We start from the raw sequence: 143,576 nt of genomic DNA on the forward strand, positions 1-143,576 counted from the left end.
CACCCCTTCCATTTTTCGCTCTAGTTCTTTCAGGTCGGCTAAAGAACAAACTACTTTTAGGTTTCAACCCTCTCCCCAAACTCTTCACCAATCATTATTCCTTCCTTCCCGATCTCGTTCAGACTTTTTATCTTCTTTTTTTCATTTGATTTTTCTCTCTCACCTTCCCTTTTGTGCATGTGTCCCTTCTCCCCTCTTCCTCCTATCCTATTTTCTCCCCTCCAATATTTTTTCTACCATACCTTTATCTCCTTTCTCTCCCCTTACATTCTCCCTCACATCCCTTCCTCTCCCTTTCATCTGCTCTCCAATCTCCTCTCCCCAACTCTCCCCTCTCACTCGCTCTTCATTCATCTGCTTTCTAGTTTTCTCCCTAACCTCCCTTTTGTTCCTTTTCCCTACCTTCCAATCTTCCACCTACCCTTCAATCTCTTCCAATCCATCCTTTTCTTTTTCTCCACCCTCCAATATTACTCCTCCTCCCTTTCTTCTCCACCCTCCAATATTCTCTCCAGCCCTCCTTTTCTGTTCCTCTTGCCCTCCAATCTCCTCCTACCCTTTATTTTCCTTTCCCGTGCCCTCCAATCTCTCTACCTCTCCCTCCTATCCTCTCTCCTTTCCTCCCTCATCCCTCCAATATTCCCTCCAGCCCTCCTTTTGGTTCCTCCTGCCCTCCAATCTCTTCCTACCCTTTATTTTCCTTTCCCGTGCCCTCCAATCTCTCTACCTCTCCCTCCTTCCCTCCCTCCTTCCCTTCCTCACAACAGCGGCCGCTCCCCTACACGCACGGACGCAGTTTAACGACGTTACCGAACACGACATCTGAATATCTTAGTTTCCCCTTTTAATCAAGAGGCCGAATCAGAGGATATGGCCGCCCGCTAACGAAATCAAGGGAAGGACACACTGGGCGGACTACAGAACCAGAGACAGACGGTGGCGACGGAATGGCAACGGCACCCGGTCACCTATATATGCGCCAGTTCTGCCTCGAGGCCTCCTGAGTGTGTGTGTGTGTGTGTGTCTGTGGGGGGGTGGGGGGGGAAGAGTAAGGGGAAGGATGGCTGTATGTGCATGGGGGGAAGGGTTGTGTATGTATGGGGAGGGGAAGGGTATGCGTGTTAAGGGTGATGGGAAGGGTGTGTTTGTGTGGGGGGGGGATGTATGGGTGTGTGGAGGGGAGGAGAAGGGTGTATTTGTGTGTGTTTTTGTGTGATTTTGTGTGTTTTTGTGTGTGTATGAGAGAGAGAGAGAGAGAGAGAGAGAGAGAGAGAGAGAGAGAGAGAGAGAGAGAGAGAGAGAGAGAGAGAGAGAGACAGATTATTTCCCTTCCCCCCCTCTCCCTCTCCTCAAGTTACAATCGTCCTGCACTTATCTGCTTGATCATTCAGATATAATTTCAATGATCAGGGCCACTTACCGACTGACTCTCTCTCTCTCTCTCTCTCTCTCTCTCTCTCTCTCTCTCTCTCGCAATCTCACACTCTTCTACCCTACACAGAGAGAGAGAGAGAGAGAGAGAGAGAGAGAGAGAGAGAGAGAGAGAGAGAGAGAGAGAGAGAGAGAGAGAGAGAGAGAGAGAGAGAGAGACCACAACCACGCCACAAAACACGCATATTCCTTTCTCAGATCACGGGAAAGAAGAGAGCCAGAGAGAGAGAGAGAGAGAGAGAGAGAGAGAGAGAGAGAGAGAGGCAAAAGAAAAAGGGAAATGGAACCGAGCAATCGCCATGCAGAGCGAGAGAGGGAGAGAGAGAAAGAGAGAGAGAGGTCCGTCCCACGCGCGCACTCTCGCCGCCGAAGAATATAATCAGGAATTCGTAGGCTAATCCTCCTTTTCGCTCGCCGCTCCCGCCCCGGAATGGCCGCCGGAGTGGGTGCCGTGGAGTGGGCGGCGGAGTACGTTGAGTGGGCACGCCGCTGAACCCCCCCCACCCCCTCCCCAACTCATGCAAGACTAAAATGCGTGAGAGGACACAGAAAGTCACTTGGTTGGTGGTGGTGATTGTGGTGGTGGGGGGGTGGGAGGTGGTGCAATGCTTGGGGTCGATCATGTTTCAGCAGTCAGCCAGTCAGCCAGCCAATGTGCGGAGGGGTGGTGATGGTGATGGTGGTGCATGGTTGTTGTAGCAGTAGTAGTAGTAGTGGTGGTTTTAGTAGTAGTAGTAGTAGTAGTAGCAGTAGTAGTAGTAGCATGTTAGTAATAATAAAATATACACGTAAGCCTAAATATAATTGTTGTCAGAAGAGGAACAGCAAATTTAATAAGCACATTTAGCACGGAAAATAATTTAGTGCATATCATAAATTTGAACCTGGAACTAATGAGTGGGAGTGGGAGTGAGAGTGAGAGTGAGAGTGAGAGTGAGAGTGAGAGTGAGAGTGAGAGTGAGAGAGAGAGAGAGAGAGAGAGAGAGAGAGAGAGAGAGAGAGAGAATGGTTGTGATACTGGGTTGTGGTAAAGAAAGTGATTATGGTGGTGATGATGATGGTGGTGGTGGTGGTGGTGATAGTGGTGGTGGTGGTGGTAGTGGTGGTGGTGGTGGTAGTGAGCAAAATTGATGAAACTGAAAGGAAGACGAGTTAATAACCTGTATTGTGATGGAAACAGCGGTGGTGATTGGCTAATGGCTCTTGTGGTGGTGGTGGGGGTGGTGGTGGGGGTGGGGGTGGGGGTGGTGGTGGTGGTGGTGGTGGGGGTGGGGGTGGTGGTGGTGGGGGTGTTGAATGTGGCCTCGAGTGTGGTGATAATTAAATAGAAAAAAAGTTGAATATTTGTTCCACTTCATATATTGTTTCTGCGAATAATAATTAATCAATGTGTTGCTGGTGGTGGTGGTGGTAATATTCTCGCTTGTATTGGAGGTGAGGTGTTGCAAGGGGTGTTGATATATGGTGATGGAGATTGGTGATGGTCTTGTTTGTCCGTTTGCAATCCCATCATAAAATTGCAACTCACCTTTCTCTTTTTTTTCCTTCCCTATTCTCATCAGTTTCCCTTTCCTCCTATTTCCCTTCTCCACGCTCCGACTCCTCTCACTCTCCGTCTACCATCATCATCATCATCATCTACAAAGGCCTTTCCCAACGTTCTCCTCCCCTCTGTCTGGTATGTTAGCCTTCCTCTTTCCTTCTTTCCCATCCAGGTCTCTTCCATTCTAACACATATCTTTCCCCTGCTATTTTCTTCTCTTTTTCCTGCCCCATCAAACTATCACCCTCTCCAACACGCGTCCTCTTAACCCACACCAGCCAGTTCGTCATTCTCCTTCCCCTTTCCCTCCCTCCTCAACACTCCTCGCCACCACCACCACCACCACCAGAGGGATGCAACAGACTTCAGCATTAAGCCACAACGAGCCATGCTAAGAGCCGCCTCGCCTTGCCTTGCCTCGCCTCGGCCTCCTGCAAAAAGAAATAATGATTCGCCCACATTCATTTTAACTTGGGTTTATATATATATATATTTTTTTTTTGTTTTGTTTCCTGTCTCTAGCTGTGGTTGTCTGGTTAAGATGTGTGTTGGTGTATCCTTTTAACTTTGTCTGTCTCTGTCTGTCTATTTTTCTCTATCTATCCATCTATATCTATCTATCTATCTATCTATCTATCTGTCTACCTTTCCTTACTTTGTCTTACCTTTCCATACTTTACCTTACCTTACCTTACATAACTATACCTTACCTTACCTTACCCTACCTTACCTTACCTTACCTTACCTTACCTTACCTTACCTTACCTTACTTTACCTTATCGTAACTAACCAAACTCTGGATGTGGTACACCTGGGATATTTTTCTTAATCGCCAAAGTAAATGTTTATCATCTTCCTTCTTACTCAAAGACACATATATACTCCTAAAGTCATGTATTCTACCTGACCGTAACACGAAACACTACATCTCTGACCCTTCTCCCTCTCTCTCTCTTCTTTCTCTTTCCTCCTCACCACAAGACGCTTCAAATCTCTCGCTTCTTCTTTCTTCTTCTCTTCTGACCCTTCACTTTTCCTCCTCGTCCACTCCTCAACACGAAGCGCTACAGTTCTTACGCTTCTTCTCTCCCTCCTAGTCTTCTTCCTTTCTCCTTCTCCTCCTCCCGTGAAACACAACGCTGGAGGTGATGTGTTCGATAAAGCCCAGACATATCGACTTGCCTGCCCTCCTTGATGTCTGAATGGGTGGAGTTCCGACCGCCGCGACGACCCCCATACACGGGCCTCCGCTAATGAGACGAGGCTTGTTAGTGTCCATGTGAAGGCGGAGGAGGGGGAAGGTTGACTAGGCTGAGGAAGAAGGATGAGGAACGCGAGAACGGAAGGGATGGAACGGAGGAAGGGAGAATGGGGGAAAGGGAGAAAAGAGGGAGGAGGAATAGAACTAAATATACCAGAAAATAAATTTGAAGAAGGTGGAGAAACAGAGAGGAAGAGAAGTAAGGAAGGAAGAGAGGCTGGATATGCTGAAGAAGAAGAAGGTTAGGAGCAGAAAAAAGGAAAGGAAAAAGACGAGGATGAATGGAATGGAAGAAAGTGGGAATCGTTTATCATAATCCTGTTTGCTGGTAAAAAAAAAAAAAACATTAGGCAGGAATACAAAACCAGAAAGAGATCTCGAAGCCCTCCCTACCCGGCCCTTAGACAAGAAAAGGGAGAAAAAAAGGAGAAAAAGGAGAACTAATGTAGAGGGAACTGCGGATTAGCTCTCTTAAGGGTAGTCCAGGAAATACAATTATCATATACATTGTCACTTACATCACTTTGTAGGTATAAATAAATATAAAACCGAACTTTCAACATAACGTAACCTGAGATTCTATGACGTGGCTGATGCAAGAACTTATTGAACTGAGGTGAGGCTTTGTTAAATTATTGTTAAGCTGAAGATCAATGTAGTGGTGATGATGATGATGATGATGATGGTGATGATGGTGTTGGTGTTGTTGAGCGTTGGCATGGAAACGAAGTGAAGGATGAAACATGGAAGATTTGAAGGGCAGGCAACAGATACGGCTTTTTTGGGATTATAATGAGGCTGTCAGCTTTTGTGGTATTTGCTACTCGTAAGATGTAAGTAGGTAAGAGAATGTTCGCTCTTGTCACAACGCAGTAACGGCCGAGTCGAGGAGGGGGAGGAGGAGAAAAAAAAGAAGAGTAGAAAAAATTAAGATAAATAAATATAAATAAATAAAGAAGAAAAGGTTGCCTCACTTTCCTCCCTACTCCCTCTCCTCCTTTCTCTCTCCCTTCCTCTCTATTCCCCTCACTCCCTCTCTGTTCCCCTTCTCCCCTTCTCTTGTTCTCTATCTCTCTCCTACCCCCTATCCCCCTCCCTGCCTCTCTTACGCCCCCTCTCTCCCCCCTCCCCCTTGAAATCAGCAGTGTTGCCAGCTCCCCCCGGGGTGTCCACAAGGTTTCCAGAATGGGTCCATATCTCACCGGTGAATGGGCCGAGCGGGGCATAAATTCGCGATCTGCATCCTTCCTCCTCTCGCTATGAATTGTAAGTGTTGAACTGACTTACAACTTTTCGAAGAGAGCCGCTCGCCGCGTTGTTGAAAAATACTCGAATTTCTGACGCTCTCTCCTTCCTTCTCTCTCCTCTTTCTCGCTCGGTCGCTCGTTCTCGCTTGCTCGCTCTCGGTCTCGCTCTCTTGGTCTCTCGATCTTGGTCTTGGTCTCACTCTCGCTCTCTCATTCGTTCTCTCTCATTTTCTATTTATATTTTCCTTTTTTTCTCTTGTCATTCTTTCTTTTTTCTTTCTCACACAATACTTCTCTCTCTCTCTCTCTCTCTCTCTCTCTCTCTCTCTCTCTCTCTCGTTCGCTCGCTCGCTCTCGCTCTCTGTAAATTATCAAGCATGAAATTGATAAATCTGCAGACTCTCGGCGAGGTTCTTAAAATTTAGAAAAATAATGTAATAATTTAGAAACTCGTCTCATTTTTACAGCGTGGAGAGGAGGAGGAGGAGGAGGAGGAGGAGGAGGAGGAGGGATATGAGGAAAGGGGAGGAAAGAGATTTGAAGCAAGATAAAGATGATAAAAAAGATGAATAGGAGGAAGAAAAGAAGAAGAAAGAGAAGGAGAAGAGGATGATGATTAGGAGGAGGAGGAGGAGGAGGAGGAAGAATAAAAGATAAGAAGAGGAGGAGGAGGAGGAGAACATAAAGAGAGGAAGGTAAAGAAGAAATATAAAATGAAGGACGTTCAGAATCAAAAGAAAATAAAGAGAATAAGAATAAAAATGGAGGAATAGAAGGAAGAAGAAGAGCAGGACAAGGCGAAGAGGATAATGATTGGGTGGAGGAGGAGGAGGAGGAGGAGGAGGAGGAGGAGGAGGAGGAGGAGGAGGTAACTGGTGTAAAGCGGTCTAGTCTTCCAGCAATGTCGAGTTTCAATCTTGTGTAACAGTCATCTCTCTCTCTCTCTCTCTCTCTCTCTCTCATACGTCCATTGATCGGTTCTCAAGTAATATATTTTCTCCTTCCTCTATTCTTTTCTCACACAATCCTTCTCGCCAGGTTCATATAACACTTTTCATTTTCTTTTTATTTCTTTTTTTTATCTTTTTATCTTTTATTTTTACTTCAGCACACACATCGAACTGCACCCATTCGTCTTTTCCTTCTCTTTTTCTATTTTCTTTTTTCTTTACTTTTTTTTTTTTGTTAACGTTACATTTGCTTCGGTCTATGTTTTATATTCTCTCTAGTTCTTGGCGCGATTTTTTTTTTTTTTTTTTACTGGGGGGGGGGGGAGTTTGGTACATGCGAGAATCAATGTTGCTTTTTTTTACAGTGTTCAGTAGTTCTATTTTTTTTTCTTTTCGCTTCATCTTTGGCCAGAACGAAGTCGATGGCATTTTAAAGTCTGTACCCTTTTGAAGTTGACAAGTCCAACTATTTCTTTTTCTTTTTTTATTTCTACCTCTTGACTCATACGTGACCACTCGGTTATTCTTTCTCTATTCTTTGTATTACCACGACGCATTATATTAACATCGCACTTTGCTTCCTCTTTAAAGTATATATATTTTTTCTGGTGGTGACATTGCCTTGTATATGTCTCTCCTTAATTCTTAAACCCATACCTTCATTCTCTCCTTTTTATCCTCATTTTCGGTTACCATCTCGCTTTGTATGTTCCATTTTTACATGATCACGTTCACCTTTTTCTTTTAAGTATATTTCTCTTTCTGAATTTTGCCTCCTTAATCCAGTCCAGTACCTTCTATTCTCTTCTTTTTATCGTCATTTTCAATCTCCATGACGCTCTGTATTAAGTTTTCCCTTGCTCGTGATGGCTTCTACCTTTTTCCTTTAAGTATATTTATTCTCTTTCTGGTTGTAGCTCCTCTGTATTATCCCTCCCTGACGCAATCCAGTATCTTCTTTCTCTTCTTTTATCCCCATTTTCTTTCACCATGTCGCTTTGCACTTTCTCTCGCTTGTGATTTTAGGTATATTTATCTTTCTAGGGGTGACATTGCTTGTATTATCCATCCTTAACCCAGTCCCATGCCTTCTTTCTCTTTTTTATCATAATTTTCGGTCACCATGTCGCTTTGTATACATCCCATTGCATTGTTTTTTTTAGTATGTTTATCTTTCTGGTGGTGACAGTACTAATTTTATCCCTCCTTAGCCTTCTTTCCCTTCTTTTTATCCTCATTTTCGGCCATCATGTCGCTTTGTACACGTCTACTTGCACCATTTTCTTCTAGTGTGTTTCTCTTTCTGGTGACATTACCCATATTATCCTTTCTTAACCTTCTATCTCTTCTTTTTATCCTCATTTTCTTTTCGTATGTTTCTCTTTCTGGTGACATTACCCATATTATCTATTCTTAACCTTCTATCTCTTCTTTTTATCCTCATTTTCTTTTAGTATGTTTCTCTTTCTGGTGACATTAACCTTCTATCTCTTCTTTTTATCCTCATTTTCTTTTAGTATGTTTCTCTTTCTGGTGGTGACATTACCCATATTATCCTTTATTAACCGCCTTTCTCTTCTTTTTATCCTCATTTTTGGTCATCATGTCGCTTTCTGTGTTCCCTTGTTCGTTGATGACTCACCTGGCTTACGGCTCGCCCGCAATATAGCGCTGATAGGAGGCGTAAGGCGATTACCTGCCGGTGGAGCTGCGCGGGTAATGAGATAATCAGTTGCTCTTTCCTGGCTGGACGGCTAAAGCGGCTGTCCCTTTGTCGCCGTGATTAGGGCGGTGAGGGAGAGGTTCCGGCTGGTCTTCCTTCACGGGGGTGGGGGGGTTGGGGGTTGGAGGGTGGATGGGGGTAGTCTCTTGCCCTCTAGGTTGTCCTTGTTCTAGTTTGCTATATAGTCTGACTCTTTTCCTGCATTTTGGGGTCCTTTATGTTGCTACTACTGTTTATTTATTTATTTTTTTATTTAATTTATATATATTTTAGATGCCTGTTAGTGCCGGTAGGCGTTCCTGCTCCTCCTCCTTCTTCTCCTTCTCCTTTTCCTCCTCCTCCTCCTCCTCCTCCTCCTACTACTACTACTACTACTACTACTACTTTAACTACTACTACTACTACTACTACTACTACTACTACTACTACTACTTCACCTATTACCACCACTTCTACTACTACGACTATTACGACTACTATTGATAATGTTGATGATAAAAATGATAATAATAATAATAATAATAATAATAATAATAATAATAATAATAATAATAATAATAATAATGAATCAGTCGTCACGCATTCAGTATATACATAAAATCTCCCACTCATGTTTATTTAAAAGTAAGTAAATCTCAATTATACACACGTCTCTCACACCTTAAAATGATGTACCTTTTAATGATTCACAGGTACCCGCACCCCACTCACGAGGCTGTCACGCACACGATAGGGAATAAGATACTAAAAAATACATAATTATCTGTTACTGGCCACGAAATAGTAGTAATTAGGGTGAGTTTAATGCCGAATAATTAATCAGAATTTACTGAATTTAATCTGGTCTTGCTACTGTGGTGGGTGTCGACGTTATGGGAATTTTTAAGCTTTATTTATTTATTTATTTTGTTTTGTTTTGTTTATGTATTATTTTGTTTTCTTTTCTTCTCGTGTTTTCTTTTTGTTCTCTTTTTTTTATTCGTTTTCTCTTTTTTTGTTGTATTTTATTTTGTTCTTTTCTTTTATATTATTTTTGTTTTCTCTTTTTCTCTTTCTTTTTCCTTTGTTCTCTTTTTGTTCTTAGTCTTTATTTTATTTTATTTTATTTTGCTTGTTTTTTGTTTTGTTACCTTTTTCTCTTCTTTTTCTCTTGTTCTCTTTTTGTTCTCCTATTTTGTTCTCTTAATTTTTTTTTCTTCTTATTTTGGTGTGAATTACTGCCACTTTGAGAAGCTAATTACTCTACTTTCCCATAAATCTAATAATTCCACAAGGCTCAGTGTATTCCTATCATTATTATTTAGCTGTTTACAAGAGTGATGTGTTATGTATGTATTTATCGCGTATGAATTTAGGTTTTGTATGGAACGGTGGAATCTGTGTGTGTGTGTGTGTGTGTGTGCGTGCCAGTATCATGGTGGCGTGAGAGTATGGAGAGAGAGAGAGAGAGAGAGAGAGAGAGAGAGAGAGAGAGAGAGAGAGAGAGAGAGAGAGAGTACCACCTCACAATCATATTTTTTTCTCCTACCTAATCATACCGAAGGACAGGAAGAAAAAATAAAAGACACATTAATAGAAAAAAAGAAAAAATAAAGAATCCGCTGTTCTTCACACTCTACACCAACCATCACATGTTCATAGCCTCTACCTCTTTGCTTTCTTTTTTTCCTTTTTTTCTTTTTTCTCATACCGTATTTTCATCCTCTTCACTTTTCCTTTTCCCTTTTTGTCACGTTTAAATAAAGTCTCTCCCTCTTTCTTCCTTATTTTCCTCCTTTCTTTTCCTCTTTCCTTCTTTTTCTTTTCATTCCCCTATTTTCATCCCTCCATATCGCTACCGCCCGTCTCTACCTCTTTCTTCCTTATTTTCCTCCTTCCTTTTCCTCTTTTCTTCTTCTTTTTTTCTTTTCACTCCCCTATTTTCATCCCTCCACATCACTACCACCTTTTCACTTTTTCCCATTTTCATTTTTCATTTTGCATTCTTCTTTTTCCTTTTCTCTTTTTTCACTCCATATATTTTCATTCTTCCCCATCGCCACCACCACTTTTTCATTTCTTCCCATTTTTCTTTTTTATTTTTTTGCATTCTCTCTCCTTTTCTTTTTTCCTGTCCATATATTTTCATCCCTCCACATCCCTACCACTGCTTTTTCTTTTTTCCCAATATTCATTCTTCCATTCTACTTTTTCTTTTTTCCTTTTTCTGCGGTTCCCTTTCGGTGTTGTTTTGATTGACTTCACGGCAGGAAAACACGAAAGCCACCACGCCCGACACCCGCCCGACGCCCAACGCTTTTTGTTTTTCTCTCCTTTTTTTCGATGTTTTCCTTTTTTCTCTCTCGTCCATGGCCATCGCGGGAATCATTTGGCCGAACCGCCGCTGTTTAGGGTAATTAAGGAGAGGCTGGACCGTGTTGGTGTTGTCAAATTAGCGTGATTGAAGGAGGGAGAGAGGGAGGGGGTGGGTGAGAGAGAGAGAGAGAGAGAGAGAGAGAGAGAGAGAGAGAGAGAGAGAGAGAGAGAGAGAGAGAGAGAGAGAGAGAGAGAGAGAGAGAGAGAGAGAGAGAGAGAGAGAGAGAGAGAGAGAGACAGAGAGAGAGAGAGAGAGAGACAGAGACAAACAAACAAAGGAAGGAAGGAAGGAAGGAAGTGCGTGCATGATCCCGACCTGACCGTGTGTGTGTGTGTGTGTGTGTGTGTGTGTGTGTGTGTGTGTGTGTGTGTAAACCTTTCTTTCGTGCTTGGTTGGACAGGTTAAGTGATCCCTGGATGGCTCTTGGGGGGGGGGGGGGGGAGAGGGGGAAAGGGAAGTGGAAGAGGAAGACGGAATAGAGAATAGGGGAAGAGGAAGAGAGGGAAAAGGAAGAGAGGAAAGGGGAAATGGATTGGGGAAAAGGGAAGGGTAGAGAGGGAAGAGATGGAAGGGGAAGAGGGAAGAAAGGGGAAGGGGAAAGAGTAAGAGGGAAAGGGAAGACTGGGGAAGAGGAGGAAAAGGGAACAAGAAACGGAGTGGAAGGGGAGAGCGAAGAGGATAGGCAAGGGAACAGCAGAGTGAGGGAGAGAAGGAGAGGGAGGGATATTAAAGTGAGGTAGAAAGGAAGAACAAAAAAACGAATTGGGGATGATTGGGGAGGCAAAAAAGAGGATGAAGGATGATGAAAAGGAAAATGGGAATGACATGTAGGTATAGGGGAAGGAAAGGTAAATAGGGGAAGGAAATTAGGAAGAGGAAAAGATGAATAAAGAGTGAGTTAATGTGAAAATAACGAAAAAAACAGGATGAAGGGTTAGGGAAAAGAAAATGGGTAAGAGATTTTCGTATAGAGGGAAGGGAAAGGGATATAAGGAGGAGAGGAAGTTAGGAGGAGAAAAAAAGAATAAAGAAAGAATTAGTTTGGAGAGAAGAGAACGGTTAAAAAAAAGGATGTAAGATGAGGGAAAGAAAAATGGGGAATAGATGTTTTAGTATAGAGTGAAGGGAAGCGGAGTAGAGGAAGAGAAATTAGAGGGGAGAAAAGATAAACAGAGACTGACTTATATGGAGAGAAGGAAAAAAAAAAGCTGGAAAAAGGAGGTGAAAAGGTAGAAAAAATAATGGGGAGAATAGAAGGGAAGGTAAGAGGAAATGGAGGAAGGATATTAGGACGAGAAAAAGATGAAGAAAGATTAGTTAGCTTGTGTGTGTGTGTGTGTGTGTGTGTGTGTGTGTGTGTGTGTGTGTGTGTGTGTGTGTGTGTGTGTGTTCTCCGTCGCCTCTCCTCTCTCGTAAGTTCAACACGGAAAGGTTGGCTTGGGGTTAAAACGTCCCAAGTCACTGGGGTGAGTTGTGTGGTGGTGGTGGTGGTGGTGGTGGTTTTGGTGGTGTGTCTCACGGCCCCCCTCCCCCTTTTTGCCCCAATGCCCCCTTCCCTCTTTCCCCCACCCTCCCCTCACTCCACCCCCTCTCCCTCCTTCCCCTCCCTGTTCCTTTTCTTTGCCCCCTCCACCTAAGAATAAGAAAATGAATAGTAGAAAGAAAAGAGGAAAAAGAACGAGAAATGAGAAAGAAGGAAAGAAAGGAGAGAAGAAGAATGAATGAGTGATAGGAAGGAAATGAAAGAATTAAATAATGAGAGAAGAAAGAAGGATAGAAAGAAAGAAAATGAAAATGAAAGAAGGAAATGAAAGAAAGAACGAAGGAAAGAAAAGGAGAGAGAGAGAGAGAGAGAGAGAGAGAGAGAGAGAGAGAGAGAGAGAGAGAGAGAGAGAGAGAGAGAGAGAGAGAGAGAGAGAGAGAGAGAGAGAGAGAGAGAGAGAGAGAGAGAGAGAGAGAGAGAGAGAGAGAGGTCGTCATCGTGGTCCCTAATGGTCCCCGAAGAGAGATGGGCCGCGACGTGTGATTGAACTTCTCTGAAATCTCTGAAAAAATAGACAAAAGGCAATGTAGTGCATGACGAGTATATTTAAGGTACACGCACGCACACACACACGCATGCACACACGCCCGCCCGCGGGGCAGGCAACAAGCACACGCCGGGCGGTGCATGAACCCGACACGCGGCGCGAGGCACAAATTATGTAGGAAAACAGAGAATGCATTCAGAATATTTAGTTAGAATCCATCCGGCGGCTTTTTTTCACACGTGCAGCACGCGGCGGCGGCGGCGGCGGCGTCATCGGCAACTGTGAGTGTTGTAATTAAGAGAAACACTCGGCGCTGCATCACGAATTCCCGGCCAGCCCTTCGTTAATTAATTTGATAAAATGGCTCTCCTTTGTGGCACTGAAGGCATGTGAATACAAACATATATATATATATATATATATATATATATATATATATATATATATATATATATATATATATGTGTGTGTGTGTGTGTGTGTGTGTGTGTGTGTGTGTGTGTGTATATATATATATATATATATATATATATATATATATATATATATATATATATATATATATATATATATATATATATATATATATATATATATATATATATATATATATATATATATATATATGTATATATATATATTGTTGGCGTTGTTGGCGTTGTTCGCCGTGTCCGTGAATCGAGCATCGCTAACTCGCCTTGATTGGACTTGAGTCCGAAATAATAAAGCAATGGACGGAGCGTGTTCAGTGTCTACCGTCCATTAAACGCCGCATATTACATTAACTCGGCCTGTTCGATGCTGTCGCCCGGCGGTCGCCGCTCCGGTCCGGGAACACTGCTACGCCGCTGTGTTGTGTGGGGCGGGGCGGTGTGGTGCGCCCTGTGGTTGCGGAGCGGCCACGGCAGGCGGCGGTGGCGAGGGTGACGGGCTATCTAGGGGCGCCGAGGGAGGCTGTCACCTAATATCTCAGCGTTAGCGAGGCCGTAGGGGTAGCGGGGAGGCGGGGCGGCCGCAAGCCTAGTCCCTGATCTCATCTAAATAACCAATCAGAGACTATCACCTAGGAGTCAGCTTCTGTGCTCTGAAAGGAGGAGGAGGAGGAAATGGAAGGAGGGAGGATGGCGACAATGATGATGGTAATGATGAAGACGAGTCTTACGCCTGTGTTGCAAACTTCCTATGTTACTTTGAGCATTCTGTGAACCACTTTTACAGACTATATAGTTAATGACTACATCCAACTCATTAATTTTCTCTCAGTAGCAGGATGACACACTTATGCTAAGGAAAAATTGATTAGAAATGATGTTGCCTCCATGAACGCGATTTTATATAATTTTTTTTAGAAGCAGCCGACGTTTTTGAGTTATTAACAAGTGACATGAAGTGAAGTAAATCTCATAATACCGCCGTTAATGGATCACTGTTGGTATTGTGTGTGTTTGCTTGTGTCATGTTGAACTGATTCACTCGGGGCATACGTGTTGTGTTGGCATAGATAGTGACGGGGAAGGCGGTGGCGAGGAGTGATGGTGATGGTGTTAGTGACGGTAAGGGTGATGATGACGATGACGGTGAAGATTTTTAGGGTGATAATGAATGTGGCGGCGTGTAGTGTTTTTAGTGTGTAGTGTAGTGTAGTTTAGTATATGTTGTATGGGGGTGTGACTCCGACCTTTAGTATTATACAATAGAAACCTCGCCGATAACAATAATAATAATAACAATAATAATAATAATAATAATAATAACAATAATAATAATAATAATAATAATAATAATAATAATAGAAAAGATATGAAGAGGCAGAGGTTAAGGATGGGAGTGCATAGAAGGATTAAAAAAATATATAACCTCAGATATAAGCAGGTGACAAGCTGTAAACACACACACACACACACACACACACACACACACACACACAAGGAGGGGGAACGGGATGGGCGAGGAGCTCTGCTTAGTTACCATTAATTTACGTAAGAGAGAGAGAGAGAGAGAGAGAGAGAGAGAGAGAGAGAGAGAGAGAGAGAGAGAGAGAGAGAGAGAGAGAGAGAGAGAGAGAGAGAGAGAGAGAGAGAGAGAGAGAGAGAGAGAGAGAGATAGTAGAAGGGAACAGCTGTAGAAATTGAGGGAAGGGAATGAGGGTTAGAAGACTAAACGATAGGGAAGGAGGAGGAGGAGGAGGAGGAGGAAATGGTATAGATGGAAAAATTACTAAAGAAGGAGGAAGAGATAGAGGCGGAGGAAGAGGAGGAGGAGGAGAAGGAAGATAAAATATAGATGGAGGAGTAGGTATAGGTGTAGGATGACCAGTAATAGAAGTAGGAGGAGAAGAAGATAGAGGAAGAAGAGGAGAAGGAGGAGAATTTATAGAAGTATGAGGAGTAATAGGAGGAAGAGGAGGGGGAGGAGCAGGAGGAGGGGGAGGGTGGTCTTCTTCCTTCCCGTGTCGCCTCTCATTGATTGGTCCCTTTGTGCGCCCACCGTTGGAAAATACAGCCCCGTTCACCCCCAGTCATCGCCCGCCCTGACCGACCAGAATTTGCATGTGAATCGCGGGAGGTTCGACTTTAAGGTGATTAACTGCAATTTCGCTCAACGTTTCTCGGGAATTAATGAGGTGGAAGGGTGGCGTCGGAGGGGGGGGGGAGAGGTGGAGAGGTGGAGGGAGTAGAGGAGATAGATAGATGAATGTGAGAGGGAGAGAGCTGAAGTGGATGATTTGCGCTGGAGAGGGATTAGATGGAGTAGGGAAGATAAATAGAATGTGGAAGAGGTGGAGGAGGTGCGTCGAGGAATGAAGTGGAATGGGGGTGGAGGGAGAGATGTGGAGTGGAGAAGAGTTGAAAGAGGTAAAAGGGAATAGAGGAGATAATCGTACTGCTACTACTACTACTACTACTACTACTACTACTACTACTACTACTACTACCACAACTACCACTACTCGATTCCCCTGACGCCACATCGACAGTCGGGGAGCTTGTGGTGGTGGTGAAGGTGGTGGTGCTGAAGGTGTTGATGCCAGGGCGGTTCTCAAATTGCAGGTGGTGGTGGTGGTGGTGGTAGTGGTCGATGTTTTTTTTTGTTATTATTATTGTTCTTGTTCTTTTTGTTTATCTTGTTCTTGTTCTTCTTGTTCTTGTTCTTGGTGGTGGTTGTGGTGGTGGTGGTGGTGTCATGGCAGTCCCCAAATTCCGGATCTTGTGTTGTTGTTGTCATTGATTGTGTTGTTGTTGGTGGTGGTGGTGGCGGTAGGTGGGTGGGGATAAGGGGAGGGTGAGGGGGGTAAGAGGTTATTTGGGTCAACACCTCAACACCTGGCGTGGGAATCTGGAATTAGACAACAAGAAATACCTGACGCCCCGCCACTCAGCGCCGCGCCGGACACACAAACAACCCCAAGAATCCGAGACATTTTGAGGCGATCGAGCGCTGTCCTTTCTATCCATCCTTTCTGTTGTTCCCTTTTGGTGGCTCTTCTGGGGGCTTGTTATGAGCGCCCCGAAAATGTTTAATCAGTGCTGGAATTTCTGTGTTTGTTCGTCCAGTAGTGTGTGTGTGTGTGTGTGTGTGTGAAAAAGTGAGGTGTGTGTTTTTTCCCTTTGTTTGTTTGTTTTTACCTGGTTTATTTTGTGTTTTGTGTGTGTGAAAGTGAAGTTATTTGGTAGTGTTTTAAGTTTGGGGTGGAAGGGCGGGAGGAGGGAGGTGTGTTTGTGTGGGTGGGGGGAGGGGTAGAGAGTGTGTGTGTGTGTGTGTGTGTGTGTGTGTGTGTGTGTGTGTGTGTGTGTGAGCCTAGAGACCATAATTCTGCCATGATATCATCGCGTCCCTTCAGACACAATTTACTGCTCTGGACCCAACACCACATCGCTTATTTTGTCTGAATCAGTTCCACTCGCTCTCCTCTTCCTGCCCAGCCCTCCTCTTCCTCTCCTCTTCTTCCTGCCCAACTTTTCTCCGGTCTTCCCTTCCCACCCAACTCTCCTTCACTCTCCTCTCTTCTTCCTGTCCAACTCTTCTTCTCTTTTCCCTTCCCACCCAACTCTCCTTCACTCTCCTCTCTTCTTCCTGTCCAACTCTGCTCTTCCCTTCCCATCCAACTCTCCTTTCGCTTTCCTCACTTCTTCCTGCCCAACTCATCTCTTCCTACCCTCCTTTCCTTTTCCTGTCCGACTCTCCTTCGCTTTTCTTTATCTACTTTCTTCTTCCTCTTCCTCTCCGTGTCGCAGTTTGCTTCTCTTCTACCATCACCACCACCAATACCTCGACTATCTCTTTTACCTCCTCTGCTTACTTTTCGCCTTCATCCTCCTACTTCTTCCCTCTTCTTCTACCTCTTCCACCTGTCCACCACTATACTGTCGACACTTATCTCCTCTATCTCAACTTTTATGTCCTTTACCTCTTCTAGCCTTCATCCTACTACTAAAATTACCCCTTCGATTGCTTCTCTTCCTTCTCCTTCTCTTCCTCCGTCGCATCTTCCCTCTTGTTCTCTTCACATCCATATTTTATATCGTCATTGCCATTTCTCTTTCCTTCTTCTTCTCCTTCGTATTTTCTTCTAATCTTCTTCCCTCAGCTTACCATCATTGTCATCATCACCATCACCGTTGTTATCTCCTTTCTCTCCTTCTTTCCTTCCCTCCTCCTGTTCCTCCGCTACCTCCTCGTCTTCCTCCTCCGCCCTCTCGTTTTCGCCCGCCTCTCTTCGCTGTCATATTCTTATTGAAGCTGTAAAGGACTGCAGATTAGTCTTGAGTACTAAAGCAAGGCGCCTCGTTGTAAGCTAACAGGCCCTCCTCTCCTTCTCTCTCCCACTCTTTGTTGCTTTGTTGGTCCTCTTCCTCCTCCTCCTCCTCTTCGGCCTCCTCGTTGTTGTTGTTTCCTTCGTTTTCCTGCTGTTTTTGTTTCTGTCTTACTTGTCTTGTTCTTTGTTTGGTATGTCGTTGTTGTTGTTGTTGGTGTTGGTGGTGGTGGTGGTGTTTGGGTAGTTGTTTGATGTTGTTATTGTTCTGATTTTTCTTGTTCTTCTTCTTGTTCCTTATTTTTTCCTTCTTTTTTTCTTCTTCTTTTCGTTTACTTATATTTTCCCCATTCCCTTCCTCCTTTCCTATCCCATTATCTCCCTTCCCCTGGTCCATCTCCTATCCATGTATCTACGTTCTCTTCTTTACTCTGCTTCTCCCTTCCTCTCCCCTCTTCCACCCGTCTGTATTCCTCGTATCTCCCCCTCCCCTCTTCCCCTTCCCTCCCCTTCCTCCTTTCTTCCCCAACACATCTGCACAGTAATGGCAACAATCACCCTGGATGGAGATGCAAGGAGGAGGAGGAAGAGGAGGTGCAGGAAACATGGAAACATGGAAACAAGGACGAGCAGGCAGTAGAAAACCTAATGGCTCATTGTGGGGCTGCCTCTTTTCAGCTACAGGAGAAATCCGTCAGCTACAGGAGGAAGAGGAGGAGGAGGAAAAAGTAGAAGATGAAGAAGAAGAAGAAAAGGAGAAAGAGAAGAAGGAGAATGAGGAGGAGGAAAAGGAGGAGGAGAAGGAGCATTCATAACCTTCATAGTCCCTCCTCCTCCTCCTTTTCCTCGTCCTCCTCCTCCTCCTCCTCCTCTTCCTACACCTACCTCTCCTCCTCCATCATGCACTGCTCTCCGGACCTTGCACACACGTTTTCCTCTTATTTTTCTTTTGTTTGCTTTCTCCGAGGCGTCGCGGTGATGTTGTGAGTGTCGGTAATAACAGAGAGAGGAAGAGCAAATGAATCTCAACCGCGTTCACTCTGGCCGCAGGGGTGGGTGGGGGTGGGGGGGCAAAAGATCGAAACCCACGTGAATAAGCCTTAAAACCACCTCTTAAAACGGCATTCGCAAGCAGCCACACCAACCCCAAACGTATAGAAGTAATGAAAAACAAAAACAAAAACAAAAAAAAAAAAAGAACCGGAGCAAATAACCAATCAAATAATCATTTTATAAGACGCAACATGGAAAAAAAACCTTCCGGCAAAACTCAAAAACTAGCCCAATAAACCTACAAACTACTTCTAACGGTATTTGCAAGCGGCCACACCTCCACTGGGCGTCGGACACTGAGCCCTGACCCGCCGCCGCCACCTGCCGAGACAAGCCTTCGGTGTCGGCGGCGGTGACGGACGGCGGCGGGAGGGAGGGTCATTAGGGCCTCGGGAGCAGCATTCGGCGGGCCTCAGCTGCTCCCGAGGCCCGCGTTTAATGGCACAATTACGAGGGGCATGTAGTGGCCAGCTGCTGTGAGGGGCGCGCGGCGAGGGGCGGCCCGATCCGTCTTGCGAATGGCGCTTATTTTTAGTAGTCAATTATTGCACTTCAGGTGTCGCTGTAATTGGCTGTCCGTCGGAGAGAGAGAGAGAGAGAGAGAGAGAGAGAGAGAGAGAGAGAGAGAGAGAGAGAGAGAGAGAGAGAGAGAGAGAGAGAGAGAGAGAGAGAGAGAGAGAGAGAGAGAGAGAGAGAGAGAGAGAGAGAGAGAGAGAGAGAGAGAGAGAGAGAGAGAGGTTGAGAGGTAGGGATTGATAGAGAGGTAGGGATTGATAGAGAGAGGGATTAATAGAGAGAGAGAGAGAGAGAGAGAGAGAGAGAGAGAGAGAGAGAGAGAGAGAGAGAGAGAGAGAGAGAGAGAGAGAGAGAGAGAGAGAGAGAGAGAGAGAGAGAGAGAGAGAGAGAGAGAGAGAGAGAGAGAGAGAGAGAGAGAGAGAGAGAGAGAGAGAGAGAGAGAGAGGGATGAGAGAGAAAAAGAGAGAGATAGAGAGATAGATAGAGAGAGAGAGAGAGAGAGAGAGAGAGAGAGAGAGAGAGAGAGAGAGAGAGAGAGAGAGAGAGAGAGAGAGAGAGAGAGAGAGAGAGAGAGAGAGAGAGAGAGAGAGAGAGAGAGAGAGAGAGAGAGAGAGAGAGAGAGAGAGAGATTGAAAGGATTGAGGGAGATATTGAGAGATTTCTTGTACCTCGATTCTTTCCTTTATTGATTTTTTTCATTTATTTGCATTCGTTTGTCTTATCTTTTCGTATCTTGCTTATCCTGATCTTGCCTCTCATCTCCCTCCCTTCTCTCTCTCTCTCATCCATCCCACATTCTCCCTCCTCTCTCTCTCTCTCTCTCCCATTCCTCTCTCGCATCCCTCTCTCTCCCATCCTTCCTTTCCCTTAAAACCTCCGTCTCCCCCACATCCCACACAAACACACACGCACTCACCCAACAACCTCCACACTCACCCACCATTTCCCCCCTCACCCCCACACTCAGGAGCATCACCAGCAGCAGCAGTGGTGTATGTACTCATTACTGGGTCAGCTGCCTCCTCTCCCGCTGATGTATGAGACACGGCCGGGGAATATTACTCGGCGTTCAGGTGTAGTGGCCACGACGAGACGCACACGCTCGCCCGGATCAATTTCACGCCTCTGTTGCCGAGTTATCACAGGCACGAAGGAGTGGGTGGGGGAGGGGGAAGGAGTGGGATGAAGAGAGAAGGAGTGAGTGAGTGAGTGGGAGGGTGGATGAGAAGAAGGAAGGAGTGGGGAAGAGTAGGTTGGTGAGTGAAAGAAGGGGTGGGTGGAGGAGGGAGTGGAAGGATGGAAGAGGGTGTGAGTGATTATGAAGGTGAGTGAAGGAAGGAGTGGCTGGGTAAGTGAGTGGATGGATGAGAAAAGGAAGGAGTGAGTGGATTTTTTGAGTGGGAGGAGGAGAGAAGGAAGAAGTGGATGGGTGAGTGACTGGGAGGATGAGAGGAATAAGTTAGTGGATGGGGGAGGAATAGGGTGGATGAGAGGAGTGGTGTAGGTGGATGAGTGATGTGGATGAGTTAGGGTGTGAGTGTGGATGAGTGTGAATGAGTAAGACAGTAGTAACAAAAAAGCTCACTCAACCGTCATCACCCTCACCATCATCACCATTCTCACCATCATCATCTGCCATTTCAGCGACGGTCATCTTCATCTTCACTATCAATTTGCCTCTGTTATTACCAGTGACTTACCTCTCGTTTTTTGGTTGTATTCTTCACCTTCTTTTATGCTTTGTTTCCACCTACTGCGTTACTAGCACGGAGATAGATAGACAGATAGATAGTAAGAGAGTATTATCATCACCATTTTCATCACCACGATCACCACTTCTTCCATTATCTTTTTATTTCCCAACTACTCAACATTTTTTTTATTGCTATGTCGCAGAAAGATAGAGGTAGATTGATAGATAGACAGATAGATAGATAGATAGATAGATACAGAGAGAGAGAGAGAGAGAGAGAGAGAGAGAGAGAGAGAGAGAGAGAGAGAGAGAGAGAGAGAGAGAGAGAGAGAGAGAGAGAGAGAGAGAGAGAGAGAGAGAGAGAGAGAGAGAGAGAGAGAGAGAGAGAAGACAGTAATCACCCAACACGGTCAACTCACCACCACCACCACCACTTCAACCACCATTATCACCATCTCCACCATCACCACCAACCCACCACTTACCGCCATCATTACCCACGCCACGCCACCACATCCATTGCTTTCACCACCACCACCACCACCACCACCACCACCATCACCATCGTTTCTCTCGGTCCTGTCAACACCGCGTACCACCACTGTCATTATTGCAGTCCACGCCGATCACACACACCTCCCCTTTCAGCTACTGTATGTATCACCACCACCACCACCACCACACTTGTCACTATTACCACCACTACCCACCACCACCACCACCGCCACCCGTACCAATTATCTCTGCTCTCTTGAGGGACGCAGCGGGGGGGCTCGAACTCGAACCAAGGACCACGTGAAAGGCAAAGGACTAAAGGACTGACAGTATTAGGGATAAGGTTTCATTAGGGGCAGGGAAGGGACGGCTTAGGGAGGGAGGGAGGGAGGGAGAGGTAGGGGAAGGCGATGAGGAATTACCGTTGCGATTAATAGGGCGACATGACAGGTTAATGAGAAAATGCCAGACGCCGCAGACGGCTTATCGAGGACAGAAAGTTGGCCGGCGTCGAGGGTGAGGGCGTGAGGTGCGATACGGTGTCAGGGGACGGAGGGAAGAAGTGTGAAGAGAGGGTGAGAAGGGTGAATGGAGAGGGTCGGGTAAGGGAACAGAGGAAGGGTGTGGGAAGGGTGAGGCAGGAGGTGATGTGAGCTAAGTAGGGATGACGGAAGATAGTTGTTGGTGATGGTGATGGTGAGGAAACAAAGGAAGGGATGATGAAGGGTGTGGGAAGGGTGAGCCAGGAGGTGATGTGAGCTAAGTAGGGAAGAAGGAAGATGGTGTTGGTGATGGTGATGGTGATGGTGAGGAAACAAGGGAAGGGATGGTGAAGGGTGTGAGAAGGGTGAGGCAAGAGTCGATACCAGGCGAGCAGGGAAGATGATGGTGATGATGATGATAGCGGAGATGGGATGAAATACAGAGAGGGAATTATTATGGTAGTACGTGCAATACCTATGCGAGGGGGCAAGGAGGAGACTATGCAAGGGAAGGAAGATGAGTGAGTAAGGCTATGAACCGATGTCAGGGCAGTAATGGGACAAGCTGAGGTAATGAATGTAGAAGGAAGAGGGAGAGGAAGGGGAAGGAAGGAGACGGTAGTAGTGGTGGTAGGAGGAGGAGGAGGAGGAGGAAGTGTGATGATGAAAGGCAGGAAGGAGGAGGAGGAGAAGGAGGAGTAAGGATGTCATTGGGGTGAGGAACCGGTGGGAAGGGAAGCAAGGGTGAGGTGATGAAATGTAGATGAGGAGAAATAAAAAAAATGGTGCAATGCGATGGTGTGTGATGTAGTGATGCAGTGATGGAGGCGATGAATAGGCAGTGGGAGAGGGTGATAGGATTTGTATGAAGGGGGTGACTGAGGAGGTGTGTGAGAGGCGAGAGGTGTGAAGATCATTGGAGGTAATTAAGAAGAGGGGGATTAAATGGTGTGAAGGAATGACTCAAGGGAAGGAATAGGAAGCAGGGTAAAGGAGTGAGACTGAGAGGAGTATGAAAAAGGAGAACGGCGAGATTAAATGAGGGAATAGAGAAAGGAAATATGAGAGGAAGAGCAAACAGTGTGAACGAGAGTGAGAAGGAAGGAAGGAAGAAGGGAGATGTTAAGAGGAGATTGAAAGGAAAAGAATAAGTAGTAGACTGGTTAAGGAAGGGAAAGGAAGAAGAAACGCGGAGGAGAGACAAGAGAGGAAGAGCAAGCAATATGAAAAGGAGAAGCTAGCAGTGTGAAAGGGATTAAGGGAGTGACTAGGAAGGAGGGAGAAGTGAAGAGAGGAGTAAGAGAAGAAGAGAGTAAATGCAGAGATGGTTAAGAAAGGAAAGGGAAAGAACATAGTGATAGAATTTGAGGAGAGGCAAAAGCAGTATGAGAGAAAAAGCAAGCGAGTGAAAAGGATAAAAGGAGGAAGGGAGAGGAATAAGAGGAGTGTGAAAATAAGAAATTAAGTAGTGGAATAGTAAAAGAAGGGAAAGGAGAAGAACAAAGTAAATAAATGAAGGAGGAAGAGCAAGCAATTTGGAAGAGTTAAGGAGGAGGAAGAGGTGTTAGTGTGTGAGGGGGGGGTAAGGGGAGGAGAGAGGGACAGGTGTGTGTGAGCTGTGAGAAGGGGGCGAGGTGAGGGGGGTGGGGGGAAAGAGAGCGGTGTCTTTGAGGGTAACACGAAGAGGAGGTGGTGGGAGCGGGAGCCGTTCTGAGGGGCGGCGGAGCGCGGCGCCACGCACACAAATCACCACCAAAACGTCAGCGGTGTCAGTCCTCCTCGGTGCAAGCGGTGTTGACGGCCTCCTCCTCCTCCTCCTCCTCCTCCTCTTACTTCACCGTGCTCTGTTTGCTGTGGAGACTCGTACTGCGGTGGTGATGGTCATGGTGGTAGTGAGGGAGGGTTGGGTTGTGGATAGATCGAGTAGTATATAGTGGTAGTAGTAGATTACAGTAGTAGTAGTAAGTGGTAGTAGTAGGAGGAGGAAGAGTATTAATAGTGGTAGCTGTAGTAAGGTTTAAAGAGGGTACAAGTGATCGGTTAGCCTACACGTGGCGCTTCTTAAGAATGAGCCACTCACCATCTCGCTCCTCCCCGCCCATAAATCCATCCAGCCTCCATCTGAAACCTTCAATCGTATTTGCACCCAGTCCCTAATTATTCGCGTAATCTGTTGCCCTCACTCCCTCCCTCCCCGCCACGCTCGTGCACCAGTTCTTGCCGAGCTTCTTTCTTGAACCTGATTGAACTAGATCGTACTCCTCGCTATTTGTCTTGCTATGGTTTTTTTTTCATTCTTTTTTTCAATTCTAGTAGTTGGTCTAAATCGCTCTTATTAATCACTTCTAATTAATTATCAAAAAAACATCAATAGAGTTATGGAGTACTAGTCCACGCTTTTCGTTCAGTTGGATCACAGGGGGAAGGCAGCATGGGCCAAGCAAGGGTCATACATCACGGCACCCACTATAAATAAAATTCCCCTGCCCCACTAACGGACTGGGGCCATCTAAGAGACTCCTCAAGAGAGCCTACCGGCGCTATATGCAGCACAAAAAAGTAGTACCGTTATTCATACTACAACCCTTAGCAGTAGTATTAGCATCAGTGGTAGTCAGGGGCAGTGGTCGTAGCCGCCTGCCCTACATGTGTGTGTCGTCAGACAGCGCGGGAGTGACACTCGAGATAATGTATGCGGGCGGCCCTGCGTGCGCCGCCTCTGCCCGTAACACAAGCCGGGCACGTCCTTAAAAAATAGATTCAGTAAATCCATATGGCGTTAGTAGATTTTCCTCATGTCTTCACTGCGGTACTAACAACAGCCGCGTAAGTAATAAGCTTTATGTTGTTGTTTCTATGTTCCAGGCTATCATGGGGAGTAGAGGGGAGGTTATAGGGGGAGAGGAGAGGTTGTAGGGGTGGAGGGAGGAAGGGGAGGTTGTAGGGGTGGGTGGGGGGGAGGAGGAGCAGTTTTGGGGGGAAGGGGAAGTTGTAGGGAGGAGGGGGAAGGGGAGGTTGAAAGGGGGAGGGGAGGTGGTAAGGGGAGAGATGGGGAGGGAGGTTGCTGCATTAATCTTTTTTTTCCTCTTTTCTCTCTCTCTCTCTCTCTCTCTCTCTCTCTCTCTCTCTCTCTCTCTCTCTCTCTCTCTCTCTCTCTCTCTCCCTTTTCTTCACTGTTCCCATCTTTCACACCCCTCCCCTTCCTTTTCTTAGTATCTCCATCTCCCTCATTACCCTGTTCTTCCCTTTCTTCCCTTGTCCTTCTCTGCCCTCTATTTGACGCATCCTTCATTCGAGTTATCCTTCGTTCCTTCCATCCTTTCTTTCTTTATTTCTTTCCTTCCTTCCTTCAGTCTCAACAGCTTCTCTTCCATCCTATATAATAATGTACTATAATTCTCTCTCACACACACACACACACACACACACACACACACACTCACACACACACACACACACACACACACACACACACACTTTCTGGCGCCGTTCCACAAGCAATGATGGCACAAGTGACAAGACTAACATAACAACAACAAAAAAACAACAACAACAACAACAACAACAACATCGGGGATCAGGAACCTTCATCGCCGTCCCATTAGTGTCTGTCAGTCGTTGTGAGGAGAGAATGTATTTATTTATTACCGCTACAAGTTTTTCTTTTTCTGGAGGAAGGAGGTAACGTAGATCATGGGTGTACAAGGTAGGGCAAGAACGAGATAAAAAAGAACGAAAAGAACAAGAAAAAGAAGAGTGATAAAGAACAAGAAAACATGAACAAAAGAAGGAACAAATACTGCCAAAACAGCAGAAAATAAATAGGAACATGACGATTTAAAGGAGCTTCTAATTCGTTGTTTGTTGTGGTTTCTTGCTCTTCTCTTCCACTTATAACGAAAACATAAACAATAATGAACAGTCAAGGTAACTCCCCCCCCAAAAAAAAAAAGAGAATAATAAATAGATGAAATAGGAGATGAAAAAACTCGGTAAAATAAAAACACCTGCTCGCTATTCGTTGCTCGTCTCTCCCACTCCCAACTTAAAATAAATAATGAATAGAACATATCCTCTTTAAAAACAAAACAAAGGTATAAAAATAGGTAAAAAAAAAAAAACTCAAAATCGTTGTTCGTTGCTCTTCTTACACTCCCCCAAAAATGGTATAAAAATAGGTAAAAAAAAAAAAAAAAAAAAAAAAACTCAAAAGCGAAATTCGTTGCTCTTCTTACACTCCCAACTAGATAAAATAATGAACAGTAAGGTCCCCATTATCATCACTAAAAATAAATAATGAACAGAAAATATCCTCTTTGAAAAACAAAACAAAAAAAATGGTATAAAAATAGGTAAAAAAAATCGCTGTTCGTTGGTCATCTTACACTCCCAACTAAATAAAATAATGTACAGTAAGGACCCCAGTATCACCACGGCTCCCCGGTGCGTCCTGCTTCCCGTCCCTTGAAGACTGAAGCGTCGAGACGAGTGTAAATAAAAGGTCGAGCAGCGAGCAGCCTAATGGCCCCGGCAGCTGTGCTCTACGCGGCTCCGCCCTTTAACGGTCAGGGCAGCCTGTTAGTTAAGGCCTTTACGGCGCCAACAGCCAGCGAGTCGATGCAGCAAATGTAGCACAAGCAAGCAGTAGCAGGTGCAGCAGGAGCAGTGGTGAACCCCGCCACTGCGAACACGGAGCGCCCGGGGGCAGGCAGCGGCGGCGGGCAGCTGGTAAGATCATCAGTGACTGTCTCAACACCAGGCCACTTTTAGTAAGACCATCCCTTGTCCGTCCCAGCCCAGCGCCCCTCCTGCCTCCTCCTCCTCCTCCTCCCAGCTGCCTCACTCGTTCCCCCCCGACACCCTCACGTGGTTCTCAAGAGCGCTCCTCGATTCACATCTCCGCCAGTGTTTTCTTTTCGCTTATCAATTTCCTCTCGTTACCGCATCATCACTTGAAATTGCCCGTCAGAAAGCAAGCCTTAAGTACGGATTAATTACACTGCGGCGTCATTTTGTAGGCCATTAGCTGGTGTAGTGGGCCGAGGCGAGCACGTCAGGGAGAGGAAGGGGGGATGTGAGACGGAGGGAAGAGGGAAGGAGCTGAGGCAATAGACGTGATTAAGCCGGGATCGCAAGTGTCGGCCTCGGGGAAGTTTGTATCCGGAACCCTGTGGTGACTATGCTTAAGGCTGCGGGGATGGGGGGGGTCAGGGGGGTAAGGAATGAGGGGTCACGGGGCCACACCTCACCGGGGTTACTATGCTTAAGGCGTGGAGGCGGGGGCTGGGGGGGTGGGGGACTGAGGAATGGGAAGCTGGGGGGATATAGCTAGCCTGGGTGGCATCATTTACCTACATCCTCATGGTTTGTCTGCTGCTTCGCCTCCCCAGTATCCAAGTCCACAGTTTCGGAGGTCCCAGTACTCCATGCACTTATATTCCGGGTCTTCACATATACCACTCCTTCATGATCTCAGTTCCTATTGCTCTCTGTGTCCTCTTACATCCATTAGTTCTCCCACCTACTACCTCATGTTTTGTCTGCTGCTTCGCCTCCCCAGTATCCAAGTCCACAGTTTCGAAGGTCCCAGTACTCCATACACTTATATTTCGGGTCTTCATATACACCAACCCTTCATGATCTTAGTCCCTATTGCTCTCTGTGTCCTCTTAAGTTCATTAGTTCTCCCACCTACTACCTCATGTTTTGTCTGCTGCTTCGCCTCCCCAGTATCCAAGTCCACAGTTTCGAAGATCCCAGTACCCTATTCCCTTATTTCCTTGCTCCTTACATCCACCAGTCCGTCGTGATGTCAGTCGCCATTGATGTTTGTGTCCCCCTTATGTCCTCCCTCTTCGTCTGGGCCTTCGCCTCCCTAGTATCCACGTCCCCAATTTCCAAGGTTTCAGGACCCTGTTCACTTGTTTTCCGGGTCCACACATCCACCACTTTGTCATGATCTTAGTCCCCATTGGTCTTTGTGTTCCCTAAGGCCATTAGTTCCTGTAGTACCCCAAAACATTCCTTGTCTTCAAATTATTTAGGTCTGTCGTTGTGCCCCAATTTCAGATGCCTAAGTCACCCAGTTCCCTAAGTTTCCACTGGTCACATTGCTGATTTAGTATCCAGTCCCCATTTCTCCAAGCCCTCCAAGTCCCCAAAGTTCCCACTAATCACACATCTGGTCCAGTTTCAAGTCCCGCTTTCTCCAATTCCTCCAATCCCCAAACTTCCCACTAATCACACATCTGGTCCAGTTTCAAGTCCCGCTTTCTCCAATTCCTCCAATCCCCAAACTTCCCACTAATCACACAGCTGGTCTAGTCTCCAATCCCCTTCTCCCCAATCCCGCTGAGTCACTAAAGTTCCTACTAATCCCATAGCTGGTCTAGTCTCCAAGTCTCTCTTTCCCCACGCCCTCCCAGTTCCCAAAGTTCCCACTGGTCTCACAGCTGGTCTAGTCTCCAGTACCCCTCTCCTCACACCCTCCGCGTTCCCAGGATCCCTAGCGTCCCCACAGGCGGCCGCGCGGCAAGGCGTTTCCGCGGACGTGAGCCTGACTGTAACTCTGCCTAACGACCATGTCTGCCTTCGCCCCCACCGCCGCGGCTGCCTCGGCTGTGCTTGGCTGGGTACTACGTTGTCAGGTCTCGCCTTGCAACTCTTTTTTACTGACAGATCAAAGTTTCATGACACTTCGCACAGTTCGCTTTTGGGGTTCATTGGTTAGAATCTTACCTGAGTGTTCAGTAATGTCAGGGCCCATCCACTCCGTTCCGCGTTTCTTTGTGTGTATAGTAACAGATGTTCGTTATATCCCATCGCACGTAACGAGAAAGCGAGTCGACGCTAAATGATCTTTGTTTGCTCGTCATTAATCACGAAACTGGGACCGTATCAGGACAGGAAATGTGAGTGTTCTCGACTGTGTGTGTGTGTGTGTGTGTGTGTGTGTGTGTGTGTGTGTGTGTGTGTGTGTGTGTGTGTGTGGAGGAGGGGGAGGGGGGTGATGGTAGGATGTGGGTGCATGGGTGAGAGTTTTTTCTTTTATTTCTTTACAGTAGAGGAAATAACTCAAGGGCAAAAAACGAAACAAAACAACGAAAAAAAAAAAATCCCGCTAGCTAGGGTGGGTGTCTATATATTGTCTGCACCTGTCACCTCGTCGCCCCTGTGCATGGCTGTCGTTCCTTCATCGTTTCTTCGTCGTTCTCGCTCGTCATGGCCACAGGGAGGGACTGAAGCGAAGGGCAAACGTCACCACGACCCCGGACTGTTGTGAACGACCGGCAAATGAAGGGGACGACCGCGGCGGGGATGGTGGTGGTGCGGTGGTAATGGTGGTGATGATGGTTGTGGTGGTGGTGGTGGTGATGGTGTGGTGGTGGGTGTGCTGCTGCTTCTCTCCTCCTCCTCCTCCTCCTCCTCCTCCTCCTCCTCCTTCTCCTCCTCCTCCTTGTCGTTGTTTTTGTTGCTGATGTTGTTGTTGTTGCATCTGTGGTTGTTGTTCTTGTTATTGTTGCTGGTGTTCTTTCTCTTCCTGTTGATGTTCTTTTTCTCCCTCCTCCTTCCCATCTCCTCCTCCTCCTCCTCCTCCTTGTCCTCCTGCTCCTTCATCTCCCCAGCAAAGTTTAAGCGCCGTTCGTGGCTCAGTGATCACCATTAGCAACAACTTCTTGAGGGCGGCGGGGTGGAGGCAGCCGAGGAAATGCCACTCTTACGCACAGCACCTTTTTGTCCCGCCTCAACCCCACCTCCCCTTCCCCCTTCCCTCTCTCCCCTTTCCTTATGCCTGCGTTAGCTCAAGTCTCCCCTCTGCCTTGCCTTACTCTCCTCCTTATCTCCCATCTTTAATCATTCTACCTCTTTGTGTTGCTGTATATTTCTTATCTTTCATTGTATTCCCCATTTATTGTGATCTGACGACCTATCTATTCATCCATGTAACTGTCTACCTACTTATATATTATTTCATCTATGTGTGGGTGTAGGTGTGGGTGAGGGTGCGTGCGTGTGCCTGTCTGACTGTCCGTGTGTGTGTGCGTGCGTGCGTGGTGACGGGATGTGAGTCAAGGCTGCGAGGCTCTCACCTGTGTCGCCGCCGGACAGGAAGGAATACCTGTCCGCGCCGCCTCATCCCGCCTCGCATCTGTCCACCTTTGTGTCCACCTGAAGTAACCTATTCTTAATCGTCTCGGGTTCCCACTGCGACTATTTCCCAAGCCCACAGAGATGATTAACCGGGCTTTCATGGGTGTTTTTTCCCTTCAAGGTGCAGAGAACGTGTTAAACTATCACTAGGATCATAAGGCAGTCCATGGAAATCCCAGGACCTTCTACAAGAGGCTTTTCTACCATGCGAACTGAGGTGCCGAGACGCTTAACAGGGCGGGCCATAACCTTGAATGGGGCTTTCATGGGTGTTTTTCCCTTCAAGGTGCAGAGGACGTGTAAAACTATAACTAGGATCATAAGCAGTCCATGGAAATCTCAGGAGCTTCTACGAGAGGCTTTGAGTTGCCGAGATGCTTAGCAGGGCGGGCCATAACCTTGTATGGGGCTTTCATGGGTGTTTTTCCCTTCAAGGTGCAGAGGACGTGTAAAACTATCACTAGGATCATAAGCAGTCCATGGAAATCTCAGGAGCTTCTACGAGAGTCTTTTCTAACAGACAAACTGAGGTGCCAAGACGTTTAACAGGGCTTTCGTGGGTGTTTTTCCCTTCAAGGTGCAGAAGACGTGTAAAACTATCACTAGGATCATAAGCAGTCCATGGAAATCTCAGGAGCTTCTACGAGAGTCTTTTCTAACAGACAAACTGAGGTGCCAAGACGTTTAACAGGGCTTTCGTGGGTGTTTTTCCCTTCAAGGTGCAGAAGACGTGTAAAACTATCGCTAGGATCATAAGCAGTCCATGGAAATCCCAGGAGCTTCTACGAGAGGCTTTGAGTTGCCGAGACTCTTAACAGTGCGGGCCATAACCTTGTATTGGCGTGCTCGGTCCGTCACGCTGTGTTGATTCAGGCTGTCCCGCACCTCTGTAATTTTCTGTCTCGTTGTCTGAAGGAAATACGTGGAGCAATTTTGATTTCGTATTTTATTTTATTTATTTTTTTCATTCAAGAGTTTACGTTTTCCTCACTCAGTTTGTGGTCAGAAGATGTTTTTAAATAAAGTTATATATCATGGTATGTATAGTTTAGTTTTCTTAGTCTTATTGCTATTTTTTTTGGGGGGGGGATGGGGGAAGGGAGTTGTGGGTTGAGGCGTAAGACCGGAAGCCCATCCCGAAGCCACGAGGCAGCACCGGGGCTCGAACTGCCGCGGGCTGGTTGTTCACTTATATGGTTTGACGCCCTGACCCACTAGACCACCGCGCCACGAGGTATTTTGAGTTTAATATAAGAGGTAAAATTAATGAGTCATTGCTTTTTTTTTTTGTTTGTTGATTCATGTGTTCGGACTTTTCTTTCTTTCTTTCTTTCTTTCTTTCTTTCTTTCTTTCTTTCTTTCCCTCTTCATGATCAAAAGACAGTGATGGAGTTTGGCGTTTTGAAAGTATAAATCAGAGTTCGTAGTGACGGTGATGGTGGTGGTGGTGGTGGTGATGGTATTGGTGGTGGTGATGTTGGTGGTGTTGACAATGGTGGTGGTAAAGATTGTATAGAGGTGAAGGTGATGGTGTTATTATCTCTCTCTCTCTCTCTCTCTCTCTCTCTCTCTCTCTCTCTCTCTCTCTCTCTCTCTCTCTCACACACACACACACACACACACACACATGCATATCACCAAGTGTCATTAATCCTTCCCATGTTTCTGTTATTATATTTTATTTATCTACTGCGTGGACTGCGTAGTATCAGGTCTCACTCAACGACAACCAAGATAAATATAACATGCCGGTAGACAATGCAATAGCAAGGTAGGTAGCATTAGATTCCCTGACATCCATCGCTCTCTTGACGCTCTACGGAGAATACGCTTTGCCTGTGGGTATGACTTCCCTCTCTCCTCTCACTCTCTCGCTCTCTCAGTCCCTCTCGGTTGAGTCTCCTATAGACCACTCTCACACCTAACCGTTTTAGAGGAGTCTGCGGTAACGGTGAGGGACATTGATGACCCCCCCCCCTCCCCCCGCCACTCACACACACGCACACGCACGCACCAGTCTTAATTAACAGCGAACTTGTCTTGACTTGACTCGACTTGAAATTCCTACATATTGGGAAAAATAAAAGACGGAACCATTTCGCTTCTCCTCCTCCTCCTCCTCCTTCTCCTTCTCCGCCGCCGCCGCCGCCGCCCGACATTCAGCTTCCCTCGCCCGTCTCCTGGTATTGGGTCGTGGCGGCTGAGAGGTCAATTAGCTGATTATTAATGAGACAGGTAAAGGTGGTAATTATGCACGTAAAATCTTCCTAATTACTTTGAAGGACTCGGCTGCGGGGAAAAGGGTGAAAGGAGGGAAGGAAGGAAGGAAGGAAGGGAGGAAGGAGGAGAAAGGTTGAGAGAAAAGAGTGATTCTGACTAAAATTAAAGGTGAGAGAGAGAGAGAGAGAGAGAGAGAGAGAGAGAGAGAGAGAGAGAGAGAGAGAGAGAGAGAGAGAGAGAGAGAGAGAGAGAGAGAGAGAGAGAGAGAGAGAGAGAGAGAGAGAGAGAGAGAGAGAGAGAGAGAGAGAGAGAGAGAGAGAGAGAGAGAGAGAGAGAGAGAGAGAGAGAGAGAGAGAGAGAGAGAGAGAGAGAGACCATGACCACCACCACCACCACCTTCAACTCCACAATCTTCACCACCACCTCCACAATGCAACACCGCGGCAATGAATAAAGGCACTAATTCACTATTCTCTTAAGGGTTATTTTGCCTCGGCGGTCTTTGTTCTGCCTTCTGACGTTTCCTTTCACTGTGTTCTGCATCGGCTGTTGTTACCGCTTCACTACCATCATCACTACCATCACCACTACCATCATCACCACCACCTGCACCTCCTTCTGTCACCTATCCATCACATCTTCCTCCTCCTCCTCCTCCTCTAACTACCTCTCCCTCTGTCTCTAACCTAACCACCACCATCACCACTACCACCCCCTCCCCTTTCTCTAGTCTTACCACTACCACCACCACCACCTCTTCCACTGTATACCACCACCACCACCACTGCCACTGATCCACCAGGCACTAACCCAACCTTCTCATTCTCCACCACCACTGTTCCATATCTTGACGCACTAATCTACCCACTAACTCGTTTCTTCCGCATTGCAACTATACATCATAACGATCTTAACTATACCACTACCTCCTCCACCACCACCACCACCATCATCATCATCATCATCATCATCATCATCATCACCATGCCGTATTCTACACCTGCCTCACTACTTCACTACCTCACTACTTGAACGCGACATTTTAACACACTAACCTTCTCTTCTCCACCACCACCACCACCACCAACAACAACAACAACAACAATAATTAAAAAAAAACAGCAGCATCGTTTACATCTTTTCTAGTGTTTTAATTTATTCTTGCATGTTTAATATATTTTTCACTTTGCATATTTTGTGTCCATGCTTTTGTTTGTTTATACACGTAATTGTTCTGTCTCGAGTCTCAATGATTAAAAAGAATGTCAAAAAGATTCCTATAATTAGTACGTCATCATCTTTTCTTTCTTGATGTAATAATGAGACAGTTTTTTTTTTTTTACCCTATCGGAACATTTTATTTATCATCATTTTCTTCTCTCTTCTTTTGCCCATTTGTTTGTGCGTGTTCTGGTCGTCTCAAGTGGTCGTCCTTCACGTGGTCGTCTCACATGGTCGTCCCTCTTATGGTTGTCCTGTACATGGTCGTCCTTCTTATGGTTGTCCTTCAAATGGTCGTCTCACATGGTCGTCCCTCTTATGGTTGTCCTGTACATGGTCGTCTCACATGGTCGTCCCTCTTATGGTTGTCCTTCACATGGTCGTCTCACATGGTCGTCCTTATGGTTGTCCTGCACATGGTCGTCTCAAAATGATCGTTCTTCTTATAGTTGTCGTTCATGTGGTCCTCCTCGTGGTCGTCCCCTGCCTCGAGACCCTACCCGCCAGACAGACATTTTCCTCCTTCAACAGACTGGTAACAGCAGACGAGCCAGCCCTTCCCCTCCTCTTTCTCCTCCTCCTTCTCCTCCTCCTTCTTCTCTTCTTCCCTACGGCCCATCCGCCTCCTCCTCCTCCTCCTCCTCCTCCTCCTCCTCCTCCTCCCCTCCATCCCCCGGGAGCGTTGCTAAGGGTTGTCGTGGTTGCAAGGTCACCCTCAAACCCCCGAGGCCCACCCGACACACACACACACACACACACACACACACACACACACACACACACACACACACACACACACACATGCGGTCCTTGTGCATACAGCTTTTCAGTGGCATCGTGGGTTTGTTGAAATATATGAAAGAAAAGATAAAACAAAAGATAAAAATAAAATAAGATACAAAAGCGTTAGTTGAAAGACATAAAGCAGAAGAGGTAGAAAATGTGAATTACCTTGATATTCTTGTCTAAACCTAACCAAGATCAACCTATTTCTCTGTCTTTCGCCTTCTGTGCAAATTCCTTTCTCTCTTATAATTGTTTTCTTCCTTTTAAATCAATATAATGTTCTCCTATTCCTGTCCTTTAGTCCTTCTTCCTTTCAACTGTTCTTTTTAATCAGTGTATTATTCTCCTTCTAATCCTGTTCGCCTTTCAACTGTTTTAGTTCTTTTTAAATCGGTATGATATTCTCCTCCTACTCCTGTCCTCCTTTAGCCCTTTTTTCTTCCTTCTAAATGTAGTTATCATCCTAATATTAGCTTCCAACATCCCTTCTGTCCTGTCTAAGTAATTATCATCCCTTTCATAGCATCTCTGATTCTTCACTTCCTTTCCCAATAGAACCTCCCAACATCCTTCGCCAAGTTGCTCTATCATCCTTTCCAAACAATTTCCCTCCTGTTCCTGCTGTTCGTTATCTTTCCTTTCATTATAGTTATGTATCAACGCTTTAAATGGTTCTGCCTTAGTCCTGTATCATCCCTGTCCTTTCTAAACAATTATCCTCCTGTTCCTGCTGTTCGTTATCTTTCCTTTCATTATAGTTATGTATCAACGCTTTAAATGGTTCTGCCTTAGTTCTGTATCATCCCTGTCCTTTCTAAACAATTATCCTCCTATTCACCTCCTATGCATAGCCTTTCTTACTTTCCACTTCCTTGCCAAATAATTCTGCATCATCACTGTCCACAGAGTTAGGTATCATCACTCTCCAAATAGTTCTGTATCATCATCGTCATTTCTAAACAATTATCAAACTGTTCCTGGTGTTCCTGATCGTTTATTTCCTTACCAAATAGTTTTCATTCAATTCTGTTTAATTTCCTTGCCCAGTAGTTATTTTCTATTCCTTCTTTTCCTACGTTAGATTTCCTTGCCATATGATTTTCTTAACGTTTGATTTCCTTACTGTTTGATTTCCTTACTGTTTGATTTCCTTACTGTTTGATTTCCTTACTGTTTGATTTCCTTACCAGTTGATATCCTTACCGTTTAATCTCCTTACTGTTTGATTTCCTTACCATTTGATTTCCTTACCGTTTGATTTCCTTACCATTTGATTTCCTTACCGTTTGATATCATTACCAAATAGTTCTCATTCTACTCCTTGCCTCGTGTCCCCGTTGCTGCTCTTTCTCAACAATTCTCCAACTCTCTCTATCTCGCTCCCCTCGTGTCCTCAACTTCCAGAGTATAGCCAGCATGGCCTCAGTTCCACGCCAAAGCTCTCGCTCTCTCTTGGACACTCCGCTTTTGGACATCACGCGGCGTCTCACTCTCTCTCTCTCTCTCTCTCTCTCTGGGGGAGGACGCACAGTACCTAATCTACGTAACACAAGACCTGCGTGAAAATACGACTTCCCCGCCGCGTGTGTGTAGGGGCGGAGAGCTGGGCGGGCGAGGGGCGGACGAGGCGGCAGCAGGGAAGGGGCGGCAGGGAAGGGGTTCGCGCGGCCGGCCCTGATGGGTGGGACACTTATGAAGGCCCTAGACCCTTAAATGGCGGAGGGAAAGGGGTGGGCCTCGGCATAGTTCAGAATCCACCATAATTAAAAGGAAAGGAAAGGTTTCAGACGCCGTGGAGGGCAGAGAGAGAGAGAGAGAGAGAGAGAGAGAGAGAGAGAGAGAGAGAGAGAGAGAGAGAGAGAGAGAGAGAGAGAGAGAGAGAGAGAGAGAGAGAGAGAGAGAGAGAGAGAGAGAGAGAGAGAGAGAGAGAGAGAGAGAGCATCGTGGTTAGATGGATATTGGGTTGGATAAAGGTGTGGGAGGACTCTAGGCTATAGGGGAAAGGATTGGAATAGGTGATAGGCTTATGGGCGGGAGAGCTGCTGTGCCTGTGTGTGTGTGTGTGTGTGTGTGTGTGTGTGTGTGTGTGTGTGTGTGTGTGTGTGTGTGTGTGTGTGTATCAAGGCAGGAGAGGAGGAAGCAGGGACGCACGATACAAAAAAAAAAAAAGTAAAAGGAATAAACTGGACGTAGATTGGCAAAGAAGAATAGAAAAGAGGAGTTCATGGAAAAGGGGAGAGGAGAAAGAAAAGAGAAAGGTGTGGAAGGGAACGGAAGGGAAAGGAAGGGAATGAGAAACAGAGAGAGGGAGAGAGAGGGAGACGGGTGTTGGGAAGAAAAAAAGAAAAAGAGAGAGGGAGAGACCGAGGAGGGAGGGTGAGATGGAATGCATAGAAGTGAAAAAGAGAGGCGAGGGTTGACGTGTAGGGGAAGAGGGAGGCGAGGCAGAGGTGGCAGCAGGAATTTCAAGAGTAGGAAGGAAGGTGTCGCCGCTGCGGGAGACTAGAGGAGGACAGGTAACGAGGACAGGTAGGCAGGAAGACAAGGTGAGCAGGAGGACAGGTGAGCTAGGATGGACGGGCCAGGTGTTGTTGCATGGGCGGGAATTAATAAAGAATGATAAAGGATGAGCGGCGTCGAGGAAGAATATTAATGCGCCGGTACCCAGGTGCAGACATATATGGACGCACACACGCACACACACAGATAGATAGATGGATTGATAAATAGATAGACACATAGATAGATAGGTTCATTATGTAAGTGGGTTATGTTATGTCAGGTTTGGTTTAGCTTTGTTTAGGCAAGGTTGGGATAGGTCAAGTTTAATTAGGTTCAGTTTTAGTTAGTTTAGCTTTGGTTTTAATTAGTTTAGCTTAGTTTGCCAGGTTAATTTGGGCAAGGATAAGTTAGGTCAGGTTTGGTTACCTTATTTTAGGTAAGGTTATGGTTGGTCAGGTTTGGGTTAAGTTTGTTTGCCTTGTTTTGTTAGTTTTTTAGGCAAGGTTAGGTTAGGTTAGGCTAGGTTTGGCTTAAGTTAAGTTTGTTAGGTTAGGTTGGGCAAGATTAGTGAAGGTCAGGTTGGTTTTAAGTTGATTTACCTTCGTTACATTCGTTTGGGCAAGGTTAGGGTATAGGACACATTTGATTTATGTTACTCGAACTTAGATTATGTTATATTAGGTAGTGTTACGTTATGTTCATTTAAGCTGTGTTAGATTAGCCCCCCCCCTCCCCCCCTCCCCACCCTGAGAAGGCAGACGAGTTAACACTGCTCCCACGAAACACAAACTTACACAACACAACGCCACTGCAATATCCATTATCGCCGAGCCGGGTAATCCAAGTCGCCACCTCCATTATGGCAACGCTTCTTTTCCTACCTTATTTCTCCTCGTCTTCCCTGGAGGGCGCGGCGCGAGGTAATGTTTTCGTGTTCTTTGCTTTTTCTCTTCTTCGGCTGTCGTTCCTTCTCTCTTTGCCCGCGCGCCATTCCGTTCATTAATTCATGTTCCACTTAGCCCCGGAAGCGACAGGTTGAAGGGTGGTTGAAGGTTGGTTGGTTGGTGGGCGAGGTGGTGGAATAGCAAGAGAGAGAGAGAGAGAGAGAGAGAGAGAGAGAGAGCATTATGATGAGATTCTCCCTAGATCCATAAGCTGCCTTCTCTATAGGATTTTGGGCCGAATTGATGTTGACAGCTTTATGTTTTATTCCCTCAGTACGCTCTCTCTCTCTCTCTCTCTCTCTTTTTCTTTAATTTTCTTCTTATTTCTTCTTTCTTTTTCCTTCTTCTACCTTTTTCCTTCACTCTTTATTCTTTCTTTCTTTCACTCACTCACTCACACACACACACACACACACACACACACACACACACACACACACACACACACACACACACACACACACACACACACACACACACACACACACACACACACACACACACACCTAACACTTCAGCTGTAAATTAAGACTCCGTAAATCAAACTCTGAGGCTCATTATACAGATCATTAGTGTCCCTCCGTCCCTCCCTCCTTCCTTTCCTCCTTCTCTTCTTCCTTTCCTCCTTCTCTCCTTCCTTTCCTCCTTCTCTCCCTCCTTTCTTCTTTGTGACCTTCCTCCCTTCCTCTCTACGCCTTTCCAGTTATTCTTTCTTATGTGTTTTCCTTCTGACCTAACTTATCTTGCCTTTCCCTCTCTTTTTTTCTCTTCTTTTTTATTCTTTCTCCCTCAATTCCCTCTTTCTTTTATTTTCTATTTTTTCCTTTTATTTCACTTCCGTTTCCTTTGTTTCCTAGTTTCTCTTTTACCTCCTTTATTTCGTCTTTCGTTCTCCTTCACTTTCCTCCCTTATTTCCTTTTTCTTTTTCCTCCATCTCCCTTTTCTTTATTTCCCCCTTTCTCTTTTATCTTCCTCTTTCTTTACTTTCTTCTTTCTCCTTTACATTCCTCTCCACCTTCTTTTCCCTTCAGTTCCTTCTTTATCTCCTCCTTCTTTCTCCTTTATTTCCTCCTCCTTTCTCTTTCGCCTCTCTCTCCTTTATTTCTCTCTTCTTCCCTTTGTCTTTTCCTCCCTTAGTGTTTTTTCTTACCTTCGTTTATTGTTCTCCTTTCTTTCTTCCTCCTCTTCCATGGTCCACTAACGATTTTCTCCCATTCTTTTCTCCTCTTCTCTTCCTCCTTCTCTTCCTCCTCACTTTATTCCTTCTCTCCCTTCCTCCACATTCGTCCCCTCCAAGAACTCTCATTCATCTCTCGCATTGTTTCCCTTTCGTTTTTTTTTTCTCTCCCTCTCTCTCTCCCTTCCTTCCCTCCAGCCCTCCGCCTCACACTTCTTCCTCTCCTTCCCTCGCCCTCTTTTTCGCGTTTCCTCTCCTCCTCCTCCTTCTTTTCTCCTCATTGTTTCCATTTTTCCTCCATCCGTCTCTCCCCTCATTCATCCATTTCCATTACCCTCTCCCTTCTTGTCCCTCATGCTGTTTGCCTTCTCTCTCTCTCTCTCTCTCTCTCTCTCTCTCTCTCTCTTATATATACCTTTAATTGGCTTTCCTCTTCCCTCCACTCTTTTATTTCTTGGTCTTCTCCTCCTCTTCCTCCTCTTTCCTTCTCTTTTTCTCTTCTGTTTCATTTTTTTTCTTTCTTCTCTACTTTCACTCTGAACTCCGTAACTTTCATTTCCTTCTCCTCTTCCTCCTCTTTCTCCTCTTTCTTCCTCGCTTTCTCTTCATCTTTCCCTTGATCCTCTGCTTCCATCTTTTTCCCTCTCTTCTTTTACGCTGAACTTTAATTGTCTGTATTCATACATTAACCAATTAGACTTTTGATGTTATTATTATTACTATTATTATCAACCGTTCTTATTACAGGTCATCATCGTCGTCTTTTATCATCTTTATCATCACCATCATCATAATCATCATCATCAAACGCGGTCTCGAAAAATGAAGAGAAATATGATATGAAGCTGAACTCGGTCTCCAGAAAAAGAAAAGAAAATAATGAAAGCAAAACAGAAGGTTCGATATTTTTGTTAGTCTGTCAAAGTAAATCATCTTGAAAGGGTCAAATACTAGAGAAAATACGCTGTAGCTCAAGGGGAAGAGGCGGAGGAGGAGGAGAAGGAGGAGGAGGAGGAGGAGAGGGACAAGAAACTGATATTATTTCGGTGATAAGCAATAAGGAAAAGGAAGACAAGGAAAAGGAGGAGGAGTATGAGGAGGGAAAAAAAGAAGAAAAATAAAGGAGACGGACAGAAAGGTTATATTATTTTGATGATAAGAAATAAGGAAAGAGGAATATAAGGAAGAGGAGGAGGAGGAGGAAGAAAAGAACACGAATTAGAGGTAAGTAGAAAAAAAGAAAAAGAATAAAAGAAGAAGAAAAAGAGGGAAAAGAACAAGAAGAAAAACAAGAAGAATTAGAACAAGACCAAGAAGAGCAAGGACAAAAAAAAAACGAAAGAAAAAGAAGAAGAGGAAGAAGAGAAAAGCTGAAGAAGAACAAGAACAAGAAAAAAGACAGGAAAAAAACAAAAACAACAAGATGAACAAGTAGAAAAAACAAAGAAAACATAGAAGAACAGAATAAAAAAATAGAGGCGGATAGTTATGCAGGGAGGGGGGGAGAGGCGGGTGCAGCGGATGTGTTAAAGAGCTCAGGTGGTGAATGGATATTTAAACTTGACCAGGTGAAGGACACGGACAAAGCCAGGCGAGGAGGCTGGGAGCGGATGTGACGTCGACAGGTATGCGGGAGAGGGGGGCGAAGGAAATGGAGGAGGAGGAGGAGGAGGAGGAGGAGGAGGAGGAGGAGGAGGAGGAGGAGGAGGAGGAGGAGGAGGAGGAGGAGGAGGAGATGGGTGAGTCTCTGAAGGGAAGGGAAGGCGGCAGATCAGGGAGTGTGAGAGGAAATGAAGAGGAGGAGGAGGAGGAGGAGGACGCAGATGAGAGAAGGAGAAGGGAGGAGGAGGAGGAGGAGGAGGAGGAGGAAGACGTAACAAGTATAGATAAAGGAATACGTAGAAGAGAAGAGAGAGATTATTAAGGCAGGTCGTGAGAAAGAATGACTGGAGGAAAGATGAAGGAAATGGAGGAACGGAAAAAAAGCAGAATAAAAAAGATAAAAACATGAAAGAGATAATAAAGTATAAACTCGCAAAAAAGTAAAGAGTAAATACCAGACGAATGAAGAGAAGGAGAAGAACAAGAAGAAGAACAAGAACACGACCAAGGACAAAAACAAGTAAAATAAAAAAGAGAAAATGAAAAAAAATTATACGATGGAGGAAGTTTTATTAGGAAGATCAGAGAGTGAAAATACGAGAAGATAAACAGGAGAGGAAAAATAAGACTAAGAAGAAACAATAAAAAAACGAAGAATTGTGATAAAGAAAGGAAGAAAGTATGAAGCGGAGGAGGAAGAGGAGGAGGAAGAAGAAGAAGAGTAAGAGGAGGAGAAGAAAAAGAAGAACAAGAACCAAAAGAAAAAAAAAAGAAAAGAAAATGAAAACGAAACAAGGAAGAAAAGAAGAAGAAAAAAAAGAAAAAAGGAGGAGGAGGAGAAAGAAGAGGAGGCAGAAGAAGAGGAAGAGGAAGAAGGGGAGGAGGAGGAGGAGGAGAGCTCATTCTGTATATCACTACCAACCTCCTCAGCGCTGTCGGAGAAAAAATGAAAACTATCTGAAATTACCGTCATTTTTAAGGGAGTCTCAGGAGGTAAGAAATTTCAGGAGGGAGGAGGAAGCCATCGGGGCAGGAAGGACGAGGAGGAGGAGGAGGAGGAGGAGGAGGAGGAGGAGGAGGAGGAGGAGGAGGAGGAGGAGGAGGAGGAGGAGGAGGAGGAGGAGGAGATAATAAGGGCCTCTTAGCTTACGAGTCTGCGGGCTTCAGTGTTCCGTCCGGGTTGCTCTGTGAGTCTGTTGTAATAGTATTAGATAAAGACGGGAGAGAGGAAGGGAGGGAAGCATGGAGGTAGAAACAGGAGAAGAGGGGAAGATGGAGGTAGAGAGGGAGAAGGTAAGGTATGCCTCTATCTATCTATCTATCTATATTTATCAATCTCTCGCACTCAGATGGGATAACAGAAAAAAAAGATAATTCGTATACACCATTTAATGTACTATGTGAAAATAATGCTTGGGAATCTATATTAGTAAGAGCGAATAAAATATCTGAGTCGTTTTTATTATTTTCGAGAACTTGATTTTGCGGCGGAAGGGAGGGAGGGGGGGCGGGGGGGGGGGGGGGGGGGCCGTGTTGTGTTATGTTGTGCTGTGTTGTGGCGTTTCTTCACTGGCTAGATTATTTTATTATTTGTTGTCGTGTTTGTTTTAATGTCCAGAAACTCACAGTGGCTCATGTCGCCGAGTTTATTCCGTAACACGAGTGAGTATACACCTATCATGTCTTCCCCTCCTTGTCTTCACCTCCCTCAAACAAAAATGGTGCTCGTCTTTCTTCGTAATGTTTGGTCTTCGTCGCTGGAATTAATAGAGGAGGGCGTTGTCGCGCTGTCGAGTAATTCTATATCTTTGTCGAGGCGAAAACCGGGACATATTCGAGGGGATTCTATGAAAATTGAGTTATGTAGCGATGTAGCTTTTCCGTGAACTTTCTGCTTTTATTTTCTCAGTACTGAATTGAGCATCAGATTTATTCTATAGGTTCTGTTGCACCATTTTCGGCATTTCATATAGCTTGAGGGTGTTGGCGAGGTCTGTCTCTATGTGAAACTCTAGTACCCATAATTTAACACGTAACGTAATGGAAAACAAAGTCAGCCTTAGTAATGGACAGATCGGACATTTGGATTATCTTGCCTTAATATTTCAGGTTGATTTGGCCGTCTTTTTTGGGTGATACATATTCCTCTCATCGAATTTACTCCACAAAGTTGATTTCTGACCAGACATCTAATTAATCAGTATCAGGAGTAGCAATGCGTTTAAGTTGGATAAATTCAGATTATACAAAGGCATAGGGAAGAATAGGTTGACCACGTAGAGAGATGTATAAGTGGAAAAGGCCTTGTCATGTTGTGAGTGGCAATACGATAAAGGAAAAAAAAACATCAGAATAAAAAGAAAAGAAACATGAATGAGATAATAAAGTATAAACTCGAAAAAAAGTTAAGAGTAAATACCAAAAGAATGAAGAGAAGGAGGGGAAGAACAAGAAGAACACGAACAAGGACCAAAACAAGTAAAAAAAAGAGAAGGATAAAGAAAGCAATAAGACCCATACATTAGATACTTTCATGGGCAGTGAGATTAGGTGAAGTTAGGTTTACAGGAGCTGCCTTGCTATAGCCTCTTGCTGACTGCTAATGTTCCTATGTTCTTGTATCACCAAAAAACAATCCCTATCATACTGGACGAGTAGCCACACCGATGGATGACTGGATGACTACTGCTGCTGTTATTCTTAAGGCAGCATCATCCATAGGAACACTACACAGTTACGTATACCTCCTGCTCCAGCTGGGAGGAGGAAGAGGAGAAGGAGGAGGAGTTGATGGTGGGAGGAAGGAGGAGGTTTGAGGTATGAGGGAGGGCCGCGGGAGGCAAGGAGGGTCTCGCTGGAGGGAAGGAGGGATAATTTAGTGGGAGGAGGGAAAGAGAGAAGGAGGGAGGGGCGGAGGCATTAGGGAGGAGGCGGGTTATGACCTATTCCGGGCCTACACACACACACACACACACACACACACACACACACACACACACACACACACACACACACACACACACACACACACACACACACACACACACACACACACACACACTATCCCCCGCTGAGGATAAAATAAGGATAGGAAAAGTCAGACAGAGAAAATAAAGTCCGAGTCTCATATATCCTGCAGCTACAACAACATCAACGACGACAACACTAAAACCAGCAGTACGAAGGCATCATAATGGGCCATAGTGAAGTACCGTATTGTGAGGCTGATTTCTCGACTAGTGTGGTTGGTAGGCGCCACACTGTGAGGGCAGGGAAGGCATATACGTAAAAAAGAAGAAAAAAAAAGATAATGATAAGCCAGCGTATTCCCCGCCACGTTGGTCAGTTTTTATCGGGTTTTATCGGAAAGGGCCTTCCACTCCCCCGTTCCTTGCGTGAGGCAGGAAACCAAACCTTCATGGGCTGGGTGGGACCCCCTCTCAGCCTCCCTCTCATTCAAGGCATTCATGACCTGGCCCAGACCATTTTCTGAGCACTTCGGATTCCCTCTAGAAGCACTCATGGGCCTCCCTCAGAGCATTTTTTTTATGCGGTTGCCCTAAGACTTTATACGCCATCATTGTCAGTTTTCATTTAAGTTCTCCCAAAATTTGATCCGATTGATATAATTCATTCCCATAAAGATGCTGTCGTATGTTTGGGAACACTGCCAGTCCTCGTAGCGTAATAACGAGGCCGTTGGTCTGGGCTGGCCGGGGCGTGAAGGCTCCCAGGAGTGTGACCTTGACCGTGGCGTCGCCTTCCCATGCCACACAAGAGTCGTGGCGAGATGGCCTCCGCGATACCGCGATGACGGTGTTCGGCCGGACCCTTCCTCTCGAGGGCCAGATGGGGCGGCGGCACGGCGGCTCGGGGCCATGAGGCTACGGAGGCGGGGTCGGGGCGGGGTGGGGCCATATGGGCGATTGGTAGGGCGGGATATTGCCATGGGGTGTTAGGGCACGGAGGAGCCATATGAAGGGTGTGAGGGATGAATGGGACCATGGACTGTAAGGCTAAGGCCATGTGGGTTATAGGGGACTATGGGTTGCTCGGTTAAGGAAGGGCCATGGGGGGTGTAGATGGGAGTAAGTAGGGCCATGGTCTGATAGGGTTCGGGGCAGGGCTATACAGACGAGGTGAGGGTTGGGACATGACAATGGACTGTTGGAGTTAAAAAAGAATGAGGGGGGGGGGGGGTGAGGGGGACCATTGAGTGTTGTAAAGTAAGAAAGGGTCATGTGAGGGGGTGAGAAGTGAGCGGGGATATGGCCTGGCTTTCGAGTAGGAATGCATGGAGCGAACAAGTGTGGCTATGCTGTTAGAGGAGGGGACATGTGTGTGTGTGTGTGGGGGGGGGGGGGTAGTCATGGGAGAGCAGGGCCATGACTAAGGAGAGAGAGGGGAGATGAGGAAGCTGATTTGGGACGAGGGGGGCCATGCTTGTAAGAGGAGGGGACATGTGTACTATATTGTGTTGGGTGGGTCGTCAGGGGTGAAAGGGGCCATGGGGGGTTTGGTAGGGGGTGAGGGGGGCCATGATAACATACAAACTAACTAACGTGGGAAGCCCGGGCGACGAGGACGGAGAGTTTAGAGAGAATTTGCATAAAGCTCGACATGGAGGGTGGGGTGTGTGAAGGGTAGTTAGGCACACACACACACACACACACACACACACACGCCCCACCACCACCAACAACAAAAACAACAACAAAAACAACAAAAACAAAACAAAAACCATTACATTCTAACTTGATGTCAGACCCATACGTTTTTTTTTTTCACTTTTGTTATGTTACTTTTATTATATCATTACTTTTATTACCTACTTTTTTCTTTATAGAGGCTCAGTTACTCGTAGTTGTAGTGGTGATGGTGGTGTTGAGAATGTGGAGTTGAGGGTGGTGGTTGTGGTGGTGGTGTCTGTGCTGCTTGTCTGTGTGGTGGCAATGGTGGTGACAGTGTTATTTTTTGCCCCTTGTTTTTGTCTGTCTTCCTGTCTTGGTGTTTGTTTGTCAGTAAGTCAGTCAATCAGTCAGTCGGTCGTCGGTTGGTGGCATAAACTGTCTGTCAATCTGTCAGTCTGCACCGGTCTGTCCTTCTGTCTATCTGTCTCTGTCTGTCTGTACGTTTATCTCTCTCCTGGGCTGATAGTTGGTCTTCAGAACAGCATGTGGCTAATCTTAGACCACTCGACGGTGACTGAAAAATCCCAGTTTGTGGCGGCTGGTGGGACGGGAACCCCCATCCTCCAGGACGCGGGGCCGGCACGCTAACCACTCAGCCACAGCATCCTGGACCTAGTCTCGTTAAAGCTGGGTGCATGTTCTTTCTTTCTTTCTTTCTTCCTTGTCCTTTTCCTTCTGTTGTTGCTTCGAGGACTTCGTTGCCACCGTGGGAAAGCTTACCAAGAAGACCCAAGCGCCGGAGCGAACCAAGGAAAAGCATCATTGACTTTGCTTTACTTCTAATTAGGTTACCAAGGCGCGCTCCTACAACGGCCTGCCCATAAAAGTAAACCAAAGACGATGAGGTTTCTTTTACCGCGGCCCCAGATGAAGAAAAAAAAACTAATAGAAGTCTCAGAGGAGGAGGCAAAAAGTTTCGTAAGTGGATTTGCATTACATAACGTACGTCTCTTCGCTATAGTGGCCAGTAGAGAGAGAGAGAGAGAGAGAGAGAGAGAGAGAGAGAGAGAGAGAGAGAGAGAGAGAGAGAGTTTCCGTTCGTTAGTTAGTTTAGTGTGTGTTCCAACCTTCCCTTAGCGATGGTATTAGCGCGGATTTGCATAATGAGCGGCATGTGTTAGTGTAAAAAAAAGGAAAAAGGTGAGAGGGGAAAAAAATACATGAAATCGTTAAAAGACGGAACAAATAAGGAATGAAAACGAGAGTCGAGCAACCATTGAGAAAAGATAAATGAAGGGTGGAAACTCTTGTCCTAAAGCGCACGAGAGAGAGAGAGAGAGAGAGTAGGAAAGCTGAAAAGTGGAGAAAAAAAGGAAGGGAACGGAAAGGAGGAGAAAAAGGAAACGGAAGAGGAGAGAAAAAATGGAACATGAAAGAAGGGAGGTGGAAAAAATGGCGAGAGAGAGAGAGAGAGAGAGAGAGAGAGAGAGAGAGAGAGAGAGAGAGAGAGAGAGAGAGAGAGAGAGAGAGAGAGCGGTAACAATATTCGCGGGAACTCGCTGATGCCGGGGCGGTGCTGTGGTCTATCTTGGCTAAGGTTATTATCACTCAATTTATGGGCGCCCCGTAATGACCCGCGGCGCCTCGTCCTCCGTCAGCGGCCGGGTATTGATCACCTGTCCCCGTGTGTCCCGCCCGCCCGCCCCTCACCCGCGAGTACGATGCCTCAGCGAAGTTCCGAAGTGGAGGGTTCCTGCTTGTGGGTGATGGTGGGTGATGGTGGAGGGGGTGGTGGTGGTGAGGGTTGTTGTGGTGGGTGGTGGGTGATCTCTCGCTTGGTCTCTGTCTCTGTCTCTCGCTCTCTCTGTCTCTGTGTTTATCTGTCTGTCTATCTGTCTATTACTCTGTGTCTCTATCTGTCTGTCTATCTGTCTATCTATTTCTCTCTTTCTCTCCCTCTCTCATCGTTATTAGTATTATTGCCAAAGGAATAATTGCTTCAACTTATCCTCTTTATAATATTGCTTCCTTAAATAGACCTTCAGTAAGCCAGTGGTGGCCTATCTCATGGGTAAGCAGGTCGTCTTTCTCAGTATCTCACCATCTTCATTATAACGAGAAGTCCTCAATTATTATCTATCTCCCATGTCTTTTCTCTTTCTCCCTTGTTCCTTTGCCTCCTCTCCCTCTCTCCCATGTCTTCTTTTTCCTTCCCTTCTCTTCTCTTTCTTCTTTCTCTGCCTCACATATCTTTCGCCGCCTCCTTCCCTTCCATGTTGTCTCCTTTCACTTTATTCCTTCTCTCTTCTCTCCCTCCCAGGTTTACTCTCCTCCTCTCTTCCCCTTGCTCTTCTCTCCCTCCCTCTCTTTCATGGAACTTGAAGACTTATGAGATACAAGGTTACTGTTTTGAGTCCAGTCGTAGAAACAACAACAACAACAACAACATGAACAACAACAACAGTAACAGAAAATACGTAATATCTTTAAAACACTGAAATGCTTTAAACAAGAATAACACCCACACACTTCATCACTTATTCTCTCCTCCTCCTCCTCCTCCTCCTCCTCTTCCCAAGGTTACCTGTGGCCACCTTGCTTGCCTCCGCCGCATCCTCTCCACCGAACCGTAACGCCGAGGAGAGATTGGGAGGCGGTCTGGCCCTTCCTCCCTCCCTGCCTGCCTGCCTCCTCCTCTGCTTGCCTTCCCTTCATCTGATCCCCTCTCTCCCTCCCTCCTTCTCTTCCTTCTCCTCTTTCCTCTCTCTTCATCCTCTCACACTTCTCCTCCCTCCTTTATCTTCCTCTCTCCCATGTCTCTCCTTCCCTCCTTCTCTTCCTTCTCCTCTTGCCTCTCTTCATCCTCCCACACTTCTCCCTTCCTTATCTTTCTCTCTCCCATGTCCTCCATTTTCTTCTTCCCTCCCATCTCTTCCCTTGCGTGTTTCTCTTCCCTTCCCATATTATCTTTCTTTTCTTTTTCTTCCTTCTTCCCTTGTTTCTCTCCACACCTACCTCCTCTTCCTCCCTTCCATTCCTCCTTCCTTCCGTACATCTCCCCTTTATATGTCTTTTCCCTTCCCCTCTATCCTTTACCTTTCCTCCTTCCCTTGTTTCTCTCCTCTCCTACCTTTTCTCTCTCCCTTCCATCCCTCTTCTGTCCCCTCCCAACTCTCCTCTATCCCCCTCTGTGCATGTTTCTCTCCCTCTCACTCCCTATCTTTACCTTTTCTCCCCTCTTCCTATGCTTCCTCACCTACCTTCTCTCTCCCCCCTTCCTTCCCTCGCCCCCTCCCCTCCTCCCCCTCCGTGCTGGGTAGTGCCTCCTCGCACCACCAGCAGGTTTAAGGCCCGCCCACCTCCTGAGCCCAAGTGCTTATTGGATTCTCCGTCAGCCCGAGACACTAACTATCGCCACCTTCTATATTCCGGCACCAACAGGAGGAGAGGAGCAGGACGCCGCCAGAATTCCTCCCCCACAGATATAAACTCGCTCGGCTGCCTCGGGAGGACGGAGTTGAACTGATACTCGGAGTTGGGTTGATAAGACACAGGCCGGGCTAATGGGTCGCCCCCTTCCCTGCCCGGCGTTTGGGTGAAGGGAAGTTGGCGCAAAGTTTGGAAGATGGGATGATGGGCTGGGTGGGTAGGTGGGTGGCTAGAGAGAGAGAGAGAGAGAGAGAGAGAGAGAGAGAGAGAGAGAGAGAGAGAGAGAGAGAGAGAGAGAGAGAGAGAGAGAGAGAGAGAGAGAGAGAGAGAGAGAGAGAGAGATACTAGCGCCAGGGCTGCCGCGCGCCTCTCAATATATGTACACATTTACAATATGTAAGATGTAAAAATAAAGAAAGAAAAAAAAAAAGATGTTACAAAGGATATAGAAGTGTTACCATGACTGATTCTTGTGTTGATGTTTTGTAGTGATTAACTGTAGAGGTGATGGGGCCAGGAAGAGAGGGAGGAAGGGGGATATGCTGGAAGGGGATGGAAGAGAGGGAGGAGGGGGGGGATGCTGGAAGGGGATGACGGGGAGTCTTGAGGAGATTATTAGACTCCCGGCTGAAGAAGTGGGGAGGGAAGAGGGGTAAAGGGGGGCAAAGGGGGAGGGGGAAGCCGTTGTGTGTGACTGACCTCTTTAGAAGTTCATGCGACTGAAATCCGGCGAGGTGAAGAGCCGGTCTGATTCGAAGGTGCATTGTGACTGAAGTCGTTGAAAGTTGAATCGACTTGGAGCTGGAGTTGGGCCGGACTGAAAGCAAGCCCGAGTTGGAGCCACATTTCAAGGATTTCAGATACACGAGAGGTCGGATATGTTGGTCACTCACTGCGAGGAGGAGGAGAAAGGCAAAAGGGAGCAGCGGCAACACGGATTAGGGACAAGAAATGGATGTGGAAATTCTGATGTGTTGGCCAGGACGTGAGGAAAAAGAACGTCCAAGGTCAAGAAGAAGAAATAGTCGTGGAAATTCTGATATGTTAGTCAGTCAGGCGGTGGAGAAAAAATGTTATGGAGTGTGGCACGTGCAAGCTGGGGCTGAATAAGTCCTGCCAACCGTTAAGGAACGGAGACTAATAGGTACTGATTGTGACATAAGTGGGTGGGAAATATATAGCATCACGGCTGAGGATTCAAGCTTAGTTGGTGTACCTTTGGAAAACTACAACATATACATGATCAGAAAGAAAGGAGACCGGAGGGAATAGAAAGAAAAGAGAGGTGGATCAGAAAACAGAGATAGATCAGAGAGAAAATGGATGGAAGGAGGGACTACAACTTACGCAGGATCAGAAAGGAAAGAAAGAGGAAAAATCATTCGGTAGGTTGCTGGAAACTGAGAAAGGGCAAGGATGGGAACGTGTTAGGTTGAGAGACGTCTGAAAGATATTGAGGAGACACCGGAAAGACGAGGTTCAGAATATTCTAGATAAAACAATGAATCTCCTGACCAGCGGGGACAGGCATGTGTTGATAGCGGCGGGTTCAGACTGTCCTCTGGAGCCCATCTTCGATCCTCTTTAGAGAGGAAATCTAGAGTCCGGGTTGATAGGTGGTCTTCAGGACAGCATATGGGTAGTTTTAGGCCACTCGGCGCTGACTGAAAAATTAAAGCTTGTGGCTGCAGGCGGGACGCGAACTCGCCTCCTGAACGCGGCGCCCTCACGCTAACCACTCAGCCACCGCTTAAATGGTAAATACTAAGTGAAAAAAAGAATCCACCTGAGAATCTGGGATCAAACTAGCAACCATTCTATCACGAGCCGAGCACCGTTCCCACAGAGCCACCCGTCCTAGTGGCCACGAAAAGCTTGCAAGAAAAGGCTATTCCGGTGATGGACGTTGTGGTTTGGCGCCTCGCAAGCAATCCCACACCAAGCATACAGGAAGTGTGGCCCATTCTGCTCATTCACATTCCTCCTTTCTGCACCAGGTCCCATCAATTTCGAGTTTCGGCTGTAATTAACAAGAGAAACTAATGATTGTCACGTCTCTTTGCAGCAAGTGATTAAGTCCCCCCTTGTTATTTCTAGGTATAAAAGGAGGGAGAAAAAACGAGAGTCCACTTACACGTCAGATCTCGCGAGGAATCCTGCAGTCGTAAACATTTGGTAATCACACGTTGGGAGCGGTACGGGGCGTGAGGTTAGCGTTTAGTGCTTCATGCGGAGCCGAGTCGATAGTGCAAATATCACCTGCCCCCCCCGACACCCATCGCCCCCCGACCTTTCCCCCCTTTCCCCCCAGAGACCTGTCACGTTTTGAGTTACACACGATATAATTACCCACAGAGGACCACTACTACCTTACCTCCATCTCCACCACCACAACCACCACCACCACCACCACCTGTCCCTTCCTGCCTGCCTGCCGTGCCTGAATTGGTAAACATGCATGAAACTACCTCACCTCCACCTCCACCACCACCACCATCACCACCTTTCTCGACCTCATGAACTGTTATTACTTTTCCTATCGTCACCACAACCCACCACAACCACCACCACCGTCACCACCATCGGCCCTTCCACCCCTTCAACAACACTGTCACCACCACGACCACGCACTTAACTCCCCCCCCCCCTTCCTCCCCACCGTGACAACGAGGTAACAAAAGACCCTATCGGAGGAGGACGAGCAAAGCACCACAAACGTCGTCACTATGCCATCAGGATCAAGTTCAAGCTTTTTCTTCAACAAGTTCAAGTTCAAGTTTTTCCCCGTTCACTTGCAGCAGCTTCTCGAGGCTCTCCAACCCGACCCCGACCCCGGCAATTACACAGTGACACGCGTTAAGTAATGATCTCCCCCCCCCCACTTCCGCCTTCCCCCGCACGGCCACTCGCAACACCCCTTTTCCTTCCCCCCTCCGCCCTTCCCCGCCCGCCCACACTCGGACTTCCAGGGGTTAAAAGGACGAAGGAGAGTGCGTCCATTCGTGCGTTATCGTTATGCCCTGAGCGATCACGTGTTCTTGACTAGCGGCGGTCACGGGTTACGCATGTTTCTCTCTCTCTCCTCTTCTCTTCTCTTCTCTTCTCTTCTCTTCCCTTCCCTTCCCTTCCCTTCCCTTCCCTTCTCTTCTCTTCTCTTCTCTTCTCTTCTCTCTCTCTCTCTCTCTCTCTCTCTCTCTCTCTCTCTCTCTCTCTCTCTCTCTCTCTCTCTCTCTCTCTCTCTCTCTCTCTCTCTCTCTCTCTCTCCTTCTTTCCCCCTCTCTCCCTTCCCATCCTTCGTACCTCCTTCCGTTCCTTCCTCCCTCTTCCCTCGGGCCACATAAGTATTACTAATTATCTCTGGCGGTCTTTATGGCTCTCATTTGCGAATACGGTTAAGGGTACTACGCGACCCCGGCCTTAAGGAGGAGAAATGCCTTGTGGGACTCCGGTGATAAAGCCTTCGTTTGAATATTTAAAGGGGTTGGTTTTTACTTTAGGTCAAGGGATGCTCTCTTTACTTTAACTTTTGCTCCTCTTAATTTGTGCTTTACTGTATTTTACCTTACTTTACTTTACTTTTGGAAGCACATCATAGAGTAAGGGTAGACGGTATCGCTTTTTTGGGGGGTGTCCTATATCGTTTTTTGGGGGTCCTATATCGCTTTTTTGGGGGGGGTCCTATATCGTTTTTTTGGGGTCCTATATCGCTTTTTTTGGGGTCCTATGTTGCTTTTTTTGGGGGGGTCCTATATCGTTTTTGTGGGGTCCTATATCGCTTTTTTTGGGGGGGTCCTATATCGTTTTTTTGGGGGTCCTATATCGCTTTTTTGGGGGGGGTCCTATATCGCTTTTATGGGGGTCCTATATCGCTTTTTTGGGGGGTCGTATACCGCTTTTATGGGGAGGATCCTATATCGCTATTTTTGGGTCATATGTCGTATTTTTTTTAATCATATATAGAACTTTTTTGGTTTTTATTTTAAGTAGGTGGAGGCACATGGTTCAGTAAAGGTGGAAGGTATCGCTTTTTTATGGGGCTGTCTATCGTATTTTGGGGGTCATATATCGTTTTTTGGGGGCCATGTTTAGGCTTTTCGTAACATATCGTATAGGTTATAATTTTAAGTCAGTAGACAGTAGACGATAGAGTACAGGGAAAGGCTAAAAGAAGCATAAATTAAAAGGCTATAGAAGCAAAAATGGCAATGATGATGATGATGATGATGATGATGATGATGATGATGATGAGTGTACTACGGGGACTTTTTAATGGGTAAATGAAGGTGAAGGGAAGGGAAGGGAAGGGAAAAGAAGAGAATGGAAGGGAAAGGAAGAAGAGGGTAGAGTTTTTTTATATATATATATATTTTTTTAGTATCGTATGTCCGCCAATCCGTACGAACATTTCCAGTCTTTCATCGTATCTGGAAAAAAATGCTCATGAAGAGAAGCGTGGGCGATTGCAGCATAGTTTTTTTTGTATATATATTGTTTTTGTATCGTATGTCCGCCAATCCGTACGAACATGTCCAGTCATTCATCGTATCTGGAAAAAAAAAAAATATGCTCATGAAGAGAAACAGCGGACGATAGCAGCGAGAGAAATAACGTACTTTTTACCGTTCTTCGTCAATGAGTCGCCACTGAGGCATAAAAGATTGTCCTCCATCCGTCCTGCGTTTTATTAAAGAGAAATGAGAGGAAAAAAAAAACTCGCAGCGGTACTTTTCTTTTCAAACGGTCAAAGGATTTTTACCTCAACTCGAAAAAAAATACGTAGCGCTTCATATATTCCAGAGATTCCGGCGTTACAAGCACATCCTCTTCCTCTCCTCCTCCTCCTCCTCCTCCTCCTCCTCCTCCTCCTCTCTTCTTCCTCCTTTCAGCCTCCCTTCCTTCTTCCTCTTCCTCTCCTCCTCCTCTCTTCTTCCTTCTTTCAGCCTCTCTTCCTTCTTCCTCTTCCTCTCCTCCTCCTCTCTTCTTCCTCCTTTCAGCCTCTCTTCCTTCTTCCTCTTTCTCTCCTCCTCCTCTCTTCTTCCTCCTTTCAGCCTCCCTTCCTTCTTTCTCTTCCTCTCCTCCTCCTCTCTTCTTCCTTCTTTCAGCCTCCCTTCCTTCTTCCCCTTTCTCTCCTCCTCCTCTCTTCTTCCTCCTTTCAGCCTCCCTTCCTTCTTCCTCTTTCTCTCCTCCTCCTCTCTTCTTCCTCCTTTCAGCATCCCTTCCTTCTTCCTCTTTCTCTCCTCCTCCTCTCTTCTTCCTTCTTTCAGCCTCTCTTCCTTCTTCCTCTTCCTCTCCTCCTCCTCTCTTCTTCCTCCTTTCAGCCTCTCTTCCTTCTTCCTCTTCCTCTCCTCCTCTCTTCTTCCTCCTTTCAGCCTCCCTTCCTTCTTCCTCTTCCCTTACTCCCTCTCATGAACTCTCCTTTTCTTCCCTTCTTCCCTACCGTATGGACTCCCCTTCTCCTCCATTCCTCCTCACTTCCTGTAGACTTTACCCTTCTCTCCTTATCTCCTTACCTCCGTCTTCCTCTTCCCTCCCTCCTTCTCTCCCTTCTCCCTTTCTTCTGCTTCTCGTGGACTCTCTCTTTCCTTCCTCTACTCTTACCTCCCACGAACTCTCCCGCTCCACCCCTTGTCTCTCCCTCTCTCCCCACTCCCTTCCTCCCTCCTGTGGACTCTCACCCTCTCCTCCCTTCCTCTCCCTCTAACCTCCCATGAACTCACCCTCTCCTACCCATGTCCTTACGTCCTTCTCTTCCTCTCTCCCTCCTTTCCCTGCCTCCCTTTCCACCTCTCCTCCCTTCCTCTCTCTCCCGCTAACCTCCCATGAACTCACTCTCTCCTAACTATATCCCTACGTCCTCTTCTCTCCCTCTCTCCCTCCATCTCTCCTTCCCTCCCTCCCTCTCCCACGAACGTTCGGCGCACAATTACTTAAATAACTATCCAATGTGAATCTTTACCCCGAGGCCGCGCTCCGCCAGCCCCGTCGTATGAATATTTAGCCCCGCCAGCCCCGGCCTTATCCTTGACGCGGGTGGCAATTAAGTCATGGAGTTATAGCTCGGAGTAGCGTCTGGGGACTCGACTCAAGGCTGGGTCACTGTACCTCGAGCGGGCGGAGGGCGAGCCTGCAAATTGTAGCTATTACGACCATCTGTAACCCGGACCCATCCAGAGGTGACCCCGGCGCGCCCCTTGTCCCCCAGTGGTCTCTCCCCTCTCACCTTCCTTCACCATTACCTCCTCCTTCCCCCTCACACTCACTTCCTTTCCCTTTTTTTTCTTCAGCCACATAAAGGTTGCTCCAGAACGCCCCTTCCCTAGCTCCCCCTCCCTCCTCCTCCTTTCCTTCCCTTCCCTTCACTTGCACATATGAAGGGTGCCTCAGTTCGCCTCTTGTTCCCCTTCCTTCTCTTCCCTTCCCATCATTCGCCCACGTAATGGTCGCTCCACTACGCCGCTTCTCTCCTAGTCTCTCCTCCTCCTTCCCTTTCACTTCCCTTCCCTTTCCTTTACTTACATATGAAGGTTCTGTTGCCTGCAGTTCCATGTTTCCTCCTACTTCTTCCCCTCCTCCTCCTTCTCCTCCTCCACTTCGTTCTCTAAGACCGCTTGTACGTTTGTGGTCTGGTCGGTGCTAAGGGCGTTGGGAGAATGTGGTGGTGGTGGTGGTAACATTGTCCCTCGTTGTGTTGTTGTTGTTGTTGTTGTTGTTGTTAGTGGTGGTGGTGCTCGTGGTGGTAGTGGTGATGTTCAAGGTGCTGTTGCGTTGGGTGAGAGTGGGCATTCATTGGACGATGCTGGTGCTGAGAATGGCAGTGGTTGTGGTGGTGGTGGTGATGGCAGTGGTTGTGGTGGTGGTGACATGCTTGCGGTGTTGAGTGTAGCAGTGGTGATGACAGAGGTGTTGAGCAATGAGACTTAAAAGGGTAGTGTAGCTGTGGTGGTGGTGGTGGTGGTGACATGATGCTAGCGGTGTTGAGTGTAGTGGTGATGGCAGGGATGGTGGTGACAGTGGTGTTGAGAAAGGAGATTAAAAATGGGAGTACAGCAGTAGTGGTGATGATGTCAGAGTGGTGGTGGTGGTGGTGGTACGATACTAGCGGGTCGTCTCCTCGGGGTGGTGTGTGTGTGTGTGTGTGTGTGTGTGTGTGTGTGTGTGTGTGTGTCAGTGGGTCTGTGTATGTAATCACGGCCGCCGCTTTGTTTGTCCAGGGCAGAATCACATGCACCAGATTAAGCGTCCATTCATCCTTAGTCTTGCCCGAGCTACTTAATGTACTTGAAGATAAGGAACTCCGCTTTCATTAGCCACTTCTAAAACCACCACCAAGTCGCACGCACGGACGCCAGAGGGAAAGATTATAAGAGGATCAGAGAATGCAAGTTTTTGAAGAAAGAAAAGAGATTGTGAAAAGAACGTGGGTTTTTAAGGAAAGAAAGAAGAAAGAAAGAAGAATGTAGGAAAGATGTGTAAGATAATGCGAGTTTTAAGAAAGAAAAGAAATAATAAATAGAATACGGGTTTAAAGAAAGAGAGAGAAAAAAATAGAAGAATGCTTTGAAAGGGATATCAAGACGCCAGAAGGAATGGGAGAAAATAAGAAAGTATAATAGAATGCGGGTTTTAAAGAAAGAATATAGAGGTTATGAAAAGATTGCGGATTTGAAGAAAAGGAAAAGGATAAAAGAAAAAAAAAGGGATATCTAAAAAAGCTCTGTTCAGGATAATGTTAAGAAATCTAGAGGGACTTGAAGATAAGTAACTCAGCATTCATTACCCACTTCTAAAACCACCACGCAGAGGGAAAGAATGTTTAAAAGAAAAGAATGAGAGGAGGGAAAATTTGGTGAGAGGTATGTATGGCTTAGAATATGACAGAAGAAGAAAAGTTGATCAGAAAGGAATGAGAGAAGAAAGACAGAAGGAAGAAGAAAAAAATGGAGATAAGAAATGAAGGAGGAAAGGCAGGAAGGAAGAAAAAAATGCTGAAGATAAGAATGGAAGGAAGACAGAAAGAAGGGAAGGAAGAAATAAAAGATAAGCTGAAGATAAAAAAATAGGAAGAAATTCAGGAAGAAAAAAGAAAAAAATGAAGAAAAGAAAGTAAGGAAAAAGAAAAACTGGAGGTAAGAAATGAAGGAAAGTAAGGAAGAAAAAGAAAAAAAGCTAAAAATAGGAAAAGAAAAGAATAAAGCCAGGCAGGAAGAAAGGAAACAAGATCTTGCACCGGGAGGGGAGAGGGAAGGGGGGGTCAGGGCTTAGGGGGTGGGGGAGGGAGTAGGTGGGGGGGAGGGGGGCAGGAGGACAGTCTGTAGATCGAAGTATTTGCGCACCAATCCAGTGAATTAGTCAAACTTGTTCTCGCGTGAGCAAACTCGGGGGTCTTCACGGCTAACGAAGTGCAGACTCGCTCCTGCTCTTCTATTCATTAAACGTCCGGAGTCTTGGCTGGGCGGGGCGGCGGGACGGAGGGCGGCGGGCGTTCCTTCGTCGTGGGAGAGAAAGAGGGACTGAAGGAGCAAAGGAGGGAAGATAGATAGATAGACAAGGTAGGAAAGGGAAAGGTAAAGGGAGAAAGGGGAACAGCAGACAGGAAGATAGGACAGGAAAGGGGAAAGTGATGGGAGAAAAGGGACACAGAGGGACAGAGAGAGGAGGATAGGCGGGTAAGATAGATAGATAGATAGACAGGGTAGGAAAGGAAAAGCTAAGGGGAGAAAGGTGAACAGCAGACAGGAAGATAGGACAGGAAAGGGGAAAGTGATGGGAGAAAAGGGACACAGAGGGACAGAGAGAGGAGGATAGACGGGTAGGGAAAGGGGTGAAGGGGAGTCAGATGAGGTCAGAAGGGTAAAGGATGGAGGATAGATAGAGTAGAAAAGGGAAAGCTGAAGGGAAAGGGGAGAGGCAAGGTAGTGGAGAGAAAGGGGGACGGAAGGGGCAAAGGGAGGAAAGGGAAAGTTAAAGGGGAAGGGGAGAGGGGGCATGATGATAAAGGGAAGGAATAGACAGTGATATGAGTGGCTGTAGGAAATGTGAGAAAAAAGGGAGGAGAAAAGGGAGAAGGGAGACAGGTACGAGAAGGGTGAGAGAAGGGAAAGGGAGGAAGAGGGAGCAATGAGGTAAGATGAGGGGAGTCTAAAGGGAAGGAGGAAAAGCAGCATGAGATTACAAATGGAGGGAAGGGAAGAAAGGGAAAGTGATAAATTGAGTCCGGTAAGAAAGGTAAAGGGAAGGGGGAGAGGGAGGGTGCAAGAGAGGTAAGAAAAGGGACGGTAAAGGGGAGTTGTTTGACGGGGCGCAAAGTGGGGTGAAGGAAAGGAAGGGAAAGGGAGGAAATGGGAGTAGCGAGCAGGAAAAAAATGGGGAAAAGAAGGAAAGAGGAGACGGAAGGCAAAGTATAAAAATGGATAAGGAAAGAGAAAAAGGGATAACAAAGGAGAAATAAGATAAAAAGGGGGGAAGAGAAATAAAAGTGAAGGAAAAGGGAACAGGAAGAACAGAGACACAGATAAAAGGAAGAAGGAGGAAAGGAAAGGAAAGGAAACAAGGAAGAAGGAAAAGGGAAAAAGGTCAAAAGGGTGAACAAGTAAAGGGAAGAAAAAAGACAAGATGAAAAAAATGAGAGAAGGGAAATAAAAAAAAAGAGTGTGAAGGAAGGAAGGAAAAAGGAGAATGGGAATGACCAATGGGAGGAAGGAACTAAGGGTTTGAAGGAAGGAGAGAAGGGAGGAGGGAAAGGAGAGAGAGGCAGGATGAAGCACCCCAACATACTCGCTTCTCCAGACTCGGAATATTGTCTTAGTATATTTGGCCCACCTTGGTTTACTCTCCTTCTTTTGTCCTCTCCTCAAGCTCCTCCTCCTCCACCTCCTCCTCCTCATTCTCTGTCCGTCGTCCGCTCCTCCTCCTCGTCCTCGTCCTCCTCCTCATTCTCGGTCCTTCGCTGCTCTTCCTCCTATCCGTTCAGGGTCTGTCGTTGATTAATTTATGTACACACGAAGGGAAAAGTTTCTGGAGGGTTCGCTGTGAGTCTCAAGGCGAACCAAGCTGTCTTGAGGGCGGGAGGGCGGCAGGAAGGAAGGGGCGGGTCGCGGGCGTGAAGGCGAGACGTTTCCTAGTGAGTTTACGAGCGAGTGTCTTAGGAGGGGGGGAGGTGCTTGGGGTGTGTCTGCTTATAGGATTGGATCGCCTCTTGTGGTGTTTGATCATGATAAAGAGAGTTAGGTTATAGAAGATTGTCGCTGTATTTTTGTTTTTGTTTTTTCGTTTTGTTCTGGGATGTGTGGTGGTGGTGGTGGTGGTGTTGTTAATTAGTGGTGTTTATAATGGTGATGATGGCTTGTGGTGGTTGAAGTGAGTGTTTTGGGATTTACTGGTGATGAATAGTGGTGTTAGTGGTGATTATGGTGTTAATTGGTGGTGCTCATTGTGGTGAGATGCCGTCTGACTGTTGTGGTGGTGGTGATGGGTGATGGTGGTAAGTTTTGGTAATGGAGGTGGTTGTGGTGAATTGCGGTAAATGGTGGTGGTGGTGGTGGTGTAAGTCAACGAGGCTCAAAGGGTGTAAGTAGTGGTGGTGAATGCATGGCGGTGGTCGTGGTGAGTGATAGTGGTGGTGGTGGTGATAAGTTTTGTTGGTGTTGTTATGTTGTTGTTGTTGTTATTGGTTGTGGTGATGGTGGTAGTGATGGCGAGTGCTGTTGTTGTTGTTGGTGATGGTTGTGGTTGTGGTAAGTGGTGGGGACTGTTGATGTTTTCTTTTTTTTCTTCCTTTTCCTCTTTATGTTAGTATTGAGGGCGGCGCTGGTGGTGGTGGTGCCAAATGGTGGAGAGTGTTGTTTTTCTTCTTTTTCTTCTTCTTCTTCATGTAACTGTTGAGGACGGCGCTGGTGGTGGTAAGTTGTGGAGAGTGTTGTTTTTCTTCTTTTTCTTCTTCTTCGTGTTAGTATTGAGGGCGGCGCTGGTGGTGGTGGTGGTGGTGGTGGTAAGTGTTGTTTTCTTCTTTTTCTTCTTCTTCGTGTTAGTATTGAGGGCGGCGCTGGTGGTGGTGGTGGTGGTGGTGGTAAGTGTTGTTTTCTTCTTTTTCTTCTTCTTCGTGTTAGTATTGAGGACGGCGCTGGTGGTGATGGTGGTGGTAAGTGATGGCAAGTGTTGTTTTCTTCTTTTTCTTCTTCGTGTTAGTATTGAGGACGGCGCTGGTGGTGGTGGTGGTGGTGGTGGTGGTGGCAAGTGTTGTTTTCTTCTTTTTCTTCTTCGTGTTAGTATTGAGGGCGGCGCTGGTGGTGGTGGTGGTGGTGGTGGTGGCAAGTGTTGTTTTCTTCTTTTTCTTCTTCGTGTTAGTATTGAGGACGGCGCTGGTGGTGGTGGTGGTGGTGGCAAGTGTTGTTTTCTTCTTTTTCTTCTTCGTGTTAGTATTGAGGACGGCGCTGGTGGTGGTGGTGAGGGCGGCGGCGGCACCGTCCTGGCTGGGCCCATAACCTCGAGGAAGTACTGCTCACCTCTGACCTTCAGGAGCCATAACATTAACTGAGCCCCCTCTAGCACCCCCCCTCCCCCCTTGCCTCACGCGCCCCCTTCCCCTCCCTCCTCCCCTCTTCACCTTCCTCCTCCACCCATTCATTCACATCAACCTCTCTCCCCTTCTTCCTTCCTTCACCTCCACTTCTCCACTAACCATCCCTCCATCCCCTGCTCCATACCACGCACCTCCCCTTATATCCATCTCCACCTCCTCCCTTTTACCTCCTTCATTCACCTCCACCAACCTACTCCATCTCTCCCACTTCTTTATCTTTTACCTTGGCCTTCATGTTGTCTACGCATCGACTACCCATCTATTTATCTATCTATATCTGTCTGTTTAGCTATATATTTATCTATCTATTTATCTATCTACTTATCTATATAACTTTACCTTTCTCTGTTACTTTTTTTTCTTATTTTTCTATCGCATCTCAGGTATAGATGATGGTCTTCAGTGGTAATGGATTCTGGCAACACCCTTTTTTTCTTGCCTAAGGACGGAGAGAACTGACTGCCTGGCCATTTGGCGGATCGTGTTACTTCCCTGAGACACACACTTATTACGTCCTTCACTGCTAAGCCCGGACACGTCACTTCCTCGTCGTGTTTGCAAAGGAAAATATATATAAACGATAACAAAGACTGGTATTGTCAGACGCCTCCGCCTCTCATATCACCTATTTCCCAAGGCCAAAAGGGAGAGCTGTCGGGTTCTAATGAGTGGTGTTTTAGGTTCATGGTACAGAAGAAGGGTCACGCTACCACCAGGGTCATAAAACTACCCCTGGAAATGCCCCGAAACTCCTATGAAATTCTTGTTTAATATGTGTGTTTAGGCGCCGCAATGTTTAAGAATATGCCCCTAAGAATTTTGTGATCTAATTAACATCTGTGTAATGGTAAAGTTGGGAACATTCTCTCTCTCTCTCTCTCTCTCTCTCTCTCTCTCTCTCTCTCTCTCTCTCTCTCTCTCTCTCTCTCTCTCTCTCTCTCTCTCTCTCTCTCTCTCTCTCTCTCTCTCTCTCACACACACACACACACACACACACACACACGTCTTTGTATATTAATAAAGATAAACACATAACCAACAACCAGAAACTCCTATACTCCAATTGGACGTAAAATCTCTCCTCTCTTATAAATACCCTGAAGACCAAGACCGAGACCAAGATATATGTATTTTTAACGGGAGTACAAACGCACACATGATCGCTTTCTTTTTTTCTCTCTCTCTCTGTCACATGTTTCCGTTATTCTTTCAGCGCTCACGAAGGCTGCGATCAAAAGGCTTCCGGATGCAAAAAAAATATAGATCATAAGAGTAATACTGTGTTATCTAGCAGCTGCAGGATAGCGTTGTTTTTTATTATTTTTTTTTTAGTAAGGAAACGTATCTTACGGAGTGCTGCTGCTCCCTGGGGGGGGGGGAGAGAGAGAGAGAGAGAGAGAGAGAATAACTGACTCACCCCCCAAAATAAAGCATGATAAAAAAACACAATAAAGAATCAATAAAGTCGGATCGAATCTTTTCTCCCTCGCAACAACGGCAGTGGAAATCAATGGAGGAAAGCGAGTCTGTGTCTGTGAAATAACAACAGCAAAAAAAAAAAAAAAAAAAAAAATCAGGTAATAATAGAGGTCAACACAGGTATGAGCTGCCTTTTAATCCCTTTCATCTTGACTCCTCACGTGCGGCGGAACTCGAATGTCACCTCACCTGTCCGTCCCGAGGGAAGGTGTGTCACGAAAGATAGACTGATATATAGATAGAGTTAGATAGATAGACAGATTGATAGATAGATAGATACAAAGAGGGAGAGGGAGAGAAAGAGAGAGAAGACACCTCATCCACGCCTATTCAATCTTTACTCTCTCTCACTTCATCCCATCCCATCCCATCCCATCCGCGATAGATAGATAGACAGACAGATAGATAGACAGACAAAAAGAGAAAGAGAGAGACATTCAGCCCTTACTCTTTTACTCCATTTCACACAATCTCACACTGTCCCATTGCTCTCTCTCTCTCTCTCTCTCTCTCTCTCTCTCTCTCTCTCTCTCTCTCTCTCTCTCTCTCTCTCTCTCACCCCATCCTGTCCCATCCCATCCCATCCCATCCCAAAAAGAGAAAGAGAGAGTGAGACGCATCCAATCCACACCTATTCAGCCTTTCTCTCTCTCTCTCTCTCTCTCTCTCTCTCTCTCTCTCTCTCTCTCTCTCTCTCTCTCTCTCTCTCTCTCTCTCTCTCTCTCTCTCTCTCTCTCTCTCTCTCTCTCTCTCTCTCTCTCTCTCTCTCTCTCTCTCTCAACCCATCCCATCCTATCCCATCCCATCTCGCGTCGAATCATTAACGGCGGAAAATCGCACTGTAATCTCGACCATCGGGGGAAGAGACAGTCGGGGGGAGTGGGGGGCTGGAGGGGGGCGCAGGGAAGTGTTAGCATTCTCGTACCCCTTTCCCCCCCTCCCTCTCCCCTCCTCCTTGCACCCTCCCATCACCCTCCCCCCTGTCCTCCCCCCCACCTTGCTCTTGCCCCCTTCCCCCCCTCGCTCCTGCCCTTACAACATCCTCCCCCCCCATTCCTTCCCCCTTGTCCCCTGTCTTGCTCCTCCCCCCTCCCTCTCCCCCTCCCCCTCGTCGTAGCCTGGTGACAAACGCCTTCCCTTTAGCTTCGCTCGTCGTCGCTATAGTAATTACGTTTCTGAAGCGACTCTGCGAAAGGAGGAGGAGGAGGAGGAGGAGGAGGAGGGGAACAAGAAGAAGAAGAAGAAGAAGTAGGAGGAGGAGGAGGAGGAGGAGGAGGAAGAGTTGTATGAGTAAGAGGAAGAGGGAAAAAGAGGAGCTGGCTGAGGAGGAGGAGGAGGAAAAAAGAGGAGCTAGATGAGGATATGACGAGGAGGAGGAGGAGGAAGAGGAGAAAAATAAGTGTAGGTGGTGATATTTGGTGAAGGTGGAGGAGGAGGAGGAGGAGGAGGAGGAGGAGGATTAGGCGTTCCTGTGATCTTCGTCTGCAGTCGGAAGGGAATGAGAGAAAATCTGAAAGGTCACATTGAGTTGAGAGAGAGAGAGAGAGAGAGATAGATAGATAAAATAGATAAGGTAAATGGGGTCCCAGTAGCTACCCACACACAATAATAATAATAATAATAATAATAATAATAATAATAATAATAATAATAATAATAATAATAATGTGTCACCTTCCCTTGTCTTCTCACTCCTTCTTCCTCTTCTTCTTCTTCTTCGTCTTGTTTTTTTTCTTCTTCTTCTTCTTCTTCTTCTTCTTCTCTCTTGGCCCATTTCTTCCACCTCCGTTCTGTCATGTTCCTATTTCTCCTCTCCTCCGTCTTCTCTTCCCCTCCATTATCCTTCTCTCTCTCTCTCTCTCTCTCTCTCTCTCTCTCTCTCTCTCTCTCTCTCTCTCTCTCTCTCTCTCTCTCTCTCTCTCTCTCTCTCTCTCTCTCTCTCTCTCTCTCTCTCTCTCTCTCTCTCTCTCTCTCTCTCTCCGCCCTCTCCTCCTCCTCCTCCTCCTCCTCCTCCTCCTCCTCCTCCTCCTCCTCCTCCTCCTCCTCCTCCTCCTCTCTCTCTCTCTCTCTCTCTCTCTCTCTCTCTCTCTCTCTCTCTCTCTCTCTCTCTCTCTCTCTCTCTCTCTCTCTCTCTCTCTCTCTCTCCTCTCTCTCTCTCTCCTCTCCTCATCCTGCCTCCCTCCCATATCCTTCTCTCCGTCCCTTCTTTCTCCTGCTACTTTCTCTCCATTTCTCGCCTTCCTGTTTCCTTCTCTTCGTCTCTTCTCCCTCCTGCAAGCTTTCTGTCTCTCTTCCTCCTTCTGTTTCTCCCTCTCCATCCCTCTTCCTTCTCTTTCCTTATTCCCTCTGTCTCTCCTTTCCTCCCGTTTCTTTCTTTTCATCATTCCTTCCCCCCGCCTCCTTTTCTTGTTCCCTCCCTCTTCCTCCTTCTCTCCTTCCTCCTCCCTCCCTCCTTCCTCCTCGTGACGCGGGTAGATGGATGAACGCTGGCCCCCTACAATTAGGTAATAGTAGGTAAAAAGCCACCGGCCACCTGTTAATTGGTCACAGCCTTACCTTACCGGCCTGCCCTTACCCACCGACCCCCCCCCCCCCCCCCGCGCCCTTTCCTTTCCTTCCTTCCTCTTCCCCTCCACGTCATATATCTTGTTCTTATTTCTCTTTTCTCTTTCACTTTCCTTTTATCTTCCTTTACTCTTCCCCGTCCTCCTTTCCCTTCCTTTCCCTTCCTCTTCCCCTGCCCCCTCCTTCCCTCTTCCTCTCCGCTTGCTAACTCTCCTTCCCCTCCCCCCTCCCTCCTCTTTCCCTATATATCTTGCCCCTTTTCACCTCTTCCTTTTCCTTTTCTTTTCTTCCCTGTTTTTTTAGGTTTTATTTTGTTTGTTTTTTTCTTTATGATGGTATTATTGTTGTTATTATTGTTTTTTTTTCTCTACTTAATACAACTTTCCTTCATTTCATTTTCTTTTATATCCTGACTTTCATTCTTTCTTTTTTTCTATTATTATCTTCCTTTCCCTCTTCGGCTATTATATTTTACTTAGTGTTTGCTTTTGGTTCTGTTTCTCTACGTGTGTGTGTGTGTGTGTGTGTGTGTGTGTGTGTGTGTGTGTGTGTGTGTGTGTTTAGGTAATCATTGTGTTTTCTAATTAATTTATCACAAGGGTTTCAATCTTACTTTTTTCTCAACCCTTTTATTTCTTGTTTTTTTTTACATTTCTTTTTCTTTTTTTCTTTTTTGTCGTTGTTTCTTTCCACTCATTTCCCTCCTGCAGTCTATCTTCTTATCCCTTTCCTTATTTTCCTTTATAATTAACATTCATATTTTCGTCTTATTCACCTCCTCCTCCTCCTGCTCCTCTTCCTCCTCCTCCTCCTCCTCCTCCTCCTACTACTACTACTACTACTACTACTACTACTACTACTACTACTACTACTACTACTACTACTACTACTACTACTACTACTACTACTACTACTACTACTACTCTTCCAAGCCCAGTTCCTCCTCTTCCTAGTTCTTTTTCTTTCTTCTTCCTCTCTTCCTCCTTCACCAATTCGGAGGAGGAAGGAAGCACGCAGGAGGCGGAGGAGGGCATCGCTTCCTGTTTGTCAAGAAGCTGCCAGCCTTGACGCATCAGCTCCTCCTCCTCCTCCTCCTCCTCTTCCTCCTCTTTCTGCTTTCCTGCCTATTTTTGCCTTCCTATTTTCCCTCTCCTTGCCCACGCTCAGTTTTTTCGGTTTTCCTTTTCTCCGTTTTCTACTGTCTCTTCCTTTTTTCCTCTTGGTTTTCTTGTTTTCTCATCCTCTTCCTTGCCTGCCTCTATTTTCCCTTTCTTTGCTTTCTATCTTTCAGCTTTCTTCCCTTCCCTTCTCATTTGTATGGTGTTCTTCTTTCTCTTAATTTCTATACGTTTTCTCCTATTTCTCCTCCTCCTGCTCCTCCTCCTTATTTTAGTTCTCTTTCTCCTCTTCTTTCTCCTTTTTTCCTGCCTTCCCTTTTCCTTTCTTTGCTTCTCTTCCTTCAGTTTCCTTCCCTTCACTTCTCATATGTATGCTCTCCTTCCTTCCTTCCTTCCTTCCTTCCTTCCCTTGTGCTCCTTCCTCTTCACTTCTCTCCACTTCTCCTTCGCTCATTACGTTTCTTGATATCCTTTTCTCACTCACACACGCTCTCTCCCTTCTTTCCTCTCCCTGTTCCCCTCTCTTTCTTTCCCTCTCTCTTTTTCCTTTTTCTTCATTTCGACTTTCGTATGTTATCTTTCTCTTTCCTTCCACTGTCTCGGTTTTATGTCTTTCTCTTATTCTCTTTTTTATCTTTTTTATTTTTTCTTACTCTGCACTTTTTTGTCCTTTTCTTTCAATTCCTTTTTTCCTGTTATTTCCATTTTATTTTTCCTCTTTTCCTTTCTTTTCCAATCGTTTGCTTTTTCTTTCCACACCTTCCCTTTCCCTTTCCTTTCTCTCTCGTTATTTTCTTTACTTTCCTCCCTCACTCCTTTCCCTCTCTCTCTCTCGTTCTATCTATCTATCTATCTCTATCTATCTATCTATCTATCTATCTTTCTCACTCCTTTATCTCTCTATCTATCTATATCACACACACACACACACACACACACACACACACACACACACATACACACTCCTCCTCCCTCTTCCCCCCCCACCTCCCCCATACACACACACACACCACTCCCCCCCACACACACACACCTGGCCGGGGCAATCCATCAAGGTAAGCAGCGCTCTAGTGGACGTGTCACGCGATTGGTAATGATAGAACTCACGGTGAGGCTTACCAGGCAAAGGACCCTCTTACCTGCCTTTCACACCTGGTCAATCCCCCCCTTCTCCCTTTCTCCCTTTGTCTCTCTCTCTCTCTCTCTCTCTCTCTCTCTCTCTCTCTCTCTCTCTCTCTCTCTCTCTCTCTCTCTCTCTCTCTCTCTCTCTCTCTCTCTCTCTATCTATCTATCTATCTATATGTATCTATCTATCTATCTCTTGTGCTTGCGTGAATGAGGATGAGGAAAAAGGGGAGATGGATAAGGAAGAGGAGGAGGAGAAGGAGGAGGAAGAAAAAATAAGAGGAGCTGGATAAGGATGAGGATGAGGAGGGAAAGGAGGTGTGTGTGTGTGTGTGTGTGTGTGTGTGTGTGTGTGTGTGTTGCGTGCACGTGGTTTTCCCCCTAATCTGTGTGTGTGTGTATCAATATTTCATTAGGCACCAACCGGGAGTGTATGTCTGTATTCGTGTGTACATGTGTGTGTGTGTATACGTGAGTGTGTATATGTGTGTGTATAGCGGCTCGACGTAGGCCTACACAAACCATTATCACTACAAATGGTCTCCTCTCGACGCACGTTATAATTACGCCCATATGTAGATTCAGACTGATATATGGAAGGCAGTTCAGCTGGTCGTTGCGTGGGAGAGTGAAGGGAGGGGGAGTGAGGAGTGGAAGGAGAGGGAGAGAGAAGGGGAAGAGGAAGGGAAAGGAAGAGGGCGTGGAGTTATATGGAAGGTAGTTTTGGTAGTCGTAGGTGTGTGATTGGAGAAGAGGAAGAGGAAGGGGCGGTGAAGAGGAAGTGAAGGGAAGAGGGAGCGAACGGGAAGAGGAAGGGAGAGGAAGAGGGCGTGGAGTTATCTGGAAGGTAGTTTTGGTAGTCGTAGGTGTGTGATTGGAGAAGAGGAAGAGGAAGAGGCGGTGAAGAGGAGGTGAAGGGAAGAGGGAGCGAAGGGGAAGAGAAAGAGGGTGGAAGAGGGCAGTTTTAATGGTGGCTTTGCTGTGTGTGCTGTGTGATCTAAGAGGAGGAAAAAGAAGAGGAGGTGAGGGAAAGAGGGAGAGAAGGGGAAGATAAAGAGGAAGAGGAAGGAAGAGGGCGTGGGCGTGTATGGTCGTTTCGCTATGTAGGGGAGTGATTCAATTGGAGGAAGAGGAAGAGGAAGAGGAGGTGAAGAAAAGAAGTAAAAGGAAGAGGGAAGGAGAAGAGAGGGTATCGGCCAGTACGGGAGGGAGTGTGAAGGGCGAGAGGAGAGAGGAGACAAGAGTGGAGAGGAAATGAAGGGGAGGAGAAAGAGGAAGGAAGAGGAAGGGGAGAGAGTGTCGGCGTTACACTTCGAAGAGTCACATCCAAGAGGGAGAGATGGAGAGAGAGAGGAAGGAAAAGGGAAGCGAATGAAGAGAAGGGGAAGGGAAGCGCTTTGGTGGCATAACAAGGAAAGGGGAGGAAGAAGATTGAGAAGGGAAAGAGGAAGAGAGAGGGAGATGGAGGAGATCGAAGAGAAGTGGGCAGCAAAGGGAATATAACGAGGGAAAGTAACAATTGCGACGGAAAATGAGGGAAGAAATATAGACAGAAGAGAAGGATAGTTTAGAATAAGTAATAGACGGAAAGGGAAAGGAAAGTGGTGGGTAAGAAAGAGGAGAGAAGGAAAGGAAAGGAAAGTAGGAGAACGGAAGAACGAAAATCCTCCCTTCCCCTTCCTTTCCCATCACACACACACACACACAAAAAAATATCCATTTCCAACCAAACCGATCACTCGAAGAAACTCGGGGTAAGAAAGAGGAGAGAAGGAAAGGAAAGGAAATTAGAAGAACGGAAGAACGAAAATCCTCCCTTCCCCTTTCTTTCCCATCACACACACACACACACACGCACAAAACAACATCTCCATTTCCAACCAAACCAGTCACTTAAAAAACTCGAGTACTATTCAGGCAGCACACTCACACACACTTCCCAGCCCCTCCCCTTCAGAGCAGAGCGTCTCCCTCCCTCCTCCCTCCTTCGCATTCGTATTAATAAGGAATATCCATGTACCTTTCTCGCCTCGTTGTTACCAAATAATGAAGAGAATAACCAGTAATGGCGGCCACCCATCCATCACCTCGGGTCCTCCCTTCACCAAGAATGTATCACGTCCTCTTGATTAACGCCGCCCTATCTTCGCTCCCCTTCCTCTTGTTCCCTTCCTCTTCACGTCTATATCAACTCTAGTGTGTGTGTGTGTGTGGAGGGGAGGGGGGTTATGGGGGTGGGAGTGGGGGGGGGGGGGTTGAGAGAGGTATGTGTGTGTGTGTGTGTGTGTGTGTGTGTAGGTCAATGTGGATTTGTGGTATTTATGATTTGCAAGTAGTGCGTATTATTCCTATTAATATTTTTACGGTAAATGATAACCAAGAACAGAAACAACACTTAAATACCCCGGAAAATGACCGCTTCTAAAAATGTATAATAGACCAAGAAGTAAAAAAGAAGAAACACTATTATCGACTTAGTTTATTTCTATTAGTTTGGTTTATTCATAACTAGTGGTCGTATGTCCCTATTTCACTGTGATGGAGCTTAATGGACAGTGTTTGTACGTCACGTGTAAATGTTTGTCACTTCGATGAAAAAGAAAATGTCTCCCTTGGAAATGTGTATAATAATGTCACGCTCATAAATGAAAAAAAGAAAAGAAAGAAAAGAAAGAAAGAGAAAACTGCCTCCCTTTGAAATGTGTTTGATTTGTCTTCTTAAAAAGGAAAAAAAAGGTAAAAAGATAAAAGAGAAAAAGAAAAGAAAAATCTGCCTTCCTTTAAAATGTACATCACTTGTCACTTTATGTAATGGCTAAAAAAGAAAAAGAAAAAGATAAAAGAAAAAATGTCCCAAGAAAATGTGCTTAATTTAAATGTCACTAAGAAATAAAAAAAATAAAAAAAGAAAGAAAAGAAAAAAGAAACTTCCTCTGGAATCTGCTTAAATTTGTCATTCCAAAAGAAAAAAGAAAAAAAGAAAGAAAACAGATAACAAGAAAAAAAAATGAAGAGAAAAAATAAACCGTCCCCTGAAACCTGCTTAATTCGTCGCTATACAAGACCCTCGTGAAGTACTCCAAGCGTCGTCTCCGTCGTTCACTCACTCCTGCCACACACTCGACACTCGACAAATTATGCAAATGTAATATTATGATCCTCGCTACTGTGGTAATGCTGCCTAAACGCCGCCTCTTTTATCAGGGGGTGGAGGGGGGGGCTGGGGCAGTTCATCACGCAGCGAGGAGCGGGGTTTTAACGGCCGCCTCAGCAGTTTACTTAAGACAGCCTGAGAGTGTTGTTGTGCCTTGATAATGGGGCACAGCGTCTTTGTTGCCGCCATTCTTTCAAGGGGACGTAATTGCCCCCATTATCCAGCGTGTGGGAATGATTACACCGGACTGAATAGCATTAAAGACCCCAACAAAGACGGCTAAGGGGAAGGGAGGGAGGGAAAGGGGTAGGGAAGGGGAGTGGGCCAACGCTAAGGGAAAGGGAAGAAGGGAGAGAAAGGGGTGAGGAGGGGAGGAAGATATAAGACAATAGATAAAGTGGGGAGGGGGAAAGAGAGGGGAGGAGGGAAGTTAAGGGAAGGGAGGAAGGTGGGGGAAAGGGGTAGGGAAGTGGAGTGGGCCAACGCTAAGGGAAAGGGAAGAAGGGAGAGAAAGGGGTGAGGAGGGGAGGGAGATATAAGACAATAGATAAAGTGGGGAGGGGGAAAGAGAGGGGAGAAGGGAAGGCAAGGGAAGGGAGGGAGGGGAAGGGGTAAGGAGGGGGAGTGGGCCAACGCTCAGGGGAAGGGAAGGAGGAAGAGAGGGAAAGGTGAAGGGGAGGGGGATATGAGACTAAATATATGATGGAATGAGGAAGGAAAAATAAATGAGGGTGGAAGGGGAGAGGGAAGGGAGAGAGCGAAAGGGGATAGAGATACATGACAAGTGGAAAGCAAAGAGGATCTGGAAATAGGAAGGGAAAAGAGGAAAATTTAGGAAGAACAAAAGAGAGGGAAATTAAAAGGTAAATAAAATGAAGGGAGGAAGGAAAGAGGGAGAGTATTGAGAAAGAAGAAGAAGAGAGGGGACGGAGGAAGGGGAAGAAGAGAAAGGAGTGGAGAAGACGGAAGATGGAAAAGGTAAATGATAAGGGAAGGGAGAGGGGAAGAAAAGATGAAGGAATGTGAGATTAGTAGAAAAGAGGGAATATAAATTAGTGAAGGAGTGGAGGTGAAGAAGGAAGAAGGAAAGGGTAAAGAGGAAGGGAAGAGTGAGGGGAGAAGAGAAGGAAGGAGGAAGGGGAAGGAGTGGAGGAAAGAAATACAGCGGAAAGAAAGGGAGAGGGGAGAAGAGGAGATAGATGGAGGAGGAGGAAGGTGAATGGTTAGAGCAGAAGAAAGAAGAGGGAGAAAATAGAGGGGAAGAGGAGGAGGAGGAGGAGGAGGAGGAGGAGGAGGAGGAGGAAGAGTGTCATGAATATCTGATGGAGGAGCGAAGGAGGGAAAGCCGTTACCTATGTAGATGGAGGGGAAAGGGAGGGAGGGAGAGAGAGAGAGGGAGGGAGGGAGAGAGGGAGGGAGAGAGAGAGGGAAGAGTTATTGTTATTGTTACTGCCATTATTATTATTGTTGTTGTTATTATTATTATCATCATTATTATTTTATTATTATTATTTTTATTATTTTTATTATTTTCTTTTTTTTTCTTGTTCTTCTTTTACTACTACTACTACTACTACTACTACTACTACTACTACTACTACTACTACTACTACTACTACTACTACTACTACTACTACTGCTACTACAGGCTCTCCATAATCTACCTTGCGTTCTCACATTCTTCAACACCGTGACATTGCTCTGCCTTCGTTATGGGATTTCCTACTTCTAATAAACTTTTTTTTTCCTCTGCTGAGACTGACAACGCCCTTCTACTCTTGCCTGCTTTATTTACCTCCTCATCCTCCTCTTTGTTGCTTATGCTTTCCTCTTCCTCCTCTTTATCCAGTGGCTTCCTTTATCATGTTTTCTTCTCTAGTTCGTTTTTTTCCTGTTCTTCTTGCTTCACTCTTTTCTTTCCTTTTATTTCATTCCTCATTTTCCTCCTCTTCCTTTCTCCTTCTATTTGTCTATCTTTGCTGTTCCCTTCTATACCTTCCCATTTTCTTCTGTCACCCCTCACTCCTTCTTACTCTACTCGCACCCTTCCCTCACCCCATCACCCTGCCACTCCAAGCACTAACCTCCCCCTCAACACCCATCACCCTAGTCTTCTCCCATGGGCAGCTTTCCCTCACCCCACGGACGACACACTCACTATTTCACCCCCTCCTTTCCCCTCGTCGCCGTCACCCTCTCTTCTCCTACACTTTCCGCCCTTTCCCTCACCTCTCCGTCACCCCACCGACACACACCACCTTGTCCACTTTCCCCACCCCTCCCTTCGCTGGTACCCCTCCTCTTCCCCCGTCACCCCTAACCTGCCACCCTCTTTTTCCTTCCATGCTCCTTCCTCTACCCAGGCAGCTTTTCCTCACCCCTTTGTCACCCCGCCAACGACCCCACCCAACCCCCCACCATCTCTTCTCTCCTAGGCAGCTTTCCCGCGCCCCTTCGTCACTCCTCCGTCACCCCACCACCACACACATACCACCTGCCCCCCATTCCCCATCTCCTCGTCGTCGTCACCCCCCGCCGCCGCCGCCGTCACAGTCCACAAATCGGCGTCGCAGAGGCGGTAACGGTGTGCTATGGACGCGCTGTGCTTCGCGGATTGTTTTTGCTGAACGAAAAGTCGAATTATTGTCTGGTTTATGGCGTCGGCCGACCTTCAGCTCACTCGTAAAGATCAACGCACGACGGAATTACGAGCTGCCCGTCATTTCCCTCACAATTTTTTCCTCTCTCGTCTCTCTTTCTCCCTCCCCTCCCCTCTTCCTTCCTCCCTTCCCTTCCCCTCATTCCTCCAGGCAAATTTCCTTATAGCTGTTTCGTTCTCTCTCTCTCTCTCTCTCTCTCTCTCTCTCTCTCTCTCTCTCTCTCTCTCTCTCTCTCTCTCTCTCTCTCTCTCTCTCTCTCTCTCTCTCTCTCTCTCTCTCTCTCTCTCTCTCTCTCTCTCTCTCTCTCTCTCTCTCTCTCTCTCTCTCTCTCTCTCAATTTCCGGGGCGTTGACTGTGTGCGCGCGCGCGTGTGTGTGTGTGTGTGTGTGTGTGTGTGTGTGTGTGTGTGTGTGTGTGTGTGACTATATCTATCTATCTATATCTATCTTTCTGTCTCTGCCTCTGTCTAGCACTCTATATATCTATCAATCCATCTATTTGTCTATTTCTATCTATCTGTTTATCTCACCCACTTCATCCTCACCATCATCATCATCAGCAGCAGCAGCATCTTCATCATCATCATCATCATCATCCTTAGGAGGCTACTATGACCCAAGACAGATGGTGACCGCAATGTGTAGTGTGTCTTGAAGCTGATATAATTGCCTACATCGCTCTAAAAACCGTAGTGTGTTATATTATGTCTCGTTTTCGCAGCCACACTTACTTATTGCTGGCACTTACTTATCTATCTCTCCGGCATGGGTTCTTTCTTACCTCTCTCTATCTCTATCTCTCTCTCTCTCTCCTTAGTTTACTGTATTACGCCCGATATTCAGACGTCATATTGGTGGGGGTTACTAACTTTAATGTGGCTGATTTGTCTTTTTTCATCGTATTTTTCGAGGAGGGCGGGAAAGAAGGGGAAAGGGAAGGGAAACGAGATATGAGACTGAATATATAAAGAGGGAATGGGTGAAGAGAGGGAAGAGGAGATGATGGGTAAAGGGAGGGAGTGAGGGAAGGGAGAAGAGAAGCGGAGCGAGATATGAGACTGAATAGATAAAGAGGGAAGGGGTGAAGAGAGGGAAGAGGAGATGATGGGTAAAGGGAGGGAACGAGGGAAAGGGGTAGTAGGGAGGGAAAGACTGCTATCAACGCTGAAGGGAATGAGAGGTAAAGGGTAAAGTGTATATGGGTAGCGAGGAAGGTCATGCTATTTTTTATTATATCGCTTTTTATGACTGAGTTTGTGATATCATGTCGATTAACTGTGAAAATCCGAGTTTGTGATATCATGTCGACTTAACTGTGAAAATCCGAGTTTGTGATATCATGTCGACTTAACTGTGAAAATCCGAGTTTGTGATATCATGTCGACTTAACTGTGAAAATCCGAGTTTGTGATATCATGTCGACTTAACTGTGAAAATCCGAGTTTGTGATATCATGTCGACTTAACTGTGAAAATCCAACACTTTTTCTAATTATCTCCGTCCCAAAGTGAAATTAAATAGCAAATCTCGTCACCTAACTATTAATAAACACTAGTACAAGGTTTGAAAAATATTGGGTTAGTCACATTCTCACCGTCTTCCTTCTTTTCTTGCTTCACTCGTCTTTTTGGTCTTCGCTTTTTTCTTCGTTTGTTTTCTTTACCTTCTTTCTTCATGTTGACACGTATTATTTCCATCTTGAGTTTTTACTTCTCGATCTCTCCATTCTTAGCCATCTTTTCTTCTTGTCTTCCTTTACTTGTCTTCTTCGTCTTCCTCTTCTCTTGTCTTCTTCATCATCTTGCTTCATGCTGTCTCACTCTCACCAGCCTTCTCATTGTCCTGCTTCACTTGTCTTCTTTTGTCTTCCTCTTTACTTGTCTTCTTCACTGTTTTGCTTCATACAGGCTAACTCACCGCCCTTTCCATTGTCTTGTTTCACTTGTCTTCTTTGTCTTCTTCACTTGTCTTCATCATCGTCTTCCTTCATGCTGACATTCCGTTTATATCCCTGTACTGCCTCTTCCTCATCCCTTTTGTCCCTCCATCTCCTTCCTTCTTCTTTATTCATTGCCTTCCTTCATTGTTCTCCTTCTTCTTAATCCCTTTCTGCTGTCTCTTTTCCTTCACTCTTTCTTCTCCTCTGTCTTTGTTTGATCTCATTCCTTATCTTCCCTTCTCTTTCTCTTTCTTTTTCTTTATTCAGTGTTCCTCCATTGCCTTCTCTTCTTGTGCCTTACTCCTACCCCTTCTTCTTCAACTTCCACTATGTTATCTCCTCCCTCTCTCTCTCTTCTCCTCTTTGTACAGATTTCCTAACAACAACATCACTCTCCTGGGATCTGCATAGTGTTCTAGTTCTTGCTTTACGTGGTGTTGGTTTGAGTTCCATGTCCTCTTTGTTTCACTCTTCAGCTTCTTGGAATTTGCTGTGAGAGAGATTAATTAAAGTTGACGGGGAAATGTTCGTGCGTATCGCGTACCTGTTGCTTGTATTACGATGAGTTGCGTCGCCTCGTGCTGGCTTTGTCTTGTTCTCCGTTGGTGTTCTCTGTAGCTTCTCTTTGTTCTGTTTGGAGTGAGTGGTATGTGTGTTGCGGATGTTGTAGGATAAAGTTATGAGCATCCAATTTGTTTTATTTTGTTTTCCTTTTTTTTACAGTAAAGGAAACGGCTCGAGGGCAAAAAAGAAAGAGAAAAAGAAAAAGAAAACAATAAGTGACTCGTTCGTATTCCTGTTGTTGTAGGATAAATGTATGGGCATCGAAGGTGTTTTATTTTGTTTTCCTTTTTTTTACAGTAAAGGAAACGGCTCAAGGGCAAAAAAGAAAGAAAAAAAGAAAAAGAAAACAATGTGACTAGTTCGTATTCCTGTTGTTGTGGGATAAATGTATGGGCATCGAAGGTGTTTTATTTTGTTTTCCTTTTTTTTTACAGTAAAGGAAACGGCTCAAGGGCAAAAAAGAAAGAGAAAAAGAAAAAGAAAACAATGTGACTCGTTCGTATTCCTGTTGTTGTGGGATAAAGGTATGAGCATCGAAGGTGTTTTATTTTGTTTTCCTTTTTTTTACAGTAAAGGAAACGGCTCAAGGGCAAAAAAGAAAGAGAAAAAGAAAAAGAAAACAATAAGTGACTAGTTCGTATTCCTGTTGTTGTAGGATAAATGTATGGGCATCGAAGGTGTTTTATTTTGTTTTCCTTTTTTTTTTACAGTAAAGGAAACGGCTCAAGGGCAAAAAAAACAAAAAAAAAACAACAACAGTAAGTGACTAGTTCGTATTCCTGTTGTTGTAGGATAACGTCACTGACATCATGATCATACTGTTTAGTTACCTCTCTAGTGTGAGTTTTATTTGTGATTATATTGGTTTCATACTTACCTTCTTCGTGTTTATCTTTTATATATTAATGTTTGTATTTCTTTATTTTTTTTTTTTGCTGGGGGTTCTCTGGCTAAGGTGAACAGAGCAGGTATGTAGCTGAGGCAAACAGTTGAGAGCTTTGAATGGAGGTTAGCTTTGTGTTTGGATGGGAAGAGAATTTGATGTATAATCCATTTTCATGAACTCTCATAAGGCTTCTCGTAGTCTCCTTGTATTTTTGTGCATCATTGTGTGGGATAATTGTTCATGGCATAAGTAAATCCTTCCTTTCCAAATCCGTCTCTCTCTCACTCGTCTCCTATCTTTTTTATGTATTTATAAATCAGGGTGTAGAAGAACTACTTGATGCCTCCTCAGTAACATCTTCCTTCCTAAACTCCTCTTTCTCACTCTTCTCCTATTTGTTTTGTATCCATGTGTATCAATATGTAGGAGACTTGTCCATGGCCTCCTCATTTAATCCTTCCTTCCTGAACTCTTCTCTTTCTCACTCGTCTCCTATTTTTTTTTGTATCCATGTGTATCAATATTTAGGAGACTTGTCCATGGCCTCCTGAGTTAATCCTTCCTTCCTAAACTTTTCGCTTCTTTCTCACTCGTCTCCTACTCTTTTACTTACTTCTTTATCATTCATTATGTAGTGGAATTGTTCACTGGCTCCTCAGTAAATCCTTCCTTTCTAAACTTTTCGCTTCCTCGCTCATCTCCCATTTCTCTTCTTTCCCTCCGAGGCGCAAATGACACTGGAGCGCCTCAACTCACACAAAGCAGGAGTCAAAAGTCGAGGTGTTAGTCGGAAGGGAGAGCGAGAGAGAAAGAAAAATTATGACCGGGAACTGAATTTCGATGCGTTTTCAAATCTTTCCCTCTTCAACGCGTCAGGGGTCAAAGATGTTTTTTCCGGATATCGTTTGTGTTGTGTCTGCATCCCGGAAGTCGCCTCTGTGCTTAATCGCGTATCTCCTCCCTTGTTCCCTGTGTTACCTTCCGCTCTAGCCTGTTAATCTGAGCCCCGGCCTTCCTGCGATCCGGCTTCCGAGTGGCCACCTCTGGATCATTTCCGAGACCTGGTTTAGTTAATATCGATGCGCCTGGCAGCTATACAAACAAACACTAGTGAATTATCTGTGTCTTAACTTCACCTTTAATTCCCTTGCTTTATACCCTTACTATGCCTTTACCTTCATCTCCCTCGTTTTCTCTTAGGAGTGCTTACCAGGAGTTGATTTCATTGCATTGCCGGAGTTGACATGAAGGCCAATTGCAGCTCTAACATTCACTCTATTGCTTATGTCATTCCTTTACCTGCATTTCCCTTGTGTGTGCCTATCGAGTTGGTTAGCTGGAGTTGATTTCAGCGCATTACCTTAGTTAACATTATGGCGAATTGGAGCTTAACGTTCACTCTATTGCTTGTGTCATAGATTTACCTTCATCCCTCTCGTGTTTGTTTGCGTCACATCTTCACCTGCATCATACCTGGAGTTGATTTCACTGCATTGCTGGAGTTAATATCGAGACCCATTGCAGCTCTTCACTCACCCTTTTGTTTGCGTCAGATTTACCTTCATTTCCCTTGTGTTTGCCTGTGAAGTCATAGCTGGAGTTGATTTCATTGTATTACCAATGTTAAAATTATGGCAGATTTTTTAATTTTTTTATTATTATTTTTTTTTACAGCAAAGGAGACAGTTCAAGGGCACACAAAAAGCAAACATTAATAAAAAAAAAGCCCGCATTTGATTGCAGCTCTATCATGCACTCCATTATCTATGTCACAGTTTCGCCTTCATCTCCCTCGTGAGTGCCTGCGAAGTGCTTACCTGGAGTTGATTTCAGTTAATATCAGGGGAGGAGCAGCGGGGATATCAGCGGGGTGTTTCGTTGTCTCCCGAGTGTTGCGTTCCATTAATTACGCGGCGTCAGGTTAGTAGCGCTCCCAACACCCTGAGGCACAACGCACCGAGGGACGGGAGTGGCGTGGCTTGGCGTGACGTTACTGCTCGCTTAAAACGGAACCAACCAAGGAAGTCTCATGGATGCACTTAGCTACACGGATTATGCTGTTGGTTGTCTCGCTGTGTGTGTGTGTGTGTGTGTGTGTGTGTGTGTGTGTGATGCTCTTGGGTTATTATAGATGGCGGAAGGTGGAATTACACGGAGTTGGAGACAATATTATACGAGGAGGTGCATGGCGAAGTGTGTGTGTGTGTGTGTGTGTGTGTGTGTGTGTGTGTGTGTGTGTGTGTGTGTGTGTGTGTGTGTGTGTGTGTGTGTGTGTGTGTGTGTGTGTGTGTGTAAAAAAAAAACAGTAGTAGCACAGTGAACGCAAAACCTGGAACCATGATAAAATAATGAAGAAATCGTCGTAATAAAAGTGTCAAGATTGATATATTAAAAATCCTCTAAATCGAATCTTAACGTTTTCTCTAATATTTCTTCTGTTTATTTCCCTTGTTTTCTGTTTTGGACCTAAAATTTGAGTTCCTTTTCAAAATAGAAGTTATGCACAGCAATGAACAATATACATTCATACATACATACATACATACATACATACGTTTACACATTACAAGTCCAGCGTGTGATCAGACCATGGTGAATGACACACATATACATACGCATTAAACCTATATTGAAAAGATAGATACAGCAATTTAGAGAGAAAAAATAACCCCTCTTAAGTCATAGCCAATTGTCCTGAATAATACATAAACTTAATACAATGTAAACAATAATAACAAACAAACAGACAGATGGACAGATATTTATGGACAGTTTGATGAGGAGATAAAAAGGAAAGACACGTATCACATATGGTTAAACAGAGAAGGACAGACAGACAGATAAACAGACACCCATTAGAACACGGAAGACATGCAACACACACACTCACGGATAGACAGACAAACAAACAGACAGACAGACAGACAGACATACCGATAAACAGCTACCCATTTTCACCCTATCAACGGTCACGCCAGAAGGGACTGAGGGACACCCATCCGCCAGGCACCGACACCGCCCTGAACTAACATCTGCAAACACTAAAACTCTCCTTCCTGGCGCCCATTACCCGGGACACAGCAGAGAAAGGAGGAAAGACCCATAAAAGAAGTATTGCAAAAGGGGTGAGGGGGAGGAGGCGGCGCAGGAGGAAGAAGAAGAAGAAGAAGAAGAAGAAGAAGAAGAAGAAGAAGAAGAAAAAGAAGAAGAAGAAAAAGAAGAAGAAGAAGAAGAAGAAGAAGGAGGAGGAGGAGGATAATGTTATATATCTGGCAATAACAAAGGTATATTGAAACAGTTAATGACCCAAAAGTGGCGGCGGCGGCAATACACACACACACACACACACACACACACACACACACACACACACACACACACACACACACACACACCGGAAGGCCATGAAATTGAGTATACACTTAGAAATGAAGAAAGTAGTAATAATAAACTAATTAAAGACAGGGGGAAGGCGGGCGGCCAGCTGGGGCGCCGCGCTAATGACCTCGTTTCCACTAGTTTAAAGGCTTGTTGCTCCCCCCCTTGTCCCCATTACCTCTCCCCCTTACCCTTTTCCTATTCTTCCCCACCCCTTCCCTCTCTCCCTCATACCATTTACCTACCCTACCATACCCTTTGTCTTACCTTCATCCCCCTGCCTCACCCCTTCCCCCTTACCTCACTAAGACCCTGGCTCTCCCCCACTTACCCTTTACCTATACCCTCTACAACCCCTTCCTTACCCTCCCTCTTGCCTCCCCCACCGTCACCCCCTTCCCTCACCCCTTCCTCCTTGCCTCCCCTTTCCTCTGGTTCACTCCCCTTACCCTTAAAGACCCCTCACTTCCCTACCCACTGTTATCCTCCCTTCCTTTCACCCCTCTTACCTCCCCCATCGCCTACCTAACCCTATCCACCCTTTACCTATCCTACCATCCCCTCCACCCTTACCTTGACCTAACCACCCCTACCTTACCCTCCACCCTACCTCACCATCCCCTGCCTCACTCCACTTACCACTTACCTATTCAACCACACCCCCCGGCTTACCTATCCCTACCAAGTCTTTCCTATTATCCCTCCCCTTCCTTTGCTCCCTTTCTCTTTCTCCCCTTTCACCTCATTCTCCCTTTATTTCCTGCCCACTGTTTACCTCCCCTTTACCTAACCTACCCCTTTCAGCCTCCCTTAGTCCCTGCCTCATCCCCTCCCTCTCTCCCTTCCTCCCTGCCACATCCTCTCCCTCTCTCTCTCTCCCTCCCCTGCCTCATAATCTACTACAGTAATCTCGTTTTTAAGAGGCCTCGGGGAATGGGCGGAATCGAAAAAGTATTGGAAAGCGGAAAAGAAAAATAGGGAAAAAAAAGGAAATTGAGAGAGAGAGAGAGAGAGAGAGAGAGAGAGAGAGAGAGAGAGAGAGAGAGAGAGTAAGCTAGACCTCCTGTGTGTGTGTGTGTGTGTGTTTTTGACAATTATTTTTATTTTAACACGAATAACTGCTTCCCGTCACGCCCCACACACACACACACACACACACACTCTCACACACGACCCCACACTTCCCCCAGGCCCCCCCCCCCCCCACACACACACACGTACCCACCCCAATACCACTACGTCATTTGGGAAGCGTCTCATTACATACACAATTTTCCTATATCCTTCCTCGTCTGTCCGTGTTTTCGTCTCGCCCTCTGACACACAAGCTTTCCCTCCGCCGCTCCTCCGAATCACTTATCGGAGAAGGAATAAAGAGAATAATAAAAGGAAAATATGACAACAAAAAATAAAAAAGGCTTACTCTGTCCCGGGGAAGTGTTTGGTGTGGGAGGAGGTTGTGGGGGTGGGTGGGGGATGGAGGGGGAAGAAGGTGCATCCGGTGGTGGGAAGAGCTGAGTTGTGTCCTCCTCCTCCTCCTTTTCCTCCTCCTCCTCCTCTTCTTCCTCTTTCTCCTCTTCGTCTTCTTCCCTTCTTCCATCTTCTCCCTTCCTCCCTCCAGCAACTCAGGATTCCTCTCTCTCATTCACCTCCTCCTCCTTCTCCTCTCTCTCTGTCCCTCTCTTGCCGCCTTCTTCTTTTTCCTCCTCCGCCTCCTCCTCTTCTTCCTCCACCGAATCTCTCATGTCTTCCTCCTTCAGTTCTTCTTCTCCCTCCTCTTCCCTCACTTCTCTTCCATCCCTTCGTCCCGCACCTCACATCCCTTTTCTTCTCTTCCTTGCTTCCTCCTCCTCCTCCTCCTCCATCTGGGAAGGGAATCAAGAGGGTCGACTTTCTCTAATGATTCGAGTTTCCTGAAATATATGTAAATTTTTTGGTGTATTACGTGTGTGTGTGTGTGTGTGTGTGTGTGTGTGTGTGTGTGTGTGTGTGTGTGTGTGTGTGTGTGTGTGTTAGCAGATTTACATTTTTTGAGGAAAGTGCAGCAGCTGTTGTCTTTCCTTGGTTTACGGTGAGAGAGAGAGATTTGATGACTAAAGAAGCAAAAGTAAGTAAAGAAGATCGAAAAGAAGATAGAATACAAAACGATCATAGTGAAAATCAGAGAGAGAGAGAGAGAGATTTGATGACTAAAAGAAGCAAAAAGTAAGTAAAGAAGATCGAAAAGAAGATAGAATACAAAACGATCATAGTGAAAATCAGAGAGAGAGAGCGTCACCCTCACCCCTTGACGTGTGTTGATGAATATTCCAATGTGTCAAATAATCAGCCCCTCAATCCACCTGCAATCATCATCATCATCATCATCATCATCATCATCATCAGGGGACGCACGAAGGGAAGGAAACACTCTGATCACCCCTTCACCCCATCACCCCTCAGCTTTGTCCTTACTTCTTCCTCTCTGCACTTTATAAAGGTCACAGTTGTTCCCTTCACCTTCCAATCCCTTGTCATCAGTTCTTTAGCTCTTTAACTCTTAAGTCCATCACCTTTTCAGCTTTTTCATCCCGTCACCCCTTAGTCTAGTCCTTACTCCTTACCTTCTACCCTTGACTTAGCTCTCTCTCCTTTCCTCCTTTACCTCTCAATCCTCTTTCTTCAATCCTTCAATTCTTTAATCTTGATCTTGTTTCCCACTTTCTTCCCTTCATCCCTTTTCTAATCTCTTTTTTTAGTACCCTCAACCTCAACCTCAACCTCTTTCTTCAATCCTTCACTCCTTTAATCTTGGTCTTGTTTCTCACTTTCTTCCCTTCATCCCTTTTCTAATCTTTTTTTTTTTAGTTCCCTCACCCTTTTTCGTAACCCTCGCCCTTTCTTTCCCTTTACCTCCATATCCTCTTTCTTCAGCCCATCGCTCCTCAGCCCAAATCTTGCTGCTCTCTTTTTCCTCCATCGTTTATATTTGCTCTTTCTCTCTCTCTGTTGTCCTGCACCTTACTCTTCCCCATCACCTCCCTGCCCTCTTTCCTCATCCCTTCACCTCTCATCATCCCTTCATTCCATTGTTCTGCTTCCATCCTTTCTCTTACATCTTATCTTCAAATTTATAGTTATCATTTACTCACTCTTTTCTCTCAACCCTTACCTTATCTCTCACGCCTCTCGTTTACCCACTAACACCCTGGCTTCACTCATTCATCTCCACCCGTGACTCCTAACCCCCCTTCAGCTTCCCATGATCTCCACACCACCGATGCCAGGTTATCGTACTCAGAGCCTATTATTTACCGGTTTTGAGGCATAACTATCGCCAAGAGACATCAGGATCTAACTCTTTTAACGATAACTATAAATGAGTTTCGTTAATGGGGCCCAGAAGACAGTTTTGGGGTAGGAAGTCGGGAAATAAATGCGACTGAGTACGACAATCTGGCAACGTTGCTCCTCACATCCATCCCTTACTCCCACACATTCCCCCGGGCTCCTATTTTGTAAGCCTACCCTCGCGCAGTGTTTTGTTTTCCGCGCCCTGGACTGTTATTCTCCCGCCTCTTAACCCTGTAACCCTGCCCCCGTGCTTGTCTCCATTTATTTCGTCTTTTAATTCCAACCTTCGCTTCTCTGTCAGCTCTCAACCTTCCAGCCATTAGTCCTTCAGCTGTTTGGTCCTTACTCCCAGCCCTTATCAGTATTTCGGTTGGTATTCTTAAACAGTTCCGACTCTCACATCAACTATTTCCAAAGGCAAAAAATGAGATCAGTCGGGTTCTAATGAGTGTTTTTGTTGGTTCATGCCACAGAAGACGGGTCAGACTACCACTAGGGTCAATAAATTACCCCTGGAAATGCCCGAAACTCCTACGAAAGCCTTGTCAAATATGTGTGCTGGGGCGCCGGAGTGTTTAAGAATGCGGCCCTTTTAACCCTACACTCTGAGCCATCGAGTCTTTCAGCCCCTTCAGTCCTTTAGTCGTTCAGCTCTCAGCCCCCAGACCTCAGACTTAGCCTCTTAGCCTACAGCCTCAGTATTCAGCCATCCACTTTTAAGCCCAAGAGCCATTCACTCTTCAGCTGTTCAGTCCCCAGCCCTTAGACTTAGCCCCCAGCCATTCAGCATGCATCCCTCCAGCCCCTTAGTTATTCAGTCATTCAACTATTCAGCATTCAGTCCTCCACCCTTCAGCCCTCCAGCCGTTTAGCCCCCATCCCCCAGACTTAGCCCATCAGTCATTCATTCACTCAGCATTTACCCTTCCAGCCCTAAGTCCCACATTCATTCGGCACTCAGCCCTCTACCCTTTAGCCCGTACCTTCAGCCGTTCAGGAGTCAGCAGTCACCACCCTGCGTACCCCCTCACAAATCTCTCCCTCCTTAATGTATCAGCAGCTGCCGCGTCGCAAGGGGCGGAGGCTGCCGAGGGCCCGCGGGTGTTTGTTGTCCCGTGAGCTGAATGTGGTGATGCGAACACACACACACACACGCACACACGCACACATACACACACACACACACACACACACACACACACACACACACAGAGTAACCTTGCGTCCTCTGTGGTTGGCTTTGGGTTTCGGGCGTTGGTTGGTCTGGATCTCCTGTGGCTGGCTCGTCTTTGGGGGGGAGGGGGGAGGGGGAGAGGAGAGAGGGAAGGGGAGGTGGATGGGGAAGGGGAGGGGAAAGGGGTGCATGAGGGAAGAGATTGAGAGAGGAAGGGGGTAAGGTGAGGGTGTTTGAGGCAGGGCGAAACTCTTGCTCCCTTGCTCCCTCAACACCAGCTGGGAATGGGGGGGGGGGGGATTAATTTGAGCTGCGGATGCCGTTTGATTGATGAGATAATGACCTTGTTGTTGCTTGTGGTTCGAGTCAAGGTTGTATTGTTATTGTTGTTATTTTTGATTGTCGTTATTATTGAGGTCCATTAAGGTGCATCAAGGGAAACTAAAAGAAGATTATAGAGACTCGAAATTGACCTCTCTTTCGGCTACTCTTTACTTTTATCTTTTATGGGAGCGGCGAGTAGCGGACTTTTTTTTGTATTCTTTTTATTGCCCTTGAGCCGTGTCCTCTGATGTAAAAAAAAAAAAAAAAAAAATGAGTTCCCCCCTCGAGAGCCGTCTGAGAGCAGGTAGGAAGAGACAGGAAGGCAAACACTCCCGCACAAACTCCTGCGTGGCGGTGCAAGACTCTCACCTTTCTCGTTTGACTTCCCTTTCGCGGACCTTCGTGTGTCTGTCTCTCTTCTGATTTTTCCGCCGCGCGCCGCCAAGGGAAGAGTGATCACGCTGACTACTCTGTTAAACTGTCCTGAAATATATCGAAGTACAGTAGGCTATCCGGTTTTCTTTTTCCTTCCCTCTAAATTTCCTTCCCTTCCTTTGCCTTTCCTTTCCTTTCCTTTCCTTGCAGTCTCCATTCCTTCCGCGGCCATGCTTCACAAGATGATTATTTTTCCCTCCCTCCAACTTTCCTTCCCTTCCTTTGCCTTTCCTTTCCTTTCCTTTCCTTTTCTTTTCTTTCCTTTCCTTTCCTTTTCTTTTCTTCCCTTCCTTTTCCTTTCCTCTCCTTTCCTTTCCTTTCCTTTTCTTTCCTTCCCTTCCTTTTCCTTTCCTCTCCTTTCCTTTCCTTTCCTTTCCTTTCCTTTCCTTTTCTTTCCTTTCCTTTTCTTTCCTTCCCTTCCTTTTCCTTTCTTTTCCTTTCCTTTTCTTTCCTTCCCTTTCCTGTCTTTTCCTTCCTTTACAGCCTTCATTCCTTCCGCGGCCACGCTTCACAAGATGATATTATTTTTTTGCTTAAGCTCACCGTTATGCTGTCCAACTTTCTCATGCAAGAGTTAACCTGTATCTTCACATTCTACCATGCTAACTGCTCTTCGAAGCTTACTACTTGCAGGCCTTCATTCCTTACACGGCCCTTCCCTTCCACAATTTTTTAATTACTTAAGCTCATCGTAATGCCGTTTAACTTTCTAATGCAACAGTTAACCAGTATCTTCACATATTCTTTCTAACTCATCTTTCTCTTTCTAGCTTCTCTTCTCACGGTCTGTCTCTCGTGCCACTGAAAAATAATGAATGGTTCACTTCTGCCTGCACGTGACTTCTTTGTGGCGTATCTTCGTGCTGCTCGTCACACCAACATGCACGTGGGCGCTTACGACGTGCCTTGAGCAGAGCCGCCGTGCCTCAAGGGGCGGGAGGTGGCGGCGGCGGTGCTGGCGGGCGCGACCACTCCTCTCAGCAAGGTCGGCGGGCCAGCGGCGGTAATTATCCTCGCAGGTGATAATGGAGGAGCGCGGAGTGAGTGGAGTCCTGGCCGCCGCCGCCTGAGAAAGTCCCGTGTCCTACCTTTGTCCTGTGCATGTGTGTGTTTAGATGAAGGGAAGGGAAGGAAAGGAAAGGAAAGGGAAGAGAAGAGAAAAAAAAGTAGAAGAGAGAGAGAGAGAGAGAGAGAGAGAGAGAGAGAAGGCATATGTTGCGTGTGCTTGTGTGTGTGTCTGGCTGGGTGTTGTGTGTGTAAAATTGCTTTGTGGTGTCTGTGGGGAGGTGTTGTGTTATGTATTGGCAAGCACTGTGTATTGAGCAAACCAGGTATACTAACTGGCATATACTCCGCTGTGTTGGTTGCATGCGTTCACAGCACCCCCACGTGATAGCACCAGACGGAAATACATTAACCCTTTGTTGCGGCGAATTTTCATGGATTACGTGACGCATTTAGTTTTTATGTAGGTAACTTCCGGTCCATAATGGCTGGAGACTCGGGAGAACAGAGGACGAGGTGGAGGAGGAGGAGATGGAGGAGGAGAGGAGAGAAGGGAGAGGAAGGGAACCAGTCTAGTCTGCTCAAGGCCACACACATCTTCACTTTCCTTCACAAACCTTCGCTCAGTAAACTCGTCTTCCCTTCCTTCCTTCCTTCGTCTGTATTCCTGTCTTCCTTCCTTCCTTCACTTCGATGTGCAAGAGGGAGTAGGACGCGTCAGAGCAGGGAAGGAGTCGAAAGGTGAAGAGGTGTTATAGTTGGAAGGAAAGGAGAGGAAAAGAAAATAAATGAGAGAAAAGGAAAAGAAAACAAAGTAAAGGAAAGGAAAGGAAAGGAAGGGTAAGGAAAGGAGAGAATAAGAAAGGAGAGGAAAGAAAAGGAAGAAAGCGGAAAGAAAAGAAAAGGGCAGGGAAGGAAAGGAAAGGACAGGAAAGGAAGGGAAAGGAAAGGAAAGGAAAGGAAAGTTAGAGGGAAGGAAAAATTAACCCCGGCAATAAATTTTGATGCGATTTAAGACTTTCCAGTTAATAACATAAACCACTGCATGCAAAGGTCAGGTGTTAGTGAGGAAGAGGAAAGAAAAAAATAAATTCTTAAAACCTGACACTCCTGAATTTCGATGCGTTATAAGACTCTTTCCACGTAACATCGAGATAAACCACTGCTAGCATAGGTAAGGGAAAGGAAAATAGGAAAAGGAATGGGGAAGGGAAAATAAAATAAAACATGCCTCTAGTTAATTTTGATGCATTATAAAACAAAACTCTTTCCAGGTAATAAACAGGAATAGGAAAAGGAAAGGGAAATAAAACATGCCTCTAGTGAATTTTGATGCATTATAAAAAAAAAATCCAGGTAATAAATAGGAATAGGAAAAGAAAGGAAAATACAACATGCCGCTAGATAATTTTGATGCATTATAAAAAAAAAACTTTCCAGGTAATAAACAGGAATAGGAAAAGGAAAGGAAAATAAAACATGCCTCTAGTGAATTTTAATGCATTATAAAAAAAGCTTTCCAGGTAATAAATAGGAATAGGAAAAGGAAGGAAAATAAAACATGCCTAGTTAATTTTGATGCATTATAAAAAAAAAACTTTCCACGTAATAAATAGGAATAGGAAAAGGAAAGGGAAATAAAACATGCCTAGTTAATTTTGATGCATTATAAAAAAAAACTTTCCATGAAATAAACAGGAATAGGAAAAGGAAAGGGAAATAAAACATGCCTAGTTAATTTTGATGCATTATAAAAAAAAAGACTTTCCAGGTAATAAATTAAAATAGGAAAATAAAGGAAAATAAAACATGCCACTAGAGAATTTTGATGCATTATAAAAAAAAACTTTCCAGGTAATAAATTAAAATAGGAAAATAAAGGAAAATAAAACATGCCTCTAGAGAATTTTGATGCATTAAAAAAAAAAAAAACTTTCCAGGTAATAAATTAAAATAGGAAAAGAAAGGAAAATACAACACGCCTCAAGTGAATTTTGACTCAACGTAAGACACCAGGTAATAACTACGGATAGGACAGGTAAGGAAATTTAAAACCTAGAACACTACTGAATTTCTATGCATTTTACTACTCTCTCCACGTCACACCAAGATATAAACCTCTTCTTGCATGTGGTTATCGAGATCTCTATACGGCTCGCCTCACAGTAGCGGGCGTAGGTTAACAGCCGGAGACGCACCCGATTACAGCCATCCTTCCATCATTTCTCATTTGGTGGTGGAGTATTCGTTTTGGGGAGCCGTATAATTTAGTTAAAAGCCATCACTCACCTGCTGCTTCTTCCATCCGCTGCTTCCTGTTGTTTGTTTTCTTTCTCCTCCTCGTCCTCCTGTCCACCCCTTCACTCCAGCGTCTCTATCTTTTTTCTTTCTTTCATTCTTTTTCTCATTCTTTCTCTCCCTCTCCCTCTCTCTTTCTCCTCCTTCATCTTATAACTCTTGGCTTACCTCCTCGCCTTCCTTCACGATAGCACTTTCTCCTCCTTCTCTTCTTTTTCTTCCTTCTCCTCTTTGTCATCTATTTCTCCTCTTTATTGCTTTTTTTTATTTTTTATTTTTCTTCATCTTCGTATTATTGTTGTTATTATTACACACACACACACACACACACACACACACACACAGCTACAACTCCTCTACCCCTCCCCCCCCCTCACACACACACACACAACCCCCCCCCTTTAACCCACCCCTCCCCCCACCACCCCACGCCCACACACACAACATGGAGTGAGAAAAATACTAAATATTGCTCTCCGTGCGCCCGAAGCCAGCGGAGTATTTATTCAGAGTCCAGTAATACATTTTAGGGGGACGGCTGTGATATACTCGTGCATCCAAACGCGATATACTGCCGCGCTGAAAAATGCTGCAAGCCAAACCTGGAAAGGAAAATAAATGTGTGTGTGTGTGTGTGTGTGTGTGTGTGTGTGTGTGTGTGTGTGTGTGTGTGTGTGTGTGTGTGTGTGTGTGAGGGGGGGGATGTAGGGCGGGGAGGGGTATGTGTGTGTGGGGGACGGGAGTGGTATGTGTGTGTGAAGGGAGGGGAGGGGTATCTGTGTGTGTGTGTGTGTGTGTGTGTGTGTGTGTGTGTGTGTGTGTGTGTGTGTGTGTGTGTGTGTGTGTGTGTGTGTTTTCAAGCTGACAATTCATCCATATTTTCGTGTTCGGGGATTTTTATTTTTATTTTTTGTGTGTGTGTGTTTTAAGAGTTACTACGAGGTCGGTTGAGGTTAACGTTGTGTGTGTGTGTGTGTGTGTGTGTGTGTGTGTGTGTGTGTGTGTGTGTGTGTGTGTGTGTGTGTGTGTGTTTCAAGGTCACACGCAATTTTAATGTTATACTTAAGTTTGGACGCGTGTGTGTGTGTGTGTGTGTGTGTGTGTGTGTGTGTGTGTGTGTGTGTGTGTTTCAAGGTCACATGCAATTTTAACGTTATACTTAAGTTTGGACGCGTGTGTGTGTGTGTGTGTGTGTGTGTGTGTGTGTTTCAAGGTCACATGCAATTTTAACGTTATACTTAAGTTTGGACGCGTGTGTGTGTGTGTGTGTGTGTGTGTGTGTGTGTGTGTGTGTGTGTGTGTGTGTGTGTGTGTGTGTGTGTGTGTGTGTGTGTGTGTGTGTGTTTGCGTGGACTATCTCGGTTTACGATATGTTTGCTCGTGTGTTATGAATTTGAACTCGGACAAACCTCGACTATTTTTCTTTTCTTGCATGTGTGTGTGTGTGTGTGTGTGTGTGTGTGTGTGTGTGTGTGTGTGTGTGTGTGTGTGTGTGTGTGTGTTTCTGCCACGTTCTCAAGACTGCTACGTGTTTGTGCTGGCTATATATAGGACAAAATCAATCAATGCCTAACCTAAAAAGAAATTAAAGAGGAAAAAAAGAAAAACGTGGCCACTGAAAATGTTACATGCTGGGGCGCGGGGGGGGGGGGGGTAGAGGGGGGGGTAGGGGGGGGTAGAGGGGTTGTATCTGTGTATGTGTGTGTGTGATGGAAGCTGAAAATTAGAAAAAAAGGTAAAAAAAAAAAAAACAGGTGGAGGAGGTAAAATGAAATAGGGAACTTGTAACAGATGCACCACCACCATCACCGTCACCATCAACACCACCACCACCATCACCACTATCACCACCACCATCACCGTCACCATCAACACCACCACCACCATCACCACTATCACCACCGCCATCACCACCACAAACAACAGCAACAACAGAAGCAGGACCAGGAGCAGAGGTTAGTTAAGGTAAAGTACGGGTAGGTTAGGTAAGGTAAGGTTAGGTAAGGTAAGGCAGGGTAAGGTTAGGTTAAGTTAGATGAAGTAAAGTTAGGTATGGTTAAGTTGGGTAAGGTTTAGGTTAGGTATGGTAAAGCTGGTTAAGGTATGATTAGGTAAGGTTAGGCAAGGTAAGGTTAGGGTTAGGTAAAGTAAGGTTAGGTAAGGTTAAGTTAGGTAAGGGTTAGGTTAGGTATGGTAAAGCTAGGTAAGGTATGATTAGGTAAGGTTTGGCAGGGTAAGGCTAGGCAAGGTAAGGTTAGGTTAAGTTAGATAAAGTAAGGTTAGGTAAGGTTAATTAAGTAGGGGTTATGTTAGGTATGGTAAAGTTAGGTGAGGTAAAATTGGGTAAGGTTAGGCAAGTTAAAGTTAGGTAAATTAAAGTTAAAGGTTAAGTTAGGTAAGGCAAGCTATGGTAAGATAAGGTTAGGTTACGTAGGGACCACCAACACCAAAAACAACAGAACCAGGACAGCATCACCACTCACCCTCCCACCCACTTAGGTAAGGCTAGGTAAAAGATAGGTTAAGTTAGGTTAGGTTAGGTAAGGTTAGGTAAGGACCACCACCACCACCACCAGGAGCACCACCCACCCGCAAACGTTCATCAGGCAAACGTTGTAACAAGGCCGCGCGCAAAACTTTAAGTGGCCCGCCAGACCCGCCCTCTCATTTTTACCGCACGTTGACACTGATCGGCGTAATTAGGGGACATTATCGCCCACCATAACGCACCCTTCTTGCATTACTGGGCCGGGAAAGAGACGTTGTAATTCCACCACATTTCATATTTTGTTTTTCGGCCCCGCTCCCCCCTTCCTCTCCCCCCTTCCTCTCCCCCCTCCTCCTCTTTTTATTTCTTTTCCTCGCTCCTTTCTTTCCTTTCCTCTTCCCGCAGTGCCGCTCTTCCTTCCTTCTTTTCCTCCTGCAACCTTTTTCTTGTCTTCCTCTCTTTCCTCCTCCTCCTCCTCCTCCCACATTTGTTCCCACCCAGAGCCATTGACCGAGTTCTTACACGAGGAGGAGGAGGAGGAGGACGGGTGGAGGATAGGTGGAGGAAGATGAGGAAGAAGAAGAAAAAGAATATGAATAAAAATAAAAATAAAAAGAAGAAAGAAGACAAAGAAAGAGAAAAAAGAATAAGAAGAGGAGAAGGAGGTGGAAGAAGTATTTATAATCAGCCCAGCATTCTCCTCCTCCTCCTCCTCACCTGTAACTCTCCCTGACTCTTAAATAGGTTGGTATTTTTGTTTGAATTTATCTCATGTTGTTTTCTCTCCAGTCAGGTTTCCCCTCCCCCCCCCCCTCCCTTCCTTCCTACCTCCCTACCTACCTCCTCCTTCCTCTCCCTTCTCTTCCTCCCCACCTCTTCTATCTCCTCGCCTTCCCACCTTCAGACAGTTTTTCTCTCCCCATCCCCTTCTTACCTTCCCCCCCTCCCTCCCCACCAACCAACCTGTGCTTACCTCTCCCCTTCCTCTTCTCCCCTTCTCCCCCATTCGATGCCTCCTTCCCTTCCCTTCCACCCTGCCTCCTCTTTTTCCCTTCCCCCTGCCTCACCTCCTTCCCTGTCTCCCCGAATCATCCTCCCCCCTCTTCTTTGCACCCCGCCTCCACTCTTTCCCCTTCCCCCCTGCCTCCCCTCCTTCCCTGTCTCCCCGAATCATCCTCCCCCCCTCTTCTTTGCACCCCGCCTCCACTCTTTCCCCTTTCCTCCTGTCTCTCCTCTTTCCCCTCGCCCCTCTCTCCCCTCAGCAGTAAGAGAGCCTGGCTGCCTGGTGGCCTGACTCAGCACATCTCGCTTTGCAGCCTCACGAAGAGAACGCGATGGGGAAATGCAGACCGAATATTTTTTTTCCTTTCCTAATTTTCCATTTTTTAACCTTTTTTTCCTGCGTGACTTATACTCTCTCTCTCTCTTTTTTTTCTCTGTATATTTATCTATCTATCTATACCTATCTGTCTATGTATCTATTTGTCTTATCTGTTTACATCTATACGTATATCTATCCACTTGTCAATTTTTCTCCTGATAAGTAAAATAAAAAATATCGTAATGTATTCGCGAAAGGTCAAATTGATGTACCTTTCCCTTAGTGGTTTCTTTTTATAAGCTCAACGAACGTGTTTTTATATACTTAACAAACTCGCCGTGACTTAAATAATACAAACACCACAAAACTTCAACTCAAGTCTTTCAGCACAGTGTTTATTGCGTACCTACATTTTTTCATTGCATAGTGCGAATATTTTTTTTTACGATTTTTCGAGTGAGAGGAGATTCAGAATGCAAAACTAAGACACTTATGAAACTTTAACCCAGTCTTTTGTTAGTGTTTTTTAGAGTCACTCATTTTTATACTTATCATCATTATTGCATAGTACGACTTTTTTTTTACCATTTTTCGATTGAGAGAAGATTCAGAACGCGGGACGAATTAAGGTCCTCAGAGCGTTAACTTGTAAAGCGAACTCAGTGTCTACAACGAAGTGAAAAAAGAAGAAAGTTACTGCGAAAGTGCTTAGTAGGAAGTTGGAGAGGAAGGAGGAGGAGGAAGAGGAGGAGAAAGGGGAGAGGAGAGGAGAAGGAGGAGGAGGAGGCAGGTTAAAGGGGAAGGGACGGGAAGGGAAGGGGGATGCACGTGGAAGAAGAGAAGGAGGAGGAGGAGGAGGAGGAGGAGGAGGAGGCAAGTTAGAGGGGAAGGGAAGGCAAAGGAAGGGAACGCAGGGAAGAGGAGGAGGAGGAGGAGGCAGGTTGGAGGGGACGGGAAGGGGTCGTTCACAGGAAAGGAGGAGAAGGAAGCAGGTTAGAGGGGAAGAGGAGGGAGAGAAGGATGGGGAGGAGGCAGACTGGAGGGAAAGGGGGGGAGGAGAAAGAGGTAAGGGGTCATTCATAGGAGAGAAGGAGGAAACTTGGAAAGGGAAGGGAAGGGGGTCGTTCATGAGACAGAAGAAGGAGGAAGCAGAAGCCGGTAGGAAGGGAAAGGAGGGCGTCATACATGGGAGAGGAAGAGGAGGAGGAGGAGGAGGAGGAGGAGGCAGGTTGGAGGAGACAGGTAGAGTGATGGAGGGAGGGAGAGACAGGTGGGAGGAGGCAAATAAGATGATGAGGCAGGTGGGAGGAGGAAGGTAAGATGACGTAGGAGTGAGGTGGAGACAGGTGGAAGAAAGTGAGACGAGGGGAAGTAAGAGGAGACGAGCGAGGTGTGAAGGAGGAGGAGGAGGAGGAGGAGGAGGAGGAGGAGGAGGAGGAGGAGATGATGACAAAAGTAAAGTGACAGGAAGTGAGATAAGGACGATTAAGAAAGGAGGAGGAGAAGAAGGAGAAAGATAAAAAAACGGGAAAGAAAATAAAAATAAGAATGTGTAAGAATTGAGATAAGGACGATAAAGAAAAGGGGAGAAGAAGAAAGAAGAAATAGAATAATAATAAGATAAATAAAATGAAGAAGAAAGAAGAGGAAAAGGAGGAAAAGAAGAAAACGAAAAAAGGCGACGAAAAAAATAAAAGAAAAGGAAGAAGAGTCATGTAAGAGAGAGAGAGGAGGAGGAGGAGAGGAGAAAGTGGGCGAGGGGAAGGGAAGGAAGAAGTAAAAGGCAGGTGAGATAGATGAAAGGAACCAAGGAGGAGGAGGAGGAGGAGGAGGAGGAGGAGGAGGAGGGAAGGGTTACAGCAGGAGGAGGAGGAAGAGGACGAGGACGAGTTGAGAGGAAGCGAGTCTGGAGAGATGAAAGGAGGGAAGGATAGGAAGGCAGGATGAAAGGAGGCAAGGTGAGGGAGGCGAGGAAAGGCAGGTGAGGCGGAGAAGGCGTGGGAACTATTAGTCGTGCGTGTGGAGGGCTGGTGACACGATCCATTGGGGAAGGAGGAGGAGGAGGAGGAGGAGTGGGGCTTGTAGGAGTAGGAGGAGGAAGATGGAAACGAGGAAAGTATAAAAAAAGTAGAAGGAAGAAAAGCAGTTGAAGTAGGAGAGGAAGGAAGAGGAAGAAAAGGAGAAGAATGGAGACGAGAAAAAACAGTAAAGAGAAGGAGGAGGAGGAGGAGATTGCGGCAGGAGGAGGAAGATTGAGACGAGGAAAATATAAAAAGTAGCAGGAAAAAGAGGAAGAAAAGCAGTAGAAGGAGAAGGAGAGGAAGTGGAAGAAAAGGAGGAGAAGAATGGAGACGAGAAAAGGAGTAAAGAGAAGGAGGAGGAGAAAAAGCAGGAGGAAAAGGAGAAAAAAAGGTAGTAGGAGCAGAATTAGCAGGCACGGCAAAAAAGAAAAAAAAATAGGGCGAGATCGAAAAAGAGGAAAAAAAAGAGGAAAGGGAAAAGACGAAGATATGAATAGAAAGTTTTTTGATGTCTGACGAAGAAGATAGGGAGAGAAAAAAACATGATAATGGGTTATAAATAAACATATACACGCACTGAAGAGAAGAATAAAAAAAGCTGATGGTGATGATGATGACGGGTGTGGAAACATGATGGTGACGGATATTTTCGGGGGAGTGGAAATGAAAGGGGCGCGGCGAGGAGTGTGTTGGGACGAAGACGAACGACCGATTGAGGAGAAACAGTCACGCAGAAACGGAGATTCGGCTCCAGAAAGAGACTAAAAATACGGTGTGTCGGTTTGGATCTGAGTGATATTTGGGTGTATTCTTTATGTGTTCTTTTGACGATGTTCCTGTTAAAGTTATATTCGTTGAAGGTCGATTGCGTGTACCTCCACCCGACCATCCTTCTCCATCTCTTTTTCTTCCTCCTCTTCCTCCTTCATCTCATTCAGCATTCAGCAGTGTCGATCACTCCAAACTCTTCACGCTACAAACCAACCCGAGAGCGAGAAGCAACGGTAAAACAATTCAAGCGAAGTGATGCAGTGCGGATATCGGCAGGAGTTATTTCTCGAAGTGTCGTTCCTGCAGGAGTGGTTAGTGCGGAAATAATCGACTCCTTAACCCCTTGACTACGGATTTCCTACAGTCAGACCTCACCAAGCTACAGAAATGGAACAAAAAAGTGTCTGCTACAATTCAATGAAGAGAAATGTAAAGTCCTGCAGCTTGGGAGGGGATATCCAGCACACCAATACCACATGGGAAACACTCCACTATCCACCACAGAGGCAAAGAAAGACAAGGAGTATAGTTACCAAGCTACCAGTGAAAGCCAAATACGTGCCAATCGCAGCGGACGGGTTAAGAATCCCATTGACCGTCACTTTGCTGGGTCGGGAGTGAACTGAATGCTTACTCGAGTACGTACAGAAGTGCAATCATTCTTTTAATCCTGTGGTTGACGGATTGATTAAATTACTGATAGCAGGCAGCCTCGTAATGAGTCAATAGGCTTTTTGCTTCCTGCTCGTCCATGTTTAAATGCTTCCTTTTCTTCCTCTTCCTCCTTTTCCTCTTCCTCCTGTTATCTATAATTATTCGTTCTCCATCTACTTCCCCGTCCTTAAAACCTCCTTCTCTTCCATTTCATTCTCCTTTTCCTCCCCCTCCCGGTTTTCCTCCTTCTGAATATTGTCTATCATCATACGTCCGTGTGTGTGTGTGTGTGTGTGTGTGTGTGTGTGTGTGTGTGTGTGTGTATCTATAAGAGCTTAATAGTGTATATATATTGCTAGTAACATAGTATTATTTTGTCGCTGCTAAAATATATACGAACCAGTGTACCATATGTGTGTGAGTGTGTGAGTGTGTGTGTGAGTGTCTAAGTGTCTCTGTGTGTAGTCATGTGGAGAGTGATAGTGTAGAGAGGCGGTAATAACAGTGGTTTCAGGAGTGTGTAGTGGGTGTGTGGGATGGTTACGAACACGCGGATAGCAGAACTGATGGCCCGGACGAGGGGGGTGTATCGTAGCATTAGGGAGCGTAAGTGGAAGGCGTAAGCATGAGTGGGGATCCTAAGTGGGGGTGAATGGAGTCTTAAGTATGGGAGAGTGGACGGATGAGAAGCACCACACACACACACACACACACACACACACACACTCTTGCTACAGGAGACATAGTATTGGGAGGGGGAGGAAGGGTTGGAGGAGAGGGATAGGGAAGGGAAGGGAAGGAAGGAGGGAGGGATTAGGAATGGAGGTAGGAGATGGATGGGAAGGGAAAGGAAGGGAAGGGAAGGAGTGAGGGGCGAGGGGATGGGAAGGGAGGAGGAGGAGGAGGTGTGTGGATAGGAGAGGAGAAAAGAAGGTCATTTGCTTGTATCTTGTTTTCCTTCACCTCCTTCTCCTCCATCTCCTTCCACTCCTTTTCCTCTTGAATATTATCTACCATTAGTCGTCCGTGTGTGTGTGTGTGTGTGTGTGTGTGTGTGTGTGTGTGTGTGTGTGTGTGTGTGTGTGTGTTGTCATGTGCGTCCGTCCCTGGAGTATGCTTGGAGGTGATTGCATATGAAGTAATAACACACACACACACACACACACACACACACACACACACACACACACACACAGACAGAGACAATAATTCGGCCAGTCTATTCTTGGTGGAGGAGGAGGAGGAGGAGGAGGAGGAGGAGGCACAATAACACCATATCGAGACAGCCAACAGACCGAGGTATGCAAATTTTTTTTCTTTTTTTCTCTTCTTTTCTTTCTTTTCCTCACATACATAGGTAGCTCTGGCACCCTCCCTCCCTCCCTCCCTCCCTTCCCCGGCAGTGCGCGAAATTCCTGGAGCTTCGCGGCTCGACGATGAAATATATATACGTTTTCAGGCGTACAATTTTTTCGTTAGTTTTTGGTTTTATATTTAGATGTGTGTACCACCACCACCACCACCACCACCTCTAGTACCCCTTACCGCCTCTCCCTCCCTCCTCTCCCCTTCCCTCTCCTCCACCTTTCCCTCTCCCTCTTCACCTCCCTCTCAATCACCCCAACCTCGCCCCCTCCCAGCCTCTCCCCCACCTCCTCCCTTTCTCCCAATCTCTCCTCCCTGTCACTCCTCCCCCGCCCACGCCCATGTACACACACACACACACACACACACACACACACACACACACACACACACACACACACTCGTCCTAACCTACTCACACACACGTATACACACTAAATATCACAACCTTCCACCTCTCTCTCTCTCTCTCTCTCTCTCTCTCTCTCTCTCTCTCTCTCTCTCTCTCTCTCTCTCTCTCTCTCTCTCTCTCCCTCCGTAAATGGAAATAACACGGCTGCCTCCTAAATACATATGATTACTGGAAACATGCTCGGGAGGACGCAAGCAAATTTTTACGAGCTCGCCCGAATTTCCTGCATCGAAGAGTCTCCCTCGGAAATAACACTCACGCACCGACAACAACAGTAATCAGGAGGAAGGGGGGGGAGGGGGGGGGGGTTGAGGGAGGGAGAGAGTGGGAGAGGGAAGGAAAAGGTGAATAATCTAACGTGAATCTTCTGTCTTTCTTTCTTTCTTTCTTTCTTTCTTTCTTTCTTTCTTTGTCGTTCGTCGGCTTCACACAGACACAGTTTTTTGGCCTGAGATTTATTTATTTATTTTATTTTTAGTTGTATTTATTTTTTTGCTCTTATAGTCGTAAAAGTAGGCCCTTATTGTCTTTTTATTTTTTTTGGCTTGTATAGTTCCAGTTGGTTAAGATATCTCCCTGGCTTCTGTATTCTTAACTCTGTGTGTGTGTGTGTGTGTGTGTGTGTGTGTGTGTGTGTGTGATAACTGACTTTAGGACTATACGTATAATCCTCACCGAAGCTACGCAATAAAAAATAAAAAAAACGAAAACCATATCACAGTAAGGAAAAGCGACGTCCTTATTGAAAAAAAAAAAACCTTCAAACTACTTTTTTATATATGTTTCTGAAAATATATTAAATCGGTTACCGTGACGTTATTTAGTTAGCTCCGAAGTCGCAAACACCCTCTCGTGAAATAAAGGAAGGGGAGGAGGACGAGGAGGAGGAGGAGGAGGAGGAGGAGGAGGAAGGTGATACGAGGTGAAGAGGAGGAGCAAGGGGGAAGGAAGACTAATAACAGACTACGTAGATGATATATGAAGAAGGAAAAAAAGAAAATGGAAAAGGAGTAATAAAAAAAAGAAAAATAGCGAACGAAAGTGATTACGAAACACTTGAAGCAAAAACACGTGCTGCATAAACTAAGGAGGAGGAGGAGGAGGAGGAGGAGGAGGAGGAGGAGGAGCAAAATAAGAACACAGCTATTAAGGCAACAATTGGAAGGAAGCAGGAAAGGGGAGGAAAAAGTAGGAGGATAGAAGTGAGAAGTAGAAGAAGAAGAAGAGGAAGAAGAGGAAGAAGAGGAAGAAGAGGAGGAGGAGGAGGAGGAGGCCAGGATTGTGATGTGGTGTGGAGTCTTATTATTGTCCTTCACAGCACATTACCCACCTCCTCCTCCTCCTCCTCCTCCTCTCTTCCTATGCCTCTCCGTCTTTCCCTCCTCCACCACCTTCATCATGCCTCTCTTCCTCCATCCTTTGCGCTCCTTTCTCTCCTTCCTCCTCCTCCACCGATGTTCTCTCCACACTTTCGTAACTTTCTTTCAGTTTCACAAGTCTCTCTCTCTCTCTCTCTCTCTCTCTCTCTCTCTCTCTCTCTCTCTCTCTCTCTCTCTCTCTCTCTCTCTCTCTCTCTCTCTCTCTCTCGTCCTCGTCCTCCTGCTCTTCTTCCTCTCTCTCTGTTCCTTCACCATCACCACTACCACCACCTCCTCCTCCTCCTCCTCCTCACTCTAAGCCTATTCTTCAAGTAAGTGGAGACAAACGCATCGCTTTCCACTGACAGCGAAAGAAGACCGGATTTACGGCACTACTTAGAGAGAGAGAGAGAGAGAGAGAGAGAGAGAGAGAGAGAGAGAGAGAGAAATGGGAGCACTGTTATCCGCGCCACCCATACACTTCTCCCATTACCCTCCCCTCCCCTTCTCCCCCTCTCCCACCACCCCCCTTCCTTTCTCCCACCCTATCCACGTCTCACTCACCCCCACTCCGCATCTTCCACACTCTCTCTCTCTCTCTCTCTCTCTCTCTCTCTCTCTCTCTCTCTCTCTCTCTCTCTCTCTCTCTCTCTCTCTCTCTCTCTCTCTCTCCCACACCCATGCATGCTTCGCGCTGCTGCTCCTATATATTTTAGTTTCTGACGGCTGTGTTCATTACGGCCGTCCCCTCTCTCCGTCCATCCTCCCCCGCCTCCTTGCCTTGCCTTGCCTTTTACGGACATCCGGACAACGGTGAGGATAATTCGATCGGCCTTCAGTGGAGCGACCCGAGGAGAGGAGAGCACCTCAGCCCCCACTTCCAGGTCCCCAGTCCCACACAACGCGCCATATAAGCACTCCCTCAGCCCCCCTTGCACCTTTGCCCCTCTCCTCTCTCTCCCCCAGCACCCTAGCCACTTCCAACACTTCTAGCACCTGCAGCCCCCTTCGCCTCCACAAGTTTCCCCCTCCTTCCAGAGCCCCTTTCCAGCCCCCTCCCACCAGCCCCCACATCACCTTTAGTCCCCTTTGCCTTTTCCCTTCGTCCCGCTTCTGCCCCCACCCACCAGCCCCCACAACTTTATCCCCCCCCCCCCCTCCCCGTGGTGGCTGGCGGGCGGCACCCGGCGCTGCACACCCTCCTGGAAAGTAATAATGCGTCATCATTAGCGGCGTAATGGTGAGCCTCGCCGCCACGGCCGTGCTTACTGATGTGGAGTTTCAGGCGTAGCGGTGGAAATGATGTATTACGGCATAAATCCATAAGTAGGTGGTCTGAATAACACACAGAGGGGCTGCTTCCTTCCCGCCGAGCGCACGCGGAGGAACTCATGGACGAAGGAGGGGGCGCTCGCCCTGACACACATTCGCAGCCCCACACGCGCCCTCACACACACACACACACACACACACACACACACACACACACACACACATAGTGATCATAAAAAGTCATGATCATAAGAATTTTTGAGGATAGTAGGAATGTTATTAATATTAAGCATTGTAACAACAACAACAACAACAACAACAACAACAACAGCAATAACAACAACAACAACAACAACAACAACAACAACAACAACAAAGATATTAATTTCAGAAGTATGACCAAGAGTGTTGATTTAAAGTACTCTTTTTTAACACACTCGCTGGGGAGGGAAGGAGGGAGGGAGAGAGGGAGGTAATAATGAGGTAAGGAGGGAGGAAGAGAGGGCGGGAACGATTACAGAGATGGAGGAACAGATGAAGGAGTCACGGAGGGGAGGAAAAGAAGGGGGGAGGGGGGAGGGGGGGAGGCAGGACACCCACCGGAGACTTAAATGTACCCTGACGCAGGACGCGGGTCTTCCCCCTTCTTTTCTCCCTTCCTCTCCCTCCTTCCCTCTTTCCTTCCCTCCCGCCCTTCCTTCCCCCTCGACGGCAACACCTGCACACCAAGACCCGTGGAACCTTCCTACTCCTCCCTCTTTATCCCTTCCTTCCTCCCCTTCCTCCCCTTCTTCTTCCTTCTCTTTAATACATTGCTTCCTTGGTGTTTCTGTTTTTCTATTTCCTTCTGCTATTCCATTCCTTCCTCTCCTACTCCTCTTTGCGGCCTTTTCTTCTCCTTCCTACTTCTCCCTCCATCCCTTCCTTCCTCCCCTTCCTCCCCTTCTTCTTCCTTCTCTTTAATACATCTCTTCCTTGGCGTTTTTGTTTTTCTGTTTCCTTCTGCTATGTCATTCCTTCCTTTCCTACTCCTCTTTGCGTACGTAAAATAGAAAGGCATAGGATATATTATTATTAAGACTAAGATCATGGTCACATCATTTTTCTTCAGAGGTTTTTTTTGTTATATTACCCATACATGTCAGTTAAAGGCTATACGAGTTCGTAGATAGACATAACACTTGTCCAAGATTATGAGGCAGATACCTTTCGCCCATGCTCAGTAAAATCCATACATGAAGAGCCTTAGTAGGGGGTTGTAAGAGGTGGTCTGTGTGTGTGTGTGTGTGTGTGTGTGTGTGTGTGTGTGTGTGTGTGTGTGTGTGTGTGTGTGTGTACTCTCGTAATTACTTTCAACCACACTTTTATTGCACTCCTGTATTAATCAATGTTTGGCCTACCTGTAAGTATTGCACCTGCTCTCCTCTGCTGCCCCTCCCTTCCTCTTACTCATCACTCCTTACCTGTTTACTCCGTTCCATCATTACCGCCCCCTCTCCACACATCTGTAACTCTTTCACACCTTCGTAGTAATGATAATGATATGTAGAAAAATAGTACAGGTAAACACGAGAATCACAGCCGCACGACGCACCCATTTCAGAGCTTACGCCACAACCCCTCCGCATATCCTTCCACTGACGAGTCTTTGTTTCCTGAATGACGAAGCGTTGTGATGGTGAGAGTTATGCTGAAAATGGTTGGTGGTGATGTTAGTGATGGTGAGGGTAGTGGATATGGTAGTGTGAAGTGAAATGATGCTTGGTGGTAATGGTGATAACAGTGGACTGCTCTGAACTTTTGGCCACATCCTGACTTCCACACCTCCGCAGCATCCTCTTCCCATCTACTCACTCAAAACCCTCGCTGTGTCACTTCCCCCACCACCACCACCACGCCCATAGTCCACCACCACCATCATCGCGACATCCACCAGCTGTCCTTCTTTCATGCCATTTTCTTCAGTTATCCATCTTCACTTATGCTACTTTGTTTATTATCATCTTTTATTTCTCTCTTCTGATATGGTTCATCCTTCACCGCCACTTCGCTTCTTTACATCCATTTCATATTCATCCTTCTTTTCCATTCTACAGGAAGGGAATGTACGGGAAAAACTACCAATGGTTTATAACAGGTAAGGGAGAGGTAGATAGGTAGACTGATAGATTGATGGATTGATAGCTCCTTCCATTTACTTCTATCTCTTTAACGTGAATGGTAATGAAGATAAAGTTGATAATGACTCAAAATAGAACAAGGTGATTAAAATGTGTTTGAAGATGAAGAAAGTAACGTTGAGAGAATAGAATAAAATAGAGATAGAGATAGAATGAGAGAGGCTTTCCTTTTTTTTTCCATTTTTACTTTAGTGTCATTCTCTTCCATTTCTTCATTATTTTGCCTCTTCCCCATTCATCATTCTTGTACTTTTCCACCTCTTCTACTCTTCCCCTTAACCTCTATCTCTCTCGTCCTTCACCTCTCCCACTTATATAATTAACCTCCATCGCTTTTATCTCCCCTTTTTTCTTCTACTTTCCTCCTCCACCACACTTCCCATCAACCTCTAACCCTCTTGTACACATCTCCATTCTCTCTATTTCCATCATCTTCCTCCATCGTCGCTTTTTGTTCCACCTCCGCCAACTTCACGCCCTGTCATCTATCCACACACTCACACTCGTCATCATCATCCACATTCACGCTCATCCACCTCTGCTAATCTTCCTTTCCGTCACACCTTCTTCTCTTCATAACGACTAACGACTGAATTACAGGCTCTCTTTTGCCGTGTCAGATATTACCGACTCATAAACCAACGGGGGCTTCTACTTCGTGAAATTAAACATACCTCACTTATTATTATTATTTTTTTTTTTACAGCAAGGGAGGCAGCTCAAGGGCAAAAAACAAAAATAAAAAGCAAATAAATGACTAGATAGACGCTAAAAAATATAAAGCTAGAACGAGAGGGCAAAAGAGAGGTCAATTTCGGGTGGAGAGGTGTCTTGATACTCTCCGCCTGAAAGAACTCAAGTCATAGGCAGGAGGAAATATAGACTTGCTTTCCTGACCTATTCGCGTCATACAATTAGCAAGACAAAACTAATAACAGATACGTTAGGTGTAGTATTAACCCGTAAGAAAGTTGTATTAGAGAGTTTTTATTCTGTTTAATTTTGGAACCTGATGTCTCGTATGTGCGCTCTCTCCCTCTCTCCCTCTCTCTCTCTCCCTTAGCTATCCATCATATCCCCTTCCGCGTAATATATCCTACGAAGCTGTTTGTCGAGCTCTTTGCCTCCTAATGGTTTAAGTAAAGGTTTTAAGCGTCGCCGCCTCGAGTGTTTCCTGTGATTAAGTCATTTCCTGGTTCCTCCCTGCAGCTCATTCGCCTGGATAATTTTTTTTCAGTTATTTTTCTTTTTCTTTTTTGTTATTTCTTTTTCACCTTTTCCTGTGTTTAGTGTATCCGTTTTTTTTAATGCAGGATTTTTTTTTTTTTTTTGGTGCTCAGTTGTCAAGTTTTTTTGTGTGTTAATTTCTTTCCTTTTTTTTGTGTTCAGTTTTTCAGTTTCTTAGTTTGTGTTCATTTTTTTTTCATTTTTTGGGTGTTCAATTTTTCAGTTCTTTTGTGTGCGTGTAGTCTTTTCTTTTTTTGTGTGTGTGATCAGATTTTTTTGCGTGTGTTCAGTTTTCATCTTTGTGTGTTCTGTCTTCATTTTTGTCTGTGTTTATTTTTGTTTTCATTTATTTGTGTGTTCAGCTTTCCTCTCTCATGCCACATCAATCCAAATGGTGCCGAAGAAACGGGGCCGACAGGTAACACGATACAGGTAGCTGGATAGGTAAATAGATAGATAGATAGAAAGATAGACAGTTACCGGACCACAGACGAATAAGTCGAAAGGAAGAGAGGGAGGCTGAGAGGATGGAGAGATAGATATAACTGTACACACACACACACACACACACACACACACACACACACACACACACACACACACACACACACACACACTCTAATTAGTCGGAAAGGTTATTGTCTGTGACGGCGGCGGCGGTGGTGGAGGTAGGGCGGCTTAGCTTCCTTCTGTGTGTCCCTGTCAGCCCCTGTGCCCCGATAATGGTCTGTACAACCCTGCCTGTTCCCCTGCCTCGGCCCCTTCACCTACCCTTGTCCCTGCCCCTGTCTGCGTCCCTGTCTCTATCCCTGTCGCTGTCTGTCCCTGCCCTCGTCCCTTTCCTGTCTGTCCATGTCCCAGCCTCTGTCTCTGTCCCTGTTCTCGCTCTTGTCCTCGCTCCGCCTCACCTTGCCTCGCTCAGTCAAGCTTCCCGCACAGCCGCCTGCCACCGCCTCTCCTCCTCCAATGAAAAGTATAAATTATTTCCACACCTAATTAATCACAGCGCGTCAAGCTTCCATTTGCGTCACTGCCTTGCATATATGTTGTTGTTGTGTGTGTGTTGTGTTGTATGTCCGATGATGGCGGTGGTGTGTGTGTGTGTGTGTGGTGATGTGTGTGTGTGTGTGTGTGTGTGTGTGTGTGTGTGTGTGTGTGTAATGACAAATAAATAAGTGAATAAAAATTAAATAATATACATACATACACGCATATATCATTTCATCTCGCGCCCTTTGTTCTGCCTCCGCAAAGGGAATGAATGAATGGTTGAGTTGTAAGGGCGTTGTTCATGGCCGCGGAGAGGCAGACAGGCCGCGCAGGGCACACAGGTTGCGGAGTGCTGCAGGCCGCCAAGTGCCAGTGTCAGCCTTCACAATGGCTCTCTCCTCTTTCACCAGTCCTCCAGCGCGTTAATGACCCTCATGGCGCAGTTACACACTCGACACTCTCCTCCTTCATCCCCACATTGCCTCCCCACTCAGCGCCGGCAGCTGGGGAGGGGAGGAGAGGGACCGGAGGAGGGGAAGGGGAGGGGACGGCTCACCACGTTGGCAGGACCTAAGGGCACAGGACTTCACCTTCCCTCAGCCTCGTGTGTGTGTGTGTGTGTGTGTGTGTGTGTGTGTGTGGACTAACTCCGTCAAGTGTGAGTGGCCGTGGCAGGGAGCCGTGTGGAAGGTCAGTTGCTCGAGGGGAGGAAGGATAGATCAGTTGTGGAGGGAGGGGGGGCACGTCAGGGGGAGGACGGGCCGCGAAGGGGAGGGCAGGTCAGGGGGAGGAGAGACTGCATGCGTGCGTCCATTCGCCATGCAGTGTCTCATTACCGCCAAGTCACACACCACCGACGCTACGAGAAATGTTACCTGCTTATAAATCACAGTCATTCACGTTTGTGGCTTCGATGTGAGAAAGAAAAACAGTAAGAGGTCCTTCGTGCATGGCTTTTGAAACCCCGAGACCGAGTATAAGACTTACCCGCCCCCGTGATGAGTAAAATGTATCTCAGGTGTGGAAGAAGTTCTCACCTGGTGTCCTGAGAGAGAGAGAGAGAGAGAGAGAGAGAGAGAGAGAGAGATCCCCCACCGCTACCCCCCGTCTCGTCCTCTGCCCCTCGCCCTTCCCATCCTCCACCCCCCCATTCTTGTTCTCTGCCACCCCCCCTTCCCCCTCTGAACCCCCTTGTAGGCTTACCAGTTATCCCCGACAATAACAAACTAACTTCCCTCCCTATCTTGGGTTACTACCAGAAAGGCTTGTATTCGATAGACTTGTTAAAGCTTCGCCCAAGTTTATAATGATCCCGGAGACACCGTGTCGCGGGGAACGGTTGGTTGCGAGGGGGAGGTGGAGGAGGAGGGGAGGCTGTGATATGATATAGGAGATGAGGGGAAATGGGACAGGCTTATGCTATTGTGTGTGTGTGTGTGTGTGTGTGTGTGTGTGTGTGTGTGTGTGTGTGTAAAATAATGATGAGTAGGAATATGAATAAATTGGAATGAATGAATAAGTATGAAAAATTAATATGAATAAGAACAGCGAATATGAGGAGGAGCATGAGTCTCAGGTTGGTTCTCTTTTACGCTTTCGGCTCTCGCAATCAAAATTTCCAAAGACCACAAGGGAGATTAGTTTGGCTTTCATGATTGTTTTTCACGTTCATGGTGCAGAAACCTTGACAAACTACCACTAGGCTTATCAAAGTACCCATGGAAATACCCACAACGTCTACGAATGCCTAACCAAATGTGTGTGTGTGAGGCCTAACATGTTTGAGAATGTAGTCTTTAGGGTCGTATTTAAAACATTTCGTCGCCCAAGTTCTCATATTTGACAAGGCTTTCGTAAGAGCTTGGGTCATTTCCAGTAGTTTTATGACCCTGGTGGTAGTTTGACCCTTCTTCTGTACCGTGAACCTAAAAAAAAAAAAACTTATGAGAACCCGATTGATCCCCTCTTTGACTTTTAGAAATAGTTGATGTGAGAAACGAAAATGTCTCAATACGGAGGTTGGTATTCTTAGACGACCCTTCCTCTCACATCACCAATATCCAAAGGGCAAAACGGAGATCAGTCGGGTTCTAATGGGTGTTTTTGTAGGTTCATGATACAGAAGAAGGGTCAAACTACCACCAGGGTTATTAAACTACCCCTGAAAAGGCCCACAACTCCTATGAAACCCTTGTCAAATATGTGTGTTTGGGCGAGGAAGTGTTGAACAATCCGGTCTTCAGTACCACGAGTCAGGGCCGAGTAACATTGTCGCCCTGCTGCGTTCTACCTGGTGGTCCCGGCGAGGTCCTTGACACGCCAGCAGGTGGTCGCGGGGCCGCTGTTCCCGACGAGCGAGTGACGAGTATTTCCGGCAGCGTGACCGAGACCTGACTCACGTGACAGCCGCAGCATGGGTGGCCCGCTGGCGTGGCGCGTTGGTTCCCCGTCCATGCGCTGCACCCAGTTCGTACCCCGGAGCTGTATTGTTTATCGTTACTGCGTGCGTGCGTGGCCTCCTTCTTTCCTTGTTCCCGCCTCCCTCCCTCCCTGACACGTGGCTTCTTTCTTCATCCGGGTAGTGGGAAAAAGGAGTTCTTGTCCTCTATTTCATTCAGTTCTCCGACCCACTTTTTCCACACACCCTTTCTTCCTGACTTATTTTTCCCACTTCTTTTATCTTATTCCTTCCACTTATTTCCACTCTCCTTATCCTTCCACCCACGTCTGGTTCTCACTTTTTCCACAGACTTTTTTTTTTTGGCTTTTTCCTTTCGTTTCTTCCATCTTCATATTCATTCCACTTACTTCTCCCACCCACCTCATGTTCCCCTCATATGTTCTTCCACCCACTTCTTCCACATACCTCTCATGCTAGCCGCCACTTCTTTGCCTACTTAATTAATCTTAGTTCATTAGCAAAGAAAGGGGTAGAAAAAAGGTGGACAGAAAAAGTGGATGGAATATAAATGTGGAAGAAGTAGGACTAAGAAAAGGGTGGAAGAGGACAAAAAATAGAAAAAAGTGGAGGCAAAGAAAAGTTAAAAAGACTGTAGGGGTAGACGACGTAAAGGAAAATGAAGAAAAGAAAGAGGAAAGTAGACTACGCTCGTGGGATCTCTGTAACGAATTCGAGTGTCCTTTTCCAGCATTATTAGTCAACGCCTTTATTGTGTAGCCCTTAGTTGGTCTCGCCTTCCCCGTAAGAGAATTCCGCGCCACAGCAACTCCAAGACGCTAACCGAACCTTCCACTTATATATTTACCTGCCTTTGGGGTGATTACGTTGTGCTCCCACCGGTAACTTGGCCCAGGGGGGTGCGTCGAGGGTGGGAAGCCAGGTGGAGAGAACACGAGGAGGAGGAGGAGGAGGAGGAGGAAGTAAGGGATGGAGGGAACAGGAACCGCAGTAACATCGCAGAAACGAGTCCCAGAAGTACTTAGAGAGAGAGAGAGAGAGAGAGAGAGAGAGAGAGAGAGAGAAAAGGAATGACTGAGAGAGTGAGAGAGAGAAAGGGTGAGGGAGGGGCGGGGGAAGGAGGAGGAAGGGGGAAGGGGGCTCGAAGTGGGAGCCATGGATGAAGTGGTATGCTCATTTCCCGCCTCCACCACAAGCGCCACCACCGAAATTGCCTTTATGGATTGATCGCACACGGGTGGAATCAATGAGCCAAGTACCGCCGGTGGAGCGTGAAGACGGGGGGAAGGCGGGGTGGGGGGCGGAAGAGGGGAAGGAGTTGGAGTGGGAGGCGATTGGAAGAGGGACAAGGGTGGAGTGGGAGGTAGAGGTGGGAGAGAGTGGTTGGGCGGATTGGGGGTGAAGAAGACAGGGGTGGAGTGGGTGGGAGAGAGAATGGGGGTGAAGAAGACAGGGGTGGAGTGGGTGGGAGAGATGGTAGAGAGTGGTTGGGCGGATTGGGGGTGAAGAAGACAGGGGTGGAGTGGGTGGGAGAGGTAGGAGAGAGTGGTTGGGCGGAGTGGGGGTGATGAAGACAGGGATGGAGTGGGTGGGAAAGGTGGGAGAGGGAGAGTGGGTGGAGTGGACAGGATGCAGAGTAGTGTTATGAGGGAGGAAAGAAGACCTAATGAGTGGAGGAGACAATAGGGTGGAGTGGCGTGGGTGGTGGTGGACAAGGAGAGGTGGAGTGGGTGGAACAAGGGTGGGGTGGGGTCATCATTCTCTGCCTGTATCCTTTCTGCAACAATATGATCAGAAGTCTACGACGTCATCCAGATCGGGTCTAATTAATGATGAACGCAACACAATTATGGAAGGAGGAAAAAGCAAATCTAAAACAATACCAATTTCGTAAATGATGATAAATAAAAATACAATTAGAATCAAGCTACAATTTTTTTTTTTACAACAAAGGAGACAGTTCAAGGGCATAAAAAAAAGAAAACAATAATGAAAAAAAAGCCCGCTACTTACTGTTCCTTAAAAGAGTGCAGAGGAGTGGCCGAAAGAGAGGTTGGTCAATTTCGAGAGGAGATTAAATATATATAAAAAAAAACCCATTATGGAAGCAGAAATAATGAAAGCTAAAATATATCAGTCCAGTAAATGACAATAATTAAATTTACGATTAGTATTAGATTACAATGGCAAAATAAACTAAGTGTGATATCAGATTCCAGTCAAGTGAAAAATAATATCAAAGTGTTATTGACGTTGGTTAAGGAAATTTGTCCCTTGCGTGATCTCATTCAAGTGAAAGCGGAGACGAGGAATGAGGGAGGGAAAGGAGAGATGGAGGAAGGAGAGGAAAAAGAGGAAAGGAGGAGGAGGAGGAGGAGGAGGAGGAGGAGGAGGAGGGAAGTGAAAGGGATGGGGTATCACGTCCGGGCGGTGTCGAATAAGCCTGGAGGAGGAGGAGGAGGAGGAGGACCCATGATTGCTAAACGGATACCAGAGAGAGAGAGAGAGAGAGAGAGAGAGAGAAAGAACCAACCAATCAAACAAACAAACGAACAAACAAACATCGATAACCTAACTACACACAAAAAAACGACTTCCATTATTTCTTCACCATCATCATCCTCATCTCCTTCATCTTCTTCAGCATCATCTTCCCTTTAAAGTTAGGTTTCCATCACTCCCGTTTAAGCTTCGTTAGGCGAGGGAGGGAGGAACTGTCGGGATTAAAATATCGCCCGGGGTTTAATGCGGTTAGCCAGCTGTATCGATTTATTAGACAGCGTAATTATGGCCGTTGAAGGTGTAATTGTGCGAGTTTTCCGTCGCTTAAGGAGGTCGTTGCCGATGTAAGGGGGGGGGGGAGGGGGGAGGAGGAGGGAGAGGGATGGGACGTGGGGAGGAAGGAAGAGGAAGTGGGGGACGGGAGTACTAGAGGAGGAGGAGAAGAGAGAGGGAAGAGAAAGCGTGGTTAGGGTGTTCAAGGGAGATGAGGGAGATATCTACCAAGGGAGGAGGAGGAGGAGGAGATGATAGTGGTGGTGGTATTACATCATAAGGGAAGTGGAAGGAAGGGGATGGCAAGGAAGGGTGACGGTGTGGGAGGAGATGAAGGGTGACAGGGCGAGGTAAGGAGGGAAGGAAAGAAAGTAAGGGAAGGGAGGAAGGGAGGGAAGGAAGGGAGGGAAGGAAGAGAAGGCAGGGAAGGAAAGGGAGTATAAGAAAAGAAGGGAGGAAAGGGAAGTAAGGGAGGAAAAGAAGGAAAGGAACGGAGGGAAGGGAGGGAAGGGAAGTGAAGGAAGATAAAGGAGAGAAGGGAGAAAGGAAAGGAAGGGAGAAAAAAGAAGGAAAAGGAGGGAGGGAAGTAAAATAGGGAAAAAAAGGGAAGGAAAGGAGGGAGGGAAGGTAAGAAAAGGAAATAAATAAAAATAAGGGAGGAAAAGAAAGGAAGGTAAGTTAACGCACGGGAGGAAAAGGGAGGAAAGAAGAGGGAGGGAAGAAGACAGACAGACAGACAGACAGGTGAGTGCGTGACATCCCGCATCACCACTCACTCGCAGAAATCATACCTGTGTTACATCGTTGCAGTTCTCACCTTTTTGTTTGCATGATTACGACGTCGCCTGCCTTTGGGTCTTCGCATTAACCTGAACCGCGACCCGTGACCACAAGGAAGCCGAGGAGCGATAAAATAACATCCGGATTCGTTTAGGTTATTGAAGGAAAATACACAGTGATGAGAGAGAGAGAGAGAGAGAGAGAGAGAGAGAGAGAGAGAGAGAGAGAGAGAGAGAGAGAGAGAGAGAGAGAGAGAGAGAGAGAGAGAGAGAGAGAGAGAGAGAGAGAGAGAGAGAGAGAGAGGGGTCAACGTAAAGTATATAGAGAATAAATAAATAAAAAATATGGAAACATGGAAATAAAATAACGTAGAAAGTTAGTGAAACGAGGAACCAAAGACGTTGATCAGAGAGAGAGAGAGAGAGAGAGAGGGAGAGAGAGGGGCCAGGGATCGGTTCGAAGCAGTACGTGAACGAGGAGGCTTCGAAGCAGGCAGATCCGAGCAAGGGGAATTCAACTCTCTATTTCTCTCTCCTGGATTCTTTATGACGGCAATGGCGGAGGATCAAGACGATGATGTGTTTCCTCTAATATCCAACGCTTGATACACTTCCTTACGGCGCGGTGCAGGAACTTAAGACTTAATTATAACAACAGGACGCGAACTGATGACCTGTATTTTTCCTCTATTCACCAGTAACGAGTGTTTAGAGGGGGAGGGGATAGGGGGAGGAGACGGCATGCACCCCCCCCCCTTTACATCCACGCTCCACCCTTCTACCCCCACCTTCCATCGCTCTTTCTCTCCCTCCCCCGATCTCTCCCCCTCCCTCCTCGACCCCCTCCCATTCTTACCTCCTTCCTTCATTTGCCCCCTTCCTCCTTCTCACTACTTATAGTTCTCTCTCTCCCCTACCTCTTCCCTCTCTCTTTTCTTCCTCCTCCACCCCAAACTTCTCTCCATATCCCCCCACTCTATCAGTCCTCCACCTTCCTGCTACCCCTCACCCCTTTTGCTCTCCCTCCCCCTACTTCCTCCGCTTACCTCTTATTTGATCCCCCTCCCTCTCCCCTCTTCTTCCTCCACACGACGCCCCCCTCCGTCCCCTCTTCAGTCTCCCCCCGCCCTCCACCCCTTACCAATCCCTCGTTTTACCTCCCGCTAGTTCATGCTTTTTTTTTTTTTCTTTCACTTCACCGGCCCTTCCTCCTTGCTCCAGGGCATTCTCACTCGCCCGGCGAAAGCATACGAATCAGGCACCGTCCTTGCCGGTCATTACGTGTCCTTTGTCGTGTGTAGCGCCCTGTGGCCACCGCGGAGCCTATTCAATCCCTTTGCACCCTATCGCCCCGGCCCAGCCCTTCCCTTGAACACCGGTGGCTGGTCTTGGGAAGTCACCGAGGATACAGCATACGAGGAAAGGAGTGGAGGTAGGTGAGAGGGTAGGATAGGTGAACACACTCGACATATTCACTCGTGGGATTCAATAAGAGAGTGCAGGTGACTCATTAAGGATTCAGGTGTTCTTAAGGTGGTGTAGAGGTTGTTCAGGTAACTTTCCATCTCGTCTAGGGTCTGTTACTATTACCACTACTACTACTACTACTACTACTACTACTACTACTACTACAATGTTACTACCATACTACCACTCACTTATCACCACTATTACTGTATCACTTTAACGACCACTACCATTATACCACTTACTACCACTACTACTAAACCACTGTTACCACCAATACTACCACTTATCATTACCACTACCACTATAACCCTGTAACTACCACTATTACTATCCCACTCCTACCACTCCTACCATCATTACTACCACTCCCTCGTTTGGTGTGTTTGTGTCTGTGTGTGTGTGTTTGTGTGCTAGGTCGATAATGGGCGTGTTTAGCTGTCGCGTGGTTATTTCTGTTAAGGGGTAATGGGCAGTGTTTATTCCCCACCACCGACCAGCGCCGCGTCTCTGCGTCTCCGTCACCGTCACAACGCCTAAGGGGATGGATAGGGGCGGGACCTGATTGGGCTGTATCTGTTCCCGTCCCTTCCTCGCCGTTCCCTCCCTTGTCCCTGTCACGTATGGACCTTGCCGCCCCACCCCCCTCCTACCTCTCCCCGTCACCCTCCCCTTCCTCTTCCCGTTTTCTCTAGCCTTTAACTATCATTGTGGTCGTGTTGCACCTTGTCGTGTGTGTGTGTGTGTGTGTGTGTGTGTGTGTGTGTGGAGACAGGAGCTACAAGGCGACCAGGAGGAAGAGGAGGAGTGAGGAGTGATTGAGTGGGAGCAGTCATGGAAATAATAAGTGGGAAGGGAGGAAGGAGAGGAAGATGGAGAGAGATTGATGGATTAAGAGGAGGACGAGGAGCAGTCATGAGGAGAAGGAGGAGGAGGAGGAGGAGGAGTCACGGGGAGGAGAAGGACAAGAAGGAGGATAGTGAAGAAGTATTATCAGCTTGAAGAGGAGTGAGAAGAGGAGGAGGAGAAAGAGAAGACTGACGATAAATAAAGGGAAAGATTATTGGCTGAAAAGAGAGAGGGAGAGAGAGGTGGAATAAGAACAGGAGTACGATAAGTCATGAAGGAAAAAAAATATGAGGAGTAGAATAATGAACAAGAATTATCATCGGCCAAGCTTTAGACTTTGACGTACCAAATAGGAAGGAAGAAAGGAAGGAGGTAGAGAGAGAGAGAAAGGGAACGAGAGGGAGTGAGAGGGAGAACGTAGACGGTACTGAGCAAGGGTTATCAGCGGCCAAGCCTTAGATGTACCAAGTGAGAGGGAAGAAAGGAAGGAGGTAGAGAGAGAAAGGGAACGAAAGGGAGTGAGGGGGAGAACGTAGGAGGTTAAAGGAGGTAGAGAAAGGGAACGAAAGGGAGTGGGAGGGAGTACGTAGACGGTAGTGAGCAAGAGTTATCAGCAGCATGGAAGTGAGAAATGAGATGGACGAAAGAAAGAAAGGAGGGAGAGAGGGAGGGCAGGAAAGGGAAGAAACGAAGGAGGTAGAGGTAGAGAAAGGGAACGAAAGGGAGTGAGAGGGAGTACGTAGACGGTAGTGAGCAAGAGTTATCAGCATGGAAGTAAGAAATGAGATGGACGAAAGAAAGAAAGGAGGAGAGAGGGAGGAAGGAAAGGGAAGAAACGAAGGAGGTAGAGGTAGAGAAAGGGAACGAAAGGGAGTGAGAGGGAGTACGTAGACGGTAGTGAGCAAGAGTTATCAGCAGCATGGAAGTAAGAAATGAGATGGACGAAAGAAAGAAAGGAGGGAGAGAGGGAGGGAAGGAAAGGGAAGAAACGAAGGAGGTAGAAGTAGAGAAAGGGAACGAAAGGGAGTGAGAGGGAGGACGTAGACGGTAGTGAGCAAGAGTTATCAGCAGCATGGAAGTAAGAAATGAGATGGACGAAAGAAAGAAAGGAGGGAGAGAGGGAGGGAAGGAAAGGGAGCAAGATGGAGGGCGCGGACCAGAAGCTCTGCGGCCGGAACAGGAGTAGCGACACCCCACCTGACTCCCATGTAACCCGAGCCTGATCTGCCTCCTCCCGTGTCTCCCACAGTTCCATTTAGGCCTAGGCTCGCATTGTTGTCTCCGAGCGGACGGCAGGAGGGGAGCAGATAGGCTTGGGAGGGAGGGAGGGAGGGATAGGCCTAGGTGAGCACGGAAGGGGGGAAGGGATAGCAGGCAGGCAGGCAGGCAGGATGGAGGATGGGTGGAGTTGAGATAGAGATAGGAAGGGTGAGAAGACTAAAAAAGATAAGTATTGTGTGTGTGTGGGAGGAGGAGGGGTTGTGTGTGTGTGTGTGTGTGTGTGTGTGTGTGTGTGTGTGTGTGTGTGCTGAACAAATGGCATTAAATCACAAGGAGCAACGGGGAAGCTTATACAAGGGAAGAATGGAGTAAATAGAGAGTATGGATTATCTTGGAGTGGAGAGAGAGGTGGAAGACTACAGAAGACTAGAAGATGGAGGAGGAGGATGAAAGGGGAAGAGGAGGAAGGCTGGGGCAGAGGATCAGGTGGAAGAGGCTTAAAATTAGGCGGAGGAGGAGGAGGTTAATAAAAAATGGAAATAAATAAATACTAGAGGTGATGTATATAATATTCTTTCTTCTAGAGGCAGATAAACGTGACCAACTGAAATGCTCGTATGTAAATTTACGGAAAAAAGGGACTAAGATTCGTAACATGCATAATGAACAGCTAATACGAGAGAGAGAGAGAGAGAGAGAGAGAGAGAGAGAGAGAGAGAGAGAGAGAGAGAGAGAGAGAGAGAGAGAGAGAGAGAGAGAGAAACAAGTGGATGGGGGCATTGGGTTTAAAAGGAGTGAGAGAGAAAGGGAGAATAGGATACGAAGGAAGGAAGCAAGGGGGAAGGGAGAATAGGAAGAAAGCAAGGAGGGAAGGGAGAATAGGAAGAAAGGAAGGAGGGAAGGGAGGATAGGAAGAAAGGAAGGAGGGAAGGGAGGATAGGAAGGAAGGAAGCAGGGTGGGAAGGGAGGATAGGAAGGAAGGAAGCAAGGTGGGAAGGGAGGATAGGAAGAAAGGAAGGAGGGAAGGGAGAGAGTGAGGGAATTAAGGAGGGAGACAGACAGAAGGAAGATAATTACTCCCAAATAAATGGCGCTGTTAATTGAAGTGTATTGATAGGGTTCATTGAGTGGCGGAGCGTCTGGACTCTGCCCCATAAGAGAGAGCCGCTGTTTACCCTCGGCCGGGAGCCACTCGGGGCGGGGCGGCGGCGATACAATTAGGGCAGAGTGGCTGATTGCTCGGGACACGTTTCGGAAGTCGAGAGGCGGTTCGAGTCTCTGCGGGGAAACTAGACACTTGCTTCTGGAGGAGGAGGAGGAGGAAGAGGAGCAGGAGTGAGTGATTGAGGTTAGGCGCCGCAACAGGAGAGGAGCAGGAGTAGAAGGGACGTTCAGGAGGAAAATAAATCGTAGTAACGTACCTCAAATTATCAGATGAAATGAAACCAAAAAATAAAAAACTCACCCATTGAAGAGGAGGAGGAGGAGGAGGGGGGATATATAGGAGGAGGAAGAGAAGGAGGAGGGTTTAGGAGGAGAAAAGTAAACCGTAACAACTTACCTCAAAATATAAGATGAAATGAATATGAAAATGTCACTCATACCAAAAAACTCATGATTGTGGAAAGTTTAAAATAAGAGCCAGTTATTTATAGTAAAGAAAAGGCACTCTACGACAAAGGAAGGACACTACAGATGAGACACAAAGGGAAGAGGAGGGGAAGGAAGATAGGGAGGGTGTAGAGAGGAAGTGAGAGGCAGGAGAAGATCAGGTCGGCACCACCACCACCACCACCACACGCCTCACCACCACACGCCTCACCATACACTCCCCTTAATGATTGTGTAATTTTTCTCTCAGAAGGAAGGGAGGAGTTCCTAACGAGGCGGAGAGCGTTTTACGGCTTAGTTAGCGAGCATCTTCGTCAGGGCCCCTCCGCAGCCCCGCCCCACTCTGTCTTGGGGTGAGAATACTTACATGAGGACAAAGATACGAGGGGAGTAGGAAGAATAGGTCTACAATGAGGATGAATAGAGTTAAGTTAAGTATTTGTAGTGGATAGATGAGGTAGGGGTCTTGAGGATGAGTTAACAGGGAGAAGGTGGAGAAGGAGGAGGAGGAGGAGGAAGAGGAGGAGGAGGAGGTGGCGTCTTGAGGGTGAGGTGACAAGGAGGAGGAGAATGAGGCATCTTGAGGGTGAGGTGACGAAGGGAGGTAGAGGAGGAGGAGGAGGAGGCGTCTTGATGGTGAGGTGACGAGGGAAGGTAGAGGACGAGGAGGTGATGGCGTCTTGAGGGTGAGCTGACGGAGGTGAGGTAGAGGAGGAGGAGGAGGCGTCTTGATGGTGAGGTGACGAGGGGAGGTAGAAGAGGAGAAGAAGGAGGAGGAGTCTTGAGGGTGAGGTGACGAGGGGAGGTAGAGGAGGAGGAGGAGGAGGCGTCTTGAGGGTGAAGTGACGAGGGGAGGTAGAGGAGGAGGAGGAGGAGGCGTCTTGACGGTGAAGTGACGAGGGGAGGTGGAGGAGGAGGAGGAGGAGGAGGAGGCATCTTGAGGGTGAGTTGACGGAGGTGAGGTGGAGGAGGAGGAGGAGGCGTCTTGATGGTGAGTTAACGGAGGAGGTTGAGGAGGAGGAAGCGTCTTGAGGGTGAGGTGACAAGGAGGAGGAGGAGAAGGAGGAGGTTCGAGGTGGTCTTGAGGTTGCTCGCGTACAGTCGCTATACGAAAGTAAATCCTACACAAAAGACACGCAATACGTACAATGAAATCTATTCAAAATATACGCTAATTATATTGATAGGAAGCCCCTTGTGTTCTTAGTTCTCGAGCATTATATCGTGTTGAATCTGTTGATATAATTGCAGACTTAACCATTGTGTTCAAGCGCAGCTATACTGTATATGCACCTAACTTTACTTATCCGTGCTTGTCTATATTGATTGTTTCTATATAGGTATTGTCTTGTCTTCAGTCTTAGTATAATAACCTCAGTCTTTCTGTTGTTAGTTTGTTCCATTCCTTTATTACTTTTCTTCTTCCTATTCCTTTTTTTCCCTTACTTCCCTCTTGTCTTCCTCCCCTTCTTCTTTCTTTATATTTTCGTCCATTTATGTGTCACTACGTCTGTATCTACCATCCATCCTTGCCTATCCATCTATCAATATCTCCATACATCAATCCGTCAATCTATACATGTTATGCGCTCACTTATTTCGCCTTTTTCTTAGATATAAAGTCCATTTCAAATTCCACGGATCAAAGGCAATGGACGGCTTCTGAAAAGAGAGCCCAAAAATGGAGTCTAGCTTCAGTCTCGCTCGGAAAAAGTCATAATATAGATATCAGCGTTCGAGGGCTCTAGAAATAGCAGTCCCTTACGCTCTATTTTATTTATACCGTATTATTTTTCATCTCCAATCTTTACGTTCGTCTCACTATATCGTTTTTTTTCCCATCCCCATTATCTATCATTAGTTGTATCTCCATTTTTTTTTTTTTTGGTAGTTGTATTTTTTCACGTTCTTCACATTCGCCTGCCTCGGTTAGCTCATTTTTACACTCCTATTCAAGTATCTATTAAAGGATAAAGATTGGGTCATTAGCTATACCTGCCTTACAATATCATTTCCCTATATTTTTTTACAACAAAGGAGACAGCTCAAGGGCACACAAAAAAGGAAACAATAATAAAACAAAGCCCGCTACTCGCTGCTCCTAAAAAGAATCCAAGGAGGTTATTCTGCTCTTACTCATTTCTTTATCTGATTGTTTTTTGTCTCGTATTGTTCGCGTCTCTAAATGCTAATTGTAGTCACTGTGAAATGGTATCTATCACCCTTTTGGCTCTTTGTATCGGTGTTGCTGTTCGTAATTAATGTGTTTGTTTGCTGTTTTCCTTAATTTATTTTTATATTTCTTTGCGCTCGTTTTTTTCACTTAACCTTCCATAGTTATTTACTCTCTCGGTGCTTCTTTTACCTAATTATGTTTACTTATTTCTCCTCTTTTTTTCTTCATCCTCTTCCTGATCATCGTCGTCATCGCCATCATTATCATTATCTACTTTTATTTTTTTTTACTTCATCTACTTCTTTTTCGCCCTCTTTTTCTTCTACCTTGTCTCCGGCTTTCTTCTTCTTTCTTCTTTTCTTCTTCTTTTCTTCTTCCTCACATGCTCTTCTTCCATGGATTTTTCTTTTCCTCCGTCTATTCTTTTTTTTTCTTTCCATACTTTAAAAATCTGGTTCTTCCCTTCCGTCGCCTCTTCCCCTCCTCCTTTTCTCTATTCCCCTTCGCTATTTTTTCTCCTGTTATTTTACCTTGCATCCCCTCCCGCCCTTTCCCTTCCTCCACCGCTTCCCTGCCAGCTGCATCGCCTCTCACCCTTTCCCATATCCCTCTTTGCCTCCCTTCCTTTCGTTCTGCTCCCTATCTCCCTCACGATATCCCTCCTTCCTGCATCTCCCCCTTCTCTCTCTCTCTCTCTCTCTCTCTCTTACACACACACACACACACACACACACACACACGTTTAGGTTTCGTACACCAGCTCTGCCTCGGCCCTTGAAAACCCGAGCTGGGGGGAGGGGTAGGGGGAGGGAGAGGGAGAGGGAGGGGGAGGAGGAGGAGGAGGAGGAGGAGGATGAGGAGGGGGGGGCGGGTTGTCGATGCAGTTTTCATGTTTTACGTTAGAACTTTTGTTGATGGCAAGTTGGAATTTCTTTACTTATATATATTTTTTACTCTTTTCATTATTTCCGCATTCCCTGTTGACCACATTATTTATTTTATTTTTGAAGTAGTTTCCTCCGATTAGTTGGTCTCATTATTTTGATTAGTTGTGTGTGTGTGTGTGTGTGTGTGTGTGTGTGTGTGTGTGTGTGTGTGTGTGTGTGTGTGTGTGTGTTTTGCTGTTTATCCATCATCGATATATCTGTGGGCGGCTGGTTTTCCTTCGGTCGATTTTCCGATAGCAGTGTTGTTATTTACTTAGCGTTGTTTACGAAGGCTTATAATTTGCCTTCGTGTTTACCTGCGACGCTAAACATATCGGCGGGGGGAGGGGGCGGGGGCTGGGGGGAGGGGCGGGGATCGGGGGGCGGGGGGTGGCTGGGTCCTCGCACAACCTCAACCAATATTACGCACTCAATGAGCACCGCAGAACTCCCCGCCGACCGCCGCCGTCCGTGCTCTATTAAAATTCCTGAGCCGAGTTTCCGAGGCTGTTTGTCAATAGTTTGGAGAAGGGGAGGCGAAAGGGGGAAAAGGGTGCCTCGGAGGGGAAGAGGAGGGGAGAGGGTGGGCAGAAGGGCACCTTTTACATAGCACTGTTGCAGGGCGGAAAGTATAGCCACAACCCGGGGCCCCCACATGGTCTTGAGAGGCGGCGATGGTGGGTGCTTGAGAGGGGCGGCGGGAGTGGGGGAGAGAGAGTACGGCTAAGTGCTTATGGTAATGGTCTGGTGCCGGGAATGGATGCTCACGGCGATAAGGGGGGCGAGGAAATTGTGAAAAGTATCAATTCTGAGGCGCGGCGAGTAATGGAGACTGTGACAACGTTTATATATATTTATTTATACTTTTTTTTTTTTACAACAAAGGAGACAGCTCAAGGGCACAAAAAAAGGAAACAATAATTTAAAAAAAGCCCGCTACTCGCTGCTCCTCTTGTTTAGATGTGATAAATTGAGATAAATATTGGTAAACACAACACGTGGTGGCGAGAAAGTGTTGAAAAGTATTAGTTATGCGACCCAGCTTGTAATGTGGACCTTATCAGCATTTACATATGTTTATTTACCATTTTTTTCTATTTATTATGTTAAACTGATAGGTAGCCAGATAGATATTTGTAAGTAGATGAACAGATGGATCTACTTGAATGGAACGATAGATACATGAATAGAGTATGTTTGTATAAGTAGATCTGATGTTTTCTGTTGGTGTTTGTGATTTTATTGATAAATAAATACAAAAAATTGGACAGATAAACGGATAGCGATAGATAGCTGGATATAGAACGAGGATGGAAGATAAAACATATGTGATAGACAGATAGATAGCAAGATAGATATAAAAGGATAGCGAATAATGGATGGATGGGTATATAAGGATAGCTGAGGGAAGGATAAAATAGTCCATTATACACGTGACAGATATACATTGATAGATAGAGATAGATAGAATGAGATAGCGAAGGATGAATGGACATAAAAGAACAGCTGAGAGAAGGATAGACCATTCCGTATATACGTGTAGTGGAGGTCGGTCGGTGGTGTTAGTAAGTAGTTAGATAAATAAAGACGCAAACAGATAGAGAGACAGATGGAAAGTGATAGAAATGAATGTATATATAAGGACAGCAGTGTAGGTCGGTCGGTGGTATCAGGGTGAAGGTTGGGTTGGCGGCGACTCTTCCCATAACCATTTCAGTCTTTCTTTCTGGCCTCGCCCCAGGAGTGACGTTAGGCCTGGGGTTCCTGCTTCTCTTATCTGTCTTTTAGTGCTCCAGCCGCGTCGGGGAGCCACGGCGCTGTGCCTAATGTGCTCCTTCCTGACTCTCGGATATTTTGTGTTGTGAGTGGTTACTGGCACTGAGGGGAAGGGGGAGGGGAGGGGAAAGGAAGACAGCCTGTTGAGGGTAAAGTGAGGGGTGGTAGTGTGTGTGTGTGTGTGTGTGTGTGTGTGTGTGTGTGTGTGTGTGTGTGTGTGTGTGTACCCTTCTAGCTGTCTTTCGTACACCTATGAGTCCCTTTATGGTCAATGGCGCGCACCTTCAGGATCATCCCACTAGACGTAAAGGGAAGCAACAGAAGGTGGAAGAAGCGAGAAGTTAAGGGTAGTGTTTGTTGCTTATCAGTCTAGCTTCAATTAATTTTCCACCTCTTTATTTATTTTTCCTTTATTTATTTTCCCACTCTATTCCTCCCTTTTGATTAATTTTCCCCCTTTATAAATTTTCTCCTCTTTATTTACTTTCCCCTTCTCCATTTATTTCAGTCTAGCTTCAATATTTTTTTCTTATTATTACGCTATGAGACGATATACGAGTAGGTCGAAAGGGAGGAGTGCGGACACTATACGCTGCTTGTTCATCAGTCCCCAAACACCTGTGAACCCGAAAACGAGAAAGTGAAAGTGAAAGCGATGAGACAGAAGGAGAAAGAGGGTGAGCAGAGTTATTATATATAGTCACATTTATCTAATGGGTCTTTTCTCTACTTTAGTCAACCCATATTCGGTTTTCTCACTTAATCTATTAATACAATATTTATTCGCGTTCATTAATGCGTACTTTCATACAAGAACACGTTTGCCTTCTTACTCTTCTACCTCCATACAAGCGTACATATATACATTTATTGCGTTTCTCGTTAATTTACTCCTTAAGAAAAATAATTTACATAGGAGAAAAAAAATAAATGTGGTCTAGAGAAAGGAATAGATTTTTTGGTTATTCATTCCCTGCTTTTTTTTTCTGTGGCTCGTGATGTTGTTTCTCTTCCCTCGTCTGTGTCCTCTTCCTTTCAACACGCTCTCCTTTATCAGCAAACACTTTTTTTATTCCTTTAATCTATGTTCGCAGATTTTCATTTTCAGTTTCATTTCCACGCCCACTTTATTTTCTCCGCTTAATTTTCCCTCTATTTCCCCCCCTCTCAATTTTTCCCCTTCATTTTATTTTCCCCCTCTATTTATGTTCCCCCTCTTTATTTATTTTTCCTTTATTTATTTTCTCACTCTATTCCTCCCTCTTGATTTATTTTCCCCTTTTATAAATTTTCCCCTCTTTATTTACTTTCCCCCTCTCCATTTATTTTCCCCCTCTTTATTTTCCCCCCTCTTTATTTCCCCACCTCATTTTATCCCAACCCCCTCTTTATTCTCCCTTTCTGTTTATTTTCCCCTCTCAATATTGATTCCTTCTCCCTCTTTTATTCCCACACCCTCCTCCTCTTTACTTTATTTTTTCCCCTCTCTCTTTCGTCAACACAAAATCCCACAACATGAAAAGTCGCGGCGGCCCGGTGGTGGTGGGAGGGGCGGTGGCGGCGTTGCGGGTGTCGCCCCTCCCCCAAAACGTTTTACTACAACTCGCTGTTTTTTAGGGCGACGCCGCGCTGGGAAAAGTTGGACGACAGAAATTTTCACCAGAAGCAATTAAAGGTCGGCATTTAAAAGTTTGCGCACCGTGTATTTTTTTTTTGCATTTGATTTCGTGTTTTCCCTTGCGGGCGGGGAGAGGGTGAGGGTGGAGAGTGAGGGGGAGGGGAAGAGGAAGGGGGAGGGGAAGAGGATGGGGGAGGGGAAGAGGATGGGGGAGGGGAAGAGGAAGGAGAGAGAGAGAGAGAGAGAGAGAGAGAGAGAGAGATGGTTTTATATCATTCGGGCTGATTTTTTGGGCAGCCCGAGCCACACGTGGGAATGTCTGGCGGCGCGGCGTGACGGAGGCGCCGCCGCGGCCTTTTTGTTGACTCGGTATCATGGGTATTGTTGTCGGGTGTTAATGAGCCGCTATTGTCGCGGCGGGGGTAAGTGTGTCTCGACGCTTGAAGTTTATCTTTGATAATTCCTCCTTCAAATTGAGTGAGAGCCAAGATCCTGTTGAGCGTCTCGTGTATCAGCCTCGCTATCGCGTGTCAGGAACCCGAAGGTGTGATGATGAGGCGTCGAGGCTCGTTGAGGCAGACGGCGGGGGCGTGAAGGCTGGGAGAGGTGCTCGAGAGCATAACACTATACCGCGGGAGTGGCTGGCGGTGTCTGGCTGACGTACTTGTGCGGCGCTAAGGAGTGTCGGGAGGCAAGGCGACACCTTCTCGGGGCGGCTCCCTCAGGGTCACGCCACTTTGCACTGCATCTCCCGCCGACGACACCCTCGAGACGGCGGCTGCGTGCCCTGCTCCGCCTAGCAGAGCGCACTCACGGCACACTGTTTATACATTCACTCTTAAGAATTTATATTATGTATGTATGTATATATATATATATATATATATATATATATATATATATATATATATATATATATATATATATATATATATATATATATATATATATATATATATATATATATATATATATATATATATATATATATATATATATATATATATATATATATATATATATATATATATATATATATATATATATATATATATATATATATATATATATATATATATATATATATAGATATATATATATATATATATATATATATATATATATATATATATATATATATATATATATATATATATATAATATTATTATGTCACCTGTCGTGGATCTGTCTTTGGCTGTCCCCGTTACATCGTCGAGGCCAGTCACGCCCACCTTGTTAGGCCGGGACGCCACAGTCCGGGTAGGTAATTAAATAGCTTAGGCCTACACGCCTCCTTAGCCCCTGCAGGCCGCTCAGGAAAACAGCGAGGCCTTCACCGCCACCCCGCCGCCGCCGCCGCCACGAAGGCCCTGTCACCGGGCCGCCCACCGGTTGTTGGGTGCGCGCCGCCCCCTACAGGAGGCTTGGCGCATAATAAGAGCGGCGGCAGTTGTTTCCCTGCAGCGGCGCGTCCCCGTAGTGGCCTAAACGTAGTGCCTCGTTAGTGCACAAGACTATGTATTGTGCGCCTCCTGTAGGCGGGACGAGTAAATGGCCTCGCGCGGGCCCATTACACGGCTCGGATTTAGTAATGAAGTCTGCCCCGTGTAATTGTCAGGATGGCGCTGACTAGATGAGACCTTTATGTGCGCGGCCCCAGACTGTGTGTGTGTGTGTGTGTGTGTGTGTGTGTGTGTGTGTGTGTGTGTGTGTGTGTGTGTGTGTGTTGAGGTTATCCCTAATGCCCTCAGAAAAAAAAATATTTGGATTTTTAATGTACATCAAAACACTTCACCTCCTCCCCCCCATACACACACACACACACACACACACACACACACACACACACACACACACACACACACACACACACACACAGGAAGGTCATAGAGAAGATAGACATGCCCGAAAGAGAGAGAGAGAGAGAGAGAGAGAGAGAGAGAGAGAGAGCATAAGAGGGAAGAGGAGGGGCGGTATAAGGTCTGTTTCTCTCTGCCGCAAAAACTTTATCACACGCCCCAAATTTATTGTTATTAGCTCACTAGCCGAGGGAAAAAACGGCGCCAGATAGCAAGTCCACAGCACCGACCCCCTCCACCCCTCCACCACCACCATCTCCACCACCACTACCATCTTCACCACCACCATCTCCTCCACCACCACCACTACTACCCCCACGTGGAGAGCATTATTTTTATTTATTTTTTTATTTCTCCACCACAAAACTCTCTAAGCAACTCTTAACTCGTTCGGGCAATAGCGGCTGATCTATTGACTCGTTTATAGACTTGTTGTTGTTGTTGTTGTTGTTGTTGTTTCTGTTTCCTGGCTTGTTTTCTTCTATTCTTTTTCCTGTTCTCTTTCTATTTCTTTTCATATTTTATTTCTATGTCTGTTAAATTCAAGGTATAATCGACTTTTTTATTTTATTTTTGTCGAATTTTTCCTTAAATTTGTCTGTTCATATTGCCTCTCTCTATATATTTTTTGGTTCTATCTTTCCAGGTCTTTGAATTGTTACTTTTTCCTCGTGTGTGTGTGTGTGTGTGTGTGTGTGTGTGTGTGTGTGTGTGTGTGTGTGTGACTGTCAATCTATCTGTCTATATCTATCTTTCTCTCTATCTCTGCCTCTGTCTAGGACTATATATCTGTCAATCCATCTATTTGTCTGCTTCTGTTTATCTATTTATCTCACTCATTTCATCATCATCATCATCATCATCATCATCAGGTCTGTGAGTACCAAGCATTGCCAACACAGGGAAATAAACCGCCGATGTTTTTAGAGCGATAATTCACGAAAGGAAAATGAAAAGTTCCCAGTTATCTCTCTTTTTTTTTTTAAATACGTAATAAACTCAGCCACCAGTCTCTCTCTCTCTCTCTCTCTCTCTCTCTCTCTCTCTCTCTCTCTCTCTCTCTCTCTCTCTCTCTCTCTCTCCCACACACACACACACACACACACACACACACACACTGCAGTGGCTCAATCGGTAGAGCGCTGCGCTGCGAGACTTAACGGCCAAACAGGCGGCGGTTCGAGCCACGCTCAGGCCGGATTCTTTCGGTTGACTAGGAGTGGTTACTGTCCCCCCTTGAGCAAGGGGGATGGGGTGTGTGGTGTGTGAGGTCCTGGTGGCGAAAGCGAGTCCAGCTCGTGATCAGGCCGTGGTGAATTACTCACACACACACACACACACACACACACACACACACACACACACACACATATGGGGAATCCGAACCACTTTAAATCCTCCAAAAAAAAAAAAATGATTAAGAAGAAAAATATAGTTCTAAAATGATAAAATAATAAAATAAAAACATTGAATTGAATGAATAAAAGAATAAGAAAAGTCCCTCCTCCAAATTACTCTTACAGCGGCTCCTCTGAACGAACCCAGCCAACCAACTAACCGTCCCCTCACTGCATCCCATAATACTAATAATGGAACTCGTACTAAGACACTCGGCCGCCACCACTCCCCCGCCGCCTCAAGTGTCGCCTCATACGCCGTCCCTTCTCTTAATGGCTGGCACAAAACACGCTTTTTCTCGCCCTACGAAAACTTGACCCCTGATCGTAAATTCGCTGCGCCGAGTAAATGTTGCCCGCCCGGAAACGGTAAAGGGAGAAAATTTGTTGGTGGGGCAAACTTGTAAATTGGGGCAGCGCGCGGGCCTCCCTCGGGCACCTATTAGCCGGCGGCCGTGTGTTAAGGGAACGCTTACAGGTGGGCGGCTCTGGATGTATACGCTCGCTCGCCCCTTCTCTACCAAACAAGGGATTAGAAACTGCTTTAAGTCCTCCTCCAAAAGTATCGTAACACCGTATAGAAACAAGCTAAGACAGACAGTTCCCCTCCATTGACCCTTCAACATGGGATCAGAGACTACTTTAATCCCCTTTCACTAACATCACAACTCTATAAAATAAACTAAAATAGACCTTCCCCGTTCCAAAGTAACTTAATTAGGATTCTTCTCAACTTAAGGATCAGAAACTACTTTAAATCCTCCTTCTAAAATATCGTAGCACCCCATAAGATCAAACTAAGATAGACCAACTTTACCTTACCTTTACCTTCCCCTTCAAAGCAACTAAACTAACTCTCTCCGCAGTAACTTCTGTACTCTCATACGTGTTGCTGTGGAAATGAATGCATGTATGTCGTGTTTGTGTGAGGTAATGGTTATGGTTATTTGTTAGAGTATAATACAACGCACCTTTTCAGTATATGGGCAATGAGATTCTTATGGTAGTTTTATGGAGGCGGAAAATAATGAAAAAGGAAAGAAAGAGAGGAGGACGAGCAGGAGATATTCAGTTCAGTTCACGCGGCTTTCCTTCAGCGAGTCTCTTTGAGGATCGAGAACTCATTAGACTGAATCAGAGGGAGAGAGCGAACAATTAACAAGGGAAGGGAAGGAAAACGGTAGTGGCTATAAAGCGAGTGGAAAAGAACAATACTAAGGGATGGAAAAGGTGAACATAAGAACATAAGAACATAGGGCTGCACAGGAAGGGAAGGGCAGGGAAGGAAAAAGGGAATGGCTTTGAATTGAGTGGGAAAGAAGAGCAACATCCGACCCTCGCTAGACAGGAAGGAAGGGAAGGAAAGAAAAGTACGATCGCTACACATCACACATCCAGACAGACACTTTTTTCTCCCACTACCGCATAAAAAAAAAAAAAAAACGTAGAAATGTTCACCTCTGATACTCACTCACGCCAGGCAATGCATCACGATAGGAGGAATAAAACACTTTCGAAAAAATAAAGAATAGACGCTCGCATACTTTTGCATATATTCAACACCACCTAATACTTCATCCGCCTATTAATTGATATCGCCAAAAAACATTCCCTTTGTGCGCCGCGGCCTTTCTTTCTCTGCCGCTCTCGATCAAAAAGCTGAATAATGCATCTTAATTGAATGCCGATGTGCGTAACAGTGTATGCTTTCATTATACGCCGCACGCCTCTCGCCTCGCCTCGCCTCTCCTCGCCTCGCCTGCACGCCATTACGCCGGCTTAATGTCACGCCAGAGGAGGCCGTAACACGCTTCGATCCCCCCTCCTCAGTCCCTTCGGCGTCCATTGCGTAGGTTCGGAGCGGAGTCACGCGTCACGGGCCGAGATGAACGCCCATGCGAATTATGTGCGTAAATGTAAACTTTTTTGGGCAGTCACCGTAACCCCACGTTAGTGACGATGACTCCTCCTCCTTCTTCTCCTCCTCCTCCTGCTGCTGCCTGAATAAGAGATCGGCTCGCCAACAGAAAACAGCGAGTATTACTTAACGGGCAGGCTTCTAAGTGGCTTCCAGTCACTAGTGGAGTACCCCAAAGGTCAGTGCTGGGACCCATTTGATTTATCTTAAACATCAGCGACTTGGAAACAGGACAAAATCTCCTTATCAAAGTTTGCTGACGACACTTAAGCGGGTGGAGAGGCCCTCACGACGGTTGACTACGAAATCATCCACACGGACCTTGACCGGATCATCCTATGGTCTGAAAAGTGGCAAATGTCATTCAACGTTGATAAATGCAGTCATGTACTCTGGTTCTAGAAATAGTAACCATACATATAACATGCGTGGGAGGCCTGGGCAGGTCGCGAAGGAGGAATGAAATGTTTGAGTCATCATTCATTAGCTTTGACCAAAAACACACACAAAAAAAAAAAAATGTAACAAGGATAACACTATGCTCGGGTTTATGGCGAGGAGGAGGAGGAGGAGGAGGAGGAGGAGGAGGAGGAGGAGGCATTTATTACTTCCTCTGTTTGCTTGGTAAGGGGAGGGAGATGGACCAGTGTTGTTGTTGTTCTGTGTGTTTGGTGGGGGCTGGACAAGAGTAGGGGAGGAGAGGGGGATGAGGAGGGGAAGGGTAGTTTTGTATTATTTTTTTTCTTTAATATTTTTTCTACCAAGTGGGTGAGGGTGGATAGGTGGGATGGGTAGGTAGGAATAGAAAGGTTATATTGTTTTTCTTTTTCTTTTTCTTTCCTTCTTTCTCTTTCTTTCTTTTTCTTTCTTTCCTTGTTTTATTTTTATTTATTCATTTTGAGTTTTTTCCATAGATCATCCTTTTAAATTTACGTAGAATATTCCATGAACGTAGAAATGTGTGTGTGTGTGTGTGTGTGTGTGTGTGTGTGTGTATCTGGTAGAGAGAGAGAGAGAGAGAGAGAGAGAGAGAACCGCTACAGGCATCTCCGTCCTTCATTCCCTCCACTTTTTCTCTCCCTTAAGTTCCAGAAGGAGGGAAGGGGAGGGTCGGAGGGAGGGAGGGAGGGAAGGGAGGTATTTTTCTCTCCCTTAATAGGCAATTCTCAAGCCCGATAAGCACAGCAAGGGTCACAGTGTCTCATCTTCGACCCTCCTCCCTTCTCTTTTCCTCCCTTTTTTTCCCTCCTCCCTCCATTCCCCTCTTTTATTTCCCTCGTCCTCCTCCTCCTCCTTCCCTCGTGCCTCAATTTAATTCCCCTTTCTCTCTCTCTCTCTCTCTCTCTCTCTCTCTCTCTCTCTCTCTCTCTCTCTCTCTTCCTTTGTTGCTTTCTTTATTGTTTTCTTCTTTCCCTCAAACTTTCCTCCTTTCTCTTGTTTTCATTCTAGTTTTCTTCCCTCAAATTATTCTTCTCTTTTCTATTTTCTTCCCCTTCCCATTCTTTATTTGTGTCTTCTTTGTTTCCTTTCCTCCTTTCTTTTGTTACCTTCCTCTCTTTAGTTCTTGTTTTCTTTCCTTCTCCTCCTTTTCTTACTCTCCTTTCCATTCGTCTTCCAATTTTCCTTCTCGCTTTCCCTCATTTCTTCACTCCTTCATTTTCTCCTCCTTTCTCTTCCCTTCCTTTCCATTACTATCGCTCGTCCTTCTATTCGTCTTCTTTTCCACTTATTCTTTATTCCTTCTTTCTAGTTTTTCCTCCTTCCTTTCCTTCCTCCATTCCTCTCGTTGATTTCCCTACTTAAATCTCGTTCTTAATCTTTTCCTTTTCCTCTCTATTTCCTTTACTTCCCGCCCTCTCGCCCCCACTCCTTTCCCTCTTTACTTTCCCATCTTATTCCTTAACCTACCTGCCTTCATTTCTCCTTCACTTTGTCCTCCTCCTCCTCCTCCTCCTGCTCCTCCTCTCGCCCACCTGGTACGCATTATTTTCCCGGTGCAGAATGGCTTCACGCAGTCGTACTTTTGTAATCCTGCGTTAGGCGAGAGGCGTAACGCGGCGGGACGAGGAGCAGCGGGAACGGAAGGAAGCACGGAGAGGTGAGGCGGAGAGAGCAACGAGGGGCGGGAGGGAGAGAAGCAGGGCGGGAGGTTCGAAGAGGGAAATTATTAAAAGATAGATGCTGGTGGGAAAACGGGAGGAGGACGGGAAAAACGAAGAGGGAAAGAAGAAAGAAGGGAGAGCAGTTACGGGGAGAACGAGAAGAAGGAAGAGTAGAGGCGAGAGAAGAGAAAAAAAGGGATTAGAAAGAGTGATTCATGTGGGTGGAGTGGAGTTTTTTGCATTAAGAAACCTTTGCTAATTTATTCTTTTCTCAGTGCCACATCATTTTTTTCTTTCTTTTGTTGTGTAAGTGATTGTGTTACTTATCTTTAAAGGGGAGGCTATCATGGTTGAATCTTGCTGAACGATTTGATATGTTGTTCTTCTCTTTCTCTTCCTTCCTCCTCCTCCTCCTCCTCCTCCTTCTCCTTAGTGGTACATATTTTTTTGTTGTTGTGTAAATTATTGATACTTATCTTTAAAGGGAAGTCTTATCATGGCTGAATCTTCCTGAACGATTTGACATATATTCTTCTCTTTCCCTTCCTTCCTCCTCCTCCTCCTCCTCCTCCTCCTCCTCCTCCTCCTCTTCCTCCCCCAGCAGCAGGAGACAATTAATTATTCAGCATCCACGTCGAATTTGGTTGACGTCACCTGCGGCGTCTATTTCCCTTCCCTTCCCTTCTCCTCTCCTCTGTCTCTTCTTCATTTCCCGCTTTCCCTCTCTTCCTTTCCCTGTCTCTGCTCTTCTCTCTCCTCTATGTCTGTTTTATTGTGTTTCCTCTCCACTGTTTCTCCCTCCTCTTCCGCTTTCCATTTTTTTTTTTACTTCTACTTTTTATTTTCTCTCCTTTATCTGTTTCATGGCGCTTATTCTCTTCTGTCTCTTCTTCTTCCGCTTTCCCTTCTTCTTTTCTTTAACTGCGTCATTTTTCCTCTATCTCCTCCACTTTTCACTGCGTCCTTACTTTCTCTTTTTATTTTGTCCACTTTTTTTTCCTTCCTGTTCAATCACTTTTCCAGCTTTCGATTTTTATTGCATTTATTTTCAGTTCTTCCTTTTTTTTTATGTTACTGTCGATATTCTCCTGATCCCTCTCTTCCTTCTCCTCCTCCTCTTCCTCCTCTTTCCTGTAATGTGTATATTATAATGTACATGTGAATGTGTGAATGTGAATGTGCTTTCTGTACTTTTCCCAATTTTTTATAGATATTTCACATTGCTGTTACTATCCTCCTCCTCCTCCTCCTCCTCCTCCTCCAGTATTTTTCCTTTCTCTTCAGTCACTTTTCCACCTCTTGTGATTTTTGTTTTGCTTTGCTTTCTGTTCTTTTCCATTTTTTTTATTTCACATTGCTATTGGTATCCTCCTCCTCCTCCTCCTTCTCCTCCTCCTCTTCCTCCAGTATTTTTTCTTTCTCTTCAGTCACTTTTCCACCTCTTGTGATTTTTTGTGTTTTGCTTTCTGTACTTTTCTCTCTTTTTTTCTTTTTTTTTTTTACATTTCACATTGTTGTTGGTATCCTCCTCCTCCTCCTCCTCCTCCAGCTTTTCTCGGTTCAGCACAGCACAGCACCAACAGCGGCAGTGATGCGTCCGTCCGTCCGTCCATCCGTCCGTCAGTCTCCCGCGCGTCCCTCCCGTCCGTAATCTGAATGCTCTCCGTAATCCCGTTAGGCAGGAAGTTTGGCGCGTGCAGGCGAGTTCCACCCTTCCCTAATCGCGTTACACGGCGAAAAATGCTCCGTCCAATCGCGTTAGAAGCCTTTTGACGCGCGGCGGCGGACAACGTGGAAGTTCAGTGTTATCGATCGCCGCTTACATTGGGGAGTCGCGGTGTTTTCATTACCAGCCCGAGCCTCTGCTGTGTTGTGATCCGCCCCCTCCCCCCCCTCCCTCTTCCCTCCCTCTCTCTACCATCATCCTCTCCTTCCCTAATGCTGTCACGCGCGGCTGTCACTCTGTCTGTCTGTGTTGTCCGGATTTGCCTCGTCATGCCTTGCCTAACTTAACTTTCCTCGTCTAAACTTGTCTGTTAATCTTTTGTTAGTCTTTTGCCGCCGCCCTCTGCTTTTCAGTACTCTGCCTTGCCTTACAGAAGAAAACAGAATTGAGTGTCCAGAAAAGAGGTCAATTTCTTACCCTGTTTCTTACGCTGTCACACCTTGCCTCACCCTGCTTTTGCTTTTTTTCCCCTTTCGCTTGCTTGCCTCTGCTTGCCTTTCCCTTCCCCACCATTTCGTTCCCTTACCTTGCCTGAACTCTCCTGGTCTTGCCTTACTTACCTTCCTCACCTTGATTTGGCTCGACTTGCCTTGCTCCTCGGCTCATTTCCTCCTCCTTCCCATGTCTAGTTTCGTCTCTTTTTGCTTTCCGAATTCCTCCTTTCCTCTGCTCCTATTTCCTCTCTTTCCTTTTTCCCCTTCAGTGTTTTTTTTTCTCTCACTCCCTAGTTTCATTGTCTCCTGTTTTCTAGTTTCAGTATTTTTTTTCTATTTCCTCCTTTCCTTCTCTTTCCTCTTTCCGAGTTTCAATGTTTTTTTTCCTTTTTTTTCTCCCTTTCCTCCTTTCCTCTTTTCTTTCCCTCGTTTTGTCTGTTTTCCCTTCTTCCTTCTCTCCTTTCCTTCTCTTCCCTCTTCCTCTTTTCTTGTTTTGATATTTTTTTCTCTTTCCTCCCTCCCCTGTTTCCTTCTCTTCCCTCTTTCTTTGTTTAAATATTTTTCTCTTTCCTCCTTCCCTTTCTATTCTTTCCTCTTTCCTCGTTTTGCTTGTTTTCCTTTCATCCATCCCTCCGTTCCTTTTTCTTCCTCTTCCTCTTTCCTCTCCTCTCCAGTTTTCCCTCCATTCCTCCCTCCCCTCCTTTTTCCTCTTCCTATCTCCTTGCTTCGCCTGTTATCCCTTCTTCCCTCTCTCCTTTCCTTCTATCTCTCTCCTCTTTCCTCGTTTCAATATTTTTTCCCTCTTTCGTCTGGCGCCTCTGTTTTTTTCCTGCTTGCCTGGCCGCGTCTGACCCTCGCCTCTTGTCCTTGTCCGTGTTTCCTGTTTGCTTTGGTCTTTTTTTTCCTTTGTTTTTTTTTGGGGGGGATGGAGGGGAGGAGGGGGGGGGCGGAGGGATGGGGAAGGGTTGTGAGTGATCATCTCCCGTTTTCTGTTCGTCTTTCTTCCTCTTGTTGTTGTTGTTGTTGTTGTTGTTGTTGTTGTTGTTGTTGTCCGTTTTATTTGTTCTCATTTTGTGGTTTACTTGGTTTTCATTTACTCCTTATTTCTCTCTCTCTCTCTCTCTCTCTCTCTCTCTCTCTCTCTCTCTCTCTCTCTCTCTCTCTCTCTCTCTCTCTCTCTCTCTCTCTCTCTCTCTCTCTCTCTCTCTCTCATTGCGAAAAATAATATAATTTCAAGCAACGCGTATTTATTAATTAAACTGCGAAATACTTATTTGTTTTAGATCGTATTTCATTATCTGTCAACGTTAATACATAATCACTTCGCTAATGAAAATGTATAAGCTGCTTTTGTTGAATCGTGTCCCTTCGTTTTTTATCATAATGCTATTCTACTTCTTTTTGTGGAAGCGCTAACGTGGCTGAGTTTCTGTCTATACTTAATGGTGTGTGACTTAGTGTGTCTGTTACGCAGCTAAATAAAAAAAAAGCGTATTGCATTATAATCTAGTTTTCCTCTTCTCATTAATTTTATCTCTGTGAAGTTGAATGATAATGGAAAATGAGGACTGAAATGTATGTTACCAATGTTAAACACGCAACACGCACGCAAACATACAAACAAACACAGACGCACGCACGCACTCACCCCCACCTACCCCCATACACTGTTTAACACGTCGATATTTTGTCTCAAGTGTATTTTTTTTATTTGTCCATCCTTACTCATTCATTTGCTTGCCTTCCCTTGCCTCCTCCAAATCCTTACCCTGTCCTCCTCACATTCTCAAGCTTCAGTTGCGTGCGTGTGTGTGTGTGTGTGTGTGTGTGTGTGTGTGAGAGAGAGAGAGAGAGAGAGAGAGAGAGAGAGAGAGAGAGAGAGAGAGAGAGAGAGAGAGAGAGAGAGAGAGAGAGAGAGAGAGAGAGAATAGAACATAAAATAGAGCAAAAAGAAACATAAATGGCAAGTACAAACGATCGCTATGCAGTAAATAATTAACGCAAATTTCTTTTTCTTGCAGGATGGCTGATGGCTGCGTGAGATGGATGAGTGTGTCGGTATCGAGTGCAGGATATGTCAAAGAGAACAAAGAAGTGTCGAGGCTATTTTTTTTTATAGTGTTTAATATTAACTTTGAAAGAACCTAAAGACTGTGCTTGCGTGGGGATACTTTATGAGGAACGTGGAAAGTTGAACAAATGAACTGAACTGGATTGAAAATGTGTTTGTAAAAAAAGCTGTAACGTGGATTGCTTGTGAAACGTGAAGTGAAACAAGAAAATCCGAAAACTGGAAAGTGTACCATTGAAAAAGTACTAGCGTAGAATGAATGAGGAACGTGGAAAGTGAAACAGAGGAACTGAACTGAACTGGATTGAAACTGTGACTGTGAAAAAAAGTACTAACGTGGATTGCTTGAGGAACGTGAAAAGTGAAACTAAATACGAAAACTGGAAAGTGTGCTATTGAAAAAAGTACTAGTGTGGAATGAATGAGAAACGTGAAAAGTGAAACAAGTGAAAGTGAAAACTGGGAAGTGTACCATTGAAAAAGTACTGACGTGGAGTGAATGAGGAACGTGAAAAATGAAACAAAACAAAAAACTGGAAAGTGAACCATTGAAAAAAGAACTCTGTTTGCAGTATGTTGAGTGTAGAAAATGAACATGCATAAGAAAAACGAGTGATAATTTTAATGAGGAATAATTTATGTATGCTGCATCGAGAGCCATGACAATGAGAAAACATGTAACTTCAAATGAATAACAAGTACAAGAAAAAAATAATTTACCACGCTACGAAGTCTTCCCTCCCCCACTTCCTCCTCTCTCCGTCTCCTGCACCTCCACCGCCACCGCCGCCGCCGCCGCCGCCCAGCCTCTGCGTGACAAGGTCTGTTTGCATTGCTTAATAGTGTTGTCCATAGGGTGTGATTGCCATTTTGTACGCATCATTCTAGTTAATTCTCATAAGGAACACAAACTCTCCCTTCCTTCCCTTCCTTGCCCATTCATCCAAGCCTTTCCTTGTGTTAGCTCGTTCCTCGTTGCTAAGCGCCCTATCTCCCTCCCTTTTTCTCCCTCCCTTCCTCTGTCTCCCTTATCCTCCCCTCCCTCGCTTCTTCTCTCTCTTTTCCCATCTCCCTCTCTGTTATCCTCTTCCTATGTTTTCCTCTCCTTCCCTTCCTCACCCTTTTCCTCCCTCCTTCCCTCATGAAAACTGAATTGAGGGCTGAAAGGCATGGAAGGCTTAACTTTGCCACTAATTCAGTCTTTTGTCTCATTTAATTTGTGGAGAACTTTGTTGATGTTGTTTTTAGTGTGTCTTGTAACTAGAAGGGTGCATGCAAATTTGTGAACCTATCCTACTTGCTTATCACTGTATATATTCACTTAACCGCCCTATTTATTATCCCTCTCTATCTCTATCTATTATTTCACATGTTTTTTTTTCTCTGCTATTGTATTCATTTATATCACCACCCAATTGCACCCACTGCGTTATTTTTTTATGGGTGGTTTCTTCTTTTTTCTTAATTTTTATATTCGTTGGTTCGCCTCATCTTCCATACACGGGCCGGGCTGTCGAGGTGCTGTCAGAGTACTTCATCACGCATTAATAGCCTGTTTAGTCTATCCCTTAAGCCTCTTTAGGGATCTTCAATTATGCATCGCCTCATTTTGTCAAGCCTTGTGTGTGTGTTGGCCCGCGTGAGGATGATATATAACTCCTGCAATGGACCTGTTAACTAAGCTGCTTCTGAGATGATAAAAGGAAAGTATAAACACTGAGAAGGAGAATAAAAGGTGGGAGAGAGGAGAAGAAGGTAAAGAGTGAGTGGATGACGGGGAGAAACACAGGACGAGGAGGAGGAAGAGGAGGAGGAGATTGGAATGGAAGAATAATCACTACTTCATCTCTATATTAAAAGGTAGAAAATTACTTAGGACGAATATGAACTTTTACAGGAAGGGCAATTCAAGGGAAAAAAAAAAACGTAACAATAAAAAAAACTACAAAAAAGCCAAAGGGATGCAGGTTACGAAAATACTAAGAAAGGAAAATGAAGTAGTAATATTGTGTGTGTGTGTGTGTGTGTGTGTGTGTGTGTGTGTGTGTGTGTGTGTGTGTGTGTGTGTGTGTCATATTCATGCAATCAGCTCAGGGTATTAACAAGGCATTCATCTCTCTCTCTCTCTCTCTCTCTCTCTCTCTCTCTCTCTCTCTCTCTCGTTATGACTCAGCCTTTTCGCATTATTCTTTTTTTCTATATTTTCCTTCGTTTATTAATTATTTCGTTATTCTCCTTTTCACAATTCTTCCATCCGTGTAATTTTATTCCCAGACTTTAATTTGCCTTTTCCACGTTCCACTAATCCCTTCCTCCCTCCCTCACTCCCTCCCTCTCTCCTCTTCTCCCTTCCTCCCTTCCTTGATCCATTCATCCAAGCCTTTCATTGTGTTAGCTCGTTCCTCGTTGCTAAGCGCCCTATCTCCCTTCCTCCCTCTCCCTTTGCCTCCCTCCCTCCCTCTCCTTTCTATCTCCCTCTCTGTTATCCTCTCCTTCCCTACCCTTTCTTCCTCTTCCTTTTTCTCTCCCTTTTTCTGTTCACAATATCCTTTTTCCTCCCTCCCTCTGACTTTTCCTCCCTTCCTTCCCCTCCCGTTTCCTTCCTCCCTTCCTTTCCCTTTTCCTCCCTTCCCTCCTCTCCCGTTTCTTTCCTCTTCCTCCTCTCCCTTTTCCTCTCCTCTCTTCCCTTTTCCTCTCCCTTACTCCTACCTTATCCTCCCTCTCTCTCATTTCCTCTCTTGCTTTCTCTTTCCCTTCCTCCTTCCCCTCATATCCTCTCTTGCTCTCCCTTTCTTTTCCCTCACTCCCTTTTCCTCCCCTCGTCTACTCCTCCCATTCCCCATCTCTCCCCCAATCCCTTCTATCTCCCTCTCCCAGTTTGCCTCAGTTGCTATATTCCTCTCTTCACATCGCTCCCCTCCTCTTGTCCCCCTCTCCCTCCCCCTCCCCCCTTCCCCCCTTCCTTTGCTGCACCCAATCACATAACGAGGCGGCGCTGTTAAGCCTCTACAGCCTATTAGCTTCCTCCTGGCCGAGAGAGAGAGAGAGAGAGAGAGAGAGAGAGAGAGAGAGAGAGAGAGAGAGAGAGAGAAGGTAGGGGTAAGGTGATGATGGTCTGTAATGTAATGGTCTTTTTTTTACAGGTTAGATGATGATGATTTGATACTTTGAACACCTTCAAATTAAAGGTGAGGAAGAAAAATTGATCTCTGTATGGAGTTACGATTCTATTTCCATTTTCTCGATTTTAGTTTCAGTCGATTTATTTATTTATTGGCATTATATCATATTACGATTTACATCTTAGTTTTTGAAGCTTACGGAAACATTTTAATCAGTGGAACAAATAGTAAGTGGAACAGGGACTAATCAATGGAGGAATTAGTAAGTGGAGCAAGTAATAAGTATGTGGAACGGAATAATCAGTGGAGGAAGTACTAAGTGGAACGGTGAATAAATAATCATTGGAGGAACTTGTAAGCGGAACAGGGAATCATAAGCTAATGAAATACTCTAATGAAAAAATAGAAAGACGACAAGACAGGATTATTTTTTTCGTTTGTTAATTTGGGTTCACAGTCGTCGCGTTGCGGTGTGCCGAAGAAGAATGAAATAAAAATCAAAGTCAACTCCAGCAGTGAGCAAGAGTTTTGTGAAGAAAAAAAAAACAAAAAACGGGGGACTGTAAACACACACACACACACACACACACACACACACACACACACGCATAAAAAAAAGTGGGCCATTGAGACGTGTATGTGATCTTGTGTATGTAGGTAAAGTTTGGTTGTGAAGAAGTGTGAAGAGCTATGTACGCCTGTGTGTGTGTGTGTTGGGGGGGGAGGGGGGTGCCTGTGTGGGTGTAGGTGTAACAGTGAGTGTATTTATGTACGTGTGTGTACGTGTGCTTATGGAGTACTGAACGTGTGCATGTACGTGTGTGTATGCGTGTGTGCGTGTAGATTAGTGTATGTTTCTGGGTGAGTATGGGTGCGTGTGGAGCATTGAGTGTGTGCATGTGCGTGTGGATCAGTGTGCGTGTGCGTGCGAAGCAGTGTGTGTGGGGGGCGGGGGGCGTGTGTGCGTGTGGGGGCAGCGATCAGCCCGGCACACGCACACGCGGGCTTCACTACTTCACAGTGATCGCTGGACTGAAACTGAAGTGAATTGGAATGGTATTGGAGGACTCGGCCGGCACAAAAGGTCTGGGCCGGAGCGAGCAGCGGTGCGTGGCGAGGGGGGGGAGGAGGAGGAGGGGATGGGGGGGAAGAGGGGAAGAGGTGGTGGTGGTGGTGGTGGTTATAGGATGGAGGGGTGCGGTGATCTTGTGGAGGTGGTGCTGGTCGTGGTAGTAGTAGGGAGATGAGGGGCAGTGAAAGTCTTTTTGGTGGAGTTTGTGATGGGTGGGAAGGATGGAGGACTTGGGGTGGTGTGGTATGGTGTGGTGTGATGTGATGGTGTGAGGTGGTGTATGTGTGGTGAGGTGTGGTTTTGTAAGGTGTGTGGTAATTGATGTATGGTGGTGTTTGCTGTGGTGTATGATGTGGTGGTGTGATGTGATGTGTCTGTGGTGAGGTGTGGTTTTGTATGGTGTGTGGTAATTGGTGATTGGTTGTGTTTTCTGTGGTGGTGTGTGTTGTGGTGTTATATGATGCTTGCTGTGGTGTACATATGGCGTGGCATGGTGTGTGGTGTGCTGTGGTGAGTGCTGTGGCGTGGTGAAGGATCTAACTTAATTGATCATCTCTTCTTCCTCTTCTTCATCTTCCTACTCATCCTATTCCTGTTTCTTATGTTTTTTTCTTCTTTCTCCTTGTTTTTCCCTCTTCCTCTTCTTCCTGTTCTTAAATCTCAACATATACTTTTTTCGAATAATTTCTTTTTATTTTTAGTGCGCTTGGCTTTATATTTTTGTCATTTTTTTTTTTTTAGCGTAAGGGAGGAAGCAGTGATTTTTCCTTCATCTCTCTAGGTTAGTGTTCTTGATGTCTGTCACCGTTGGTTATTGTTTGTTTTGTCCATCAGTGCATTCGGTATCTCTCTCTCTCTCTCTCTCTCTCTCTCTCTCTCTCTCTCTCTCTCTCTCTCTCTGTCTCTCTCGTGGGTCCTTCTTTCTCTCCCAATCATCCTCCCGAGTCAGGCAAGATAGGGAGGAATGGAGGGAAAGGAGGGGAGAGAAGGGGAGGGAGGAGGTAGGAGAGAGGGGGAGGGGGAGGAGGAGGGGGAGGGGGAAAGGTTGACAGCAAACCCTCGTCCTTTTTGGTCATAAAACCAAAAATCTTTTATATAAAAAGTCATAAAAGACGAACTCACAAGTATGGAAGTAAAAGACCTTCTCCCCCTCCCCCTCCCTCCTCTCTCTCTCCCTCTGTTTCCTCCCCTCAGTGTATCTCTCCCTCCCTCCTTCCCGCCCTCCCCAGCTCTCTCCTATCAATGCCCTTTTCTCTCTCTCTCTCTCCCTCTGTTCACTACCTTTTTTTCTCTCAGTGTTCCTCTTCCCTTCTCCCCCTTTCCTTGTCTTGCCTTCCTTTCCCTTCCCTTCCGTTCCCTTCCCTCCCTTTCCTTGTCTTGCCTTCCTTTCCCTTCCCTTCCGTTCCGTTGCCTTCCTTTCCTTTGCTTTCCCTTCCCTTCCCTTTCCTTCCCTTCCTTCCTTCCCCTCCTCCTCTTCCTTCCTTTCCCTTCCCTTCTCTATTCTTCCCTTCCTTTCCCTGTACGTACTGGAAAAGAGGAGGCGAAGATAGGAGAAGCAAGAAGGAAAATTAACGGAAGGAGAGAGGAGAGAGGGCTAAAAAAATAATAAGTCTGAGAGAGAAAGAAAATGGGAGAGAGAAATATGGATGAAGGAAGGTAGGGAGAGGATACGAGAAAAGCAAAGAAAATACACTGATTGGGAGAATGAAATAAAGAAAATCACGAGAGAAAGATAGGAGATAGAGGAGATAAAAAGGGATGATGGTGAAGGGAAGGAAGAAGAACAGGAGTGAAGGGAGTAGAAGGAAGAGGAGAAACAAGAGGAGGAGGAAGAGGAGGAAGAGGAGGAGGAGGAGGAGGATCATTAGAGAAAGTAATGGAGAGGGAAGAGGAGAAACAGGGGCAAACAACAAGAAGAGGAGAAGAGGAAGGAGAAGAGGGAACATGAGAGGAGGAGGAGGAAAAGGAAGATGGAGGAAGAGGGGAGGAACAGACTAACGAAGGGAGGGGGGGGGGGGAGAAGGTAACATGGGAGAGGCGTAGGAAAGAGGAGAGGAAAGAGAAAGGAAAAGAGGAGGAGGGAGGAGAAGGATGGAGGGACAGGGGAGAGGGGAGGAACAGTGGCTGGTGGGGGAAGGAGGAAGGGGGGAGGGGGCTGAAGGGGTCGCAGGGGGTTGAAATTAGATGCAAATTATTTATAGGGGATGAAAAAATTAAGCACCTCGTATAATGAACGGAACGTGCTCAGACAGGGGAAAATAGCTCAGACTTTTTTTAAAGGTTGACTCTTCCATTTATATTTTAGTTGTGTGTTGTGAGGCCGAGGCAGAGGCTTCCCTTTGTTTGTGTCCCTTCAGTTAATTAGGTCTATTGTTAGTCATGTTTTTTATTATTGTTTTGTTCATGATTACTGCTACTACTATTTACGCTGATACTACTATTATTACTACTACTACCACTACCACTACTACTACGACTACTACCATTACTATAACTGTTAACGCTGCTCCTCCTGCTATTACTACTATTACTACCACCATTACTACTAATAGACGGTTACACACACACACACACACACACACACACACACACACAGACAAAAAAGACCACACCAACTAAACACCAACAAGCTAAAAAGGCATTAAGGAGAAGGAGCCAAAGAGCGAGCGTGCGGGCGAGCCTATAAAGTGGAGAGGTGGAGGAAGGGAGCCTAGTGGAGGAGTGGAGGGAGTGAGCCTAGTGGAGGAGTGGAGGGAGGGAGTCTAGTGGAGGGGTAGAGTTGGAGGGAGCGCTGGCCGGCCGGTTCGCTCCCTCATCGGTCCGCATTTAGGCATCGCTGCGGAACTTCCTTGTATTCACCGCTCCGGAGGGCCGATAGTGAGAAGAAATCCGATTATGGAACACCCGATTGCAAGCGATCCAATTACGAGCCAGCGAATTCGACGTGATCGGATCGGTAACACCTAAATCACTGCGGGGAGGGGGTGGGTGGGGGGGGAAGGGGGGGAGAGAAGATGGAGATTGGGAGAGAGTGAGGAAAGGAGGAACGAGGGAGAAGGGAAGGAAAGAGGGAGAGGAGTCAGGAGGGGATGAAGAGAGGGAGGAAGGGAGGGAAAGTGGAGATTAGGAGAGAGTGAGGAAAGGAAGGACGAGGGAGGAGGGAAGGAAAGAGGGAGAGGAGGAGGTAGGGAGGAAGGGATGAAGAGAGAGAGGAAGGGAGGGAAAGTGGAGGTAGGGAGTGAGAGTGAGGAAGAAAAGGCCGTGGAAGGAAGGGAGGGAAACAGGGAGAGAGTGAGGCAAGGAAGGACGAGGGAGGAGGGAAGGAAAGAGGGAGAGATGGAGGTAGGGAGGAAGGGATGAAGAAAGGGAGGAAGGAAGGGAGGGAAGATGAAGGTAGGGAGAGAGTGAGGAAGGGAAGGCCGAGGAAGGAAGTGAGGGAAGGAGGGAGAGAGGGAGAAAAGCGAGGGAAGGTAAAGGTAGGGAGAGAGGGAGGAAGGGAGAAATGACGGAGTTGGGGCGAATGAGGAAGGAAAGGAAGATGAAGGTAGGGAGATAATGAGGAAGGGAGGAAGGAAGGTAGGTTGGAGAAGAGGGATGGTAGAGGAAGGGAGGAGAGGAAGCAGAGGAAGGGATGGAAGCTAGAGGTTTGGAAGGGAGGGAATAGGAAGGGGAGGGAGTAAAGGAAGGAATGGAAAAGGGCTGGAGGGAGGGAAGGGAAGGGAAGGGGAGGGAGGAAGGGAGGAAGATGAAAGGGAGGGCAGCCTGGTCGCTTTCATATCGCACAAGATCAATATATTCCTGAAATGACTAAATGCCGCCCCCCTCCCCCCCTCCCCCTCCACCACCACCACCACCACCATTACCACTACCACCACAACTATTGCCATCATCACCACTTATACCACTACTACTATTTTTTCTTCTACTAAAACTACTACTACTACTACTACTACTACTACTACTACTACTACTACTACTATTACTCTTCCTCCTCTTCCTTCTACTACTACTACTACTACTACTACTACTATTTTAATGACGCAGGTTCGTCCTTTTTCTTGTCACCTATTATTATTATTATTATTATTATTATTATTATTATTATTATTATTATTATTATTATTATTATTATTATTATTATTTGTTAGGGTTCGATGGCTAAATCTGACCACATTTGAGGAAAAAAATATGTAAATCATGTCTGAAAATGTGTATGAGAGAGAGAGAGAGAGAGAGAGAGAGAGAGAGAGAGAGAGAGCAAAAAGTGAGGGAGTCGTGAATATAGACACAAAATCAAATAAACACTGAATAATTTCCAAGGAGAGGAGGAGGAGGAGGAGGAGGAAGAAGAGGAGGAGGAGAAGGAGGAGGATGAGAAGGAGGAGGAAGAAGAAGAAGAAGAAGAAGAAGAAGAAGAAGAAGAAGAAGAAGAAGAAGAGGAGGAGAAGGAGGAGGAGGAGGAGGAAAGTAAGAAATGCTAATAAAAACGAGAAAGAGGAGGAAGAAGAAAACGAAGAAGAGAGAGAGAGAGAGAGAGAGAGAGAGAGAGAGAGAGAGAGAGTAATACAGACAGATACAGACAGACAGACAGAGTTGAGTGCGTCATAACAGCATTTCGTTGCCATTCATATTCAGACAATTTGGCACGGCGATGTATGGGAGAGGGGGCGAAGGGGAGGGGACAAGGGGGGGAATGGGGAGAGAGAAGGAAGGGAGGGGGGGGCAGGGGAAAGGGAAATGTCGCTAAATAATGTATGGGTGCGCGTGCTGTTCTGCAAATGGGTTGTGATTGGTATGTTATTGAATGGTAATGGAATATCTGACCAATCGGCGGCGGCTGGCACTGCGTGGGGAGGGGGGGAAGAGTGGCCAGCGACGACTCATCACATCAGCGGCGGGGTCGGGGGGGAGGAAACTGAAGGAAAGGAAGAGATGATGGGAAGAGAACATAAGAACATAAGAACGTACGGAGTCTGCAAGAGGCCGGTTGAGAAAGACTTGAGGGAAGAGGAGGAAGGAGGAAAAAGGGTAACTATAGGAAGGGACGGAAGAATGAGGTAGACCAGAAGGAGAGGAGAGAGGGAAGAAGAGAAAGAGAAACTGAGGAAGGGGAGTAAGGGAGAGCGAGTGAGAGAGACTAAAAGGAAGGAAACGGTAAAAAAAATGGAACTGGGGGAGATTGAAGAGAAAAAGGAAGAACTTGGACACAGGGAGAGAGAGGAAGGAAAAAAGTGGGATAGGAGGAGATAACAGAGAGAGAGAGATTAAAGTGAAAGGAAGAATGATAGAACCAGGAGAGAAGTGTGAGAGAGAGAATGAAACTTGGAGGGAGGGAGGGAGGAGGAAGGAGGATAAGTGAACAGGGGAGGGAGTAATGGAAAGGAGAGGAGACAAAGTAATAGGGAGAGAGAGAGAGAGAAGAATTGTATTGTCAGTTAATGTGCTATAGATTTAGAGATGGCTCGATAAATAAGCACTCTAGCATTTATTTATTCTCTCTCTCTCTCTCTCTCACGTGGGTTACTGTAGGCCATCTTTCGCTTCTTTGTGTGTGTGTGTGTGTGTGTGTGTGTGTGTGTGTGTGTGTGTGTGTGTGTCCTTCCCTTCCTTCCTTTTCTTTCTCTTCCCTTCCCTTCCTGCCCAGCCACCTCCCTATTCTTCCCTTCATCCTCCCTTCCCCTGCTTACCCTTCCCCTTTACCCATTACCCGTCATCCCTAATTTTCACACTTAGGTAAGGATTAAATCTCCTACTGTCTCTTACAAATCGCCTTCACCCTCTTCTTCCTCCTCTTCTTCATTTTTATATATTATTTCGTGTTTTATTTTCCTCTGTTTCTTCTTTTTCTTCGTTTTTTTCTCTTTCTTTTTCACCCTCTTCTTCCTCCTCTACTCTCTCTTTTATGCTATTCCGTATCTCATTTTCTATTCCTCTTTCTCCTTTTTCTTCTTCCTTTTTTTCTTCACCCTCTTCTTCCTCCTCTGTTTTCTCTTTTATGTTATTCCTTCTTTCTCCTCCTTCCTTTTTTCCTTCCCCCTCTTCTTCCTCCTCTTCTTCTTCCTCCTCTGTTTTCTCTTTTATGTTATTCCTTCTTTCTCCTCCTTCCTTTTTTCCTTCCCCCTCTTCTTCCTACTCTTTTTCTTCCTCCTCTGTTTTCTCTTTTATGTTATTCCTTCTTTCTTCTTCCTTTTTTCCTTCACCTCTTCTTCCTACTCTTCTTCTTCCTCCTCTGTTTTCTCTTTTATGTTATTCCTTCTTTCTCCTCCTTCCTTTTTTCCTTCTCCCTCTTCTTCCTCCTCTTCTTCTTCTTCCTCTGTTTTCTCTTTTATGTTATTCCTTCTTTCTTCTTCCTTTTTTCCTTCCCCCTCTTCTTCCTCCTCTACTTCCTCCTTATTTCACTCTATTCATTTACTCCTCTCATTTTCTCCTCCTCTTTCTCCTTTTTCTCTTCCTTTTCTTCTCCACCCTCTTCTTCCTCTTCTTCTCCTCTGTTTTCTCTTTTATGTTATTCCTTATTTCTTCTCCTTCCTTTTTTCCTTCCTCCTCTTCTTCCTCTTCTTCTCCTCTGTTTTCTCTTTTATGTTATTCCTTCTCTCTCCTCCTTCCTTTTTTCCTTCCCCCTCTTCTTCCTCCTCCTCTTCTTCTTCCTCTATTTTCTCTTTTATTTTATTCCTTCTTTTTTTATTCCTCTTACGTTCTCCTCCTCCTCGTCCTCCCTTTTTCCTCGCTTTTCATTTTCCATTTACTCCTCCTTCATTTTCATTCTGTTCATTTACTTCTCTTGTTTTTTATTCCTCTTGTTTTCTCCTCCTCCTCCTCCTCCTTTTTTCTTCCCTTTTATTTCCTTCCCTTCCCGGGGCTTTTATCTTTGGGAGGAAGGTTTTACAAGTGACTTTCCAGGACGCAAACACGCCTCCTTCTTTGATCTCGAGAGTCTATGGCGCTGAGGGAGGGAGAGAGGGAGGGAGGGAAAAAATAGACGGGAGA

The sequence above is a fragment of the Eriocheir sinensis genome, chromosome 31 (assembly GCF_024679095.1).
Source record: "Eriocheir sinensis breed Jianghai 21 chromosome 31, ASM2467909v1, whole genome shotgun sequence".
NCBI lineage: Eukaryota > Metazoa > Arthropoda > Malacostraca > Decapoda > Varunidae > Eriocheir > Eriocheir sinensis.